Genomic DNA, 144,179 nt, shown 5'->3' with positions numbered 1-144,179 from the left:
GTTATGTGGCGTCGCATCATAGTATTATTTAAATTATATAACGTTATGTTATATGTCACAACGCCACACAATTCATTGATTTGATAATTAATTAACTTGAACGGTGGTTTGCAGGCAAAGTTCAACATGTTGCCTTACCCGTTTCATCGTCCTCATTTGTCGTTTCAAACCGCGAGCTCATTTTAGTGAAAAAGTTGCCAATTTTAGCAGATTTGGTTGCGTCTGTTTCCAGAGCTTTCCTCTTTTTTAATTCTTGCCTTCTCCGTGCCACCCTTGCTTTTTCTATTTTCCATCTTTCAAACTAGGGCTGAACGATTTGGGAAAATAATCTAATTGCGATTCCCCCCCCCCCCCAATATTGCGATTGCGATTTAATATGCGATTTTTTATTTTAACCCCTCCTCCCCCCCAAAAATCGTAATGATTGATTTAAATTTGACCAACACAATATTAGATACATTTTGCATACAATGTTCTTTCCCATAGGCTGGGCCAATTTGTTAGAATTAAATTACAAGATGTATGACTTGAAATAAATGACATTTTTATTTCACTGCTCATTACAGAATACAGAAACATAAGAACAACAAATCTGTGGTTTTGCCACTGTGCATTTAAGTAATTTAAACAAAGTCACTGTAAGAAAAAGGAAGTGTAAAAAGTAAAAACACAAGGCATGCACTTTTTAAACACTGTGTGCAAAATTTACAGTCTTAAGAAAAAAATAAATAAATTAAAATTATATGTATCTTACTGCTCCCAAGTCAGTAACACACACACACAACATGATAACTTACCATTGGCAAGATGTAATGTGTGCCCAAAACACTGGAGCCTCATCCATTCATTCAGCTGTGCAGCCAGCACCATATTTGATGCGTTGTCTGTTGTGATACAGACATGTTTTTCCTCGTGGAGATCCCAGCTGTTGCGCAATGGCCTCTGGCTCAACGGAGCAGTCAGAAACTGACATAAGTGAGACTTTAGTCTCGAAGAGGAACAGCACGTCGGTGGTGTGGAATTATTTTGGTTTCAAAAAAGATGTTGCGCAGTGGCAGGTGTTGTGCAGAACATGCCGTGCTAGCGTACATATCTTTGGTAGAAATATGTGTTTATCAATCATGTTGGTGAGAAATGCTAAAATAAATACAGGGTGACCCAGAAAAACGGGAATCTTTGAAGTATGTATTGGCAGACATGAGCAAGTGGCAACATAATTTTTAAAAAATGAATATTCCATCATTGTTTCTTAAATGGCATGTTTTAAGGTTTCAATTACTATGAATAAAATATTTTTCTTCCATCACTCTTGATTTTATTGGATTGTTAAAAAGTTCCCGTTTTTTTTGTGTCACCCTGTATGTGTGTGTATATGTATATGTATAGATATGTATGTATATATATATATATATAGAGAGAGAGAGAGAGAGAGAGAGAGAGAGAGAGAGAGAGAGAGAGAGAGAGATAGATATAGATAGATATCTGTATATCTATAGATATATAGATATCTATCTATATCTATATATATCTATAGATATATAGATATATCTATAGATATAGATAGATATAGATATATATCTATATAGATAGATAGATAGATATCTATATATATCTATATATCTATATATAGATATATCTATATCTATATCTATATATAGATATAGATATAGATATATAGATATATATAGATATATAGATATATAGATATATTTTTTGATATAAAATAGCTGAGGGACATATGAAATTATCTTTTTATTGTGAACCCTCCTGGTCTTCTGTTCCTCACCCTCGCCCTGACTTTCTTCATCTCTGTATCAGCTAATAAAAGCTCAAACACTCCTGTTGTTTGTATTAGATCACAGAGAGCGATAAGATAGCTGTAGTGTGCTCCAGGTATCTGTACTGTACTGTGTGTGTGTGTGTGTGTGTGTGTGTGTGTGTGTGTGTGCGTATTTGTGCGTGTGTGCTTAATATGTGTCTGTATCCATGTGTGCTATTGCTTGGCACTTAAAATGTGCTTAGGTGTATCTAAATGTATCTGTGTGGTTGTGTCATGGTGTATACTTTCTTCACTGCATAGTGTTACAACAAGGGCATTTTAATAGGAAATTTGGAAATCTTCCAATGAAAATAGCAAATTGATAAAAATAAATTCTATAAGAGAATGTATTAATAAACGATTAAAAAGATTATCCAGATTTTTACTTCACTTTGAGCAATCATGCCATTCAGTGCTATTCAGAAACCCTGTCTGTTTCTGCAGTCTCTTCTGAACCACTGCCTAAGGAATAAAAATACAGCGCTCAAGAAAATGTGTTAAAACATAAAATTCAAAAACCTGTCTGTAAGAATGTGTTTTCAGATATGATTGATAGATGATGTTGATTTTGACAAAATGAGTTCCACAGGCATGAAAATCCAAAGCCTAATGGCCCACATAACACATTGCAAAAAGCCATGGATTTGGATGTGAAGAACTCATTTACAAAATGCTGTATTTGAAAATCAGTCAATCAATCAATAAATAATAAGCTTAAGTTCATCATTCAGTATCTCTAAAATATGGAGGATCCAGCCAGTAAAAGACCGTCACTTTATGATGTGCTTAAGTGCAACATGGTTTCAAATGTTTTCAAGTGTCCTCATCATCAGCCTTTTCCACTGTTGGTTGGACAACTCGAAAATGTTTTGACTTTTTTATTTTCACTTTAGCACATCTGGTTATTACATTGAAGTTTTGCATTTGCATGTTTCTGATTTTTTTTTTTTTCTTGAGTGCATGTACTCATCAGTAGTTTTATAATAATAATTTTTGTAACTGCACACCCATGCATGTCCAGCCAGCACAATAAGTGCAGGTTTTAGAACCTTACAACATATAGAATTTCTTTCCCTTTTCCATATTATTTGTCTGATGTTAAAGCTCTTTTGGATCATGGTACTTTTGCTGTGCTCACAAGAACCTTACTCTTTCCTTCTGTTTTCTCTGAAATGTTTAAGGACAACTTCAGACATTCAGTATAAATATTTTTTTATCTCTCCATCTCCCTTCATGACATATTCAACAAAGTTCCAATAAGACAGTCCCTGTACTGTTTTCTTGAATGGAATCCAACAGATTTTAAGTCCTTGAAGTTTGTTGTGTGGTCTTTGAAGTTTGTTTAAACTAAACCAATCCATGTGTGGCACTTGCATAAGCCTGTCTGCAACCACACACACACACACACACTAGGATCCATGGCAGATGGCGTGTGATAATCTTGGGGAAAAGTGAGTTGTGTCTCATGTTTAAAGGTCCAATCTGTGACTAAGGGATGGCATCCCCTTGTGATGTAAACCTGGTATTGAAATCCAATCGGTATCTAATTTAATACCAACAATTCTGTTATTAACCATCCGCTACCTAGGATGAAACTGGATTTTTGACACAGGTCCAGCATTTTGAATGAAAACCTGATTGGTCCACCGCCAGGCCAACAGGACCACAGCCTTCACGTTCAATATCTCAGACACTGACAGCTCAAATTTGATAAACCTTTGGGGAATGATATGTTTTTACCTTGATATCCAGTATCCACAAAATTAAACTGATTGTATGGAATTCCTGCAATTTCCCCCCAAAATCTCACATAATTATGAACTTGTGTAAAAATCCTAAAAGTTTTGGCTTAACTGGTCTGCTTTTTTCCTGTCCCCCCACCATTTCTCCATGCCATACCATAGACAGAGATTTTGACCACAGGCCTCCACACGCTGTTATCAAAACTTTGATAACAGAACCAAGAGATAAAATTTTCTTGTAAAACTCCAACACCGTGAAAATGGTAGTTCATGGCCTGGCTATGTAGTTAAGTTAGTCTTCAGGTCTTTATCATCGACTAGATCTGTCTTTGTCAGGCAGCCTGCAGACCAAAGTGATGACAGAGCTCTACAGCAGGATTCTGACACCAATTATCCTGGCCAGCTAACCAGAATGGCAACACACACTCGACATTCATCTGCCCCTCCATCACACCACCTCTCCTCTCTCTCTCTCCCTTTCTCTCCCTCCTTCTCATGACACCATCTCTGTTAGGTTCTTTTTTCTTTTTCTGTCTATCAGTCTCTTGTTTCCCACCTCTCCCAGTCTTTACATTTTTTTTTAAAATATTTGCACTGTTTTTTTGCATGTTTTTTGTCACTACTGTAAATATTTACAGTGACACAAATTTGTGTAGCTGACTCAATTATTTATAATCAACTCATTACTCATAATTGAAGAAATAAATCCAAACTGTTGAAATTCACTGAATATCAGAGTCAACCAAACCCATCCAAAATGTGATCAATAAATACCTGGCATTTTCATGGCCACAGGCATGCAGTGTATCTGTGATACAGTTGGAAACACGGTGGGATTAGGATGAATACAGTAGGTGTGATAGGACTGGACCTCAATCAGTCATGATTGATCAAACTACTTTTTTCCCCCTCCATTTAAAGGCAATTCAACATTTCCACGAAACAAGACAAGTAGGGTCTAATCATTTGCACTATGCTTTTTTAAAACCACAACAATGGCACAGAACATGAATGTGCCTTGTGCTATGCACCTTTGACCTAGTCTGACAGCAAAATTTCACTGCACTGCTTAATATTTAATGACACGCCCCCTGCTATGCCTCTCTTCAAACTTTGGCCCAGTCAACATCTTGATGAGTCACCGAAATGTCAAAAGTGCATAGGTCAGAAGCAAAAGTGCACCTAATGAAAATAACGCTTGTGCCCAAAATGGTTTTATTAAGTATCGCTCCCCAGCTTTATCAACCTTCCTCTGACATTTGGACGAAGATAAGTCAAGTATTTTATACTTCCAACATGCAAGTTCACAAGGAGTTTGCTACAAAATACCCTTCTTTTTCACGATTTCTAATTCACTCATTCTAACTGCTCACTGCTCCTGAAGTTCTCAAGGCACCATGTCAAAATGTGTTGAACTTTTGTAACAAAAAAAGAGTAAAAGGCAAGTGCAAGGTAATCAGGACCTGCAGTCACTGCCTAGTCTCTGCTTTAGGGACTCAGCTACACTCTCGTCAGTGGGGTGTGTCTCTCAGTTTACCATTCAGGTGGATCATAGTGTTTCTGAAACAATGAGTTTGGTTCCAAAATAGATTTAGGCTTACTTCAGGTTGGTCTCCAATATAAGAGTTGTAGTGTATCTTGACGTACCTATAAGCTGCAGGGTAAGACTGCATTTCTAATTTGGGTGTCAGGATGAAAAATATGTTTAAGAGCCCTGTTGATTAGTTCTGCCTGGCTTGAGCACTGGAGCTCAGAGCTTCTGCTTGCTTCTTTATGGTTTTACCTCTACATTGGACTTGGGCCTCAGCTGTATGGGAATATCAGCAAAGTAACACCTCCATCCATCATCTGCAGAGGCTGTCAAACTGAGCTCATGCTGATCTGTGAAAGTGACTGGCTTCGGTATTTTCCACTTTTTCCAATTAAATCTGATTTCCAGAATAAGCCAGGACATCTGAAAGATCGGTTCCTTGCTGCAGTGTCAGGACTTAAATAAGGTTTGCAGCCAGATCCTAAATTCACTAGCATTTGGATGGTGGCTGATGGACTCAAGACAGGAGTGTGGACATCAGAATCAAAATCAGCTCAATTGCTGTGCTTACTGAATGCACGGGAACTTTTGTTGGAGTGGCATTTGGGCAGAGACTGAATACAGTGCCGTTTTAAGATGAGGTGTGTGTGTGTCTTTGTATTTCTGTGGCATTGTGCATTTGAGTAACTCCACATGCAGGAAAAATAATTACTGTTCAGAAAACTCTGAAAACAGTTTTCTGTAGGGAATATGCTTGGTGGACATAGTAGAGTTTACATGAACTAGGAATGACTCAGGCATAGAAACAAACAAACAAACAAATGAATAAATAAATAAATTACCACAGCTAACATTACCATTATATTTTATTCCACTGAAATTACATTTCATGTTTTAATGTGTCTGTGTAATGGTCCTGATTTTAAGCTGCATTCCCTTATAAATGATCCCCATACAGACGTGAAACCAGACAGTAGCAACACCTACAGTGCCTTGCAAAAGTATTCACCCCCCTTGGCATTTTTTGTGTTTTGTTGCCTCACAGCCTGGAATTAAAATGGATTGTTTGAGGGCTTGCATCATTTAATTTACAGAACATGCCTACAACTTTGAAGATGTGATTTTTTTTCTATTGTGAAGCGAACAACAAATAGGACAAAATAACAGAAAACGTCAATGTGCATAACTATTCACGCCCCTAAAATCAGTACTTTGTAGAGCCAACTTTTGCGGCAATCACAGCTGCAAGTCGCTTTTGATAAGTCTCTATGAGCTTGCCACATCTTGTCACTGGGATTTTTGCCCATTCCTCAAGAGAAAACTACTCTAGCTCCTTCAAGTTTGATGGTTTTCGCTTGTGAACAGCAATCTTTAAGTCTGACCACAGATTCTCAATTGGATTGAGGTCTGGGCTTTGACTAGGCCATCCCAACACATTTATATGTTTCCCCTTAAAGCACTCAAGTGTTGCTTTAGCAGTATGCTTGGGGTCATTGTCCTGCTGGAACGTGAACCTCCGTCCTAATCTGAAAATCACTTACAGACTGGTACAGGTTTTGCTCAAGAATATCCCTGTTTTTAGCACCATCCATCTTTCCCTCAACTCGGACCAGTTTCCCAGTGAAAAACATCCCCACAGCATGATGCTGCCCCCACCACGTTTCACTGTGGGGATGGTGTTCTTGGGGTGATGAGATGTGTTGGGTTTGCGCCAGACATAGCGTTTTCCTTGATGGCCGAAAAGTTCAATTTTAGTGTCATCTTACCAGAGCACCTTCCTCCATACATTTTGGGAGTCTCCCACGTGCCTTTTTGCAAACTCAAAAGGGCCTTTTTCTTTTTAGCTGAAAGTATTGGCTTTCTTCTGGCAACTCTTCCATAAAGCCCAGCTCTATGGAGTGTACGTCTTATTGTGGTCCTATGGACAGATACTCCAGTCTCTGCTGTGGAACTCTGCAGCTCCTCCAGGGTTACCTTAGGTGTCTGCGCTGCTTCTCTGATTAATGCCCTCCTTGCCCGGTCCATGAGTTTTGGTGGGCGGCCCTCTCTTGGCAGGTTTGTTGTGGTGCCGTGTTCTTTCCATTTTATTATGATGGATTTAATGGTGCTCCTGGGAATCATCGAAGATTTGGATATTTTTTTTATAACCAAACCCTGACTTGTACTTCTCAACAACTTGTCCCTGACTTGTTTGGAGAGTTCCTCGGTCTACATGGCGGTGTTTGGTTAGTGGTGCCTCTTGCTTAGGTGTTGCAGCCTCTGGGGCCTTTCAGAAAAGGTGTGTATATACTGACAGATCATGTGACACTTAGATTGCACACAGGTGGACTTCATTTCACTAATTATGTGACTTCTGAAGGTAATTGGTGAATACATATGCACATGCCAATTTTCAGTTTTTTATTAAAAAAAAAAAAAAATAAATAAATATATATATATATATATATATATATATATATATATATATATATATATATATATATACAGTACAGGCCAAAAGTTTGGACACACCTTCTCATTCAATGCGTTTTCTTTATTTTCATGACTATTTACATTGTAGATTCTAACTGAAGGCATCAAAACTATGAATGAACACATGTGGAGTTATGTACTTAACAAAAAATGGTGAAATAACTGAAAACATGTTTTATATTCTAGTTTCTTCAAAATAGCCACCCTTTGCTCTGATTACTGCTTTGCACACTCTTGGCATTCTCTTGATGAGCTTCAAGAGGAAGTCACCTGAAATGGTTTTCCAACAGTCTTGAAGGAGTTCCCAGAGGTGTTTAGCACTTGTTGGCCCCTTTGCCTTCACTCTGCGGTCCAGCTCACCCCAAACCATCTGGATTGGGTTCAGGTCCAGTGACTGTGGAGGCCAGGTCATCTGCTGAAAAGCCGAATATCCCTAACTTTTTGTGAGTAGTGTGTATATATATATATATATTTATTTATTTCTCATTTCACTTCAAAACTTAGACTATTTTGTGCAGATCCATCAAATAAAATTCAGATTAAAAAACATTTAAATTACAGGTTGTAATGTAACAAAATGCGTCAAAATGCCAAGGGGGGTGAATACTTTTGCAAGGCACTGTATCATATATCTGCAAATTAAGATGATTCTTCAGTATATATTGCCTATGGCTGTTTGTTTCCCTAAGCAAGACAACACAGAATTTATTCTCTGTGAAACGGTCTTGCTTGGGCAAAAAGTCAGAAATCTGGTGGTTTCTCTGACATCCCAGCTGCAGGAGCTAAGGAGACGGGCAGAATGACAAATACTCAACTCAGCCAAAGAGGGAGGCAGCAGTGAACAGTTGAAGGCTGCCATTCCAAAACACTTTACATTCACTTAGACAAATAAAGTGTTTCATAGCGCAGCCTTTAACAAGTGCTGAATTGAGTACACAGACTGCACTGAGTTTAGCTAAGGATAGTTATTTTGGTTGATGTGGCTCTTGTTTGTTTGTTTTATTGTTAGAGATGCTGGGTCTGATTAGGTTTGTGTTTGAGGTCTGAGATGGAAACAGATATGACACCATTATTAATAGATACCTACAGCATAGGCTATTAATAAGGATGGCATGACATCAGACGCATTTGAAGTATGTTTAATTAAATAATTGTTTCTCTCCCAAACTGACATCCTATTGGTTTCAGTCATTCAATCAATATTTATTTATATAGCGTCAAGAGAAGGAGAAGAAGAGAAAAGAAGAAAAAAGAAGAGGAAAGAGGAAGATTAGGAAAGAGGAAAAATGCTCAGAGCATGATATGAAGTCCCCCGACAGTCTAGGCCTATAGCAGCATAACTGCTATAGGCAGTAAGCTTCATCAAAAAGCTGTAAGCTTCGTCAAAAAGGAAGGTCTTAAGTCTACTCTTGAAGGTAGAGAGAGAATCTGCCCTCCGAACTGAGACAGGAAGTTTGTTCCACAAACGTGGAGCCTGGAATTGGAAGGATCTGCCTCCCGTTCCAGTCTTACAAGTTTTGGTTTGCACGTGAATGATCCTTCCTTTCACCGTGTCCTGCCCAAACTTCCAGTTTCAACAGGAAATACATCAAATCAAGAAAGTACGAGTCCATTTCAAGGGTCTTCAATAAGACCTAGAGCTAAACACCTATTCCGGACCTGAAACAGATATTTTACATATACCAGTGAGCCAGTGAGCACTTACATCTTTGAAACCTGAGCACATTCACTCAGTTTCTCTTAATTACCACATTAGCAAGACATGCCCCCAAAATTTTAAAATTAGTAAAAAAAAAAAAAAAACTAAAAAACTAAAAGCAGCAAAAAATTCGAAAAATCTGTTAGAAAATTTGCACAAAAAGTCCTAAGACATTACTAGAAAGTTTTTAAACAACAACAATAATAACAAAGAAAACTAGTTGATGTAATGGTACAGTGAAATACATGATACAGACAGGATGACCCAAGAAATAGACACTGTAAAAGAGAGGGACAGCAAAATGAAGGACTTTGTGGCTACAGGACCAGGGGTCCTATCAACATGCATGACTGTAACTAAATATTTGCAGATTCAGCTGAATGCAAAGATAGAATGCAGTGCCTGCATGTGCCTTGTGTTTGTTAAAACAGCGTGCTTTAACAAAAGTGCACTGACTGAAAACATTCAAGCTTCATACCTAAGAAAAAAAAGAGATAATTATAATGAAAAACGATCAACCCAGGTGACACATTCTGTAGCACATCACAAGGGAAAACAATGGCAGAATCAAAAAAATGGTAGGATGAAAGAAAATATTGCAGTATTTTTTAAAGTAAGTGGATGGAGAAAGAGCTAAACTAGCAAGCAGTGCAACACGAATAATCATGTTCATCTGCATATTGCATTCTAAGGCTCCTATCCAGGTGATTTTTTTCAAACATTGCATGTCAAACTTTTGTCCTCCTGATGAGTCAGCACTCAGTGACCAAGGGGACATAGTAGGTACAGTACAGGCCAAAAGTTTGGACACACCTTCTCATTCAATGCGTTTTCTTTATTTTCATGACTATTTACATTGTAGATTCTCACTGAAGGCATCAAAACTATGAATGAACACGTGGAGTTATGTACTTAACAAAAAAAGGTGAAATAACTGAAAACATGTTTTATATTCTAGTTTCTTCAAAATAGCCACCCTTTGCTCTGATTACTGCTTTGCACACTCTTGGCATTTTCTCGATGAGCTTCAAGAGGTAGTCACCTGAAATGGTTTTCCAACAGTCTTGAAGGAGTTCCCAGAGGTGTTTAGCACTTGTTGGCCCCTTTGCCTTCGCTCTGCGGTCCAGCTCACCCCAAACCATCTGGATTGGGTTCAGGTCCGGTGACTGTGGAGGCCAGGTCATCTGCCGCAGCACTCCATCACTCTCCTTCTTGGTCAAATAGCCCTTACACAGCCTGGAGGTGTGTTTGGGCTCATTGTCCTGTTGAAAAATAAATGATGGTCCAACTAAACGCAAACCGGATGGGATTGCATGCCGCTGCAGGATGCTGTGGTAGCCATGCTGGTTCAGTGTGCCTTCAATTTTGAATAAATCCCCAACAGTGTCACCAGCAAAACACCCCCACACCATCACACCTCCTCCTCCATGCTTCACAGTGGGAACCAGGCATGTGGAATCCATCCGTTCACCTTTTCTGCGTCTCACAAAGACACGGCGGTTGGAACCAAAGATCTCAAATTTGGACTCATCAGACCAAAGCACAGATTTCCACTGGTCTAATGTCCATTCCTTGTGTTTCTTGGCCCAAACAAATCTCTTCTGCTTGTTGCCTCTCCTTAGCAGTGGTTTCCTAGCAGCTATTTGACCATGAAGGCCTGATTGGCGCAGTCTCCTCTTAACAGTTGTTCTAGAGATGGGTCTGCTGCTAGAACTCTGTGTGGCATTTATCTGGTCTCTGATCTGAGCTGCTGTTAACTTGCCATTTCTGAGGCTGGTGACTCGGATGAACTTGTCCTCAGAAGCAGAGGTGACTCTTGGTCTTCCTTTCCTGGGTCGGTCCTCGTGTGCCAGTTTCGTTGTAGCGCTTGATGGTTTTTGCGACTCCACTTGGGGACACATTTAAAGTTTTTGCAATTTTCCGGACTGACTGACCTTCATTTCTTAAAGTAATGATGGCCACTCGTTTTTCTTGAGTTAGCTGATTGGTTCTTGCCATAATATGAATTTTAACAGTTGTCCAATAGGGCTGTCGGCTGTGTAGTAACCTGACTTTTGCACAACACAACTGATGGTCCCAACCCCATTGATAAAGCAAGAAATTCCACTAATTAACCCTGATAAGGCACACCTGTGAAGTGAAAACCATTTCAGGTGACTACCTCTTGAAGCTCATGGAGAGAATGCCAAGAGTGTGCAAAGTAGTAATCAGAGCAAAGGGTGGCTATTTTGAAGAAACTAGAATATAAAACATGTTTTCAGTTATTTCACCTTTTTTTGTTAAGTACATAACTCCACATGTGTTCATTCATAGTTTTGATGCCTTCAGTGAGAATCTACAATGTAAATAGTCATGAAAATAAAGAAAACGCATTGAATGAGAAGGTGTGTCCAAACTTTTGGCCTGTACTGTATGTCTCAACATAGCATTTTTCTACACGTTTTATTTTTGCTTTCCTTTGTGCATTTGTTTATTCATTCATTTTGTCCTGGAACATCTTGGTTCATAATCTTGAATGAAATGCAAGCTTTAGAAGCACAGTCTATGGCATTTAATGTAACAAAAGCATTTTTTTCCCCTACAGTGAATGTGTTTTCTACAGGTGGATACATATAATGGACGTTCCCCACTGCCTTTAAGAAACTGAACCTACCACCAATAATTGAACTCTGTGTGTAATTAAATTAAATGCGCTCGTTCTGGTTCAAAGTCATTACTGAAATCCATAAAGAATAACATAAAATGGCAGTTACAATAAATCTATCAGTTATTATAGTAATTCTGCTATCAGTTAAGTGTTATTAGATGTTCTTTTTGCCTTCAGTGAGCACCCATTATCTATTTCATCTCCCTCTTTGCCCGCCCATTGCTTTCAATTGACACACATTTGTACACGCATTCATACATACGCACACACACACACACACACACACACTTGCTCTATCCCCATGTGCACACACTCTGGTTAAGCTTGTTTTACAGACACACACAGATGCACCGGCATGTGTATGCTCTCCTGCCATGTATTTTGATTGAGTGTGGTTCACTCTTTCTCTCTGTCTCTCTCTCTGCTACGTGGGCACACACACACACACACACACACACACACACAAACAAACACACACACACACACACACACACACACACACACACACACACACACACACACACACACACACACACACACACACACACACACACACACACACACACACACACACAGATTGTGATCAAGCCTGGAAGTTGCAGTGTGGCCTGTAGCTGTATCCACCATCCAGTTGTTAGTATGAGATCAGGTATGTGGAGAATCCCTGCCTCAGCCTTAATTGCACTCCTCCGGGTTCTGCTCCCTTCCCCTGGAGAGTCAACAGTCTTCTTTTTGCCTTTGATCTTAACGAGCCTTATTAACTACCATGGCAACCAGAGGGCTTCTGGGACAGCAGTGCTGTTGGGCCACTTATTATTGGATGGAAATAAAGAGCTGGCCTGGCATATATTGAGGCCGTAGGGGGATTTTGGATTAAGGGGGACTGTGACTCACAATGGGAACAGTGTTATTTCAGAGTATTATCTCAGCTCTAATTGTAATGAGTCCAATCATTTTTCCTCCCACAAAAACAATGTTTTTTTTGTTTTTTTTTTACATGGTGGAAATAATTTGGGAGCAGCTTAATAGATATGACAACATTAAATTCTGTCTATTAAGAACACACCAGCAACAAAACAGTCATGTCAATCAACACAAGATGTTTTGTCTCACATTGCTCACACATTTAGTGAAGAGGATGTTTTGTTTTGGGTTTTGTAAGAGTCAGAATGTTAATGAAATCCATTCAGACGCTTAGCAACATTGCTAAACTAGCAATCCTTGCTGATAAGTCACATTGTGCCCCCCTGTCAGCCTTGTAGTCTTTCTTGAAAAATCAACTGCAAAGCTTGTTAATACTAATACTAACTATAGCAACAAACAGTTTACTATAGCATGGCCAAGGACACTGGATTTTCTGATTCTGCTGGAGGGCACTGTGAGTGATGCAGCGTTTGTGATTAGCACTACAGAAAAATGTCTGTATTCAGATCTCAGTATGTCTGCATGGCGCTCAACAGACATCTTATAGATAGATAGATAGATTTACTTTATTGATCCCAAGCTGGGAAATTCTCTGATTATCCTGCAGAATTTCAAGTGGAATGATTGTGAACACAAAAGAAACATCATCCTGGATAAATCCGTTTGCTTTTTGCATACTAAGTGTTTTTTTTTTTTTTCCTTAGGATTTTTAAAGCTTTTTCAAAAAATCCCAAATGGCCAGACCAACATGTCCTTGTGTTCTATGAGTGTACACTGTGTGCCACCGTTGTTTATGAGCACGTTTACATGCACACCTTATTCCTGTATTAACCGGAATATTCTCAATATTCCGGTTGCGCACGTGTCATGTAAACACGCACCGAACCCGATTAAGGTCATATTCCGGTTGGAGAGAATTCCAAATAAGACCCCTGGCATATGCCTGTTCCAACCGGAATATTGAGACATGTAAACACCTTAGTCGGAAAATTCCCTGAACCGGAATATTCAGTAACGACTGCGCATGCTTGACCTGCAAGGAATTCTGTGGCGTCTTTGTTGCTATGGTTACCTGCAAGCGGGGAAAACGGCATGGTGAACAGCATCAAGAGCCAGGAGACTGCAGTCCGCCTTCAGCTAATGAAAGACTTAAATATCACGGAGTATATCGATGGGAGAAAACACAGAAATAGCGACAGAAGAAAAAGAAGAAGACTTCTTCGTCTGTTTTTCCGGCAGACCAGACGCCTATACGTGTGCTGCTGCCCCCCGCAGCTGAGTGTCACATTACGTCAGAGAGTGGAATACGCCGAAACACGGGAACATGCCAAGTAACATGTAAACGGAATATTCCAGTTGCCGCAGCGCAGTTACCTTAGCCGGAAGATTGACCCGAACCGGAATATGGTGTGCATGTAAATGTACACTATGTCTGGGTAAGGGTTAGGGTTAGAGTTACTTGACTGATTCAGTAAATGTGGAAAAGGAGAAAAAGTAGTCACATTTTTCAGAAAATCATATAAATACTGAGACTATTAATGAAATAAATAAAAAAAAAAATGTTCATTTTGTTCCCTAACAGCTTGAACCAGCAGCCCTCAGACAACACATTGCCATGTGAGGTTCCACAAACAGCTGCTTATCTATGCTGCAGGCAAACAGTCTTTAACCAATGACCTCTGACCCCTGCTGCTCGATTTGTTTATTCATGTGGGCTTCTTCATCTGCATTTCTGTCTGTCTCTGCCTCTGCTTGGTGTTTGGTGCTTGTTTTGCAGTGAAAATAAGAGCTAAACAAAAAGTAACAGCCAGTCAGTCTGCAATTGTCCTCTCTCTGCCTGAAAGCTGCTCTCATCATTTCCATCACTGCCCATTAACAAAGCCATGTTTCACATTTAGCTCTGATGGGCTGCAATGCTCAGTGACACTGCTCTGCTGCTCTCTCTCACACACACACACACACACACACACACACACACACAGATTACACATTGCTAGGTCACACACCCAAACATTCTCCTTCCCACACACCTAAACACAGACGCAGATACATATTAAACTAATTGTTTAACACTAATTAGGTCTGGAACAAAGTGACACCACCTCAGATACATACAGAACTCAATACACGCTTACATGCACACACACACACACACACACACACACACAGAGCCATTCTCAGCTTGGTTAATGTAGAGCAGAGCTGCTGGCGGTGTTGAGGGTGTGATTATTACAGTAGATATGTATGTGCCTACAGTCCTCTTGTTGCTTTAATACAAACTCCAGCAGAGACCGATAGCTGGGAAAGATGCTGCTGATGGCCTACCCCATATCTCGATGATTTACACACACACACACACACACAGACACACTGCATGTATACATGCACATACAAAATCTCTAAAATAATAGTTTTTGCCCTGTATTTTCTCTTCCTTCCCTTCATGTGACAAATTAGTAGCAGACACACATCCTCTCTCTCCCTCTCTTTCTCTCTCCTCTCTCACTCTCTCTTTTCCAACAGAGTGGAATTAGGAATCATTAAGCAGGGGTCTCAGATTTGGGCAGATTAAAAAGGTGTTGTGCACCAGAGCACAGGAGCAGCAAATTGCTGTCATGTAGAGGAGGAGGAGGAGAGAGGTGAGAGCTGTGTGAATGTTTTGTTTGTGGTGTGACGGAACGAGCTGAGCCTGGCCAAAAGTCATATTTGAGACACTTTGTATTTGTGAAGGAGTTTCATTGCCTAAGCTTGAACTGTAAGCAGAGGTTTGAGGTTGGTGGAGAGAAGCGAACATAAAAGAACAGCTGAGAGTCTGAGAGGAAAGTGGAGTTTTTTCTCCACTAAAAGGGTTTGGACCTTAAAAATCACAGCAACCAAACTTAGCAGGTAGATTTGAATGCTTGTGTGTAACTGGGGGAAAAAAATGAGCAGAACGTCCAGATGGTGGTGCTATAACAGCTGTTTGTACAGTTTGGCCTTTAATAAAATGTCTTTCCGTGGATCCCTCATACACCATGTTGTGCTCAAATCCCTACAACCTCCACTTGAAGCTAAATTAGTCCTTTCAGTCAATAACTTCAACTCCTGACACAATAAAAGGTCACTTAGATTTTTAATTTACAGGCACAGAACCGACAAGACAGGTGACGAGCTAGAATAAAGAGCAATTTGACCTGGAGAAAAATTAAAGGTCCGCAAATGCAGCCTTTCATTGTGGATTTCTGGTTTCTGGTTTCTGACAATTTGGCACAAGTGATTGCATAGAATCATTTATCTATTTTGAATAGACACAAAATACGTTTTCACACTTCACACCTGCAAGCAGATCTGGAAAGCATAGACCAAAAGTGTGGCAGAGAAGGTGGACCCAAAAAACAGGAGGCAGCAGGTGATCAGGGCTCAAGTGTAGAAAGTGTAGTGTATTTATTTTAAACAAAAGGTGAGTACACAACACAGGAACTAGGCAGCAAGGGACAGGGAGTACAGACAGGCAAGACTAAACAACTGACAAAGACTGAAAAGACAACAGGACTTTCAAATACTGAGTGAACTACTCAGACAACAAGGAGTAGGTCAGGGAACAGGCAGGGAGCTGTTAGGCTGGGAGAGGCCAAAAGAACAGGTAACACAAGGGCAAGCTAATGAGCTAAATGCATGGCAGGTGTGCAGGGGCAGGGCTGAAGGAAAACAGGAGGGAGACAGAGCGAGAAAGCAGCCAAAATATGAAAGACCAGATGAGCACAGAAAACAAACGGAGCTCTGACAGGACTGTGGCAGCGGCAGATCAGACGGGCAGAAAACGCCTGGCGGCTCTCGTCCAGCTCCACAGCCGGTGGACCCAGCAGCACTGGATGGCATGGCCCCATGTCGGCCCCCACGCGCTCACGTTTCAAAACCACATCACAGACACATCTGCTGGATGCTGAGGCTTAACAGCTTAAGCTAGGAGAAAGAGCTAGGAGGAAGGTGTTGCTGTTGAGAGCGAGGGCTGAGATGAACTCTCCAAAGGCATTGGGATACTGTAACTGAATGGTGTGATTTTAGATTTACATTTCTCTAACACTAGAAATGCTATGGTCTCATTCTTCCATGATGTCAGTGAAACAGTGCCAGGGCTAAAACTGTGTGTTGGCCTGTAAAAAGAGGAGGGCAGTGAATGCAACCTTTAAATCGCAGAAATGGAGTGTCTGGATTGAAGACGGAGAACTCCATCCAAATATTGACCCAGCTGACAGATAGATGCCAGCGTTAGCCTGCAGCCCTGGGTCATATTTCTATTGGAGTTGCTTCAACAAATCAACCAAGCAAGCTTTCTGCTTAAGTCTAGCTTCCTTGCAGGGACAGACACAGATGTCCAAGCATCTGCCACAACTCAGTTTGTCAGGTTCACACACTACCATTCTTTCTTGATGAAGGTGTATCTATGTACTAAATGGACACTGTCTATGTATCTATTGTTTCCCACCAGGCTTCTCTATTCCATTATTTGCTTTTTCCTATTTCTTGTGTATCCATTCAGAAAGGACACCACCACCACTGCTGCAGATTTAAGGCTGTTTTATGGTCAGAAGACATGTCTGGACAGGCGTCTTATGAAAAGTGTTGCACAGTCCTGAAGCTTGCAAACTCAGGTGTGGAAGACATTTATGGCACAAGCTGTCTCCCTGGTAACCAACATAACACGTTCACCGTTTAGACAGTTTGGCTGCTGGCCGCTACGATATATTTGAATTGGCACAGGACGAGGAAGTTTTACCCTTACAGAACATGAGGAGAAAGAGTAGGAAAAAGTGTTGCCGCAATTTTTCTCCAGGAGTTAATCTTGTTTTTTTGTCTTCTTTGGCATCTCTGAAGTCCCTCCATGATGAGTCACACAGGTGAGGACTTCAAAGAATTTTGACAGGTACAAGACACTGTCGGACGACACACGAGACTTTCGACACACAGATCTTGACAATAAAACAGTCTTTAGTCAAACTCCACCCATATTTAATAGCAGGGAAAGTTTGGCTACAGATCATCTTATGACACACGGTCTCTCCACACTCTCTTTCTCCTGCACTACATTGAACATGTCGACCCTCACGTCGTCCAGTTTTGTATCGAGTGTTCATATGTTCTTATTTAACTTGCTGAGGGCATGAGACAGTTTCAGTTGTTCCCAGTGAACCTCTGTTTTATCTTCAATCTGACGACTTTACACTGAAACAAGAGCAGCAAATTGTCTGATGTTAAGACATGAATCAAAATGAAAATGTGAATGCCTTGTTCAGGCAAATATTTAAAGAGGTCTGGGAGAAGGGGAGGCAGTGCGGTGTAACAAGCAGCAAGATTCTCCTTCAGCCGGAATCTTCAAGCACTCATTCTGCTGACGCGTCCTTTAGCAAGGCACTGAACCCCCAGTGGTCATGGCAACAGACAGATATATCTGTCAGGATGGCAGAGGGCAGCACGCTGTCAGGTTTAGTGCATATCCAGCTACCGCCTAGCACACCCGACACTGTTAATTGGCTTTAAACGCAAACTGACAGCTCTGGCAGCATTACACTGACATGTGGCACAACAATGATGAAGTTCCACAAGTAGACACACACCTCACCACCACACAGCTGGCAGGGAGAGCAGGGCTGTGCACTGGTCTAATTAATTACTTGGTTAAGCTCCTGTATGCTGTGATATTATCTCTGTCTGTTTCCCTGGCTCTTTTCATTAGGTCTGTCTGTGTTTAGTTTGAAAACAACACTGTGGGAGGAATCCAAAACCAACACAAAACAACACACAGCTCTTACACCATTGTTGAACCACTGTTCATGTACATTTAAGTAAAGTAATCCTTATGCATCTCAATGTACAAATGGCCCCTGTCTACAGCTCATAGAGATCACTGTAAATTGTCACTCACAAATAAGGTGAAATTGTTTAAACCTTCTGAAAGCCATTAGTAAGGGAATTGTAAAAATGACATAACGTGCATACTTTGCAAGCACAATGACAAGTGTGACTGCAGCCAGGAGAAGGTGTCACCAACATCCCAGGCACTACTTCAAGCAAGAACATCATCGTTTTAAAGTCCCCCTCCACTCAAAAATGTGTTTTTCTTATATTTTTGTCCTCTAATGTGTCTGACCTTGCCAGAACTTTTATCTGTGCAAAATTGACTCTGTGCACAAGACGAGTGACGCACATCCGGTTTCGCCAGATAGCGGCACTTCAGTTTCCGGTCTGTGTAAAGGCTAAGCCTAACGCTTACATATTCTCCCGGTGCCTCACGGATTTGCCCAGACTAACAATAAACTATGTCCACCGAAACGTTGCTGCCACTTCCCCTGCCCCCAAAAGCAAACGAGAAAGGGTTTTAAGTTATACATCTCCAGCTATTTGCACAACATCGAAGGTATGTAATTTAGAGAACGTTAGCTAACGGTCGTTAGCTAGCGTTAGCTAACTAACGTAGATGGTTAGCACCAGGCGAATCACACCGTAACGTTTGTTGTGTAAAATGAATCTCGTTTTTGTATCCAGTGGCAAGTTAGCTGACTATACCTGAGGCCTGTATCATGAAGCGGGATTAAGGTGTTAGCGAGATAACTTCAGGCTCAACTCCAGATTTTCTATATCACAAAGCTGGTTCACCTCTCATCGGTACAGGATGCCTATCCTAAACCTGTTCTGAGAGCTAGCCTGCTAGGGTTAGGGATAGAGTTGACCCTGCTATCAACTTGATGTACTGACATGATTGGATTTTGGCGTCCGCTTTATTTTATTATAGCCTGTAAAGCAGACACGCAACACGTCTGTGCAGTGCAGTGAGTTCAGAGGTGTCAGCGTCAGATGTGGGCTACTTGAGCCACTGATGTGTAGTTTGCACATTTATGCCGTGGCTGCCTTCTCTTCGCGGCAGCCACGGTGTTCGATTTAGTGTGTAAATTTTGTTTTTCCTCCTCATACTATTCCAGTCAGCTGCCTCGGAACCCTCCCTTATACATGCGCGTTCACGGCTCTTGATGAGACAAACCTGGATTGACTGAGCGAGTTGATAACCAGCGTCATGATACCGGTTATTCCTGATCATCATGATCTCTGTTAGTGTAGCCAGATAGGTCTGAGAGATCCAGGGAAAACTGAGCTTGCTTCGTGATACAGGCCTCAGGTATAGTCAGTTAACTTGCCACTGGATACAAAAACGAGATTCATTTTACACAACAAACGTTACGGTGTGATTCGCCTGGTGCTAACCATCTACGTTAGTTAGCTAAAGCTAGCTAACGACCATTAGCTAACGTTCTCTAAATTACATACCTTCGATGATAAAACCTGAGATTCAAACATACCTTGGTAATATACCTTGGTATGTTTGAATCCCAGCTAGATTTGGTACATCACAAATCCCACAACCAATTAGCTGTCAGCTAATTGGTCAGCGGTGTGTTGCTTTGCATATCAGTAGCATCAGCTCTGCTAGTTGTGGTGCTGGACTGCTGGTTGTGCTTTGTTTTCCAAAAAAAAAAAAAAAAAATCAGTGTCAGAGATTTGCTGAAGAAAATCATTCAGTGTGCCAACAGAGAGGGAGGTGGGCTGAGACTATTTCCATATTCATAGATCAGCACATTTTTAATGAGGGCAAGGGCATTTAGAGTTATGTTTAAGGCACAAAGGGATGTTTTTTTCTACGGAATAAACTTATATATAATCGTGAGGAACAGGAAGAAAAGACTAGATAGTACTTTAACAAATAATTGCAATTACACAAGAACAAAAAAACAAACAAGCCAAAGAATTGCACCAGGGCTATAATGACATACTCCTCTTTGTTTGCCTTGCTTTATGTAGCATAATTTTTAATTTAGCAGTTGTTTTGCTAGATGAAGTTCTGTTTTTTTCTCTATGGAAGAATGAATTGCATTTACAATTTAAGCACAACAAATGACTCCATCAGTGGTCACTTTATGTTTCTTATTGTGGAAATGTGAACGGATAATGCTGCTGATGTTGGTCTCATTGCGTTTTGAGACATTATAAGATATGATTTAAAATTAGTTGGTTTAGGTGAGTTTTCCTCGGAAATGAGAGCTCCATCATTTCCACCATTGTTACGATCATCATATTCATCATTATTTTTTTACATTTTTATTAGCTGTGCAATTTCTAATGACCATTTTTTAAAATTATTGATCAGGTCAGTGTAATTCCACTGCATGTAATCAGTTACCCTGCCAGCCCAGATTGTTATTTAGAAAGATAGTGTTTCATATGAGTGACAGTGATGAATTGGACCTGGCCATACTGATAAGCAGGGCAGTGTCCGGCTGATGAGCTGCTCATTTGCATTAATGAGTTTTATTGGCATGGCTGGCTTGGTGTGATTAGCGGTGCTAATAGACAAACAACTGTCCGGCCTTATATACAACCACAGCAGCTGCAGTTAAAGGGATCAGAAAGGATGGGGTGGGTGGAGAGTCGGTACTCGATACAGACTAAGCCTCCGTGGCCACCAGGAAATTTCCTTCATCCAGTGGAAAGGCACTCTGTTGTGCCTGGCAGAGAGCAGTGACGGCTTAGTTCATTTTTAACGTTCCGATCACCGAGTGCAGGAAGTTAAACATTTCCATTTGAATGGGAAGGGGTCTTCAATAGCTGCTTAGCAACAGCAAGATCCATGACCAATGCCTCCCACATGCACCTGTTTGGCGTTGATGATATTATTTATTTTATTGTTTTAATACCCAGGAGAGGATTTGGTTAGCTCACATTCTCTTTTCCACTCCTTCTACTGTCTGAGCAGAGGATAGAAATTAAAGTCACCATTAGGATTGGTGTTTATAATTCATATCTGGGTTGGGGGCAGAGTTAGATTTTGGAACCACAAGCAATTCAGGACTGCTTGCAGAATCAGGTTTACTATCAAAATCAGGAGAACTGAAGTCAATACTGTTAGTTTCCCATGACTTCACACAAGGGGTCCACTGCTTCAGGTGGAGGTGTTAGTAAAATAAGACCATAAGTGTGAGGTCTGCTATCTAATAACTGATTGGGTCTCAAAGGATTAAATGCAATATACTGCATGTCCAGAGTTTAAACAGCAACAAGAGAGCCATGTCTCCCATGGGAATTTACTGTTAAGGTGGACTGGCAAGTTATTGGTGGATTAGCATTACATCGTTCAGTGTATAGCCACTGTTTTGCTCTCATGCACTGTATTGCATACAACAACAAGGAAACTAACACCAAGAACAACTGCTGAATGGTCTACAACCTTCATGAAGACACCACCCTCTGAATCCATTTACATAATAATTCAAATGTTCAGTGCTGTGAAATTAATTTGCCACTCGTGCTGTATTTTACTTTTTGATATGCATTTCCCTAAGCTTAGCTTGTCTGCTTCTCATTGAGTTAACAAAGACAGCAGCCACGTTAGCTCAATAACAGCAAGTGATCAAGAGAGTTTACAGTTGAGAAAATCAAAGAAAAAGAAGTTGTCCGTCTTACTCCAATCCCATCATGTCTCGCTGCAGCATTGCATTGTGGTCTATGTGCTGCTCCTCCTATAGCTCTCCTTGTCCTGTGTCCACTTGCTCCTTCTTTTTTTGTCTTTGCTTTCATCTGTTTTTGTATTTCTTGGTGTTTGGTGTGCTCTGTAATTAAACTTGGCTTGACATGAACTGCCATGTTTTATTGGCTGAGTCTCTGTAGGAAACAGCGGCTCTGAGGATCCAGCCATTGATACAGTCACACATTCCAGCCACATGTAACCTATTTCTGCAACTTCCTCTTACTGTGTCTGTGGGCCCTGTTACACACAGAGACACGGCAACAGCTTACACAGCATTTCCATCCTCTCTGATCCTTTCTGACAGCTAATTGGCTGAAAAAGTCCAGTCTCACAGCAACAGCCAATGACATGTGAAGGGGAGACTGCTGCTGACTTGGGTGATGTGTTGAACTGACAGATGGATGCCACACACACAGATGCAGCGCCACATTCGCACACAGATGCCTGTCTACACAAATACTTTAAAGTGCCCTACCTGCTTACACACACACACACACACACACACACACACACACACACACACACACACACACACAGATGTGCATACACATAACAAGATATATGCATGAGCTAGCAGATGCAAATTAACACACAGGCATACTGATACATGACCCACCAACTTAATCACTCACACACACACACACACACACTCTCCCACAAAGTGTGAAGAGCAGTGCAGTGACCTTGTGTAGTCAGTGAGCGATGTAGAAGAAAGACAATAGGAAGCAGCTGTTGTGTTTCCCATTCCATGGCTGGTGATGAGAGGAACAAGAGCCATACAGCTAAATGACTTCTTCAGCAATGCCAGTGACATCACAGCCTCCATCTGATGCCATTTTATTCTGGCCATTTTATGTCCTCCTGATTTAGAGCTCGGTTATGTTGGGTGATGTGGACAAAACCAAACATCACAATATGAGTGACTGAATACTTTATCTGTGTTTATTGAGGTTAACCCTCCTCTCTAAATATATGGTTCACATTGTTGTTGTTGTTTTTTTGTACACATTTTGTACACACCCTTGTGTTTTGCACACACCCTTGTGTGCAAAATACACACACCCTTCCACACACCAAAATACCTGTAATAACATAACCACACATGTAATAACATAGCCACACTGTACTAATATCTGTAGTAACATAACCCCATCATTAGTAATATAACCACACCTGTAGTAACATAACCACTCCTCTATTAACATATGTAGTAACATAGCCACACCTGTAGTAACATAAGCAGAACTGTACTAACATGTAACCAAACCTGTAGTAACATAACCCCATCATGAGTAATATAACCACACCTGTAGTAACATAACTACACCTGTAGTAACATCTATAGTAACATAAACACAGCTGTGTTAGTGTCAGAACCAGTCCAGTTCATATGATATTAGGGAGGGGAAAACACGATGCCCACAAGAACTTTGATGCATAATGGGGGATGAGTGGGGGAGTTTATCTTTTATTTCAATGGTTATTTAGGTAGTCAGCAAGACACATAAAGTACCTGATACATTAATTGGGGTAGCAGTTTTTATTATAATTATATAATATTTTAAAATACTGTGGTCAAGTTGACAACAGTTGATAAGAAAATAAATAAATAAATTAGAAGGAAACACAAAGGTTAAAAACAATTGACAAGCAGACTTATAAAGAATCACATCATCAAGACGTGTAGATTGATATTATTTTTTAGTGAACTGCAAGTCAGCTGCATGTCTCTACATCTCATGTCTGCTTTTTCTCAGTATTATGATGATAAGCTGAAGGCTTTTTTTTTTTTTTTGTTGATATTTAGAAATGTACTCATCAAACATGGAAAGGCAACAACAAATCTGCTTAATTTCTAAGACATCAAGCAGGTTTGGATAAAATGGCTTATCAGTCAAATATGAACTCCAGGAAGTTAAAAAAAAAATGAAGAAAACAAAACTTGAATCTGTGAAGGTTTTGGTCTCAGTGAGGCACCTTTAGCTGATTAATGGCTTTGTACAACATGTAGGCCACATTCAAACCACACTAGAGATTCTCTGATTTTTTTTTTTTTTTTTTTTTTGATTTTTTGATTTATTTATTTTTTTTACTGCAGCTTTTTTATTCACTGCATGAACATTTTCAGACAGTGCACATGCTTTCAGAGCTGTTGTGTAAAAGCATTCTACCGCTGAAGATGTTTTTGACTTGAGGGGGCAACATCTTACCTGAGAGGGCATTCTGCTCTGTGATCATTGGTACTTCAGCGCCACTGCCTCATTCCTATTTGCATCACTGTCATCCCCATCATCACAGCACCGAATGTCCTCCCAGGTATTACTGCTGCATTGAAACTAGGGATGGGAAAGCTTCCACTAAGATATTAATATGATATTCTGGCCTCAATCTAATGATATTGCACTTCTTAATGTTTTGATATGCATTATTCATTTTTCATTTTGATTTGATGGCGGTTAAAGGCTAAATAGTATCCTGAGGGCAATGAAATGTCAAAATCAATCATAGTTATGAGTAAAACACTATGAATCAATTACTAGATGCATTGCAAGAGAAAAGGACATGTTTGACTGGATTAATACCATTTTAAAGATGGAAAAATCTGCATTAAACTCCAAGCACACTGAAGCATAGAGAGAGAGAAAGATAAAGACAGAGTATATATAGGAACAAACAAAACAGAGACCGGATGAAGAGAGGAATGGAGATAGATGTGATATTAAGGGCAAAAAGATTCAAAACAGAGTCTGACATGAAAGAGATGAAGACAGAGTTACTGCTGTGAATGAGAGAAGTCAAGAATTATACAGCAAAATAGACTGCGAGGAAAGAGACATGACAGTGGAGAGGATGTTGAAAATAGAAAGATTCAGACGGAACAGACGGAAATGCTACTAGAGAGAGAAAAAAGAGAGATAATATGTGTAGGAATGAGAGTCAAAAGTGAGATATACAGCAGAGAGAAAGAGGGCATTATATGAAGAGTTAAGAGCAAGAGACCCACAGTGAGAGGAAAATAGGGGAAGACAAAAATAGAGAGGAGTGATGCTAAGAGTGAAAAGTGTTGAGAAAAGGGAAAGAGATAGAAATAGAGGCAGAGGGAAGGGTGCAGAGACAGCTGTGATGCATTGTGGGAGATAGCAGGAGCCTGTTTATAGCAGAGGAGTGTGTCATGCTTGAAATGTGACAGGAGAGGAAAGTCTGAATCTCACAATCCTGTCTTACTGTTGACTGGCCACGGCCTGACACACACACACACACACACACACACACACACGCATACACACTTACCTCAGCTCACATCTGTGATCTTTGTGTGTGTGTGTGTGTGTGTGTGTGTGTATGTATTTATTCTGTAGATGCATCTCTCTCTCTCAGCATATGCCACATCTGCTCTTCCTTAAAGTAAGTGGTTGAAGTTTATGGCTGTAAAAAAGTATGACAAAATTGTAAATCCAGTCATTAGAGATATTTTCACCATGCAATCCTATTAAGATAATGATTCCTGATCTTGGAATATTCACAAGTGAAAACACAGGTGACTGAGAGGGGAGGAACAACACCATTAAATACTGTTTTAGAGGAAGTAGAAGTCATGTGAGGTCATTTAAATAGTGCAGATAAATGCAGTGCTTTTGTTAGCTTAGCCTTCATTAGCTACTTGGTTAAGGTTAGGAAAAGGTCTTTTTTAAGGTTAGGAAGGGGTTTGTGATGATGGTTAGATTTAGGAAAAGATAATGGCTAAGGTAAGGAAACGTCATGAGTTGGGATTTGATCCCGGGTGTCGAGAGTGAAGGTCCTTGTGACTGATTCATCCACCACCCCAACCAGCTCCTTACATGTCTGACCTCATCAGTCTTTATTCTACATCACGCAGCGTCTGGTTCCAGGGTCCCATTTGTGGACGACAGATTCACAGTAGGAATAGATGATAAAATATCTGATAATATTTCAAACTCAAGCTTCAAGTCCTAGAAACACAACAGCCCTACTACTCAACCCCTCAACCCCCTACCCCCCAATTTTTGATTTGATGATTTCATTTTTGAATGGATGTCTTATTTATTTGTAAACAATCAAAGGACATAGTAAAATAAAAGTATCATAACCAAATTGGAAAAAATCACCATAGAACTGAAATTAATGAGAACAATGGGAATAAAAATGGGGATAAAATGGGGATAAAATTACAATAGCAGTTAATAACTGCTATTGTAATTACAATAAAACTGAAACTAATGTTGCGGGTATTTTATGTTTAATTGTTCGATGGTCACAGCAGAGAAAGACAGGGCAGAGAAAGGGGAGGACGTGCAGCAAAGGGTCTGGGCCACATTCAAAGCCAGGCCACTGCAGCTTAGCCTTAGCATTATGTTATGTGCTCTCTACATGATGAGCCACCAGGGCGCCTCAGCTCAGGATGATGGCTATGTAAACCAGCTAATTACATTTTAGGAAACTTTGCCCTTTGAGAAGCATTTTGAATTCACTCTTCACACTCCAAAACCAAAACAGGACCAAGCCACACTCCTCCACTGGATGCAGCTGTGCCAAATGAATATTAATAAAATTAATAAGCAGACCTATGTTTGCTCACAGGTAAGACAGTGCCTTAGATTGATAAAATGTCACTTTTTTAAGTGAAATTTTGCATTCCCAGCCAAGTGGTGAGCATGACAGCTAGTTTAGTCTAGTTTAGCCCTGGTGTCCTAACATGTAGCTGCTGTCACCAGTGGACCCACAATATAAAAGTGACTGGTGAAAATACTGCAAACAGGTGAACAGCCACATGTCATGTAGATTATTACAGAAGGTGGATGATGCTAGTGGTGTGGGGTTTCTCCTTCCTGCACTGGGACCGGTAGGCTGTACATTCTGTCCATACCCTTCCATGGCAAACTGAAGAACTCCGTGGTGGCTTCCTCATGAAGTTATGCCTGTTTATCCCATAAATTATGGATACCATTTTGCACTGTATCACTGAATTTCATCATCTCAGTGGTTGAGCACATAAACCTTGTCTGACCTAGCAATAGCTAAGGGAGGCCGGAATAAGGCTCGGCCAATTATTGCTGGTGCTAAGAGGTTGGTGGTGGACCCGGCCATAAGGTATCACAGTAAATGTGTACACCCACACACCCTGCGATGCTCTACAGTGTTACACCCACTGTCACCCACAGGCCCTCTCTGCTTCTCTTGTTTCTCTTTGTCTGTCTCGCTCCTTGCGTATCTCCTTATCTCTGGTTCTTTTGCCTTCCCTCTCCCTCTCCGTCAGTACAGTGCGTTCTTCTGTGACTCATTTGAGTGGAGGGCTAATCCTATTGTGAGCTCCTCAGCAGTGAGCCGACCTCCTCCTCTTCATCCTCTCAGCTTCAGCTTCCATGCAGCAGAGAGAGAGAGAGAGAGAGAGAGAGAGAGAGAGAGAGAGAGAAGGGTATTAAATTGAAGTGTGGAGAGATTTAATAACCTGTAGCTGCCACTAGCTGCTGTCCTTGACTGTTTCACATTCACACAATGCGTGGTTTCTCAAACTGTGGAGTCCAGAAATGAAAAAGGCTCATAAGCAAAATCAGAGAAGGATATTTTAATTTATGTATTTTTGATTTGTTTTTGATAACATGTATTTGGCTATCAAAGTACTGGTAGAAGTAGTATAGTTTGTAGTGTTAATTTATGGAATTGATTCAACTGCTGTTGAATTAAGTAGGGACTTTCAAAGGTGTATTTTGTCTGTTTTGTTTTGGCCACAGCACCACTTTTTAATTGCATTCTTTTAAAATGTACATATTTTAGATATTGTATTATTGGACATCTGTTTTGGTTTGAACATTTTGTTCATCTTTTCTTTTCTATGTCCTGGTCGTATATGTTTTTCAAGCTGGAGTCTTTTCAGTTAGGGTGTAGTTTTTCACTTTAAGGTCTCTATCTTTCACACTGCGCTACCCGCTGCCACGACCCGTTACCTGTGAATTGCGCATTTAGCAGCTTCCTCTATCCCTAAACGGTATCTTGTGCCCACACTACCCGCTATACATTATGCTGACTCCTTTATTTGTGCCTGGAGGTGTGTCCGTGGGCGTGTTTATGCGCTTTCCCTACAATTGCTATCTTGACCACACACGTTAGGCAAAGCGGATAGCTTTCCCTAACAGGCTTTTACAAGAGCGGCCCAGGCAGCTTCAGTGCGCGTCCACTTGGACACATGTGGACGTGCACATGCGGCTCCACCTCCCCAATTACCTCGCCTATAAAAAGCCACCTAGCTTTAACCTTGTTTTCGGTGAAGCATGGCGACCTTCCTCTCTCCATCACAGGTTTAGGTTTGTGGATTTGGGATAGCGCAGGCTGCTCTTAAAGGCAGTGGCACCTGGCACACTGATTAGTTTCACTGCCGTAACGCCCAAACCACACCTATGCATAATATAATGAGTAGTGCAGCTGTTTTACAGATAACGGCAGTGCGCAAGATAGCAACTTTTGCGGGGTAACGTCTCTTACGCAATGCTAAATCACTAAAAAAAACGGGTTTAGGGACTCTGACGCAAGATAGGGCCCTAAATTTGAAACCACAGGCACAGATACTGTCAAGTTGCATCATGTTCTCTTGATTGGCATTTTATTTCCTTTAATTAACCACATTGTCTGAGGACTCTGCATGCTGCAGGATCTGTGATGGGATTTGATCCCTGGCCTTCAGGGATCAAATAGCCTCTTAACCCCATAACCATGTCTGTTAGCACCAAGCAGCACACATACCAAAGGGAAACATTTTTTGAATTTGTAGTCAATTAAAATGCAAATTCTAATTTTTATTTTTATTTTCATTTTTTTTCAGAACAGAATTTTCTAATATGTTTCCCAAGCAAAAATCCATAAATCTTTAACATAAATGAAAACATGTTCATAGCCATTTTGCTGGTTAATTAGTAAAAGGTAGCTATTTGGGTAATGCTATTGCACATACACCTCAAACGCTGATGAAAGTGTTCATCTGAATTTGAGGTAGAAATCGGTTGTTTGCTATAATAAAGGCTTACTATATCTAATTAGTTATTAATATAATGACCTAAGGTAACACCAGCTGTTGCAAATAGAGGTCATTTTGGGTCTTTTGCAGTGATGTCAGCACAGCATGAGGCAGTCAGTACGGTAATGACATTAGCTTATTTGGTCCCCACCTGGTCACCACATCACCTGCATTTGGTTTGTTCCTTATCGATAGCCTACACTTAAACAACACAACTTTTATTTATTTATTTACTTTTTATTTCTTGTATTTTCAGAAATACAAATCAGAGTGCTACATTTTGTTTAAATATTTTTACATGAGTGGTTTGTGATTTAATTTGACCTGTTTGGCAGCCAAGTACTTGTAGGCTAATTGGTAAAGATATAAATTTTGACACATTCTCGCCTATCTCTGGGTCTAGTTCACTTGGATGCTCATATAACAAAGGAAGTGATATGTTTGACTCACAGGGTGATGAATAAAAGTACTTAATTTCATCTACTTAGTTTGAATTGTCTCACTATAATAGTTTTGAAACCCGTCACCCTGTCAAAATCACACAGCCAATAATTGTGTTCAAGGAAGTATTGTCTGGATTGCAATTAAACTGAAGTAAGCAATGTGTTTTAACGAGGCTGGCTGCCAAGGTATGTGGTGTTCTGACCCTCGTGTTTGGTTTGCATTCAGCTGTAAAAAAAAAAAAAAAAAAAAAAGTAAAATGTTTTAATGAGCTTGACCACTGAGATGAGACTGAAGTTAGCTTTGTGAGTTTTGTAGTAAAAGGTTAGGGACCCTTGTTCTAATGGGGCTGATAAGGACGATCTGATGTCATTAGGCTTTTAATTAATCCCACAGTACTTACTCCTTTGCATTTGCGTTTGCATTGAGCTATAGGCCTATCGACATTGCCTTAATCCTAACAAGTCTGTTAATTAGGCCTGTAATCATCACGCCATCCTGATAGGTTTGTGGTGACCCACAGGCCCATAGGCTGGACCATAATCCTAATTCAGAAGCTAATAAAGCGGACATTACTCTGGCTGTTTTTTGTTGCTTTTGTGTGTAGCCGACAGTATGCCTATAGGTCCTGCAATAATCCTAATTAGGCTGCTAATTAGGCTGTTGGTGTTTGTTTGGATGGAGAGTTGCACCTTTGACTTTTCTTCCACTTACTTCTCCCCTTAAAGGTCAAAAATAAGGTCAGAAAGCAGGAAAAACTCAGTACACACACCTCCATGTCTCCTAAATGATTCAGACCCTCTGTGTGTGCATGGTGAAGAGAAAGCGAGAGAGAGAGTTTGTGTGTGTTTCTGTTTGTGTATGAGCACAGTTATTTGTGTGTCTCCGTTTGTGTGGTTGTGTTTTTCTGTGTCTTCATGTGTCTGTTTGAGTGTGTTGATGTGCATATGTGACTGTGTGTGTGCGTGTGTGTATGTGTGTTACCCAGCTAAAAATAAGCCCATTGTATCTGGGAAGAACAGGAGAGAGTTAGAACAAGAGGACAACCTCTATCAACATGATCCAACTTCAGTGGCTGTATGGGAAGTTCCCTGACAAGCGGTGGACCACAGAGAGGCACGGGAGGCTTCAAAGCTCAAGGGGAGTTGCAGGTCCATAATAATAATACTCACATTTTCACTTGCAAAATGACTGACAGTACAAAATGACACCAAAGTATGGTATTTTTGAGGCATAGCAGATAGCTGAGATCCTTGGTTGGCAGAATTATACCACATATAATGAACTTCTGCACAGGCACACTGTCTCCATTTTCATTACCCCCATTCGGCACAGGCATCAGTTTTTACAACATGGTCTCCTCAGTTTTTCCTCTTGGCCCAGGTCAGTGATTCAGTATCCAGCAGTTGTATTAAGCCCTGTTCACACAGGACCAATATTAGGCAGTGATTTGTAATAAGTGCAGAGATTGTTGGCGATTTGTCCTGTGTGTAAATTACAGACATGGCATGTCTGTAATTTAAGTAAAATGTCCAAATGAATATTACTCTGCAAAAGACAGTTCTGAGCACTAATAGCACTAATCCTGTGCAAATCAAACTCTGTAATGTCAGCTGTAATTTGATGCTTTGTGCTTCTCATCCCAGATGGCAAATTTTTATCTTCCTCCTGTTACAATGAAAGGAGGCAGCAGTGGAATCCAAAGAGAAAAGTTTTTGAATGTATTTTCAGTCCAAACTTGCAGTTTTGCTGGGCTAAAATGAGGGATTGTAAAAAATTTGACCTCACTGAATTGTATCTTGGGCTCTGGTGTTTTCAGCAAATGTCATCATCCTCTGGTGAATGTGTTTCACACAGAGGCTCCGGGAGCATTCATTAATTACATGAGGTCCCTACATAATACCTGTCCCATACCAGTAGGGCTTTATATTTACATTTTACATTGTATTCAGTTCAATTCAATTCAGTTTCATTTGTATAGCGTCCAGTCATAACAAAAATTATCTCAAGGCGCTTTGCAGAAACCCAACAGATATTGGCCAAATCCATGGACCAAAATCTCCCCCAAGAGCAGCACAGGGCGACAGTGGCAAGGAAAAACCCTTTTAACAAAAACAGAACCCGCCTCGGGGGGGCAGAGTCATCTGCCTCAACGAGAGAGAGAGAGAGAGAGAGAAGAGGGAGAGAGGGAGAGAGGGGGAGGTGGAGGGAGAGAGAGATTCTAGCAGATTTTATAGTCCAAAGAGACTTCCAGTGAACGAGCAGGGAAGAGTTAAGTTCCTTGCTCATGGACACAGGACATGGTGCGTTTGGTGGACACATACTTTGCTTTATTTTCAATAAATTAAATGAAAGAGGACAGTTCATGTGTGAATGGATGAGTGTATGCATGTGTGTGTTTGCCCACATGCATGCAATCAAGCATTTTACCATTTGATAGGAAGTTTTAACTTTTCATTTATAGTTAGTGTGATGTAGACTCATATGCAATATTAATGTGATTATTATTATTAAAACATTCCAAAAATTGAAGCATTCAAAATAGATGATCCTGTCCATTTGACTGAGGACTGACAGACATTAATGCAAAACATAGTTAGTTGAACGTATATATATATCTTACAATTCTTTGGAAAGAAGATTTTACAACCTAACACAAACATATTGTGGATAGTGCAAATATTTATTGATAAAAAAAATGCAAGTCAGGTAAGTATGAATATTGAATTTAGACAGAACTTTGAGTTTCTTGAAGACAGAATTTGAAAGAAAAAACATTGCAAGGTAACAAAAGTTTTCTGGACAAGGTTTGTAAATTAAAATTTGAATTTCAGTAGCTGAAGATTCAGTATGATTGGAACAAGTAGCAATTCTTGCTTTTATTGTTCTTATTATTCTTATTTTTGTCTACTATACATTATATTCTGAGGACGGTGGTATCACAGGTGCCACTCCATGAGGTGTCACAACATGTCAGGTATGAATAGATCAGACTATAATAAAAGGTTTGATTAATGATGTATCGAATTTTACTACTGATAGCTAATCCAATTTTGGTAATTATCCCAACAGACTTGTTTACTTTTACACAAACATGATTAAAATGGTCCTTCCAGTTCATCTAATATTGTACCATAATATAATACCAAGGAATCTAGTTTAGGACACTTTGTTGTTGCTGTGATTCAGTCTGTGATCTTTTGGTGACATGACAGCCTCTCTGAAACACACACACACACACACACACACACACACACCTCAGTTTACACAGTGGTGTTATGACATGATGCTCCCCTCATTTTTCTTCTTGTCTCAGGCCTGGGAGGTTCCCCATTCCACAGCTGTCATGTGCATGTAAACTGAGCAGTCATCCAATCGAACTGCAGAGACTAAATCGGTTTGCTCTTTGGCATTCCAGGAAGTCCTAAAGAGCCACCTGTCTGCCATCCTGTCTATCTCCCTGCTTCCCCACTTATCTGGGAGGCATATTATTGAGGCAGTAACCAGATCGATGGCCCTGTACAACAGGACAGAGATGACTGGAAAATATTCACAGTCCCCATCGATCAGCTCCACTGAACAAACAATCACAATGGTACTGCTGGCCCAGGCCACATTGGGTGATTTTATTATTGGGCCTTAGACAAGATGAGAGAGAGAGAGAGAGAGAGAGAGGGAGAGGGAGAGAGAGAGGAGAGATGGCTAATGTAGCATGAAAAATAGTCTGTTATGAGGCAATATTAGCCTTCACGCCTTGACGTGCACTCACATGTGCAGATACCCAAACACACACACACACACACACGTCTCTCTCTGTTTTTCTCTCTTGTTCCAGCATGCAGAATGAGGTGAGCGTGAAGCATCAATACTGTGATGAATTACCTTAATATCAGGATTGACTTGCATTCAGGCTCTGCCTCTTCATCCTAATAACCTCGTGAGATTGTCCACCTTAAATATCCAGGATGGATGACAGCACACAGGGTGGAGAGAGAGGGAGGAAGGTGGGCCACAGAGAAGAAAAGGGACTTAGAATGAGATTTGGGAAGACATGCTGAAATGGAGAGAATAAAAAGAGAGGGATACGGGGTGAAGAGGGAGAGATCAAGAGGAGTGACAGATGGAAAGAGAGAGGCATGGTGGGAGAGTGATATGGAGTGATAGGCATTGGGGACATAAAAGGAAAAAAGAAAGAGTAAAGGCATATGTGGCTAAAGTGATGAGAACACTCAACCCCTCCCTTTTCCCCTGTCGCTAAATGGCTGGGAATCAGAGATGGAAAGCACTAAACTGTTTTTTGTGGTATATGGTAAACTGGTACAGGCCATTTTTTTTTTTTTTTTTTTTTTTTACAACACATGGATTACAGGAGGAAAGCTAGCATAACTGCAGGATAGTGCATTGGCTAGTAGCAGATCACAGTCGTGGAACCAAGGATGGGAATGTCATGGGGAATGTGTGTGTGTGTGTGTGTGTGTGTGTGTGTGTCTGTTTTAAATTTGTGTTCAAACTAAATTGAACAAACAGCATGTTAGAACAAACAGATTTAAAGTGGATTAATTGAAGAACATGACATCCCTACTACATTGGTAACACTTACATGGGATGTTGCTGTTGCAGTGCTGATTTGTTTTCTGAAGATCCTCATATTGCTAGACTTTTTTGTGAAATCCTGCTGGGGCAGCAGCAGCAGCATAGATGACACATCAGTCAAAGGCCAAAGATTGTCTCTGCATCGGTCCTCAATGTAGTTGGTGGGTAGTTGATTTGGAGATGGGCTCATAGCTGAATGTGAATTATTTCCATCTTTGGCTGTTACTGTCCACATGGAAATCGTGTGCATAACTTCATTCAGATTTTCTGGCTAATCCCTGTGCTCATAGGTACAAACCTGAACTGTCAGCACATGGCAGCAGCTGCATTCTTTATCACAGTATCACAGATGAGTAGTGACATAACTGTAATGTTTTAATCAGCACCTAGTCCTGCTCAAGGGGAAATTTAAGGGAAAATCAGAGTTAAAAGTGGTAAGTAGAAGTAAAAGCACTGAAAAAAGTATGGTGCTGCTCATGTAGGTGTGGTAAAACACATTTTTTATTCATTTTATAAAGTTACTTATAACTGTATTAGAGAGAGCAGAGAAAGCAGAGAGAGAACATGATGAAGCTACTCAGTTAGGCCAGGTAACCATAAGATGTGATCAGTTACTTCCACAGTTACTGAGCAGATTTTCCTTTTCACGTCACAGTTTGCTGGCGTTGTCGTTGTGGTGAAATGGAAAATGCCGCAGTGGGGGTGAGAAGCACAGTGGATGGTAAGGACAGGGAAAGCGCAGTAGACAGTATTTGTGCAGAGCAGCGACGGGCTCCTGCTGCATGTACAGTTGGATTTTCAGTCCCATAAACAACAAGGCGGATGTCTGGAGGTGGATGGGACGGCCTGGTAGGGAATCAGAGTGGCATCACTTCATAACATTCAGTACTCCTGCAGGACTCACACTGCACACTACTCACCTCCTGCAGCATGGGGGGCGGGGGGTACCCTGTCACTGCAGGATTTTGAAAGGTTGCTTTTTGAAATGCCAACAGACACACCACACACTGTCGGTGGACAAAGTTAGCATTGAGAGTCACCAGGTGTGCTGCTGATATAGAGAATGTCCTGCTAGGATGTCATAGGCAAATCTGCAGTTATTCGTCTGTTGTGATGCGCTTCAAGGTTGCTACATCTCATTCAGTAGTGACCGGCTGAAAGCTCCTATCACTGCTCTGTTACTGCTTTCTACTTCTGGGCTTTCAAATAAACATGGGCAAACATGTTGGACCTGCCTCAAACAATGTCTTTTCACACACACACACAAAGTTAATTAAAATTGCTTTCTAAATATATTTGAGGTTCAAACTTTTATGCTAGGCTGTCTAGCCTAGTTTAATAGTTTAATCACTGGAATTAGTTTCCCCCCATTGAAATTAACTTGTCATTTGAATAAAGTTTTGACTTTTCAACTTTATGCAAATGAGCTTTCAATTTCAAATGCTCACATTGGTTCTCAATCCAAGAATTCCAAGTGCATCTGCCATTGCCCATTTGCCACAGTGACATGAAAACGTACGGTCACACTAACGTGCTGTCGTCCTCCATGCTGCATTTCTTTGTCGTCAATACTGCACTGGTCATAGAAAGTTTTGGGTTTCAGCCATTCAGAGTAGTTCTTCAATATTTTCAACCTATTATTTTCCCTATAAATGTCTGTTTTGACATTTTTATAAGTGCTGTATGAGGAAATGTGTTTCAGATTTCATATTGAACAGCCAGCTGATGTGCTGCTGCCACGGCATGTTTGTGCATCTCTAAAGTCACAGTACACCACGACTGACACAGGTTGTGAAGTGGCTTCATACTGCTTCTGCAGAGTGTATGTGTGCAAGTGCGTGTGTGTGTGTGGACATGAATAGAGTGAGATGCAGCACATGTAGCAGATTATATTAAGACATGGTTCATACCACAATCATTACGGTTGATCTAGTGTCTTGTGTCTTAGGTGTATGTGTGTGTGTGTGTGTGAGTGAGTGTGAGTGTGAGTGTGAGTGTGAGTGTGTGTGCGCGCGCTCTCACAGTGGCATGTCTAACCTCAGAACATGCAGCCCATCCAGGAATGAGCTGTGTGCTCTATACTCTCATGCTGTTTGTGTCATATACACTTCAAAGCTGATGATGGTAAAAGTTGCTACCAAAGGTTCTTCACTGCAACAAATTGGACTTCACACGCACACACACAAAAAACAAAAAAATGTATTTGTCCTTACTGTCTTGAAATCCCAGGGTTGCTGAAAGAACTTAATTGAGTGGCTAATCAATAAATTCATATATGTGGTCAGTAAGATGTTGGCCTGTGCCTGTTAGTTGAATCCACTAATTTGAGGAACTGCATGCCAGTGTTATTTATTATTTCTCTGAGCCATGAGGCTTTCAGTGTTTTTGTTTCACCAAATGATTATACAAGAAGTAAGCGGCTGAACCTGTGCTAATGTGATTGTATTGTAATAGGTAGACACTACTCATGTCAAACAGAAAATGGACAATAGAAATTCATCTACTTTACATCATGGGTAGGCTATTATTGTTTCATCAGAAATAGACCTTTAACAAACATCCAGATATAGGCTATAGAACGTTTTTATCTGCTTGTTTTATCCACACAACACCAAGGAAGGGTTTCTGGAACGGCATCTCAAATACAGTGCATGCTGGGAAGCATGATCCTAACGGTCTGACATTAACAGTTGCCCGAATGCCCGGGGCAAGTAAAAATAGACGGGGGGCAAGTAGAACCTGTTCAAACTTGCCCGGGCGGGCAGGTGACTATATTTTTCTTCCTTATCGTGTTTTTCCTCTCTACTGGGCTCTGTTCTGAGGAGCCGCTGCTGAGTGCAGATGTCAGACGTAACGTTCATTCGGCACTGACTGTCATGGCGGAGCACACACAACATACAGCAAAGTTAGCCTACGAGAGTGAAAAACGGCACAGAACTTTCCTCCCTTCGTGGAAAGAAATTCATTCCTGGGTGGAGTATGATGCAACAAAATTGACTATGTACTGCACATACAAGACAGCCATGCTAAATCTATCTGATGCCCTGTTAAAAAGAGGGATGTTCAAATGTGAAATAGCATTAAAACATTGCACTGACTGCCCGTTAAATGTAATGTAATACAGGGGTGATAGCATTCCAGCACTGTGCCGGATCTCCGGCATACCGGCGTGACTGCGGAAAAAAAAATCTGGGTTCGCCCAGATTTATCTAACAGACATATCTCTGGATCCAATAGAAGCACAGCTTTCGTTCTCAACCACACTAACAATAGGCCTACTAGCCAATCAGAAGTAGGGCGGGGGCGGGACTTGGGTGTTGACAGTCAGGTGCTCCATGTGCCGTCGAAAGTGAGCCTCGTTAGCCTACAGCGACACACTGCAACCCACAGGATGGACTGCAGGTTGATGAAGCCCGGGGAAGACAGCAAACATGTCTCTTAAAGCGATGATGTCGGAGCCGACAGGATTCAGCATGCCTACTTTACATATCCATATCTCCTAGACGTTTATGATATACAGAAACTTTAAAAAACGTCGGAAACCGGAGAAACGGAGCTTTGCACCTATATACAGGCCATTACGGTAACTGCGTAGGACTGCTGACACTTCGACCGTCCAATCACAGAAGAGTCCCCAGTGTGTCACATGTTTGTAATATGAGCTTCTCAGTACCGTAAATCCTGAACCAATGGGGCGATCGAAAAAAAATCTGACAGTTTCTGAAAGCAGAGAACCGGAGCTTTTCCGATGGTGTGGAAAGGCTAGTTTAATTACAGGGTTAAGAGGGTAAAGAATAAATGGCGCTGGGCTTGGATAGAGGAGAATGGGAGCAATGTGGCAATAGATAGTTACAAGATAGTTATTACGGTTATTTGTATATAGTTATTATGTTATATATGTTATGATGAAATTTGCCGCATACTACCCCCCCGCCGCCCCCCACCACCACCACCCCCCCAAAAAAGCTCGTTTTCGGCAGGGCAAGTAGGAATTTAGGGGGAGCAAGTGGATTTGAGAAGCCATAACGTTTTCTTTTTACGGACAATTTTAGAAAAACAAATGTTTTACCTTCTTGACAGTTTCGGCGTGAAACTGCTTGCACGTTAGGACAATGAACCGGGACGAGGAGCATACATGCTGTCGCACACCTGGGCCGCAGTCCTAGGGAGGCGAACTGACAGCAGGAGGCGTGACCGACCTGTCAAATTTGACAGACAGGTCACGCCTCCGTAACACCAGCTGATAAGGCACGTCACCATCTAACATTCTGGTGACGCTTCTGATGAAGGCGGAAGATTCACGCCGAAACTGTCAAGAAGGTAAAACATTTGTTTTTCTAAAATTGTCCGTAAAAAGAAAACGTTATGGTAATCTACTTAGGACATAATGAACCTACACCACCTGGATTTGAGAAGCATTTGCCCGGCAGGGCAAGTAGGAAAAAACTTTAACGTCGGACCCTGCATGTTACAACTCTTTCAAGATGTCACTGTGGCTAACAGTTGTACTAGATGAGATTACACTGCAGCACACGACCAGCCGATGATATGTTTAATTGAGCAGATAGCATATTTGAGATTTGAGAAGCACTTGCCCGGCAGTGCAAGTAGGAAAAAGCCTTAACGTCAGACCCTGCCTAAGTGAATAATGTTTCTAAACAAACTAACGTTACTTGATCAGTTGAGTGAATGTTTGATCAGATGTTCTTTCAACCCCAGTAAGCTGAAACACATCTATATCAATTGAGTTAATTATTAAGGATGAGGTACTCTGATTAGTGAGTTTTATCAGTGTTATTCACCTGTGTTGTGTGCACCAGGCTGTAACATCAGCACTAACCCTCCCGCTCTCCATTTTGATGCTGTGTTTCCTCATTCAGCTCAGAGCTGAAGAAGACAGGCAATCTGTTTTTCATACTCTGACACCTCGCAGCTGGCCAGGATGACCACTGTGCCCTGCTTCTGGTGACTGAACACATTCACCAGAGCACTCGAGGGATCAAGGACACTTTGACTGTGCTTCTCTAAAGGACAAATACACCCTAAAATTAGTATTAGTATTTTTTGGTCCAATTAGCTATTCGTCGGTGCACATAAAGGGTTTTCTCAATGGCGCAGTTTGATAGCAGAGGAAACTGATCTAAAATATCAATGGTAAACATCAGGTTTTAATGTCAGCCCCTTAAAATAAAATAGCAAGGCCTTCTTTACAGTTTTTCTCGACTGGGGATTCTCTCATTCCACTACTCTTCTCTTATTCCATCACTCTTTCCATCATGATGTGTAATCTACCACTGAATGCAACAAATTTGCACCCATTTTCTAGGTGTTGTTGAAAGGCATTCTGGGACTTCAGAATGCCAGCAGAAATCATTAAGTGAAACAGAGGGAGAGCAGTCAGGCTAATGAAAAGTGAGTACACCAAAAATTTAATTACAGCACTTAATAACAAAATAACTCCTTGAATACATTGAATTATACATAAAAACAGCACATGTGATCAGAGCACTGGCTATACATTTTATGTTGTAATGGTATTACTGCATGTCACTAGCTCACACTAACAATCTCATTCACTCCAGAGACAGTGTGAAAATGTAAGTACCCAAGAGAGGATATTTCTTCTAGGGTGGGTAGAGTACTTATCATCTACTTTCTTTTGCCAGATTTGAACCGGTCAAAAGCTCCCCTCTCTTGCAAAAAGATTTAAAGCTGGAGGTAAGCCTTGTTTGAGCTAAGGTGGCTTGTTGGCCTGCAGCTTATCTCTTGTTTGTGTGGCTTAAAAAAGCTTAGGTAGCAGCAGTGCAGCCCCCAGGCAGGACACCTATTCATCACAGCAGTTCAACTCTGAATTACCTCCCATTAAGTCCCATTCTTAGAGCAGTTTAGGTCTGTCAGTAGAATAACTTTCAATTACCAGATCACTAACATAACAGTAGTGCCCAACCAATATGGGATTTCTGAGACTCAACGATTTTAGAGGGTAAAGTTCCCAGATTACCAATATGGTAGTCGATATAGTGGATTTTTGAGCTGGAATTAAAATTAGACCTTTTCTATGTGGATTGTGCACTGAATATAAACTGATGAGACAATGCAAAGGTACTCAGAAGGCTGCTTTATTAAACACATATCTTTATTAATCAAAGAATATTCAATAGAATGAATAAATAGCTAAATAAACATCAGTCAATTGCCACTACTGCAATAACAATTCACATTTGAGAGATGCTTTGTCCAAAGCAACATACATATGAGATTTTTATACACCACAAACAAAGATCTATTCAGGAGAGAACAATGACATCAGGTGCCATAAAGCTCTGGTTCTGGTCCAAAGGACATAGGGGCTACAAGGCAGTGCAAAGAGGGATTACATAGAGTGCTTAAAGTGCATAATTGCTGACTGTTTAAATAAAGATTAATTTTAAAAAATGGTCTCACTACAATGAAATGGCTACGATGGAGGCTAAAATCATCACACATGAATCAAATGTGGCTCACTGATTTCACAAGTTTCAGTTTTCCAGTCAAGCTCAATTTATGCAACTCCAAGACTGTTCAGGCCCCAGTATGCACCTATACACCGTTTTACAATGGGACAAAACAAGTAGCACATTTTTACTGCAATGCAACAGACACTGATCCCTGTGACAGGATCACTGTGCTGGGGGAAAGAGAAACAAGAGATGGAGAGAAACTGGGTGGATGTTCTTGCTCCAGCCACAGTGTGTTGGCATGAGTTGTAAATCCAAGATAAATTTAAGTTTTTGCAGTGTGCTTGTTTTCACTACATGGTTGTTCTGACATGATCGCTCTCTGGCCTAGGGTTTCCCCCCGTCTCCCTTCTGTGGTGTGGGTGTGTCCCTCCCTGTGTTCCAATACTCATACTATCATACTATTTAGTATGCAAAAAGATTTAGTATGTCCCAATACATAGTATGTCAGATGCAGTATGCCAAGAGTACCAGGATGTTCTACTACATCTGGTCAGATTTCGCAGTATGCATGTTAGCATGCTTCCCTGACCCACAATCCTTTGCACAGTGGAAGTTACGTCACACTGACTGAGCTGCGTGTACAAGCCACGCCCACATATGGAAGACAACACGACACATGTATGGCAGTCACCTCGTTCAGTGACAGCAGAAGAGACAGGAAGACAGAAGATCAGAAATATGACAGATGACAGCGCAGTATGAAACAGCACCGCCATTTTGACAACAACATTCAAATGCGGCGCTACGGACGGTGGTGGAAGTGAGCGAGAGGGGCGGACTTCAGGGACGATGTATGTAGTGTGTCCCAATAGTATGCATATGCATGCATATTTCATACTAAACTACATACTTTGTAAGGGCAGCTGCAGTACCTACTAAAAGTAAAAAGTATAAGTATGCGATTTGGAACGCAGGGCCTGTCTCTCTCTTCCTGCACAGCAGCCAGCCATCTTCATCAGCACACCCGCCAGTCATCATGCAAACCACCAGTCTCCTACTTAAAGCCTGCACCAGCCACCAGTCCCTGACAACTTCAGCTGTTCAACTGCCACACAGCCCTCAGCTACACCAGCCAGTCACACCACTTCACCTGAGCTTTCCATCCTGGTCCATTTCCATTTGTTTTCACCATACGTGCCTTCCTGGTCTGCATTTGGGTTCTGCTACCTTTAGCCCTCATGACATGTTGTTTTCTTTAACTTGGCTGTAACCTGTCAAATTTCTGTATGTATTTGGCCAGTAAATCAATAATTTCCTGATTTTAGAATTATAAAGTATAACCCCAGCCTGGTGTCAGGCATTGACCTAATTCCAGGCTAATGAAGTTAACACTTTCTGTCAAGTACTTGGTATAACTGAACAACACAAATGCCAAAAATATCACCAGGACAAACTGACAATGAACTGTCAACTGAAAAAATGTAACCATTTGTACAAAACCTGAAAGTTATTTATGATAATTATTATTATGACTAAAATCACAATTAAAAATCTTTTGAGTTTTAGTTTTAGCAGTACTATTATGACATTACCTTTTTTTGTGATCACAAAAGGTAACTTTGCATATTAGCAAGCAATTAGACCCTCCAGAAAAACACGATTATGCGATTGCATGAATTGCCGCATAAATCACCCAAATGTCGCTGATAATACGGGGGTCAATTATTTTCCAAAAGGGCGCATAATCCCCGCATATTTCACAAAATGTGCGAAATATGCGGGTCTCGCTTGATTTCACAATTTCCACATTTTTCCGCATAAAATGAGAAAAATATAACTAAAATAAATAAATGGAGTTGTGATGTTAATTTATATGCGACGCCCGGCCCGATGTCATCAGCTCGCACATTCACAACACAAGACAACACAACACAGCAACGCGCTAATGGAAGAACAGCGCCCACAGGATTTTGACCTATAGGTTTGGTTCATTGAGAGCTATTATTTTTAGAGTTTAGAGTTGATGTTCAACAGTTGAGTTTAAACTGTTTTTGAAAACATTGTAGCAGATGGTTTGTTCTACCGCAATTTATACCTCAGTGGAAGCATGTTTTATTTTTGACAAATTTGTGATTGAGGAATGTTTAAGCCATGCTTAAGTTGATAAAATAAAATAAATTAAACATTACCAGCACTTTCTGTGATGGAGCTTGCTTCTAGTATGCCTGTTTATCATAGGATATCTTTAAATTGGTCTTTCTCATTCACTAGTAGCCTAGTAACAGGGTGTGGGAGAAGAATCACCTTTTTCCAGTTCCCACATATTTCGCATCTTTTCGCATATTTCACAATTGTTCGCATACTTCGCAACTTCCTGCAGTTTCACCGCATAAAATGACATAAAACCCTGCATATTTAATCACATAATCAAGGATTTTAGCCCACGGAATCAAGGATTTTAGTCCGCATAATCAAGGATTTTTGGCCGAGTTTTTCTGGAGGGTCTAAGCAATTATGACTTTGATTCTTGAAAACCCAGACATCTGGAATGCTGAAGTCAATAAATTAAATTTAAAAAAAAAATTCTTTATGTTTTTTGGGTGGCAGACGCTATGGCCAGTGAGTCTAATATTCTCTTGACAGAGCTCATACACAACTGTTTTGGAGACCGATTTGATTTATAACTTCTTGCCGACTTTGGTCAAACAGGGTGAATTCATGATGTCTCAATCAGTAGAAATTGGGACACTATTCTCTGTTGCAGGCCTGGTTCCCCATTTAGAATAACAAGACTTATAGTTTAAAATCTCCTCTAGTGGAGCTTTAAAGAATAAAAGTCTCCTAGCCAGCATCTGTTTGAGTGGAACGAGGCATCAGGGTGTTGTGCAGTAGTTGTATGTAGTCAACAGAGGAGAAGTTTCACAGGTCTGCCTTGTAATTTCCTCTGCTCCTTCAAGACACCACGTTATGATTAAGGACGCCACTAGACTGCTCTTCTAAAGCACCCTGCTGCTGTTAAACACCACCAGACCTTCAAGATAGCTATTCAACTCACTCTACTCACTCCCAGTGTGTCCCCGTGTCCCTGTGCCCCGTGTGTGTGTGTGTGTTTGTGTGTGTGTGTGTTTGTGTGTGTGTGTGTGTGTGTGTCTGTGTGTGTGTGTCTGTGTGTGTGTGTGTGTGTGTGTGTGTGTGTAAGAGAGAAAGAGAGGAAGCATGTTTTCTGTTCAGCCAGTTAAAGACAAAGGGGAGAGGAGCAAGATGGCAGGAGGATAGAAGAAGAGAAAGACAGAGAAACAGGAACACATAGTAGGACACAGCAAAGAGGAAAAAGGTAAAACATGACAGAGTTCAAGAGAGTTATCCAGTAACCTCCCCCCAGTCAATCCCTTACGTTGCTCTCATATCCCACCAAATCCCTGTTACATGCTCTATAGCAAATCAGCATCCAGGTTAGTGTGTGTGTTAGAAAGACAGAGAGGGAAATAGAGATAAAAACAAAGACGACCAGAGTCGGTGTAGTTTGTGTGCATTGTTTCTCTGTCTTAAAGGAAGCGTTTACCAACTGTACACATTAGAATGTGTTCAAAGAAAAATTACCTGAGTGACATCATTCACGTAATTTGGCTAATTTGGCTATCTGCCACCGTGGAAGTGGAGTTGGAAGGCAAGTGGGGTAGAAATGACTGGGCTGCAAAGAAGCACACATGACATTAAGTACTGGTGTTGCCAAGTTGCAAAACAAGAGACTGTAGTGACAAGCATTTCTTGGTCATATGGATTTGTTTTGGTAGTATCCATGGTTTGTAGAAGTCGAAGCTTATTAGGGGATAGAGTATGTTATTCCTCTTGCTCTGCTGCATCACCGTTTTCTAATTCTTTCTTAGAGTACATATAAATCATTATATTGTGTCAGTTAAAACATACTTATATATAGATAAGTATCCTTTTAAACTTGGCAAAATAAATTTCTACTGTGACAATTAATACATAACACTGTATGAATAAAAATAAATATATATATAAGTGAATTGTGTTTACAAAAACCAAAGTGCATAAATTCAATTAAACTGTGTCAGATAAAACAGTTTGTACTCTTTCCAAGTTACATTCATCATAGGTTTACACAGGATAAAATAAACACAGTTAACACAGTTCAGCAGCTTATTTTTATGCCAATTTCATTTAAAACAGTGCAGTCCTACTTTTAAAGTGCTTAAAGTTACAACAGTGAACATGAGAACATCATAACACACCTGGAAGGCAGCAAAAGGGGCACAGTCAGCACACACACACACACACACACACACACACACACACACACACACACACACACACACACACACACACACAGTCAGTGGCAAGGTCTCTCTTCCCTGCAGCGAGCCAGAGGATATGCAAATTAGGAAGGAAAACTCCGCGAAAATTAATGATTTAAAACCGCTTTTTTTTTTTTTACCATTAAAGTCAATACTTTAGCTCTCATACATGTCACAAATCACTACTGTCACTCTTTCATGCAGTTTTTAGCGGATTTAGCAACTTTTAGATCGGCTAGATTAAAACAATGGGGGAGAGTGTTTCAGCATGTCTTACTGTGTCAGAAGCTGTCCCGTTCTGCCGGGAAAATGCACCATATGTGTGTGGTGGGCGTGCGTCACTAGTTCATGTCCACCCTGCTACAGGTAACTGGAACCATTTCAAGAAACTTACATATATAAACAATATAGGCTAAAGTGGTGCAGAAAGTATTGCATAGAAGTTTTGAGAATGTTCACAAAATAATTAATTACAAGAGTATTTCAATGTAAAATATTTACTCACATACACAGGGCATCAGTATATGTGAATATGAGGTATACACTGTCAATTGTAAGTGTACCTGAAGCTAATGTTGCTGGGGATTTTCTTTTACCAAGCTCTGTAGCTAACAGCTATACTGCTGTTACCTACAGGACGCTGTAAGATAGTTTTTTTTTTTGGTTCACACGTGCACATTGAAAATCGAGCCTATATTACGTTATGTTACATTAGATGTAAAGTAATCCATCCAAAAGCTCAATCCAAAATTGTTTAAATACCACATAAAGGAATTCTGTCATCACTCAGTGTCTTAAAACACATACCCAACATACATTAAAGTTAGAAAAATAAAAAATGTAAACTCTTACAACCTGAAGTTCAAAATCCAACTCAACCCAGCTCAAAATATACTTAAATTTCTGTTTCATCTGTACCTGATCATGACCTGACTGGCAGTCACTAACATGGATGTGGTGATGGGATACTCAAGCAATAAACTGTAGGACATGAATACAGGCAGACTCTGTAGCTAACAGGAATATACTGATAAGAAAGGTTACATTTCACATTGCATCAATTTAACAAGTAGGTACGTCAAAAGGAACAGCATGGGCTTGTTGCTAAGTGCTTAGGCCTAAGTGCTGAACAAGTTCATACTGCAAATAAGAAAAACAGTTACACGCCGTCAGTCAGATGATAGTTTCATTTGATTCAACAGGTTATTGGATATCATGTTACAACTCTTTTAAGATGTCACTGTGGCTAACAGTTGTACTGGATAAGATTACACTGCTGCACACGACCAGCTGATGATATGTTTAATAGAGCAGATAGCATATAGATCAATTGTATTTCATGTTACAACTGCTATAGAATGGCCCTCTGCCTGGCAGATATACTGCAGGACAAAGTTACATTTCACACTTGTCTAGTTAGAGTAACTGGCATGCACAGTCAGTCATCTATCAAGTGCTATGTTTGTGCATTAATATGGAGATTAGTAAACACGCTGACTATTGTAATTTAAAACTAGCAGCTATACTGCTAAGCATGATTACCCTCCGACGGTAATCATGGTTCTCCAACCATGTTAATAAGAGTCAGCACTGTCTTAATCTAATATGGTCAGTGTCTGCAGATAAGTTTTGTAATATAAATGGCAAACAGTTATGCTTTCAAGTTTATATTCCACATACACACAAGCAGGCATACATTATGAAGTATATGTAAGCTGTTTAAACATATCACTATGCTTACAGCATGTTTCTGTAGCTCACTGCTGATGTGACATCATGTTAGGGTGAATCAATAGCAAAAGCATTTTTTGCTAGTTGCATGTTGTTTAATGCCATTTAGTCCCCATAGACTTCAATTGTGAAGAGTCAGCATGTCATTTTCTCTTTTCACGCTGTAGTGTGCATGCGCACAGACAAGAGTCCAAGTGCCTTTAGGTTTGGTTAGCTTTAGCCATCAAAACAGTTTGATTCAGGTCAGGAAAATGTCATGGCTTAGGTAAAAATACTTCAAGGTTAAAGCTAGGAAAAGGTGTGAAAGTCCTGTTTTTTGTTGACCAACCTCCTTACATGGACTTTGTCACTGTTTATACTGTGTCACCCGGACATGCCATCTCCTCACATTGGACAACTATGGGGACTACATGGTGTTGAATGACATGTGAAAAGCAATAACACACAAAATGACTGTACTACTAAATATGTTAGCGTTCCACAAATTAGATCAAACATTAAATGACACAGAAAGAATAACAGCAGTGGACCAGCAGAGCAGCGTCATGGTTACAGTGAGAAACTGAGCTTACTTAATGGAAGTCACACTGGATAAAACCATAAATACCTACTGTGTAAATGCACAGGGTTAGGGTGTAGAAACGCACTAGTCAACAGGTGATCAATTTTTTTTTTTTTTCCTATTTTTGGTGATTTTGTCTTATCTACTAATCACCAGTGAAGTTAAAATGCTGATTAGGCTGCTGTTTCAAATAATGAATTACTTGAAGTTCAATATTTAGAGCCCAACTTACTGTTTACAGTCTCCAAGGGCTTTATAGGTCCAGAGGTTTACAATAAACAAAACAGTACGGCACCTCCTGATTTGAACCCTTATAGTGGGCAAGAGGAAATCCCAAACAAACTAAACATAATTGGGTAAAAGGGAAGACATATTGTGAAGGGCCACAGAGAGATGGGGGGCCCTTTCTGGCCAGTCAGGTGGACAATAAAAGCTGACCAAGAAGGCCATACCGTCATCTGCCGCTTATCCGGGGCCGGGTCACAGGGGCAGCAGTCTGAGCAGAGACACCCAGACTTCCCTCTCCCCAGACACTTCCGCCAGCTCCTCGGGAGGGACACCTAGGCGTTCCGAGGCCAGCCAAGAGACATAGTCCCTTGAGCGTGTCCTGGGTCTTCCCGGGGCCTCCTTCCAGTGGGGCATGCCTGGAACACCTCCCTCAGGAGGCGTCCAGGGGGCATCCGAAACAGATGCCCGAGCCACCTCAACTGGTTCCTCTCAATGCGGAGGAGCAGTGGCTCCTCCTGAGTGACCAAACACCTCACCCTCACCCTATCTCTAAGGGAGCGCCCGGCCACCCTGCGAAGGAAACTCATTTCGGCCGCTTGTATCCATGAACTTGTCCTTTCGGTCATTACCCAAAGCTCATGACCATAGGTGAGGGTAGGAATGTAGATTGACTGGTAAATCAAGAGCTTCGCCTTTTGGCTCAGCTCCTTCTTCACCACGACGGATCAGTACACCGACCGCATCACTGCGGAGGCTGCACCGATCTGCCTGTCGTTCTCACGCTCCATCCTTCCCTCACTCGTGAACAAGACCCCGAGATACTTAAACTCCTCCACTGGCAGGACTTCTCCACCAACCCGGAGAGGGCATGCCACCCTTTTCCGGTCGAGAACCATGGCCTCAGACTTGGAGGTGTTGATTCTCATCTCAACCGCTTGACACTCGGCTGCAAACCACCCCAGTGCCTGCTGAAGGTCCTATTTCGAAGGAGCCAACAGGACAAGATCATCCACAAAAAGCAGCGATGAAATCCAGTGACTCCCAAACAGGACTCCGTCCGGCCCCTGGCTGCGCCTAGAAATTCTGCCCATAAAGATTATGAACAGAACCGATAAAGGGCAGCCCTGCCGGAGTCCAACATGCACTGGGAACAGGTCTGATTTATTGCCGGCAATACGAACCAAGCTCCTGCTCCGGTCGTACAGGAACCAAACAGCTCTTAGCAAAGGGCCTTGGACCCCATACTCCCGGAACACTCCCCACAGGGTACCACGAGGGACACGGTTGAATGCCTTCTCCAGATCCACAAAACACATGTTGACTGGTTGGGCAAACTCCCATGAACCCTCGAGCACCCTCCGGAGGGTATAGAGCTGGTCCAGTGTTCCACAGCCGGAACAAAAACCGCATTGTTCCTCCTGAATCCGAGGTTCGACTATCGGCTGAATCCTCCTCTCCAGTACCCTGGCGTAGACCTTCCTGGGTAGGCTAAGAAGTGTGATCCCCCTGTAGTTGGAACACACCCTCCGGTCCCCCTTTTTAAAAGGAGGGACCACCACCCTGGTCTGCCACTCCAGAGGTACTGTCCTCAACTGCCACGCGATGTTGCAGAGGCGTGTCAGCCAAGACAGCCCCACAATATCCAGAGACTTGAGATACTCAGGGCGGATCTCATCCACCCCCGCTGCCCTGCCACTGAGGAGCTTATGAACCACCCAGTGACCTCGGCTTGGGTGATGGACGATTACACCTCTGGATCCTCAGCCTCTGCTTCCTCAACGGAAGACGTGACAGTGGGATTGAGGAGATCCTCAAAGTATTCCTTCCACCGCCCGACAATATCCCCAGTTTAGGTCAACAGCCCACCACCTGCACTGTAAACAGAGGCGCCGGACAGTTTGCCAGAATTTCTTCGAGGCCGACCGATAGTCCTCCTCCATGGCCTCCGTCACTGAACTCCTCCCAGCTCCGAGTTTTTGCCTCCGCCACTGCCTGAGCCGCGGCACGCCTGGCCTGCCGGTACCCATCAGCTGCCTCAGGAGTCCCACAGGCCAACATGGACCTATAGGACTCCTTCTTCAGCTTGACGGCATCCCTTACTTCCAGTTTCCACCACCGGGTTCTGGGATTGCCAACAAGCACCAGAGACCTTGCGGCCACAGCTCCGAACAGGTGTGTCAACCATGGAGGCTGAGAACATGGTCCATTCGGACTCAATGTCCCCAGCCTCCCACAGGAGCTGGGAGAAGCTCTCCCGGAGGTGGGAGTTGAAGACCTCCCCAAGGGAGCGTTCGGCCAGACGTTCCCAACAGACCCTCACAATACGTTTGGGCCTGCCAGGCTTGTCAAGCTTCCCCCTCCACCAGCGGATCCAACTCACCACTAGGTGGTGATCAGTTGACAGCTCAGCCCCTCTCTTCACCTGAGTGTCCAGGACATACGTCTGGAGATCGGATGAAACGACAACAAAGTCGATCATCGACCTCCGGCCAAGGGTGTCCTGGTGCCACGTGCACTTATGGACACCCCAATGCTCGAACATGGGGTTCGTTATGGACAGACTGTGACTAGCACAGAAGTCCAATAACAAGACACCACTCGGGTTCAGATCGGTTCCGTTCTTCCCAGTCACCCCTCTCCAGGTGTCATTGTCGCTGCCCACATGGGCATTGAAGTCCCCCAGTAGAACTATGGAGTCCCCAGTCGGAGCACTATCCAGTACCCCTCCCAGGGACTCCAAGAAGGCCGGGTACTCTACACTTCCATTTGGCCCGTAGGCATAAACAGCAGTGAGAGTCCTCTCCCCAACCCGAAAGCGCAGAGAGGGGACCCTCTCGTTCACCGGGGTGACCCCCAACACATGTCAGCTAAGCTGGGGGGCTATGAGTAAGTCCACACCTGCCCGCCGCCTCTCACCGACGGCAACTCCAACGTAGTGGAGGGTCCAGCCCCTCTCGAGGAGCTGAGTTCCAGAGCCCAAGCTGTGCGTGGAGGTGAGCCCAACTATTTCTAGCCAGTACCTCTCAACCTCCCGCACAAGCTCAGGTTCCTTCCCCCCCAGTGAGGTGACATTCCATGTCCCTATTGCCAGCTGCCGTGTCCGGGGATCGGGTCGTCGAGGCCCCCGCCTTCAACTGCCACCCGATCCACACGGCACCAACCCCTTACATAGCTCCTAGGATCATGTGGTCACACAAACCCCTCCACCACAAAAAGGTGGCAGTTCAAGGAGGGGTGACCAGGAAGGCAAATTATCAAATTAAATTAACCAGAGAGAACAAAACAGAATACAAATAAAATGGCAAATGTTATAAAATGTAGTGTCAAATATCAAATTAAATCAGTCAGTTCCAGCAGATTGGAGCAAGGATCAATATACACAAGATATAGTGTAAATTATATAAAGAAAACACAGCGAAGAAGCAGAGAAGTAAAAAGAGAAAAGAAAAAGCAGCAATAGGCCTTTAAAGAGGCAGAGGACACAGCTACAGCAGCACAAGGATGATAATCAGCCAAAAAGCTGTAGAAACAGACAAGACAAGGAGGGTGGAGATGGGTGTGCGGCGTGAGACTTATCTTCATTGGCTAAATCCATTACAATAACAAGAAACTGAAATTTGTGTTTGTGTGCCTGCTCTTCACTTACTGCACTACAAAGACAGACGTATGGAAACACAAGACCTCATACAAAGTAAGAAGCACATGCATGGCACAAGTGCATTTAGGGTGTGTCCAAGTCCACTTCTGCTTTTGTAGTGGCGGAATAAAAGTGAAAGCGCGCAAGCAGGTCATCTACAGCAACAGCAGGACTCCATCAAAGCATATAACAAGGCATCCCTGTATGCGTAGCAAGCAGAGTGTAGGCGTGCATAACTATCTTGATAACGCATCCTTAAAATAACAGTGAAAACTGCGCCACTGATTTCAGACTTGCTATTTGTTGGTCAAAACTGCTTCAAGATAGAAATGCACCAAAATGCACCTGACCACACCTCATTTTAAGACCAACACGCCCATCGGCACTGATGGGTTCAAGTGCATTTGTTATTTACAGTGTGGGTACCGAATGGGAAAATGACAGTTGCATCAGTTAGAAACTAGCAAGGACTCTTGAGTTGCACTGGGCACCACTTTGTGCCAGGTGTGAAATAGGACCAGGGTCAGTAATCACTATACAAGTTAAAGGTTTTTAGTTGTGACCGGCCTAAAGCTGAATACTGACAGCTAAGCCCTCTACAAGTTAGATAACATGAACTTAACTGAATGCAACAATTAAGCTCTTTCCGACTATAGCTTCACAGCCCAAGCTGAAAAGTACTTAATCCTCAGCAATTTATCACACTACAATTGCTGCTTTGATTGGCCCTCAGGGTGCAGCCTTTAGAGTCTGGGATTTCTTAAACACTGCATTGTTCTGGCATGTTGATGAAGTAGGTGGCTGTTTTATTTTGAAATGATTCCTGCTTTATCAGATAGTCAGCAGTGGAAAGTGATGGGAAAGAAGAGAGAGAGAGAAGTTGGATCAGATAAAGTGGATGCTACAAGGTGTTAAGGTTTGAGGGGCGATGCCTTAACTTAAATGTTTTTCACTTATTCACTTATTTTTTTAGGGTTATTATATTGGTGGCATTTCTAGCATGTCTTTATTGAACAATAAATAGTAAACATGAGGGAGGACATGTACTTATACATGTATATTCACTTCGTAAATCGAACGAGTGACGTTGACTACTAATCGACTACAACACCTCGACTGAAATGGTGTAGAGCCTCAGCACTCGATGTGTACAGCTAGTGGTTCCATGGTAGGTGCTGACATGTGCTTTCTTTAATGATTTACTTTATATCTCTGTGCAAGAAATGTGGATATTGTCACTGCAGCAAATATTGTGGGACATTTAAGCAGCACAACTGTGCTGTGTTAGGGCTGTAGTCTGTTAGTCGACTGGTCGATTTATTGGTCGATACATTCTAGGTTGACCAAAATCTTTCAGAACACCCTGGGCCCTATCTTCTGCCACCCGCTACCCGCTGCCACTACCCGCTACCCGCAAATTGCGGATTTAGGAACTTCCGCTATCCCTAAACGGTATCTTGCGCCACCCGCTATCCGTTATGCTGACTCCGTCATTTGCGCCTGGAGGTGTGTCCGTGGGCGTGTTTCATGCGCTATCCCTAAAGTTGCTATCTAGTAGTAGTAGTAGTAGTAGTTTGGGCTGTTAGGAGAGCGCGCCCAGGCAGCTTCAATGCGCGCCCCGACGGAGCCTCGCCACGCACACGGTCGGACTGATACCGGGACGCCGCCGGAATGGACTGAGTATATTACTCATATAGACTGTTTAGAGGAAAGACTGTTTTAATTGGACACTTACGCCATCACGTTTTATTGTTTTATCATAAGCCAGCAGCTGTGTTATATTTTTATTTTTAATATTTTATTTGCCCAATCTACCTTGTCAATAAATTAGTTTACACTTAGTTCCACTTCTGCCTCTTGTGTCTGTGTGGTGTGACCCGGGGATTTTACTCAATCAGTACAACCTTGTGACAAGTCCACTTGGACACATGTGGCTCCACCTCCCGAATTAACTCGCCTATAATATAATATATAATATGTAGCCACCTTGCTTTAGAATCAGTAGAAGCCCTGAGAAAATCTACCTCCCTCTCTCCATCACGGGTTTAGGATTTAGGATTTAGGATAGCGCAGCCTGCCCTTAAAGGCAATGGCACCTGGCACACTGATTGGTTTAACTGGCATAACGCCCAAAACACGCCTATGCATAATATAGTGGGTAGCGCAAGTGTTTTGCGGATAGCGGGAGGTGCACAAGATAGCAACTTTTACGGGGGAACGCCTCTTCCTAAATCCTAAATCCGCAAATAACGGGTTTAGGGAGTCTGGCGCAAGATAGGGCCCCCTGTCTCACAGGTAATAGTCTGTCTTCAGAACACCCCCTTGTTTTCACAATTTTGGATTAGCCCAACCCACTGGAGACAGATAAGTAGGCCCCTATGTTCTGAGTTGAAGAAAAAAATTAGACCTGGTTTTCAGAATATTTGCTTAATTAAGAACGTTTAATGAACATTTAGTCCTCTACCATGTCAAAGACGTCGTCAGTGTGGCAGCATTTTACCAAAATACATGGAAAAAAGTCGAATGCAAACTTTTGTAAACAGTTTGCGTATCACAGCTCAACGACCAACATGGCATATCACCTAAAAACGGTAAGCTAACATGTCTGTGTTAGGTTGCTCCGTCAGTTTTGAGTATAAACATATCAGAATTGGCATATTTCAAAGTTTTAGTCTAATAATCGTTTTATTACTGCAGGCGCACACACCCACGATGGCAGCTTGATGTAGTACTATTTTCAGAAATCATAGGCTATGATATTGCGTAGGTGCACGTGATGCAATGCTGTCAGAGCTGACCGACTCCAGTGTGTCATTCAGTGCAAAATAATTAGGTCAAAAACGATTTAATATACTGCAAATACTAGTTGTTTATGTTTATTTATAATTCATTTAGGAGGACAAGGCTACCAGGTAGGCTACTGCCCAGTTAATTAATCTAAAAATAGTGACTTTTTTTTTTTTTTTGTATTCCCCGCCGCTCCCCGATTAGTCGACTTTTGGTCGAAATTTCAGGACTTCAGTCGACCAAGATTTTCTTTGGTTGACTAGAGCCCTACTGTGTGTGTGATCTTTTGGTTGTGCAGAAGAACACAGAACATTAACCAACATTCAAAAGAGATAAAGAGATTTCTAAATCTGTTTCCAGACTTGGAATATATACTTAGGAGTTGCTCACATTACCAAGTTTGTACCGTGCCCAAGCACGTTTGCCCCTAAAATCCGGATTCTTTGACCAGTGTGATCGCTCCGTATCATGCTTGAATACAGTACATTTCCCCCGCTCTGGCACAGGTTGGAGGGGGTGTGCTTCAGCGCGGTACAGGCGCATACACGAGCACATGCACGGTCACGCACGCAGTGCGCGGACGTAAATCATGCAACTTTCCTCCTGCCTCTGCAAAACTGTTTAATGCGCGCAGCATGATTACTGGCGAATGGCCGCGTTGCGCAATCAATAATCAACCATGTTGTCTGTGTCATTGTCCGTTGTGCTGCTGCAACCACATATAAACAAAAGTCGGTTTATAATGAAAGTACAGCAGTCTGTGTGCGCGGAGATCCGGCAGACCTGGTGCTGCGCCGGGCCCCACGCCGACCCCCGCACTGGCACCGGCCGAGGCACCGCATGGTGCGCGGCCACCCGGTCAGGTCTGGTCTGCCGGATCTGACAGGTGCTGCTCCGGCTGTTAGTTGGACCTTTCTGAAGGAGGAGGAAGTTACCTCCGAAACTGTCAAGGTAAATAAACATCCCATATATAATAAGTCTTGGTTCAGTGCTCCCAAGGGCAAAGCACTTATTTTATCCAGCCAACTTAAAATGGCTTGAAGTACAGAAGTATTTGTAGCAAAACACATACATCAAATCTGGACCATAGGTGTAGGACTGAAGTAGTTTTGCAATGCAAAACCATGGTCTTGATCATGGTCTTTATCAGATATTATGTTTGATGAAGAGCACTGTTTGGTGCATCACACTACATTTGATGGCAATAAATCTACTTTGGGAGCAACAAACAGTGTGCAGACCTTTACTTATTTTCTTTCTTTCTTCAATTCTTTGTTCTTTTTCCTACAAAAGCCACTTTATGCATAGAATTATGTGACATTTTGATGAAACGGGCACTTGAACACTGTTGACTGTTTCTCAGCTGCTTTGTCAGCAAGAGGTTGTTTAACTTTTGCAGCCTGACAACCCATATTTGGTATATTTAGTATCTCCTTCTCAGTTTATTGTGAGATGTCATCTTGTGGGGAGCCATACTTTAAGAACCAGCGTGTTAGTCAGAAGATGTGCGTTTTCCCTCTGTGTGTGTTTTCCTCTGTGTTTTCCTCTGTGATTTAATGCACCCGTAGTGGCTGGGTTGTAATTTTAGCTCCACATCTGTCCCCGATTGATCTCACTTCATGTTCCACAGCAAGACTTGCTGTTAAAACATTTTTTTTGTGAATGCCTTTACCTAACATTAGGACTGTTACACATCTCATGTTTAGAGGCTTAACAGGCCTGTGTGCTGCAGTGTTTGTATACCATCATCCGTAGAAGTGGTGGTAATGTTGAATGCAGAGGGATTCTTGCTAGACACAGGAAGTAGCTACCATAGAAAATTATCACTATTCATCTGCTTTAAAAACCAGCATGACATCATACTGTGCAATACAGTACTACTAGTAAACACACACACACACAAACACACACACACACACACACTGTAGAAGTCTTGCTGTGGTGGATGGTGGAAAAAAGCAAGTGTGTGTGTGTGTGTGTGTGTGTGAGAGAGAGAGAGAGAGAGAGAGAGAGAGAGAGGGAGAGTGTGTGTGTGTGTAAGAGAGAGAGGGAGAGTGTGTGTGTGTGAGAGAGACAGGGAGAGAGACAGGGAGAGAGACAGGGAGAGAGAGAGGGAGAGAGAGAGGGAGAGAGGGGTCTGGAAAGCCGCCAGTCAATTTCAGCAGTGTGTCGGCTAACAATCGTTGAGCTAATTAGCTTCTTGAACACAGCCTGATAAGAAAGACATGCTGACGACAGGATAGCTGGGCTCCAGAGAGAGAAGAAAGAAAGAAAGAAAGGATGAGATATTAAGTGTGGTTGAAGGAAAAGGAAAATTATTATAATATGTAGGGGAGCGCGGGGTAGAAACTAACGCGGGGTCAGTTGTAACACAGACTTTTAAGGTAGTTGCACAAGGTCAGCCGGTAAGTGCTTCCTGTTAGTTTGTCACATGATCGTAAGAGAGCCCAGCACGAATTTTGGGGGGAATTGGCTGCATTTTTGAGGAGATACATGTAAAAGTGTGTTTTACCACCAAGTAAGTGAATTTCTTTACCTTTCTAATTTTTTGACTACTGAACTGCGTGCGTGCGTTACTGAATCCAATCTTACATCAACGTATTAAGCATCATGTCGCCTAAAACATAGCATTGATTCAAAACATTTAGCTAACTCATAGCGAGTGCTAGTCAGGTTTGAGACCAGTGACTACACAGTGGGGTTGGTTGTAACGCAGTGTTACAACTAAGCCGCAATAAAAACAACTGCATATTTGTCACTAACATAAGAGTAACGTTAGCTACGTAGTGTAGCTGTGCGTGTGTGTGTGCGCGTGTGTGTGGAGGTCACAAGGTGACAAGGTGGAGCATGTGTGTGTGGATATAACATGTGAGCCCCTATCATCATGGGATTTCTACTGTATTCTTTCTAGTAGCTAATGTATATTGAAACAGATACTCCAACTAGTGTATTCACAGTGGCTGATAGGCCTGTTTTTTATTTCCTATGGTAGGTGTACAGTATTCTCGTAATATCCTAAATGGGACTCACGGCGTATTTGTGGTACTGTAGGCCGGCGTTTATATTGGCCATAAGACTTTTATGGCAATATTACTATAGTGTCCCTATAATATTCCTATAATATTCCCACAGGGACTTGATATTTTGGTGTGTTAATTGTTTGTTTTTTATCCAGATTATTTCCTGTACTGTAACTATATTCCTGTGCACGAAAAAATGTCTTGGTTCAATAAAACAATCCGACATAGGCTATTAGTTATAATGTTGACATTGTTAAATTATGCTGCAAGCTTGAACTCCCCACCTGTGGGGTAAATTGTGACATTTCTTCCGCTTAGGGTGAAATTCGTGAAGTTCATTTGTAGCAGAGATGTGTATGTTGCTTGTATAAAAAAATGAGTTCTCTAACTCCTACATATCCTACATTGTTTTGCCTTTGGCCTGAAACGTTAGGTTGTACCCCTCGCTCCCCTAATTGAATTTAATTGTATTTAAAGCCCCACTATGTAAGAATTACATTTTTGCAAAACAGCATCCCTACAGGTTCTGAGTGCAATTCCCTCTTCCACCACTGTCATAAACTCCAGATCATGTGCATTTGTTTGCAAGCTGAGGACTAAGAACCAAAGAAGAAGACGCCAGAAGATAAATTACATGTTGACGGCAAGGTACAGTAATACAGGATTTTACACAAATACGATAATCCATATTTTTATTTACTATTACGTCAGAGTTGAACACTGACACAGCAAAACGGATAGCAAAAAAGAATGACAAAGTCTTAGTTTTGCTGAAATGCTGCTTGTATTTTCAGTGCATATTGTTTGCTAAGACTAAGAATGTGAAGTAACGTTGTGTGTCTAATGGAATAAGTTGTTGCTGGCGACTTGATATAGGCTACATTGTACATAAGTGGACAGGGAAATTTATTACGCTTTTTTAAAGTAGCTGAGATAGGAATACAAGTTTGCAGTGTTTCAAGGCTTACTTGGCATGAGAACGACAAAGAAATAACAAAAAAAAAAAAAAAAAATTCCTGGTCTGGATGTCCCAGATGGAGCAGCTGTGCACAGACGCTGAGAGGCTCTGCTGTCTTACAGAATAAATTGTTACTTCATATTTTCATGTGCACATGGTTCTTTGTTTATTTACATGTCTATGGATATTCTCATTTATCCAGGTCATCGTTCTCTTTGGGCAAAAATGAATCGTAGGCAACTGGACTTGTATTTGTCTTAGGAAGACGTTTCGCCTCTTATCCAAGGGGCTTCATCAGTTAGTTTATTTACAAATAAAAGCAAACATTTTTACATCTCTTGAATTATTTAGTGTATTCAAAAATCACAACCAATTTTAGGGGACAGCAAGATCTATATTTACTGACTGCTTTTGAGACAAAAGGGTCATTCTTGATCAAAATATGTCCTGTATAATAATGATCCATACACAGTATAACTTTAAATGGACATTCCTTCCCCAAAATATCTTTCTATAAAACAAAGCAAGGATATGTGAAACTAAACTGAGTGGAAAATGACATTAAGAGTCCACTGTATCAGTCCTTTGCTCTTGCATAGTGTATCTATAAACCTTCCCTGAATCCTCTCAAATGAAAAACAGTTTGATCACATGATTCAAAAATAACCACATAACTGATATTTAGCTGAAAAGAAATCTACAGTCATGTTTTTATTCCTACATGTACATTACTGACACTCAAATCCAACTAGACATAACTAACATTTACATGCATAATTAATCAAAATATGCAAAAGCGTTTCAAATGTAAAACATCAGAATATAGGCAGGTTGACTTGTGATTACATAATATATAACAGGAACAGTCTCATAAGGTTATATTCTTTGATTCCAGCCACATCAGCCTTGTATGAGGCCTTCTGCAGCTCTGGGATGGAGCTGGACTCCATCCCAGTTATTGTTGTGCCATCTACACCTTGGAGAGGAAATGCAAGAAAGGGCCAAGTCAGTATGTTTATAGCTACAGCTGTATAAAGCCTGACATTTAGTGTACAGCAGCAACCTGAGGATGAAACTAGAACGTGGAAAAAACCTGCAGTCCCAGCTTTCTGATGTAGCTTACGTGCTGATGACACACACAAAAAAAATTGACAGCACTACAACAAGTTCTTGTCTTGAAAACTTGTGTTTTGAAGTCGAAGTACATGCTCAGACATGATTTTTTCTGTGCGGCAGTCAAGCATCACACCTGGTGAGGGATGCTAACAGACAAAGGACCGCCTTGGTTTCTGAACACAAACCAGTGAGCCGACAGCTCTGCCAGCACAGCCGGACACTGAGCAGCTCAGAACAGCAGCATGCTACGCTTAGCATGGCATGCTTCTCAGTGTTTGGTTGTGTTGTCTTTACGATCATCAGCTTTATTAAAAGAGCCAAACACAGAGCAACTGCAACAAGACCAGAGCCAGCAGCAGCTAACATCAGCTAGCAGTCCAGCAGCAGCTAACATCAGCTAGCAGTCCAGCAGCAGCTAACATCAGCTAGCAGTCCAGCAGCAGCTAACATCAGCTAGCAGTCCAGCAGCAGCTAACATCAGCTAGCAGTCCAGCAGCAGCTCACATCAGCTAGCAGTCCAGCAGCAGCTCACATCAGCTAGCAGTCCAGCAGCAGCTCACATCAGCTAGCAGTCCAGCAGCAGCTCACATCAGCTAGCAGTCCAGCAGCAGCTCACATCAGCTAGCAGTCCAGCAGCAGGGCTGCAGCTCAGCGTCTGTCTTGCAGCCTCTGACTTCATGAAAAAAGCCAGTCCACTATTTACTCCAGTCTTGTCTCTTGTTTGGTCTCTCTCTCTCTTTATCTCCCTTGTTTCCTCCATCAGTGTTTTCTTCAGGTTTCTTGTGCCATGATTTCTGTCCTGAGAACAGCTAGTGAGCTCTCTCAACACAGTTGCTGTTGGTGACGTAGTGCCATGAAGCCAAACGTCCACAGAGCAGGAACAGGCTTTCAGGGTGCAGAGCAGCCATGACAGAGACACTATTCTACTCATAACATGTCATTGTAGCATTAATATGATGCTGTCACTTTAAGACAAAATGTTATATAGTGTTGCTTTAAGTGAATTGAATTTGATTTTTCTTTAGTTAGTTTCTTCTGGTTTAAAAATTCACAGCGTTGCACCAGTGCAAGGGGAAAAACACATAGGCCTAGGTGAAATTCAATTTAAGTCCTGTGTGGGCTACTCGAGGATTTGACAGTATATGTATTTTGACAGGAAACATAGCTTACGGAGAAACAAATATGAAACAGCTAGGAGATTGAGCTAACATCAGTGGTGTTATTCCCTGCTCACCAGATGTCTCCCTGAAGGTAGCCATCCTGTCAAAAGATGGAGGTGCACCTGTGTGTGGGAGGTGCTGATTTCCTGGAACTCGCTCTCTCATGTGAAGTCAGCTCGCTTGACCATTGGTATGACAGTGTTTGGGACCACAGTGTCTAATCTGTGCTGAAAAAAGTATTTTTTTGCCAGCAAATATTTTAGCATTAACTAGACACAGCTAGCAGAGCTGTGTTTTGCATAAGAGGATTTGCTATTTATTAAGTTTAGACAGTGCTAACAAAACAATGCTCTCTCTCTCTCCAGTATCAAACCATGCTCACTCGACCAGAATGCATGTGTGTGTGTGTGTGTGTGTGTGTGTGTGTGTGTGTGTGTGTGTGTGTGTGTGTGTGCGCACATGTTTTGAATCAGAATCAGAATCAGCTTTATTGGCCAAGTGTGTGTTCACATACAAGGAATTTGACTCCGGTAAACTTTGCTCTCTATTAATTTACATAAATTAAATAACAAAAGAGAAAACAGAAAAAGGGCGATAAAATAAACAAGTAGATAGGTAAACAGTGCAAACAGACAAGTAAACAGTGCAAATAGAAAAGGAAACAGTGCAAATAGACATAAATTAAATAACAAAAGAGAAAACAGAAAGGGCGAGAAAAGTAACAAGTACACAAACAAACCACTATAAGAACTATGTACAGAGTGATGTGCAGTGATGTGCAGTAATGCAGTGTGTATAGACCTGACACTCTGTGACTATGAAGAGTTCATCAGAGCAACAGCCTGGGGGAAAACTGTTTCTGTGGCAGGTGGTTGTGGCGAACAGTGCTCTGTAGCGCCGACCAGAGGGGAGAAGTTGAAACAGTTGATTGTTCTTTGTAGTCTGTATGGTTCCAGAGCCAAACCAGACAGTGATGGAAATGCACAGGACAGACTGGATGATGGAGTAGAACAGTGTGAGCAGCTCCAGAGGCAGGTTGAACTTCCTAAGCTTCCTAAAGTCCACTGTCATCTCCACGGGCAAAAGTCCGAGTTTTTAGAACCGAGAAGCAGCAGTTCTTGGTTTTTGTTTGCCAGAGAGCGGACGTTTGCCAAAATCTCTGCAAAACTTCCTGGTTCGATGAAAACCAGAGAAAAAAGTTTAGCAGAAGTCTGCCCAATGTTTAACAATTCTTCTCTGGTGAAGGAAGCCCGAAAAGGAGTGCAGAAAACAAAGAAAACAGATAAGACAAAAACACAAGAAACAGGGGAGAGCAAAGTACCGAGGCTGCCTCCGCAGTGCCATCTTGATGTGCTAGTCTTTTTTGCTATATATTGTGATGACCAATTTTTGAGAAAACATATCTTCATATGCCAGGGAATAGGTTTGATTTTGACATTGGTGGGGACGTAAAAGCGCTCCAAGGCGGCGCCCCTGAAAGTTGATGTTTTTTGCATTTATGACTGCAATTTCATGTCATGTAGAGCTGATCAAATAAACAAGCAAACGATCATAATCAGAAAAAAAACCTATTCAGAGACTGACATTAATGCCACAGGAAAAAGAAAAGGAAAGAAAAGATTAAAGCTGCAAGCAGCGTTGGACGGGCCCTCGCACCCGTGCCCCGCGGACCACAGACACACACACTCACACACACACACACACACACAGACACACACACACACACACACACACACACACTCACATACACACACACACTCACACACACACACACACACACACACACACACACACACACACACACACACACACATATGCACGTACAGGTACACACACACACACACACACACAGGTACACACACACACACACACACACACACACACGTACAGGTACACACACACACACACACACACACACACACACACACACAAAGTTCTGGCCCTGTTGCTAGCGGTGCTCCTCCAGCAGATGGCGCCCTTAGCATGTCCTAGTGTGTGCTTGACATGACCTGTCACTCCTTTTAAGGGGTATGGGCACTGGGGGATGTGCCAGCAGCTAGTGTGTGTCAGTACAGTAGGCAAAGTGCAGAGCAGAGCAGACCAGAGTCCCAGCTGTTAAACTAGTCTGCACAGTGGCCACACACTTTGTTCAATCCACACCATGATATATAGTTTTGTAGGAATTGTGGTCCTCTTTCCATCGGCATAGGTTTGAAAGCTGTCAGACTTTTACTTTAGTCAGCAGGGGCCTAATTAGCTCCTAGCATTCTGTGTTATTCCCACCAGGGTCCATGGGAAAAAGTGGAGGCACTGGTTGTGGACACTCTGACTTTGAGGGCTTCTGAAATCCAAACGGTTCAAATTTTTAATAATTCCTTCAGAACTTTTGTTAAGCACTGTGTCCTCTGTCATATATTAAAAATTTCAAGTCAATAAAATTAACGCCTTGGGAGTTTATAGATTTCATGCAAAGTGAAAATTTGGGCGAAAACGTGACTTTCAAACTCAAATTGCGGACTTCCTGTTGGTTTTAGGTGGGGGGCACGAGCACGAAAACTGTCGGGCTTGATGAGATCTACGTTTCGGCGCTGGTTTGGTCTTTCTATGACATTCCTGTGGGCCGCAGGGGCTGCCTTTGCGTCCCTAGGTGGCGCTACCCAGCCCGAGCCCATTTTTGGACCGGGGGGTTCCGATTTTTGATTTTATCGAATTTTTCACCAGACCTGGTGTGCGTGCCAAATTTGGTGAGTTTTTGAGCATGTTTAGGGGGTCAAATTAAGCCTCAAAGAGACGTAATAATAAGGGAGAAGGAGAAGAATAAAGAAACAAAGCAAAAACAATAGGGCTTTGCACTGGGACAGTGCTCGCGCCCTAAAAAGAAACATTTGTACCACCAGCTGAAGATGTTTGTAGCACCAGTATAAAATGTTAGTCTTGAACCCTGATCGCCATCACTTTGTCCTCCTTATTAGCATCTCTTGCCAGCCTGACTCTTGAGAAACCTCTCTGTCTCTTGCGCTCTCTCTCACTCTCTCCCTACCGTATATTCTTTCTTCCCTCCACCCCTTCTTCTATCATCTTTCCAAACCCTGCTTTGTCTTGTGAACTGCAGAGAGAGAGACATTCACTTTGATGTTCTTTAATGAAACATCTCACAACAACACTGAGAAAAAAAACGAGTACAAACACCTTGGAAGCTCACCTAAATCCCAAACATACACACGCATGCACACACACGCACGTGTGCACACACACACCAACTGGCAACAGTAACAGCAAAGTTTAGTGTACAAAAAAAGTAAAGCCCAGCAACTGACATGTAAATGCAGGGAGGAAGAGAGAGAGAATAATTCACTCAGCCTCATTTGGAGCTTTTCAGAAGATTAGATGACAGGTTATGTGGTGAGTGGGAGAGAGAGGGAGAAACAATGAGGTAGAGACAAAAAGAGAGGCTAATGGCTGTTGTTCCCTCTCCTTTCCTTCCTCCCCTCTCCTCTCATTTAGACATGGTGGAAAGAAGGAGAGGAACAGACAGAGAGAGACAGAAAGATAGGAGTGGAGAGAAGACTGAGCGAGGCTTCCTAGTGCTGTTGTAAGGCGCTGAGCAGATTGGTGTCAGCGGCGGACAGCAAATCAGTCGTCAAGTATCTTTGAAAAGGAGAAGACAGCAAAACAACACCGACTGAACTGAGAAGAGCTAAAAAGTGGGAAGGTTTTTGCCGTCTTCTCTAGATAAATCCGAGCTGCACATAGAGCCTGTCACATTTCTGCTCTTCATCTCCCAACTTCTAGAGATTCCCCTGGCATGCAGTTGGCAGCGACTTGGTTCCTCTGTAGCTCAGTGGGGAAAGGAAGCCGCTAATATGCTTTTCCACTGCATGAGTGCTGTGCTGGATCCATGCTGGGGATGGATCATTTGACATCTCAATTTTGAAAATATATCGGACCTTTACTCAAATTTTTCAAAAGCACTTTTCTTTTGTGCGTCATAGAATTACTGTAAGATTGTTGTGATTCGGGATCATGAAAAACATGCAAACAACACATTTTTAGTTAGTTGGAAATGCCAATCAATTAATAAAAAAAGAAGTTCAGGCAAATTGTTGAAATGTTTAAAGTAGAAATGTAGTGGTTTTGATACAATTTGTTCTCCTGTCAGCATGGACAAAAGCCTTTTATTGCCAAATATCTGTGCTTCTTCTCAGATCTCAGAAGTTATTATTTGGAATGTTAAGTCTCTGACAAGCTCTATGACTAAACATAAGAATCTTGAGACTCATTAGGAGATACTCCAAACTAATACATTACTGGGATTCATTCGAAATCGTATGACGAGGCTAAGATGAGACATAACTGTTCGTGACAGTGTTTGTATAGTGTCCTGTTTTCATCTCCCCAGAGTGATCCAAGCAAAATGACTCAAGCACACACACTGTACTTGTTCAACAACGGGGGGAGGTGCTGCAAAGTGGAGGATGGAGGGTTGCATAAATTAACACATTCATCAGTGAGCTGTCCAGTACAGCCAGTCCCTGCTCTCACTTTTAGGAGATGACACAAACAAACAAACAAACAAACAAAGAAAACGGATTCATACTGTGTTTAGTTTGCGTTTGAATGTCCTTCCACAGAGTCAGCTGATGCAGCAGACAATGCATGATTCCCTGTCTGTCCAGCAGGAAAACTTAAAAAGTCCTGGATGGACTGGCATGAAATTTAGTGTAACGGTTGGTCATGGGCCAGTGAAGAATGAACTCTTTCTAGTCCAGTCATTTTATGAAAAAACCTAGGACAAACTGCAAGAGAAGCAAACTCAACTGATTTTGTATCCTCAGTTTGTCCTGAGTGAGGGAAAAAAAGTCCCAAGAAATCCCATTGGTGGAAAGTTTTGAAAATCACCTATTTATGACCACATATTACCAAAAACACTGTTTTTAACACACAGGGGAAAGGGGTTCAAAAGTTTACTTTCAGGTATCACTATAAAAATTCACAAGTTGATTACACACAAAAAGACAAGAAAAAAAGTCAATTACAAGTTCTTTGAATTATTCTGTTTACACATGCATATCACACATTATCTGATTTGATATGCGCTAATAAGGAATATAAGGAATAAATGCCAGAGCCGATATTAAAACAGTGAATTAAAAGGTTACTATATATATCATAACCTTTTAATTCACTGTTATATAGAAACTTTTAATTCAAGGTTACTATATATATAGTAACCTTTTAATTCACTGTTTAAATGTCTCTTCTATCATTTATTCCTTATATTCCAATTAGCACATATCAAATCAGATAATGTGTGATATGCATGTGTAAACAGAATAATTCAAAGAACTTGTAATTGACTTTTTTCCTTGTCTTTGTGTGTGTAATCACCTTGTGAATTTTTATAGTGATATCTGAAAGTAAAATTTGGAACCCCTTTCCCCTGTGTGTTAAAAACAGTGTTTTTTGATAATATGTGGTCATAAATAGGTGATTTTCAAAACTTTCCACCAATGGGATTCCTTGGGACTTTTTTTCCCTCACTCAGGACAAACTGAGGATACAAAATCAGTTGAGTTTGCTTCTCCTGCAATTTGTCCTAGGTTGACCCCAATTTTGGCCTAAAATTACTGGACTAGTCAGGCACAGGGTGGATGAGATGCAGTTCACAAACACATCCACATCATATAAGTTGCCAGAGAGGTTGGTCATGGGCCAAGGCAGCACTGACCAACTTTCCATGCTGCTGGGCTGAAAAAGACACGTCCTATGGAGTTCATTGTTCAATAGTTCATTGTCACTTGAGGATGCAGCCACAGAAAACAATGGCCAACTGGCTCAGTATATTTGAATAGGCTGGCAGCCACTTTAGCAGGAAACCTTTGGCCCCCCCTCCTCAAGCTGCAGGGAGGTCAAAGGTCAGGCTGAGCTGCAGCACAGCAGCCCTGGAGCTGGAGGGGACTTGGTGGCTTGCTCAAGGACAGCAGATGCTTCCTGTCAGTGGGGCTTGAACCCTGGTCTGGTGTCTCCCTCCTCCCTGCCCCATCCTGCTGTCACCTCCATCGTCCACAGTCAACCTGTCCAGTGAAACAGCAAACCTGCCTGTTGGATCGCTCCATGAAAAATGGCTTTCCTGTCACAGTGAGGCTCGAACAAGGCGGGCAACGCCTGAAAAAATGGTGATGCAGTGAGATCTGTTGTCAGCAGTGAGGCGGTGGAGCTGCTGGTGTGTTTGGCCTTGAACACACTGACACACACTTATACATACTCTGCTTGGTTAAACTCATCCATTCCCCTTCTCTTGGTAGCTGGACACACACACATGCATACAGTGGGCTGATAAGACTGAGGACGCAGAAAGGAAAATGGCTGTGTGTGTGTGTGTGTGTGTGTGTGTGTGTGTGTTTGTATTATGTCACTTTATGCACATTTTTGAAGTTTATATGTATGATTCCATGGTGTGTGTGTGTGTGTGTGTGTGTGTGTGTGTGTGTGTGTGTGTGTGTGTGTGTGTGTGTGTGTGTGTGTGTGTGTGTGTGTGTGTGAGTGAGAGAGAGAGAGAGAGAGATTTAGAGTGAGTGTGTGTATGTGTGTTTAGAGTTTGTGTGTATGTGCACATTTATAGTGTCTGTGTGTGTTTGTCTGCCTCTGTGTGTGTAACCTGTTTGAGTGTGTGCTGAAGCCTGTATGTGTGTGTGTGTGTGTGTGTGTGTGTGTGTGTGTGTGTGTGTGTGTGTGTGTGTGTGTGTGTGCGCGCACAGCATGTGTGTGCACACCCTGGTAGCCCAGGGATTTAACCAGGAAGAGAAGATAGATGGTTGCCGGGTGATAGAGGCAGTTGCCGGGTGACAGTTGGGGGTGACTTAACAACCTGCAGCCAAATTACTTTCCAGGAAGAGGAGCAGAGCAGAGCTTAAGATAGCTCCACACTTATCTGTTATAACTCATATGAGAGGAGAGGGAGGGAGAGAGGGAGAGATGGAGGTGAGAGGAGGCAAACGAAGAGCAGATGGAAGACAGGAGGAGAGCAGGCGGAGTTGTAGTGGGTTTTCACATCGGCCTTGTTTAGTCCAGCTGAATCCCACCTTGGTGTGGCTCATTTGTTCAGCTATCAGACCAGCCATCAGACCTGAGCTGGATCTGAACAACCAGACCAAGACCCTGTTTGTTTAGAAGTGGAGAGGAAAAACAGCATCCCTTAAGTCAGCACTTCCTGTGTCCACCTTTCAATCTAGCAACATCTTTCTGACCAGTGATCTTACATGGCATCATACATCATCATCATCATCATCATCATCATACATGGCTTGTGTTAATACATTTTGGTTCATTTGAATTTTTTTGCCATGTGAAACACGGTGTCATCTCCTTTTTTTCCCACTGCCTCTTGGTTGCCTTTGTTGGCAAAAAGCTGATCTTTACACCTCCATCTTTGCTTGCTGTCCTGACGTGGCAGGAGCCAAATGAAGCAGCTTGGCAGTCTCCTTGGAAGCTGCTGGGTAGGCGGGGTTATTATTGTTGCCCCCAGGGAACAGTGTGATCCTGCTGAGGATCCATGTCTCATTATTCACACCTTTACATAGCCTGGGCCTGCCTCTCTCTCTTCCTCTCTCTCTGTCCCTCTCTGGCTCCTGTGTCTCTGATTTTTCATTTCTTTTTCCTTCCTCACCCCACCTCTCTCTCTTTCCTTCTCTCTCGCTCGCTCTCTCTTTCTATCTCCATTCCACCCTTCTTTCGTCTTTTCTCACCTTACAGTTTTACTTTATCCCTACATTCTGTGACTCTTCTTGCTCCGCTCCGCCTCTCTGTTTCCTCCCGTCACTCTGCAGTCTTCCCTTGCCTGTTTCTCTCTCACTTTGTATTTTTGTCTCCACTCTCTCTGTTTTTCCTCCTTTATTGTTGCCACCCACCTCCTTGCTCTCTCTCTCTCCCTCCCTCTCTCTGCCTCTCTCTCCACTGCTGTGACAGTGTGGTGAAGGCTGGTTATAATGTAGATGAGGCCGTGAAATGTAACAGTCTTAAAAAATGATGCTTAGAGAACCGTTACATCCAGTCCTGAAGTCAGTAGTTAGCTCTTTTTTATGTATGTATTTCATTATTTTTGTTTACACAGGTATATACAGGTATTTATATTTTACAAAAGTTCTTTACTAATTGTATAGTGGCATTTTCCAGTAATTCCAGCTGTGCCTTAAAGCTGCCATGTCAACCACTTCACTTGTCGGTGGCTCTTGTACCTTGATGTCAGTAACCTACACACAGCGCATACATGTTTACCAAAGGCCAAAATGAAACCAAAGGCCAAAAAGATTAAAGAGGAAAAAGATGTAACATGGCACTGATTCTTGGGAATTTGAACAGGTTTTAATATTGAAAAAAAAAAGTGCGTTAAATTACAAAATCTGAAGGTATATCATTATAGGCCAAGGTCTTGGCTGTTCAGCAATGTACCGGTGCAACCTCCTCTTTTTGCATTTTTTTCATAAAATAGGTTTTTCCAGTTATTAGGCTACTTTGTTTTTGTCAACACCGTCACCGTAATGTTTTTTTTTTTTTTATTTGAAAAACATATTTTTGTATTAAAGAGACTAATACTTTATTAACTCAACAGCACCAAAGACACATATTGTAAGCATATTCATTTCAAACCAATATAACTGCCTCTGACGGTGGTGACACTAATCTGACGGTGGTGACAGTGGCCTCATTACAACATACATTTCAAAATTTATACCACTCAAGTCAATGGCTTCTTGCTTAACAACTTTATTTAACTATTTGGTACAAAAAATAAGAATCCTGAGCTCTGTTATAAGCATTTTTCAGACTTCAGTCATCACCGTCACACAGAAAACCTGACGGTGGTGACGTCTGACGGTGGTGACAAAAACCTGCTCTTTCACATGATCAGCCTGAGTTGTTCACATTAGCCAGCTTGTTTTCGCCCTGTTGCTACCTGCATCAGACCTCTTCTTAAAAAGTATACATTTATTCCATAATCTAATTTAATATTTTTTATACAAAAGTGACGGTGTTGACATGTTATGGTTGTGACAGTAGCAGTGTCCAAAAATATGAAGAGATTTAAGAGAAAATAGAAAACGTCCAGGAGCCTGAGTGGTCTTGAAGCATGCAGTAGAGCTGAAGGTTTGAAAAGGGCTCCTCAGGAATGTAAGCGACCTTGTAGTTTTTTTATTATTATTTTTTAAATATATATCTGACGGTGGTGACGAATATCTGGGGCACATTTTGAGAAACCACAAAATAATAGTAAATATTGTTCAAAACCCATCGTTTGTAGTTTTTAATACATATTATGATGTACTCTTTCATGTGGTAAAGATATTATTCAATGAAATTATTACTTTTTGTTGTTTTAATCAAGTTGAAATGATTATCTCCTATCCGAGGACAGCTGGTTTTGTAGGCCATGGGCCAACATATAATCATTAAATTAATACAAATTAAAAATAAACCTATAAAAGAACCTTACAAATGTGCAAAGGACCCCCTGATTATGCCCTTGATTCTTTTTATTCATTAAAATGTTGTAAATTTCCAGCAGAAATAGCATTTTTCTTAGTGGGACATGATTTATCCAAATTCTCAAGAATCAGTGATGGATGAGCTGAGTTTTGTCAGGCTGCTCGCTGCTGTTGGATTTCACCCTGGAGTGCTGAGCTTCCTGTGGGACCAGGTGAAGGGATTTCCAACACATCTGCTAGGTGGCATGATATGTTCTTCTCAGTTACAGCCCTGCTTTGTCATTTCAGGCTGGTATTGGGTGTTTCTCTCGTCATAGAAAATTAATGATCCTCCAACCACTTGCTCTTTGTGTTGCTGGCAGTGTGTGTTTGTTTGCTATTTTTGCTACAAAGCCAAGAAACACCAGCTGCCTGAGCAATGAAACTGAGAAAAGACATCAAATTCAAATTTTATTTCTTGTCCCACAAAAACAACTGCAGGTTCAGAAGTGGGTAGCATGTGTTATTATTCATTCATTTATTTATCTTTATCTTCCACCTAAAACACACAACACTGCTGTTTGCCTTACTTACTTAACACACAGCATAACACAGTGTATCTCTCTCTTACACATCTACACACTCTCAAGCAAGTAAATGCACCTTGACACTGGCATTGACAAACGACGAGTGCACACACTCTCTCACACACACAGTCTCTGCTGCATACACACAACATGATGCTGATGTTGACAAGTGGCACACACACAGACACACACATAGATACACACACATAGCCATATACACAATGTGTCTCCCCTCCACACAGACACACACACGGACGCTGACAGTGACACTGACAGATGGCAGGTCGTCGGATTGAATGCGGCGACAGAGGCGCCACTTTGTGTGTCATTTCCGTGGTGCGGGGCGTTGCCCGGGGAAACCATCTCACAGCTGAACCTGAGATTGAGTTTCTCCTTCGCAAGTCTGACAGATAACAAGACCCTGGCAATCAAACCCTGACAGTATCAAACACAAGGCCATCAGTCAGAGCTGACAGCCACTGGCAGAGAGCGACAGGGGCCACATAATCTATACAAGGAGATAAGGACACAGGAGATGGAACAGGAGTTAGGAGACAAAGAGGTTGGAGCCGAGGGAAAAGGACACATGAAGGTGTCACATCACATGTTAAGTTGGAAGATGAAAAATAATCAGAGTATTGACAGAGGTGTGGGCATTGGCATTTAGCCAGTGAGTAACTTCCTAACCAGAGCTTGCTTTGAACTGTAAATAAACTTTATGAGATAACAACTATAGCAGAGGATGTGATGTCAGTGTCAACTGCTTCAATGCCAAGCTTGTTAGTGCTAGCAATTTTTTCATCTCCCTTATTGCAGCCTAAAACGAAAACCAAAGATACAAAGCAAAGCACATTCATTAGCTTCAGACTGTGTTTGATTTAGCATTTGGTTTTGTAAATGTGGTTTCTTGTGGAAAGGTGATGGAAGTGGCAGCTCTGAATGACAGCCTATGTCAGGGCAATGCCAGGCCTGTGGGAAAACTGTGTCAGGGCTATGCTGTGTTCCTGCTCACAGCTGGTAGCTGTGATGCACTAATAGAGTATTTTGGGCGAGCATACAGCGGGTGACAGCTACAATAATGGTTGTGCATGAGGGAACAGCAGCATGACACACTGTGTGCTGATAGCATGTTTTCTTTTGTGCATGTGTATTCTTGCACTTGAGTCTGTGTGAGCACTGAAAGGCCTCATTAGTGCAGCATCATTACACACCAGCTTCAGCATTGGCCTTCTACTCATGTTGTACATGGGCAGGCCTGAGACATGACTGTCAGTCAAGACACTGATTCTCTACACAGTCATCTCACATGAGTAGCAGTGATGTGTTTGTCTGTGTAGGTGGTCTGTAAATGCATTTTTGTGTGTGTGTGTGTGTGTGAGTGAACCAAGGAATCATCTGACAACAGTCATGTGTCTGTTGATTATGAGCTGTTTAGTATAAAGTAGGCTTACTGATGTCCAGCTGGCAGAGCTTCATGTAAAGCTGATGTTTGAGGAAAGAGTTTACTGAGGCTTTCCCAGGACTGGAAGCACCAGTGTCGAGCTTCTCCACTTTCAGATGTCCAGTACTAGTACTCAAATCTGGGACACAAGTGAAATGGCATCGTCCCACAGCTAGAATTTCAAGAGAAACCGTATATCAAGATTGACCACAGCATTTTGATGTGTGTATGAACATAGCCATCTCTTCTGGCATATGCACGCCTAATGGAGACAGAGGTTCAGCCTGACAGGAGCTAAGGTTTCTGCACTGATAAATCACAACTGTATATTGTTTAGGAAATGTGTCTGTCACTCATTTGAATCTTAAAGCAAAAAATCAGGCGATCAAAATGTTTAAAATTCTTAGTTGTATTACGCAGTAAAGAGGCCTGAATCAAGATAACAACTCTTGAAACCAACATGCTGCAAAAGAACATCCAAACAATCATTTCATCTCATCATTTGTTCTCCAAGCCTTTTTTTTTTTTCCAAAAATAAGTGAAAAACAATGTTACGAAGATCATTTCACCTCCTCTTTACAGTCCCCTGCACCTTGATTCAAAAAGCTTCTTGAATCAAGTGCCATTAAGTCACAATAAGTAGAGTGATGAGCCTCACTGTGACCTGTTGTCACTTGTTTGTGAAATTGTCTCAGCCCACAGGCAGATTTAGGGAGTCAAACCAAATTGAAATGACTTGTTGAGATCGTTTTCAGCAGCGCAGCTACCAAGTCTGTCAGTGCAGTGACTTTGAACACTTGAAGATAACTTTGTGTGAGGTGTAATTTTAAAAAAAAAACTCCGAGCAATGTTGAAGCAGTTGCTGGTGGATCATTTCATTTTACATGTCAAACCAGCAGCACAGGCTCCAGCTGTGTGTTTACAACCCAGAAGTGAGAAGCATGAAAGACCTCACCAGTATGGATGGAAATGATGGGATGTGAGCAGCAAACTGGACACTCTCGGCCTCCCCCCTCTCACATGTGTCTGGATAAAGGACTTCCTCACCAACCGGCTCCAGACTGTGAGACTCGGCCCCCACCACTCCTCCATGTGGACGCTGAGCACCGGCTCCCCACGGGGCTGCGTTCTGAGCCCCCTCCTGTACTGTCTCTGCACCCACGACTGCCGTCCGGCCCACAACAACAACCTCATCGTCAAGTTCGCTGACGACACCACAGTGGTCGGACTCATCTCAGGGGGAGACGAGACAGCCTACAGAGAGGAGGTCCTGAAGTTGGCAGCCTGGTGTTCAGAAAACAACCTGGTTCTGAACACCAAGAAAACCAAGGAGATCATTGTCAACTTGAGGAAGCTCAGCACCGACCCAGCCCCCCCTCTACATCAACGGCGAGTGTGTGGAGAGGGTCCACACCTTCTGGTTCCTCAGCGTCCTCATCTCCTCCGACATCTCCTGGACAGACAACACCACGGTGATCATCAAGAAGGCACAGCAGCGGCTTCACCTCCTGAGGGTCCTCAAGAAGCACAACCTGACCCCCACCCTGCTGCTGACCTTCTATCGCTCATCTATTGAGAGCCTACTGACCTACTGCATCACAGTGTGGTACGGCAGCTGCACCATGGCAGACAGGGAGAGGCTGCAGAGAGTGGGAAAGGCAGCCCAGAAGATCATCGGCTGTCCTCTCCCGTCCCTGATGGACATCCACACCTCCCGCTGCCTCAGTAGAGCAACAAATATCGTCAAGGACAACTCCCACCCTGGTTCTGACCTGTTTGACCTGCTGCCCTCAGGGAGGCGCTACAGGTGCATCAGAACCAAAACAAACAGACTCAGGAACAGTTTCTTCCCAAAAGCCATCACCACTCTGAACTCACACATGCACTGACATCACAGTCCAACCCCCCCAACCCCCCAGACTACCTCACAACCACCTACTGTGAAACACTATTTAAATGTGCAATATCACCACTGACCATGCTGTGCAATATTTTTTTTAAAAATTCATACTGTATATATAACTTCATAGTGTATATATAACTTATTTTACTTATTTTATCTAATGTTACTTACATTTATTTATATTGAAATCTATCTTTTTATTTTGTTTATTATTCCATGTTTGCACTGAAGGAGCTGCTCTTAATCTCATTGTACATGTGTATAGTGACAATAAAGGCATTCTATTCTATTCTATTCTGATGGGCTAGGTGATTTGCTGTTGCTTGGGGCCTCCCATACACAGTGAAATCTCTGTTAATACTACCATCCATAATCTGACTGAATGCACAGCTCATTATAATAATCCCTCTTTAACATGGGCACAGACAACTCCCAGCATTTCTGTCTGCCTGCATATGTGTGCTGTGTGTCTGTGTCTGTGTGTGTGTGCCGTTTAAACATGAGAAGAGGCAGCATTCAGTAATGGCAAGTGGCTGAGCAGTAGACATTTTCTGAGAGCAAAAGAGAGAGAAGACGAAAAAGAAGTAACGCTGATGAGAAGACAGGCAGAAGATGAGAAAGTGCAAGAGTAGGAGTGACGGAAAATAGACAAAATGAGGCTAAGAAAGGAAGACGAAGAGAAATGATGGGAAAGTTGTGAGCCGCAGAGGATAATACGCTGACTTCTGTCTGTCACCTCGGTGTCTGTTCCCGTGCTACCACTTGCGTTTCAAACTCTATAATTGGAGGAGTGATTTTCCCATCTCTAATGTCTCTCTGTCTCACTTTCTTCTTTTACCTCTATCTGTCTTTTAATGACATTTCAAGGTTCATGAAACTTGACGCTCGAATCACAGCGTAAAGTTTCATTGCAAGTACGAAAACGAAAAAAGAAAAAAAAAAAAAAAACTGCAGGTTTTTTTTTTTTTTCTGCCATGGCAGCAATATAGCGAAGCATCCCTCCGAGGCTTTTGATGTCCTTGAAGTTTACCAGACGCAGATTTAGCCTCCTTAAGAGCGAGACACCTTGAAACTCTTCTCTCCTTCCATGGCATAATTGTAGTGTTCACCCCCACACTCTTTTCCTGACATGAAAAACAGAAAGCGGCAGCACAGGTCTCAGCTCTGTGCGCTCCATGCTAACACAGTCACAGCAGGATGTCACAGCCTCGCTCCTCAAACCCTGCTCACAGCACCAATGGCTGCTTCTCTGTAATTAGAAGTGGCACTTGCCAGACGCTTGTGTAACAGGGTCAAAAAATTCTCACTCCTGAGATATAAATATGGTTTATTGTCTCAACAATACCCTGATAGTCATGTTGCACCACCGATCGTTTTTTTTTTTTTTTTGTATAGAAATTGAGTTGGGGAAACGTCTCAAATTTTCTTTTTTATCTTGGGAGCAAATATTGAAATGATCTTTTTGAATATTTTAGATTTGGAATTGGGAGAAATATAATGATAATTGTGGCTCTTTGAAAAGCCCTTCATAGTACAGCTCACAGTTGCAAAAAGTTAGTAAAAGCCAAACCAAGGTAACCTCCACACTGTTAGACAAAAAGAAAAACGAAACAAAACAAGTTTTAGCAAAAGAAAAATGAGAAATCTCAGTATATAAAGAGACAGTAAGCTCATCAGACATCAGAACGTTTTAAAATACCACATCACACATATTTGAAAATGAAGAGCAAGAGAAACAAGACAATCTACCTGCATATCTTCATATATCCTCAATTGAAGTTCCTCCTGCACTTAATGTCTAACAACATCCATGATTCATGATTCACAATCCATGACTGTTTATTGATTCATCTGGGAGATGAATCAATAAACAGTTACAGACCCTCTCATGTATACTGTTACATGTGATCCTCTGGGGGAATAATGTAGGCCTCATTGTTTTCAGTTCCAGTTCCACATCCATTGTTTTGTTTTGTTGTTGTTTGTTGTTGTTTTGTTGTTGTTTTTTGTTTTTTTGGTCCCTGTCATTTTCTTGTGGTAGTTGTCATGCTAATATATTTACTTTATATTTAATTATGGCAGATCTTTTGCTGATTTTATATTTTACCATGGCTGAATAAGTTTAAATATCAATGGTATTGTCTCAAAATAGATAACCATAAACCTCTGAAGCTTTTGTTGGTTCAGATTGATTCAAACAAATTGATTTGGTGTTGTCCATCAGTGATTTCCAGTGCTAGCCCTCGAGCTAACTTTGAGCCTTCTGATCTGTAATCTGCTTAGTAAACCTGAGGCTCTGCAGCCTTTCTCACACCTGTCCAAACTCCCAGCTAATCCAGCGCCTCACATCAGTGGGATGATCTGCTGCTAAAGCTGCTGTTGTGGTAGCAGTGGGTCATGCTAAGGCTGATGCTAATCCCTGGCTGTCTAGCATGGGGCCGGGCTAATGCTAGTGCTCATCTATTGTTGTTTAGTATGGGGTCAAGCTAATGCTAATCTTGTGCTGTGTAGCTCAGGGTCAAACTATTGCTAATTCTAATCTCTTAGCCAGTAGCACTGACTCGTGCTAAGGCTAATCCCCTTTTGTGTAATGTCTGACCATGCTAATGTTAATCCCCCCTGTTGTGCTAATGCTAATCCAGCTGTCAGTCAGAGAAGTGCTGACAGACAGACAAGCTGTTTCCCCCTAAACACCTGTCTGCTGGCTCCTCTGATTCCTCATTCACTTTGAATAGTTCAGTACCTGTTCCTATAGGTTCTACTGCACACAGGCCACCAGTCTCCCTCTCCCCCTCTGTCCCCCTCTGTCCCCTAGCAGCAGAGAGTGCAGGGACACAGTTGTTTAGTTGACTATGTCAGTCTAGTCCAGGGGTTCTTAACATTTTTGACCTTGGGGCCCAAGTTTTCCAGTACAGTGTGGCCCGGGGCCCATTCAGATATTAACACGTTTAATTGATCTTACTCTTGGATGAATTTGTATTCAATAACTAAATCAAATCCACTTGCAATTACTAAGATAAAACTTTGTCAAATAGATTACATGGGACAATGTGATCATCACAAAAACATTTAAGAACAAGTTTAAAGGCTCAAGTCACAGCAAAAAGGAGGGACTCTAAAAAAAAGAAAAATTAGAAATTTGATGAATAAAATTATGTGGTGATAAAGTAAATACATTCAAAATAACAAAAGTTTCCAATTAAACAAAAAAATAAGACCAAATAGAATTGAAATAAAGTGCAGATGAAACTATATCTTCTAATCTCCAAGTTTAAAATTAAATAAATAAATAAATGCTGTACACTTTTTCAGGGTTTTATTTTAACTGTTGATATCCCTGGCATGATGTATTTGTGGTTTTGAGGACCTGTGGTCTGCTAAATATAGTTTTACAGCTCCTCTCTCTTGCCTTTCTGTGCAATAAGTCCAGTGGTGAAATTCCTCACTACTAAATATTCCACAATCAGCTGTTAGTGGTACTATAACAAAGTGGAAGCGATTAGGAACGACAGCAACTCAGTCACATAGTGGTAGGCCACGTAAAATCACAAATGTTGGTGGTTTTGATGTCTTATAATAATTGACTGATGATCACCATAGCTAACTCAGTGTTCTTATTACTGTCTCATCATTGCTCCCTTTTCCTCAAAGAAAATCCAGAGAATTTCCATTCAGGGTTATTTCAGAATATTGTTTTTATTTTTATTTGTTTATTCATTTATTTTTTGACACATATCATCACTTCTAAAGGAGTTTCATATTTTCATGTTCTCCTCAAGTACCTGCTGTTTATTTGATTCATTTGGCCACACAGCTTCCTGTCAAAGCTACAATTCCCTGCATTCTGGTGTAATTTCAAGAACAGATTAGGACCTGTCTGATGAACAAAACCTCTTGAAGTTTCTCTGCCATGATTCAACACACTTACACTCTCTCTTCCTACTTCCTCCAGACATTCTGTCTTCACACACACACACACACACACACACACACACACACACACACACACACACACACACACACACACACACACACACACACACACTAGGGTGTGGATCCCCAGCCTGAGCCCGTCAGGACCTGTTGGGACCCAGTGGGTCAGGCCGGGCTTGGACAAAACTTTAGAAACGATGTAGTGAAGTTGCACAGTACAGACAGTAATTGGGAACTTCCCGTGGTGGAGTTTACCTGACCACACTGAAGGCAACACGTGGGCTTTTTAGGCGATAAATGTAGCTAGCGATGGAGGACAAGCAAAATCTGGGGCTCAGGTTGGGTTTGGACACAAAAAAAAATTATGCCTGTCGGGCTCGCTTGCTATGCTCTCAGGCTCAGGTCGGGTTTGCAGTCTAACACACACACACCCACACACACACACACACACACACACACACACACACACACACACACACACACACACACACACACACAGTCTCTCTCTCCCTCTCCCTCTCTCTCTCTCTCACACACACAGACACACACACCCTCCTACTCAACACCTCTGTTCCTCTCTTCCTATGTGACAACATGTTCTTCTCCAGAGCTATCAGAATTCAACTCCCATTTTATATTTGTTTTTTCTTTTCTTCCTACAATTTTCCATCATGCTTTGTTCTGGTCTCTTTTAAACACTGTTATTCAAATAAATGGTGCCTTTTAATTTTGCCCTTTATTATTGTTTCGTTCATTTTTTCTAGTGTTCTGAAATGAAAATTATTAGACACTTTTTCTTTCAGCTACAAAAATGACTGTTTCTTGTCTTTTTTTTTCTTGAAGTGACATATTTTATCATTTTATTATTACAGCACTTTATGTTTCTTTGGGTTCAATTTTGTTATGACTGTCCAAACCAAAGTCAACAAAAAGTTACCATACAACAAGAGTCAAAGTTAAAGCTAAATTCCCTCAAATTTCCAAGTTCATTAGAGAACAGAATCTTAAATGAAATCTATTAAACAATACACACTACCTCCCACACTACCTCCTGCTATTAAACTCAGGTGAGCACTCACCCACACTCCTCCTGTCACATTAAACTTTTAGGCCAGTTGCTCCCTCAGGCACTCTTCCACTGTTTTATATCATTAATCTTCAAAGTTTGATACATTCCAGGAGATATTTCGTGATGAAGTGTTGGAATTCACTTCTTTACTTCTACTTATGTCCACTTTCTCTCAACCTGCCTCATCTACTTGCACTTCAGTCACTGATATCCTGCCGTTCGCAGGATACCTTGAAACAGTAACCAGAAATAGGGCTTGAACAAATTTCATTCCACTGTTGGATTATAAGTGGGGGAAAATAGGGCACCTCAGTTTCTCTTCTACCATTAAAAGTGACTGAGGCTCATTTTTTGAGCAGCATATTTGAAGTATATCAGATCTCAGTGTTGTGGTATGTTTTAGTCACACTTTCATTCAGTTTTTTTTCGTTTGTTTGTTTGTTTTTAAATATATATATATATTTTTTTTTACCAGCATTTCATTCTGGTCTGTGTGCTTCTCCTCTCTGTCCTCTTCTGCAAAGGAAATCTCTCTGTACGGTTGTTGAACTACAGTGAAAAATGGTGGCCTTGCTCTGTGAGTGTGGGGGACTGACAACAGAACTTGACATTGTCCACTGGTGTCTTAGATCATTAAAATATTTTCTGCTATAAAAGTAACAAAAATGTCATCTATTTTTGACTAGTTACTAACCAGAACAAGAAAAATACACCAAACAACAAAATGATCCAAGAATTTCAAGGTGTGACACAAATAGTGGTTGATTATTAAAATGTTTTCAGGTGGATTTTTACTTTTGGTACACCTTGATTATTATTATGTGCTTCACAATCAATTTCCCCACCCAGATTTTCCCAGCAAATCAGCCAATCAGCCTCTCTCCCACTCCCAGCCTTGCCTAGTCCACAATATCTCAGTTGAGAATTTATTGTAAAGGTTGAGGATTGAGTATCAGTCATTATAATATGAATCCCAGTCTGAATTCATGTTAAAAACTAAATAACCTTTCAGTATATCCAGGGGCAGTCTGCACCTGTGTGTTCCAATACTAACACTGACGAGATGAGGATTTGCTTACCTTGACATTTATTTCCTGCTGAGGAGCTTTGAAGAAGGGAAAGTGAGACAAAGCAGAGAGCAAAGCGGCACCAGAGGGAGGGCAAGAGAAACAAGGGGAGGGAAAGGAGAGATTGGGGGGTGAAGTGACAGGAGGGACAGAAAACAGGCATTAGGAATGCTAATGAATTAATGATGCAACATGTTGACATTTCTCTCTCTCATCTTTCTGTCCCCACATTCATTTTCTGTTTCCCTCTTCTGCCTCCTCCACCCTTCTCTTTCTCTGTTTCTCTCCATTCCTCCAGGTAGGAGGGTGTCCTTGTTAACTTGTCATCCCGTTGTAACCCTGAGGCCAGTGATGTGACTGGAATGTGAATTCACAAAGGACTGGTATTACCTGAGGACTTCCCACTCTGCTAAGAAAGTCAGGTAGGTCATTTGTAATGGAATTTTTAATGCGCTAATTCTTGATGTGGTCCGTTTATATATGACATAATTACAAATGGTGACCAGCAGAGTGGGAAATTACCACCAGCCAAATGCAAAATGGGAACTATTTGACTGGGGGCTAGCGAGTTTGCTTCCTACCTGGTAGTTTTGTAAGTAACCAACCACCATATGGCACAGTCTCATAGAGAAAAGGCTTAATTGGCCGGTAGGATAGTGGGAAAAATGGTGATTGATTAGATAATTAAGGCTGGTGAAATAATCCAAATGACTGGCAAATGGTTGGTGGATTTCCACTGTTACATAGTGAAAATAGCTGGTGATTGATTGGTTAATTATGCCTGGTGAAATAGAGGAAATGGTTGATGAAATGGTGGGAAAATCAGCCTGTAACCTAAGGAAAACATAGTTAGTGAAGGGTTACAGTATTTCAGTTGATAAAGTAGACAGAAAGAGCACTTAGTGTTTGCTGCTGAAAGTGGATATTGGGACATTGGCAGGGCAAGGCAGCTTTATTTATATAGGCACATTTCATACACAGAGACAATTCAAAGTGCTTTACAGAATAATAGAAATGCAGTAATATCAACGGCTTTGAAGGAAAAATAGAAAGAGGCAGTTCAGCAGCAGTTTAATTACATGGCAGAATAAGCAGTGCAGAACATTAAAGTTTTACTGTAAGTTTAGATTTAAAAGTAATCAAAAGTGTTGGCTTGTTGAATGTCATCTGGGAGGTTATTCCAAGTCTGTGCTGCAAGTTAACAAAACATCGCTTCACTGTGTTTTATTCTAACACTTGGGACAGCCAGCAGACATGTCCCACATGACCTAAGAGGACTCCTTGAAGGTTTGCATGACACAACTATGTCAGGGAGGTATTGGGCCCAAACCCGCTGTGCAATTTGCAGATAGGAAGCAGTCTTGTCAAAACAATTTATTGACTGACTGTAACCATGGTGGGATTTTAGGACTGATGTAATGTGGTTGAGTTTCTTAGTTTTTGTTGGAGTGCCAGACAGAACTGGCGAAGAGCGTTTTGAAAGTCCTGAGAACAAACCATTGCAGTGGTCTAATGTACTGGAAACAAAGGCATGCTACCAATCCTCTGACTCTCGCAGCATTTTTAGATGGTAATAAGATGACAAGCTTACTGGTTTGATGTGGCTATTAAAATTTAATTTGGAAGAAATTGACAGTATTTGTATTTATAAACACATGATGCACTCGACACATAAGATGATGCTATATAAATCAATATATTGACCCACTGATTTTAATCCCCTGCTCGCCATAACGAGCCCGCCTGCATGTGGTGGAACCAGCAAGCTCACGGACAGAGACAGACTGGGAGCTTTATTGATAAGTTCAGTTTATGAGGTTATGAGTAGTTTCTGCCTTTAGTGTCTTCTGCCTGTCTTTCTGCCTTAATCACTACAGGCTGTGTAAAATGACAATGCACCTCTGCTAAACTCACAGCACCCCATTTGAAACCACTGAGATATTTTCTCCTGCCCCAGTTGTTAGTGACACAGGTGATGCGCCATGTACTTTGAAATCGACCCCTTTCTGACCCGTGTCCAACCCATGACACTGAGCCAGTCGTCAATCCACCCTTTCAAACACAAAATCAGCGCTTGTTCCTGGAAACCAATGAACCAAAAAAATAAATATATAAATAAACCCCGATTGAACCCTCAGTGTAAAAGAGGTATCAGAGAGGGAATTAGACAGTAAAAACTCAAAGTGCTGTCCAGTGTCCAAAAACATGGACATTCAGGTATCTTACAGGTATCTTTACCAATGCTGATGCCTGTACCATGAGGTCACAATAGCAAAAGTTCATGTTCCAAAGTTCAGCCCACTGCTATATTTTGCTCTGGCTATTTTCTTATCTTCTTCTACTGAAGGGCTTTAGTTCAAAACATATAGTCGTTTTTAGGGGAAAAAAAAGTATCTGTATAAAACCCTGTGTTTCAGGCATTTAGCTAACATATCCAGAGTGACTCACAATGGGTGCCACAGTCAAAGCTGTGCAGAATAAGCTCCAGTTCTTGGAGCCCCTACATTACTAGCCACCAATAGGAGGAGGATAGTAAAGGTGAGAGCTGCAGTGCCCTGACAAAAGATGGAATGAATACAAACTGAACCAAAAGAGGCAAAACAGAGGACTGAGAAACTCCTCATTCTCTCAGGAGCCAAACCCACAACACTCAGTCAGGGTTCAAGTCGTGTTTTGGCTTTCAGAGGGGCTCAGGTGGTGAAGCCACCAGTGAGATGACGTTCATGTGGGAACAGCAAACTAAAGATGGTCAAAGAGCACACAAAACGTCTGTGGGCAAAAATAACACAGCAGATGACATATGGTGCACAAGATGCTCCCCATACCACCTTAAGGTGCTTGTAGAGAGTGGGCGTTTGCTGCTCTTTCTAGTGGCCTAGAAAGATGCCTTGTTTTCTTCAGCAGTTGCACACTTATCTCAGAGAGTATACATATTACAGTGCTGTGTCAATTTCAAAATTTCAAATAGATTTTTTAAAAAAAATAAAAAGATTCTTTTAATTGTTTATATTTTTTACTTTTAAATTTACATTAATACTTATAATTTTAAAACAGTTTCTGTTTTTCTATTTTATTTTTTTGTAAATTTCTGTTTTCTTATAATTTTAAAACATTTTCTATTTTTCTATTTTATTTTTTGTAAATTTCTGTTTTCTTATTTTTGCACTATACAGATTTTTTTTTGCTTAATTTTAAAATATTTTATTTACTTTTTTAAAAAATATTTTTTAACATATTCTTTTGTAGTGACTGAACCTTCCAAAAGAAAGAAAGAAAGAAAGAAAGAAAGAAAAGAATAGAAAAGAAAAGAAAATGACATTGTCATGGGCCAAAGTGGCACTCGCTGAATATTTTTTAAGTTAAAGTTAGGTTTAATCGAGTCTAAGTGGACTATTGGCAAATTTTTTAAATTTTTTATTTAATTTTAATTTGTTTTATTCTGTTTTATAGTACTGTGTTTATGTATTTTTAGTATTTTATTTTATTTTATTTTTTTGTATTTTTAGTATTTATTTTATTTATTGTAATTATTGCTATCATCTGTGCTGCTTTTAATCTGTACAGCACTTTGGTCAACCCCGGTTGTTTTAAATGTGCTCTATAAATAAAGTTTGAGTTGAGTTGAGTTGAGTTGAGTTTCAGAATATTAATATGCTTCCAGCTGTGGCAGCTGCAGTACCAGGGGAAGAGAAGGTGTGTCAGCCATCTTTTTATGCATGGCAGTTTGCCGTTGCTGCCTGTGCTGCAGGAAGATGAACTTCCTGCTTTTGCGCCTCTCTTCAGTTAGAAAGTGTTTTCACCTCAAAGTCAAACTGCAGAATGACACTGATGTAGAAGGATCTACATCAGGGGGGTCAGACTTGTTTTAGGCAGCCGTTCAAAGGAAACCTCACAAGGGCCACAATATTTTTGCTAACATCAGTCGACACATGGATTTTTTAGGCAGCGTTCTGATTTATAATTTTAAATCAATCAATTTTTCACTGACAAGTCAATGAGAAACTGCATGTTGACTCATGAAAAAAACACATAATGTTGAATTACATAAAGCAGCAGAGAGAAATACAACAAATATACAGCAGGCAGGTTTGCCATTTACCTCCCAGAAGAAAATACTCATCTGTCTGTCTTTTCTGAAATATTCTACATTCCAAGGTGGCCTTTCACTTTCTGACAGCAGCTTTGCTAAACTAACAGCAGCAGCTAGCCTGCTGGGTTTAACTTGTGGCCAGTGGATAGTTTGTAGTGCTAGGTCTAATTCATTTATCATGTATTTATCAATTTATCATAGACACTTCTTTTTTCTTATTATACATAATTGATAACAATTGGATGCAAATATTCCAATTTTTAAAAATTCGATTTGGTTTAAAAATAATTTGATAGCAGGTCTGATTTGGCTTACGGGCTGTATTACTGACATCTCTGATCTAAATAAAAATTCAAGAAGGGCTTGCACTTTTGTGTATGGTTTGTGGGAAAGCCTGTTTCTCCCCTCTCTTTAGGTTTTGTTAGGATGTCACACATACACGGGGCATCACTTGTAATGGCAGCAGTGTTTTTCCTCCATCCCCCGAGTTAAAACAGAACATCAGCATGTCGGTGCAGCAGAGCCTGCGGTTTGCAGCCGCTCTGTTTACTCTGCACCATGACTGAATCCTTCTGCTGTGTGGGTGGTCCTGATGGGAATGACCATGGTGGTTTTACTGCCTCAGTCTGTCCCAAGGGGCCCACTCTGTTTCCTGGTTGGACGGCTGCATAATGTGTTTAATATTCAGGGAGAACCTGGGCTGAGGCTCGGGCTCTGTGAAATGACGACGTTGATGATCACACATCAGGACAATGCACAGCATGTTCCCCACAGACAGTCCCTCTGCTGCTCTGTCTCTCAATCATTTCATCTCTGTCCCACACACACACACACACACACACACACACACACATGCACAGAACCATGCTAGCTGTTAAACTTTAATTGTGTGCCATTCCTTCTGAGAATAGACCAGGGTGAGCACTGCACCCCTAAGGAGCTAGGATGGAGTTTGTGTGTGTGTGTGTGTGTGTGTGTGAGTGAGAGTGAGAGAGAGAGATTCTCTGTTCCCTCTGTAATTTCCATCTGATTAGTGCAGAACAGGGAAGATGAAGGGAAGAGGTCCACTCTCAGCCAATCACTGAAGGAGGGTGTGTGTGTGTGTGTGTGTGTGTGTGTGTGTGTGTGTGTCGAGGGCGATTGCGTCCTCTTAGAGCCACTCATTGAGTATTCCAGACTGTTTTCAATTTTCTACACTATTTGCTACATCCATTTATTCAAAGCACCTTAAAGTCCCACATGACTGTACAGTTTCAGTGGGAATGGAACCACTCTGCCTGGAATTTGACACACTTGTACACCTAAAGTAGGTAGGTAGATAGGTAGATAGATAGATAGATAGATAGATAGATATTCTCTCTATGCTGACTCACCTAACACTATTCTTCTTTTCACTGAAAAAAAATCCATTTTACCAAATCTTTTAAATATTATATTCAGTGAAAAATCTATGAGTGGGATTAGATAATCCCTCTTGTTTCCAATTCAGTTTCTCTTGTTTCAGGAATTTTCTCTTGGAACAAATAAAAACATGTTGAAACAAGACAGAATAAGTCAGATCAGCCCACTGGGATCAGGAAAATGGCACTTGATTCAAGCAAATTCTAGAAACAAGTTGATTATTGTCAGAAACAAGTGGGATTATCTCATCCCACTGGCAGATTTTTTTTTTTTTTTTTTTACCTTGTGTGAAGAAAAACAGGTTTTGAACAGTGAAAATGAGGCTGAATGACTTGTTAAGATGGAGATTTGTTTACTGTGTTGCTGTTGTGTTCGTATCATTAGATTTTACACTTGGCGTCATGTTCCCTTATGCCTAAAGTTGTGAGTATTTGTGGTTGTAAAATACAGCAGTGTACAGTGTGAGCAGCAATGTACTACCACATTTGCAGGTGGCCCATATGTGCTTGCTTTCCTTGAGGCTACAAAATGACCTTCACAAAGTGTTATAGCCCAGGAAAAGTGGTGCATCAGGAGAAGTGGAGCTGAGTTCGACTTGTTGCAGATCTCACATGAAAGAGGCTCTGTATCCTGTGTGAAGTGCAGTCAAATGCTCACTCATCTCAAACTCAGTTGCTTTTTTTGCCCGTTTCCCACTGAGCCTATTACCGCCTTCCATTTTGTCCCAGTTCTCCATGTTTGACTTGTCTTAGGAAGTGTAATTGCTGATAATACAGCTTTTACATAATTTGTAGTGTAGCCCACGGCTGTTTTGGCCCTTAAAAAATAAAAGGATGGGCAAGTTTTTGAATGGCACAGACGTTTTAGATTCTGGGGTCTGCAGTGCCTTGCCTTGGTTAGGATTTGAGCTGTTTTTTTTTGTTTTTTTTTGTCTTTATGGATGTTACAGAAATCTAAGGCTAAACTAGGCACACATCATGTATTTAAAAGCTCATTTAAAGGTTATTGTCAGAATTAGCAGTTTAGTAGTGATTTTGTGCTCATGCCTGTCAAGCAGGGTAGGAATTACACAGTTTTAGGGGCAAGGCCATTTGGCCTTTGGTGTTGCAACTTTTTTGAGGGCATTAAGACCACATGCCAGGGCACCAAGGCCATTGAGTAAAATGCTTTGACTTTTAACCTATACTATGAATGAAAATCATGACTTCATACAATTAAAAAAAAAAAAAAAAACTCATACAAAATACAATGCGATTACACAACTATTACCAACAAAATAAAATGTATAATCAAAATGTATCCATACTGTGGGCATTTCGCTCTCAAAATATCAAAGTTTTTTGCTGGTTTTCTCTCCGTTTCAGTGGAAACACATGAGATCTTTTAATAAACTCCCCCAATTTAACGTCAGCTCCGATTAATGTGGCTAAGCAGCAAAAGTAAGGACAGTAAGCAGTCACATTAAGGCTGAACAGAGTTATAGAATCACCTTTTCAGGCTGTTATCAATTTACCTCTGAAATAAAGACCACAGTTTTCACAGATGTGTTGATTTATTAAATGTTCATTTCAATGTACAGATGCAAACAAATTGACGAATTAATTAAATCAATGGCCTATGATTAATAGGCTAATTAATAACTGATAACTGAACATTAACACATTAATAACAAGTACTGTCCGTGGTGCTGAATCTGCCTCAGCAGATTTTCCTTGGAATCTTCGTGGATCTTGTTTAGCTCTTCTTTCCTTACAGGTGAGAAATCAGCTGTTTGCCCGGTGTTTGTCAGGTAGTCTTGTAGACATTTGACGGCCCAAGACGTTGACCAGCTTCATTTCCTGACCTCTCCAGCTGATCCAGTGGAGTGTGGAGTGAAGTGCGGAGCCTGTCACAACAATAGCTGCCTGACGCTGTTAGCCGTTGCGCTAGACTTTTTCCACTTTCTTTTTCTTTTGCGTCTTGTGGCCCGGCCCACTGGTGAAATCCCCGGTTTCCCCATACGCCAGTCCGCCCTTGTTGCGCTCGCATGCAAAACATTGCTTTGCTTTAAAGTCACCGACCTGAGCGGAAATTCAATTCATTTTCGGTCGGGATTCGCTTTTTTTCACCTCGGGATTTTCTTGCATTCATAACCTTGAGAGATTGACTCCTTTGGGCACACCGGCCAAATTGGCCGCGAGGGATACAAATATTTTCAGGGCACTACGGCCAAAGCAAGGGGCAACTACGGCCATGGCCGTCATGGCCGTGGTATAATTCCCACCCTGCTGTCAAGTGTCAATCATTTTGGCAAGTTGTAACGGTACGACTGGGATGCTTGGGGTGCCAGTTAGGTCAGCGCCTAGCAATACGTCATCAGGGTGTGAGTCAGTATTTTTTTTGCCAATTAGTCAACTGTACATAAGGTTCAAAAAAATGAGGAAAAGTAACAAAACCCCTTTCTTGAACCCATAAAAGCACCTAACCAAAGCCAACAGATCCAAACAACTCAATAACACAAGGAGTTTTCAGTTCAAATTAAATGTATTGAAGCAAATCATAGGCAAGGAATCAACCAAGAAGTCAGCAACAGGAAAGGCAGCAACAGGAAAAAACAACAGAGAAAGCGATTGCCAGTCCCTTCCAGAAAAAAACAAAATCCAGTCTGCAGTTTCAACCCCCCAAAATTCCCAACACAAAGTCACCTTCTGTTAAACAGTTCAACTCAGTCCCATCTTCAAAAAATAAAGTAAATTCAACTGAGCTCATGGAGACAGTTCAATTTCAGTTCGTTGCAAAACTAAAATAGAGAAAAGAAGGTAAAAGGAAACAGAAATAAACCCCCAGATTTACCGGAGTTACAGTACCTCCCAATGAGTCCAGTCCAGTCCAGTTAAGTCCAAGTGATAACCTATCTTACAAAGTAACCCGTTATTGTAGTCTTTGGTGAGTCCTACAGTGCAGTATTGTCTACAATTATTGTTTATGCATTTTGTACCATTGTTCTTGCTGAGCCCTGGCATAAATTTGTTTCTGTAGTTCAGTTCCGGTGTTACTGTCATTGCGATGTTTGAGGTGAGACTTGTTTTGTTTGAGGTGAGACATTTCACCAAGCCTCTGAGGGATTCTTTAGCTCATTTATCCCATAGTTCTTTTTTATTGCTCTCTTCCTTAAGTGGTTTTATCTTTGCATGGGGGTGCAAATACACTAAAGCTAAAGCTGTGAGGCTGTAGCTCTAACGGGAATGGAGGACTTCTCTCATCCACTTCCAGCTCTCTGGAGAGGCTGCACCAGTGGAGCAGAAAGCTACTCAAGCAAAGAGCAGATGTCATCGGGAGAGAGAGAGAGATGAAAATCACACAGTCATTACAAGACGTCAACATTCAGCATACCCTCTAAAGAGCCCTCTGTGCTGCTGGCCAAGCCAGGCTCTGACACTGACATGGGTAGGGGTTCAGTTCCTTCTTAAGCACTAACATCACCAGAAGATGTGCAGAGGCCAGTTTATTTTCCAAGATGTTTATCATGATTTTTTAAAGGATCTAGAGGCATGTACCCACGATGGATAGCACACTACATTTCAAAAATGTATGAAACTGTTCCTCTTTTCAGATTCCTTCTCTTAGATTTAACATCCAGAATGATGAAACCATCAGAGGCCTCACCATGCAGGCCCCCCACACTCCAAAAGTTCAAAGACCCTGGTCAAATGCTCAGTCAGGGATCTTCAGATTTGAACGTTGAACAGATTTTAACAGAATTTGAGGCTGTTTTCCTTGAACAATCCCTTAATCTATGGTTCAGCAACTCGAATATTACTTATATGAACTCTTATTCTAACTACTGCTTTTAGGGATATTTTGTTATTGCAAGAAACACTAAGATTACCCTAGGATTTTACAAGAATCCTCCAGAATCCTCCTTTTAGAATGCATATAGAGATGGAAACATTTAGGGTTGCAACTTCATATATTTGTATGTGGTATTTTTCTTTCTCAGTTGAACTTCCTGTGCATGAAAATGCACCAAATTTGGCACACAGCTGTGTTCCCGTATTCTTAAACTATGCCCGCTCAAGTTTGGGGCAAATAGTTCTGATGGTGGCAGGTCTGACCTTATTTACATTGGGATAAATCCCAGACCAAATAAACAATGCATAGTACCTGGTTCATTGTCCTTGTGATAAAATTTACTGTGGAGAGGGGGGAAAAACAGTAGGTGGCTTGTGTTTTGTTATTCAGAACTGACACATGGTGCCATGCAAGTTGCCAAGTAAACATACTGTGGATAGCAGTGATCTTAAGTTTAAGACATATGAAGATCATTAAAAAAAATCAATGATACATGCTCAAGCTCTGAAATTTGTGCTGGTACAAACAAGAGGAAGCTTTTGTATACTGACACTAAATGATCCACCACCAGTCCACCACCAGGTTTTTATGATGAAATTAGTCTAAGTAGTTTTACACACTTTGAACAAAAATCACTACAGAGTCAGAGAGTAGACCTTCATAAATTATTGTGGGGTTTTTCATTTAATCAAAAATATCTGACAGTAAATGGTACTGCACAGTGCCACCACAAATTCACGCTTGTTTGTACTTCAGTACTTGAGTACTCATACTCACTTGCTTAGTATACTTACTTAGAGATATTATTATGCATACCTCAACTTAGTTACATACTTGTGCTTAATTAGTGACTCACTGGCCAGCCCCATTCATAACAGCTTGCAGTCCTAGTTTTTCTTTGAGCTGGTAGCCCCACCCGAGGGAGCACGTTCCAAAAAAAGTTTAAAACTGTGTGTGGTGCACAGAAAGCAAAGTGATGAAAAAAATAGAGACAGAAAAGTGGTCTGAAAGTGTCCCCAGGGTCTCTCTCTCTCTCTCTCTCTCTCTCTCTCTGAGGAGCTTTGTCAAAAAGTGCAAAGCTGTCCCTTTCTTCAAATTTAACATTTGATATGATAAGACAAGCAGAGAGTGCTTGTCATACAGGCCTGCATGGAGAGATGTGAATATGATCGCACACCTAATACATGGAGCAGCGCCTCCACAGGGGAGTACAGGCTGATTCCTCTGGGCTATGGACTCACATCCCCTAGAAGCACGTGTCAGTCCACAAAGCTCTAAAACTGTCTGTTCACTGTGGTGTGTGTTCACAGACATTCATCATGGAGGGAATGGAGCTGCAGTCTACATCTGGAGCATTGATATAACAAGGAATGAGGGACCTCTCTGTCCATATCTGTCTGTCTGACCTTTAACCTCTGACTCATCATGCTATACATCTGATTCTCCTTTTTTCTCCTATCAAACATTTACTGGAGTTAAATGAATGTATATGTAGGGCCGAAGTTCACATGAATCAAATGCCTGCAACACTTGCCAAATTGCTGAAAATGCTTTGGGGGGGTGGGGGTGGTACACTATATATAATCTTGTGTTATAACACAACATTATATACAGTACAATTATATTCAATTATTGTAGTACAAATATTGTTATTTCGGACAAAGACTATTTGATCATACATGGTGCATCATAGCTTTTTGTGCACTGGTGGGAGCATCTGTTGTGCAGTAGCTACCCTTTTTCATTTTTTCGCCCCTGCCCTTCAAACAGCCTGAGTCTGCCACTGGTGCCTGCTAACTTTTAAATGCCTCACTTACTTACAGTTTTTAGCTGACATCAGTTCTCAGACTAAAACAACAGCTCTGTGTCAGACTGGCCCCTAATTTGCTGGCCCTTGCTCTGCTCTGCTCTGCTCTGCTCTGCTCTGCTCTGCTCTGCTCTGCTTGAAGCGGCAGACCTAAACTTCTGTTCTCTGCTGTCTGGAGGGGTAATTTATAGTGAAGTGTGCAACCCCAATTTTCCATTGTCAACAAATCAGTGAGGGGTATGAACAAATAATCAATTATTTGTTTGTGCTCACATTCACAAAGGCTTTAACTGATTGTGGGCAAAATATCAAATGCAAGCTTGAAGACAGAAACATGAGTTTAATACAATAAAGAGAAGTGTTTAATGGTATGTGCAGTCTGAAGTGCAATGCACATTGCAACATTTGGTGTAAACTGCCAGAACAAGCAAACAGATAATCACCAAAAAATATTTTAATCTATTTCCCTAATATTCTACAGTCAGTAAAATGATCTGATCAAGAGCAAAATATAAATAAATAAAAAGTGTAAAGTTAATCCAGGCAGAGCTTTTCTGCCTGGATTAACTTTCTGCTTTTCTGTACTTTTTCTGCTCTCTTCTGTTGATTGTATTTTTCACACAGACATCTGATTCTCTGCAGAAAGTAGACCTGAAATTAATGAAAAAATGTAAAATATGTAAAATATGTGATAAGACAGACATTGGGACTCATTAAAAAAACAAAGGATGAAGTGATCAGAATGAGGGCAGGCACCTCCCAGTCCAAGGCCGTGGTTCTCTGTAGGAAATAAAAATGCTCAGTGACAGGTAAGACTTTAATGCTCCACAGAATATTAAGCTTGGATGCTGTATGAACCTTTGCATAAGAAAAGTAAGAAAACGTGACAACGCTCACACTTTCTCGCCCTCTTTCCTCACCATCTCTTCTACACTCCCTTCTCTCTCCCTTTCCACAAATGTATCTCTCACTCTTCCTCTTTATCACCTTTTATTGCACTCTTTCTTGTTTTACCTTCTCTGTTTACCAGATTTTATCTGTCCTCTCACCTTCTGCCTTCCCTGCTCTCTCTTTATCTCTGTTGCACACACATGATCATTTTTTCCATTTTTTATGGTACTTTCCCTTTATAACTCTCCATCACACTTTTCTTTCTTTATCTGTCTTAGTTTTCTCCCTTGCTCCCTCTCTCTCTCTCTGAATCTCTCTTTTTTCATTCATCTTCTTCTTTTTTCTTCTTCTTCTTCTTCTACCCCTCTGTCTCTACCATCCTCACTCTCCTCAGTAGATGATAATAATAATATTAATATTGGTGAAGGGCTCTATGATCAAAGACTCTATGATGAATAATAATTATCAGGCAATTACCACATGGAAAGATAGGGAAGCTGCACACTGCACGCACGCACGCACGCACGCACGCACGCACACACACACACACACACACACACACACACACACACACAAGCATACATATCAGCCAGCCTGCCATATTCTTTAAAATATTGCACAGCATAAAGCTGGCACTTCCATTATTTAAAGGAAGGTATTGTTAGCACACAGTCATTAATGCACACATATATACATACACATATATACATACATATACACAGCAATGTACAGCGACTTTTGCTACATTCTCCAAACATGCTACCTACCAAACAGAGTTGTGAAGTGGGCAGAGCCACACCTGGCATTAACATGCATCTCCAAATGCATCTAGGGCCTGCCAGATTGTCCTCGGCTCTGTATGCAAATAAACATGTATCATTTCAGGGAGGGAGGGAGAGAGAGAGGGAGAGAGAGAGAGAGAGACTTTGCTAGTCCTTCTTCCATGCAAAAAATCAAATAAAAATGAGAGATGAGAGAGAGATGCTGCGTTTGTATCTGCTCCAACAATCTGCCCGTGATCTGCTTACTTTGATCTGGCTTCAAAAATAGTTTGATGTATTTAGTATCTCTCCAACAAAAATAAATTTCAATACGTTTGAAGCAGCTTTTTTCCAAAATGTCATTTCATCGATGGACATCTTGTTTTTGTTTTCCTCCCCTCTCTCTTTGCACATATTGCTAATCCCACCACTAAAAACAGCCAGATGTAAAGCTGCAAAACAGCATGCTATGGAATTCTGCCAAATCCAGTGGAAATAGAACTTGGAGTCATTTCTTTTCTCTCTGTCCTTCACTTTATCTCTCTCTAGTTAGCATTGATGACTGGTTTTTTGTGTAAATGCCAGACACAAAATGCCATGCCACCTGCTTTCCACAGCCACACACACCAACGGGTGAAGCTCTGAAAGTCATCCTGAACTTGACACACAGAATGCTCGCCGCTCTCTGCTTGATCATAACTTTGGTACGTTGGAGTGCATGCATGCATGCATGTGTGTGTGTTTGTCACGGCTGATGTATCAGCATCCTGGTGCTATGTCTACCAGTGTGTTCTAATCAACAGACACAAGCAGCAGAGTGCAAAGGAGACTTCAGCTCTTTCTTCCCATCACTGTTGTTAAAAACAGTTTCTCTGCACACACACACACACACACACACACACACACACACACACACACACACACACGCATTCACACACACCTCGGATAGATGACCAGTCACAGTTCATTCTTTCATGCATGCTTTCAAATGAAAATCAGTGAATGTTAATCACCTTGATTGTACTTGCTATGTTATATCAATTTTATTCAATACTATTACCTATTAACCGATAAGAATACTTCCCTCCACATTAAAATATCAATATCAAGTCCCTAACCAGTCCTTTCTGTCATGAAATCAACAAAAATGAGACTGCACCATGGCAAACAGTTAAACGTCTAAAGTCATTTTTATTGTAAAAAACAAATTAAGCAGAGTTAAATCAAGACAAAAGCCCACCTAAACCAAATTAAGGCATGAACTAACTAATTGCAGAGAGAGGTGATGTGTTCATGTCAGGGGAGTCAGTAGTAAGTGTAAGGCTTAAGTGATGGATGTGTGTGTGTGGGCGTTGGAAGGTGCATAAAACAAAGTAAACAACTTAGGCAACTAAAGCCTAAACTAAAGCAAATCTGAATGGCTGCTTGAAGGGAGAAGAGTAAATGATGAAATGGGTTTTGCTCATGTAACCTCCCCACACTGGACCCGGCTCTTTCCACTGCCAAAGACCTCGAGGGCAGGGACAAACACAGATTAGTAAGACACAAAACTCCCAGATGCACCACGTCACTTTGCACCACATTTTAATATTCATTTTTTTAATGAAATCAAACATTTTCTGATGCTAAAAACAAATGAGGAAAAAAGTTTGTAGCAGTTGTCTAGGATAGGAACTCCTTCTCCTTCCAGCGTCTCCATGCGTCCTTCATGCTGCCGAAAAGCACACAGTCACTGGCAGAGACATAACAAGTGAATGGAGAGGACACAGGCATCAGTGCTGCTCCACATAGTCCGGACTCATTTCAGTCCACTTCACCATCATATTTTGCACAAATTTTCTGCTGACTCAGTGTGAATAATCACTGCTGAAAGGTTTGTAATGTAACTGAACATCTGTTTAATGCTGAAGAATTGAACATGAATCCGTGTATCATTCGTTCTTTCTATTTTCAATTGCCAATCAAAAATTAAAAAATGAAAAAGTGACTGGTTATTTTGTTATTTGTTTTTTAATCTAACACCAAAATCCAAAATATGCCTGGTTTTTCATAGTTCAATTTTAGGCTCGGATCAAAAATACGAAATGGAAAAACGGGAATCAGGACTGAATTTGATTTTATTATTTAATTGGTCCGGTTTACGTGACCCAGAAGTTTGGTAATGAGCGGTAGCTCACAGCAGATCACAGCAGCCAGGTGCATTCAGTCCCACCACCCTGATCACCGCCACCATGGTTTTTTGGTTTTCCACCGCCCAAGCACGGGCCAAACTGGTTCCAAACCGGTTCCAAGCAAGCAACAACTTTGTATTTGCATCGCTACGGTGGGTTGTCCATTTGTCGTCCATGTTTGTTGTTGTGATTCTGAGCGAGCGTCTCGCACACCCACGTGATCATGTTTTATGATGACGTCATGGCGTGGCTCTGACTTGGCTCCACTTGGCTGTTGGCCGGTGGAAAAGCAAACCGGTTCTTTGTTGGCACCAGTTAAGCACCGGCTCTAGCACCAGCACTGAACTAGCACCAGGTGTTTTTTGGTGGAAAAGGGGCATATGATGCAGTTAAATCCAGGACCCTTCCTGAGGCAATATGGTCAGCTTATTGTTTGCTTGCTTTTCGTGTGGAACAGGTGTTAGGACTTAGGAGCAAGTTTGGTTATTTGGGGAATAATAATTAATTAATTCAGATTAATAAATGTCAATAACAGGGCACCACCCTGTAGTCAGGGACCAATTAAGCAAATAGGGAGCAGTCTCGAAAAGCGGTGTTCCTTTAAGAATATTGATATCTGAGAGATATCAAATTCCCAAAGTGAACACTGAAGGTTTTAAACTCGAGCACTGACCCTCTCATCCAGCCTGTAAAACAATATGTGTGCAAGAAAAATACCAAACAACTTCTCTTTACAATAGAACAGAATTTATTGACCTTCGCAATATCAATTAGCAATCAATAATACTTACAGCAATAAACATCTATTATCTTCTATCCTACAAGCACAATGTGTGTGAGTGTGGCTGTAGAGGGGGAGGTGTAAGAGAAGGGAAAAGAGGAAAGATGGTGGACGCCACCCACAGGGAGGGGTACGTCCCACAAAGGGGTGGTCAGAGGGAATGACCACCAGGTTTGAACAGGACAATGGTCAATGGTGCCCGCCGGCTTAACACGCTTCTGAGCGAGGGTTAACTTGAGGCTGGTCACCAGATTGCCTGTTACATGCAGGGTTAGTAAGAGGGAAGAGATAGAGGAGGACAGGAAAGCAGAAGATCCTAACAGCGGGGAGGAGACACTACTGGCGCTTTTCCACGAGCACCTGCTTGGCTCGACTCGGTTTGTGTCGTTTTCCATTACAACTGAGTACCACCTCATCGTGGGCGGAGTCATCATAGCAAGGCAGCCCCGCCACCAAGCACAGAAAAGTCTCCACCTCTTCATTTGACCACGGTACCGGTTTACTTTACCATTTTCCAACTTTGCCAACTTCAGTGATGATCAATGTGCATGGTCGCTGTTAACGTTTTTTTTTTTTTTTTTTTTTTTTAATGCCGGGTTTGGTTTTTCTGCAAGAACCTCATGTGTCTTCACTCCCTGTCCAATCAGTGGCCTGCACTCCGTTTACGTCACATTTTCGGCTTGACTCAGCTCGCTTGGACCCACAACCGAGTAGGTACTAAAATAGTAAATTGTACCAGGTACCACCACCTAATGGAAAACCTTACAAACCAAGTAGAGTCGAGCCAAGTAGGTGGAAAAGTGCCAAATGATTGCCTTTATCACTCAGAGGCGCGGCAGACAAGCTGTGCTCATTCCACAGTGTCTCTGGCCATTACTAGATAAACGTAGCTTACTGGTCTCACCCACTGTAGCAGAACTACACTGACAAAGGTACAAGCGTTCAAAGCATTCAAACACTGCAAACAGTAACAACAAGATCAACACACTCTGTTAACCTGACTCTGCAGATGGAAGCCTCTGACTTGGCTCGCTTTACGGAGCGAGTAGGCCGTGTGCTGTGGTCTGTCTTTGGGTCCTGCTCAGTTCCTCGGGGCACAGATGCTGATGGGGCATCTGCTCGCTCTCTCGGCGGGTTTTGCAGGAAAGTGGGAGCACCGGGTTGTGCAGTGGTGCTCTCTTGGATCCAATGTGAGCGCAGGGGAAAATCTCCGCTTGTCCAGCGAGGTGGAGATGGTGTGGCCAAATCAAGTTCTGGTACATATGGAGTTACTTCCTATAGATGCAGGAGCTGCAGCTGGAAGTAAGGCTTGCAGGTCAGTCCCAGGTTTATATAGCCCTGGTGAGATCATGGGACTCCCTGTGGTTTCAAGTGGGGTTTTGTCCAATGGAAGCTGGGAGTTTGGGGAATTTCATACCTGGACGTGAATGCAGAGTGGCCTGATGGGAGATGGAGATGTGGTGGACTCCCATTGTTTGGAGTTTGGCGCCTTTTGTTCCTTATCAGGCTTTCCAGTTTCCATGTAGGCCTCACTTCAGGCTTTGCCTCTGTGCACAGGCCTGCCTTTGTCTGAGTCACAGAGACATGCGGCCCAGCACAGATATGAGCATGAGGAACTGCTGGCTGTCAGATTCCAACATCTGTCTCATCTACATCCATTGTATACTTGCATTTTCAGGATTTCTTATTGCTAACCAAACAAACTAAAGTTAAAGTAGGAAATTGTCCAGAATTCAAACAAAGCGTCTGCCCTAAAATAACAGCAAGACATCAAGGTGCTCTCCCAATGGAGCTGCTCAGCTGTCAGCAGCTCCTAGTGCTCAATGTGTTCAACTGTATGAATGTGAATCAAAGTGCACATGTGCCCTATTAACCCTCCCCATATAAATAAAGGTTAAATTAAGAATGTAAAGTGCAGAGGTCAACATGCAGCCCCTAACGATTATTCATGAATCTCCTCCTTAAGGTCACAAAAGGTCAGAGTTAATAATGTTTGCATTATCTCCTGTTGTCATGTCGCTGTTTAGGAAGCACCATCACATCTTTAAGTGCTCTCTCTCTCTCTCTCTCTCTCTCTCTCTCTCTCTCTCTCTCTCTCTGTAAGTGTCTTGCTTAGATCAGTTACCTGCTCTTCATGCGTATAAGTGGATTTGTTCAATCCTAAGAAAAGCATGAGAGGGATAGAGAGAGAGAAGCAGAGGTAGAAAGACTGTAAAGAGGGGAGGGAAGGATATAGAGTGAGAGAGAGAGAGTGCAAGAGAGAAAAATGCCAAATAATGTATTTCAGAATAACAGTAGATTTTCTTTATTCACATAGGAGTGGGGTGCACGCATGTATCGCTTCTTATAGGTTTGTGTGCATCGTATAGTACAGTAAAATACAGCACTCTATAGCGTACTATAGATAACATTTTATAGCATTGTATATTTGCAGCGTTTCAGTGAAGCTCCTTCACACTTATATTGAGTGAAATATTCAAAGCTAAGATGCCATCGTTTTATGGCTGCAGCATCATATCAAATAGAAAAGATCTGCATGTCTTGCACATCATTTTACACACATTTCCCTAACAGCTTGGAAACCTCAGGGATCTCACTTAGAATTTCAAATAAAGTTCTGTGAGAGCTTGGCTGAGGTGCACCTTCATGATCAGCCAATGAAAATCTTTCTGCAGCGGTCTTCATGTCCTCTTTCATAGATTTTAAATGCAGTTGCATAAATCTGTTGTGTTTCATTATGATTAACGATGACTGCTTTGGTGGTTATTAACATGATCTATCAACATTAAAACTTGTGCCAGTGCTTTCACTAGGATGATGACTAGATGACTGAATAAATAAATAAACAAATAAATAAATAAAACAATGCATAGGTGTTTGTTTGTGTGTTTGTGTTAGGGTTGTTTTGCTAAACAACTTGTATCATACAGTGTGGCATTGCTGTCTCTCATATCTTATGATATAAGGCAGCATATTATAGTGTGTATAATATGATCTTTAATCTCACCATCTCACCATTATTGTGCATTACTGTATAGCTCCCCTGTAATCGTATTTGTGTGTGTGTGTGTGTGTGTGTGTGTGTGATTTGTGATTTTAACAGCTGTAAATAGGTCACACTGAGCAGCGTTCTCTCTAATGTGGGCCTCTCTGCCAGGAAAAGCAATTGATAGCAGGTTTGCTAGAGCAAGAGAGCACTCTGTTTTCACCCCATCCTCCTTACTCCATCTCTGTATGTCCGACCTGCAGAGACTTGCTCTTTACATCTCTTTCTCTGTCTGTCTTTGTTTTCTCTTTCCATCCCTCCATCATATTCTCATTGACTCTAACTCCATCTCTGTTCTCTTTCGATTCATTCCAGTTCAATTCAATTTGAGCTTTATTGGCCCGGTAAATTTTCCATAATTGACCAAAGTAATTACACAACAACAATGCTCTAAATGTAAGTTATCAGCTGGACATTTGGAATCACAGTAAGATTTCAGCTGGATCATTCAGCTGAGAAGAATAAATAATTGAGCCATCAATCAAGAAAAGAGCAAGGGTGTGGCATTTAATGAGCGCTAAACATGCTGGGATATGTTAATGTTTTTTGTAATACTGTTGGCTTGTTTCTCTCTTTCCCTCTCTCTCTCTCTCTCTCTCTCTCTCTCTCTCTCTGTATATGTGTGCCATTGGGTTAATTGCCTCATATTTTGTGCATTTACTAGATTTTTTTTAACATTTGTAGTTCTTGGAGAGCAGATGTGAGCTGTAAATGTGCTTTTTGAACTGAGCGGCTCCAGCCTTATTGGAATTCATAAATCTTTCTGCAAGTGTTACATGCGGTGTGGGAGAAAGCCTCTACATATAAAACCAAGTCAACACAATGGGAGCCAAGGGCAAACTTTCTGGCTGGAGGGAGATGTGAGAGAACTTAGAGAGTGTGTAACAGCTGAGTGCTGACATTTTTCTGAAGCACTGTCAGGCTATTCAGCTGTGACCCTGAGACTGTCAGCTGGATGCAAGCATGGTAAATGCAGAGGAGAGTGGAAACTGATAATGAGCAGGGGAATGTTTGTACTTCATTTCTGCTCTAATAGACAGTACATTTGCAGTTATACAGTAGGCCAATCAGTTGATACCCCAGATGTCGCTGCTGTGAATTTGTGGAAAGAAAATGCATTTTCACACCAGCTTCTGCATAAAAAATGGTGTGGGACACTCAGAATTCTCATGCAGGACTATGTTTTACCAAAATAATATTTGAAAGATTTTTTTTTTTTCATTCATCTTATTTTTATTATTATTTTTCTTTTGGAAGTGGTGACACTGTGGTCTGATTTTTTTTTTTTTTTTCTCATTTATCTTTTTTATTATTATTTTTCTCTTGGTAGTGGTGACACTGTGGTCTGCTGTTGTTGTCTGCTGCCAACTACCAACAGCTTGTTTACTCCTCTTTGCCAGGTCTAATGTAGCAGTCAGTGATGCTATTGTAAGCAGTGCAATATTAAAATCCCTTGGAAACTGATTTAACCCAGCTTATTTCTTCAAACATAATTTTTAGCTTTCTTGGTTAAAAGATCATCATCACCATAGATGATGATCGATGTCAGTTGGTCTCAGGAGGATGCTAGAAACAAAGAGAACATGCACACTTTTCTGCATTTTAGTTAGTTATTTATAAGAAGACACCATTTCCAAACATTGTCCAAGCATGTGGAAAAGTGTGCAGGTTCACTACTGGTTTCTATTTCTGATGCACCTACCCTTATGTCTCACTCTGATAGAAGTGCTGCAGTCAAAAGTCAAAGTTTCGAAATCATCGTTATTCACACATCTGCTAGATGCGTGAATAGGTGTATGTGGAAAAATTTCAAACTTGGTGCGAGAATGGCAAACACTATGCTTGTATCACCACAAATTATTTTAATGGACATGGTACCCATTTTTTTGTTTGTTTATTTGTATGTATCTGAAATTTTACTACTCTGTTCTTTGAAAGGCCATAGTCCTACTACAGGACACCAGCTGAGATGAAACTTGGTATGCAAATTGAGCTGTCCTGACACGTTACACTGTTGAGGCCAAATGGTGGTGCTGCTTTCAAGGGTCAAAACCCTTACTCAAATATCTTAGACAGACCTGGTCAATTTCGTCCATATTCTGAGGAATGATGCATCAATTGCCCCAATGGGGTCACTATGATCCTATGTTTAAATGTCAAACTTTTAACTTAGAAATTCCTCAATATTAGACCATTGTAGCTTGTGTTTGTGTCTTATATTCATTTATTGTTTGTTATTTGGTTATTATTAACCTAAAATACAATGACCATTGCACCAGAATTGCATTTATTTGTCAAAACATCAACATTTTCATGAACTTTTTACCAAATCTCTTAAGCTGCACATTCATACAGTTTGGGTTTTCGCTTCCAAATTTCCACAGTAAAGTACCCATTCTGAATTTCACCATAAATAAAATATACATAAAATTGACTACTTTACTCAGGAGGGAATGTGCTGGGTTTCTTTGTTTTTTTTTGTTTTTTTTTTAGCATCAAATCACAACAACGTTATCTCATGATGCTTTACAGGTAGAGCATTCACCCCACCCCCACCTCCCCACCCCCCCAAAAAAACAACAAAGAAACCCAACAAACAATAAATGAATGTAAGACACAAACACAAGCTACAATGGTCTAATATTGAGGAATTTCAATATTCGCGAGTGGTGAAATAGCCCCATGTTTGGGATATCACAAAAAAATGAAGAACTAGCTTGAAGAAAAAATGTTTTATATCCCAAGAAAGAGCAAGCTTTGAACTTTAAATTAAAAGAAAAATCTGATTTTTAAGACATTCCCACATGCAGTTATGGGCCAATGAAAATGTGACATGAAAACTTTTTTTGGGATTTGGGGAAGCTGCCATCCAGAAACCGATGCATATATCTGACTAACCATTACTGCTTTGAACAGTCCATGTATGTATCTCAAAGCTCTGAAAAAATCAAGAAGCTGGGGCAAATACAAAGTTGTTTTCTGAAGGCCCAAACATGGTTGACCACAAAACCTGTGTCATTTTTTTTCCATTTTTGAGGGGCTGGCATGCCTACCAGTTATGATGTATGACAGATGTTTTTATATATTCTGAAAGAGTAGGTGGAGGTGTATTATCGTACCAAATTTCAGTTCCCTATGTGGTGTAGTTCCTGAGATATTGACACCTGAAAAAGGAGGAAAAATAAGGACGTGCCAAAATCGCACCAAAATCGACACATACTCCCCTCACTAAGTTGGCCGTATCTCAAAAAGTAGCCATCTGAGCAAACTAAAATTTTACAGTGTGCCTACTGGATAAATAAGCAACAACTGGTGAATTTTTCAGAATTTTTTGAGACCCAAGTGCGTGGGCCATTTGGTGAAATGACATGGCTTTACAGGAAATACAACATCCTCTGTCCTTGGACCCTCACATCGGATGAGGAACAACTCCCTAAAAAACCCTTTAAAAGTAAAGATTTCAGACTTTGAAAAGCCACCACTGCCACATCATTGATCTAACTCTGATGAAATTTAGAGGGAGGATACATCTTGTTACTGATTCGCTCAAGGGCTTCCTGCACCATTTGTAAGGGATGGCATGTGCACTTCTCTAATTTGTGCTGCTGTCTTTTTCTGCTCTGCCCTTCTCTCTTCTCTTTCCTATTTTTGTCTTTCCACCTTCTTTATGCCACAGTGCTGTCACCATGGCACCATGCTCCTCAATTGATAAACTTACATCAGTCAGTCAGGCTGCCACTCTTCACTCCTCTAAGGTTTTACACTGTTAAACTAGAGCATCTGATTTTCTGTGAGCCATCTCTTTTTATCTGTTATATCTGTTTTAATGTATTTTTAACTAGACATTTTCACATCTTCGCTGTGATATTTCACAAATCTCCTACAATCCTCATCTCATATGCTGAGATCTTCTGATAGTTTGCATGGACTTCTGCAGTCCAGTGATGCAAAGTGATGTATGCAGTTTAATTGTTTTTGGCTTTTAAAACATAAGATTGGTGTTTCAGAATAATTCACATTGTTGTATAAGCAATTTCCTCTGTGTGCGCAAGCTGCTGTATTCTCCAGTGACAGCATTAAGGCTGCTGATCACCCAGGGAGCCAGAGGGCTCAGAGTTCATTCAGATAAAGTGATAACTCATTACATCTGTATGTCATCACCACAGATGATCATGGGACCGCATAGCATCTGTACATGTCTCCCGTGCCTCCCTCTTCTTCAGACTGTAAAACCAAGACATTGGAGGAGAGACATATGTTGCAGGGCTGAGGACGAAAGAGAGCGGAGGCCTTGTGCCAGCGCTGCCTCCCACTAGCCAGATCAAATCTAACTCACCAAACAGCTTTAATGAAGCCGTCAAACACACTGTACCTTGTTTAATTATTCACAACCTTGACACAGCCCGTGTATATATGGAATTTTATATAGCTGGCATGTCAATGCAGTAACCTGAGCCAAAGGCACTGAAGTCTTAAAAACGCCTGTGTGAGTGGCCAGGATGGGAAGTTAATGCCGGGCATCAGCCAAATAATAAATGTGTCCACTCTACCAGGCAATCTGGACAGTACCCAGCCGTGATTTGGAGGACCTCTTTTGGCTGGTAAAATAGCAAAAAGGAGCATGGGCATGTTGGAACAGCCATTGTCCAACAAATGCTCCTCAATAGACATGTTAAATAAATCTAGTTGTGCGTAGGAAGCAACAACATCAGCATGTGTGTTCAGCTCCATGACTGGTGGTCCTGTTCTGTTCTGGCGTGGGGAACGTGGAGAGTGACCCGATTTTCAGATGAACCAGCCACTGTGGGTGGGAGGGAAAACAAAACGTGTTTCCTGTCCTGGATGCAAAGCAGGGGAGAACACGGTGTCATTTACAACAAGTCAAGCTCTCTGAGGTGCTGGCACCAAGCTGGAAAACAATGTCCATAAATAACTCCAGGTTTGCTGCACAGTCAGTCTCTCACAGCCTGAATTGACTGCTTCTAATTATCTTTCCTTTGGATTTTCCATGATGTAGGTAAAATCAGTCTGTTGGTAATCGGGCACGCATCAAATCTGGCTTTTATAATTATCGCTCATTTAACCATCTTTTAACCCTTTACCCTCTATGTTGCTAGAAAATGAGTTTGCTGTATCTGTTGTGATCAGAATCATCATTTTCAAATTAATTAAATACACAGGGGTTTGTATTGGGGACATTAGTGCAGAGATATAACGATAATTGTTTTTCATTTTGCACTGCTGTGTTAAAATGTGGGTGTGAAGTCATTTGGTACTGTGATGGTGACATTACACCATGAAGTGATCTGTTTTTGTGCACGTGTTTCACTCTCAGCATTTCACACATGAAGAAGCAACGTTTTCCCCCTCGTTGCCCGTACTTTTTTGGTGTTGTTGTTTTTTTGTTATAGCAGTGTTCTTGGCAACATAATCTCGCAGATGTGTTTCCACTTCCCCACTCACTTTTCAAAACTCAATTAGTCAGCAGCATCGCTAAATAGCTTCAGAAATGGCCAGCAACCATCAGTGGCCCTAAATTGCTTTTGAGATGAGAAGCTAAAAGCAACACTTTGAAATTACTTTTAAAATTAACCACCAAAGTCGCCAGCTCCAAATTAGTTGCAGAATTAACAATTAAAAGCACTCTAGCTCTGAAAATTAACAGCGTGAAACAACGTGCCTAAATTATAAGGAGCAAATGAGGAGTTCCTTTCCAAAGTGCTGTACTGTATTTTTACTTTGGTAATAAAAACATCATTGCCAACATGGTCATCATGGTCCAGCATGGAGAAAATCCAGTTTATAAGTGTTCATCCTTTTGTCAAGCAATGCCTTTTGTCAGTCATAAAACACCATACTGTTTTCTTTCTGCTGTTCATTTTGTTGCTTTGTTTTTTCAGATCCTTAATGTCTTATTTGGAAAGACATTTTGCTATGTATTTAATCAAAACAGCAGATATTTGGGATTGCCTGTGAATCATTTGTCTTTGCAGGCGTTTGAAATTGGAAAAGTTGCGGTCAAGTGTTTGCATGAGGGAGCTTGTAAAGTCACAGAGGGTTGGAAAGTTTGATTGTAAACAAAGAAAAGACAGATTTAAGAGAAGGATGTTTTCTGGAATGTTTCCAGTGACTCATACATTCTGTATTAAGACCCAAAAAAAGGCACAGGATGGCTTTCCACAGGTTTTCAGGGCAAGAAACTAACATCAGACAGTTATCACTATCTTAACCTGCAACCCTAAGCTCACACTGGAAGCGACTTGGTTGATGTGTTGCTCTGTTCTGACTGATTGTTGGCATGGCCCCTCACCCAAAATCACATTGGTAGAAGTTACTGATATTACTGAATAGACTGTTGTTGTTTTTTACAACCCATCTCAACCCAAAGTTTTTTAACCCATCTCAAAGATGAGTTTTAGATTAAAATCCTAATGATTCTTGGTTAGTTTTTGGTACAGTCCACTATCTTGCCAGGGTAAAATAGTATTTTGCTGATGGGTGGTGGGAATTCCCCAGCCTTAGAGATTAGTGCAGTCCCAGGTTGTAAGATTAGATTAGTTCAGATTATTTAAAGTGGCAATGCTTAAAAGTGAAGTGAGGAAAACACAGTAACAAAATACATTTAAGATAAAAAAAAAATGTCAAGAGGTCGGCAGAAGTGATAACCATTTACATTTAACTGACAAAAAGCATGGCGTGAGCAAATAATTTGATGGTTGGCTCTACATCATTCTCCTTGTCAGGCTGATTCGGCCCATCGCACTGATTAGGATTATGAGCTCATTCTACATGTTTTTGTTTGTTTGGTTGTTTGTTTTCTTTTGTTTTCTTAGTTGGGTTTGAAAAGTTCTCCCTTCAGTTGACCGTGGAACTCACAGGACCCTAAACATGTCAGTGTCACTGCATTGCAGAGTCCTCAACACACAACAACACACCTGTAGTTTTAATCACACATCACAGGCTGTTCCTCAGCTCTGATGGTCCCAGTGGAGATGGGAATCTTGTTCCAAGAGTACATTGCTCCTTGTGTTTTACTGTGCTCAAGACAAAACGATGTGTAAAACCAAAAGACCTTTTAAGCACCGTCAGTGGGTTTGCACACACAAAATACACCAACAGCAGCAAACTGCATCCAAAAACGCAGCTGACACTGGGAACACATTGCCTCTGAAGTTCTCTCAGACACTGTGGCTGAGTCACTTTCATATGATGAAACATATTTCCCGTTTTGTGAGCCTCAAGCTTCCAAACAAGCTGAAAAACACTCTGTGGCAGTGGCATTTTGTGTTGCAGATTATTAGCGTTGCCTGCGATATCCCTAATATTTCTGATCTGATCTCAGTGTGAGCTGCTGTGCACACCTGGGACTTGATGTGGGCTGTCGTGACTCCCTGCGCCCAGCTCAAATTGAAAGGCAAGTTTAACCAGGGTCAAAGATTCTGCACAGTAAGAGGTGCTTAAGGTGTTAAATAACAGGCCCAGCTTCCACTGCTGCACCAGCCACCAATCAGCTTTAGTGCGCCATTTGTGTCAGTTTTCATTCCTTCCTCCCATACTTTTGTCCTACATCAGAATGCCTTAAAATACATGTGCATTAAGCTACACATGCAAGTTTTAGCAGTACCATTTTCTCTCATTGCACTAACACAAACAAGACAGAGGCTGTTTGTCCAGTTTCTGCATTAAAAACCCCCACAGATCACTGAGCATCCAGCTCATTGGAGCCCTGCTTAAGGACACTTTAGCAGGGAGGTTGTTTGCTCACACTGAGACGTCAGTCCAGCTCTTCTTGTGAAGATGCTTTCTCTAACCACTAGATGACCCTGCCACAGAGAAAGCCAGCTGTGTTGTTCAGTATAGGCCTGTCAGACACTATCCAGAAAGTGCTACATAGTGGTTATGAGGGACGAGGCTGCCATGGTGGGAAAGCAGCAACAAAATCAAAGACTGTAATTTTATTGCCTTTTTTCCCTCCTGACAAAATCTAGTGGCTCATTATTCTTGGTCTTTATAAAATGACTTTCTTTCCCAGCCGTTAGAGCAGACCACCACGGCAGAGAAAGCAGACATTTTCTTTGTTTTCGCAGGGAGGAAGATGTGATCTCTGCTCATTTTCTTTCAGCTGTCATTTTTTATAAAATGGCGTGCTGCCCTGCCAGCTGTTGCGATCACAACTCCAAATACTGTCTGGCAGGTCTCCATTCAGATTTTTTTTTTTTTTTTTTTATAAATGGTGCTGTTGTTTTCTGTTGTGGCTTGAAGAGAAAAGGCAGGTAGATTATTTCTTCCACTGGTCCAATGGGCTTGTATGTCAAAAAGTTTAAATTGGAAACTTACATACACCACACACACGGCTGTTGTGTTGAAGCCAACAGCTGTGCTCAGTCCCTGTGATGCTAACCAAGCACTCTTAATTAGGAAGCAGCCAGACAACTGGAATGTCTAGCTGGTGTGTGGCCGTGTGTGTGTATGTTGGTGTGTTCATAATGTGATCTGGCACATCATCAGGAGTTGACTTATTATCTTGAACGTGTTTAATGTCTGTGTTTGGAAAATGAAGCAGCACTAGCATGCTAAATATCCAGGAGAGTAGCCATCTGGTTGGTGTGTGTTCGCATGTGTGCATGTGTGTGTGTGTTTGTCACCGCCCATTGGATAAACCAAATGCACAATGTCAAAAGAGGGGCTTAATTAAGGTGTGAATCCGTGACACTGCACAGTGTGAAGAGCAGTGTGTGTTTGTGTGTGTCATGCAACAGGAATGTGCGATATGGAAGCACAAAGAAAGGAACAGACTTAAAGAACAATGGAAAAAGATTGAGGGAGAGAAAAAAGAGAGTTGGGGAAATATAACGAGACAGAACAAGGGAGACACAGAGGGAGAGAGGAGGAGAGTTTGATACAGGGGAGAGAGAGAGAAACAGAAAGACATAAACAATGGTGAGACAGCACCAGGCTTTACCCGTCACCAGGGGGGGACAAACCAGTTCACAGTGTGTAGGACAGTCCCAAAAACGGAGCCTCCTGCCCCACGTCCTGCAAGATGAAAACACTGTTCCACATTTCAGTGATCAAAGACAAGAATAATCACTGAATATAAAGGGTCAAATAAGTCAAATGCCTAACCGATAATGTCAGAGACAACAAAGCAAGGCAACAACAGGGTATCCGCGGGGTCTTGAAAAGTATTAAAAGGTGATAAATCAATTTTGGGAAAATTAAGACCCTTAAAAAGTATTAAAAAGTCTTATCACGACTTTATAAAGTCTTAAATTTTGAAAGTATTTTTAATGAATTAGCTGTCCAAGAGTTTGAGTCCCAAAAACATCGTAAAAGTGAGTGAATTTATTCATTTTTATTAAAAAACAAAGATGAACAGGTACATAAAAAAAATAAGGCTATTGTGGGTGCGTTCGTAAATTGTCTCTGAGAGCACCAGAGCGAGCGGGCGGGTGGAAATTCAGAAGCATAAAGCACGCTCTGGTGCTCCCAGTGCATATTACGAACGCAGTGAAATATTACATGAAGCCGCGCGAAAACGGAAGAGAAGGCTGGTGAACGCATGGATTTAACTGAACTTAACTAGGGCCGAATCGCGGACGGAATCGCGGAATTAGCCAAATAAAAAGGAATCTATTTTTAACGCGGAATTTGACATAATTTGAATGAAATGCTGTTTTTGTGTGGAATATGAACATATGTCTGGGGAAAATTACATGGAGGGAAGCAAATCTGGGTGGCACAACCCCTCCAGTGGTTTCACCTGCACCTGCACCACCAAGAAAAACATTACAACAACTGCACCGGCACCGTACCAGTCCAAAAGGCAAAGAAACTTTCCAGCTACAGCAGCACACTGACATAGATTGTGTAACAAAGCGAAGAGTTGCCACTCCGTTTTATTTTCACTGGCTGACGGCAGCACACTGGCTTAGCTTGTCTATTGAGAGAAGTGGTATCACTTCGGCTTATTTTTCAATCTATGTTATCACATGCATACTCCTGCTCATGGTAGTTGAATTGTTACGCCTGTTTGATAAGTAATTTACATTTTTAAAACAAATAATAATTTAACATCTACTCCTTCAAGATAATTTATTATGTTCTACAAGTCATAAACATACACTAACACTACATACTGAGTGTTTGAGCAACATGTTTCCGCTGGGCTACAAAAGATCCGTGGTACAAAAAAAAAAAAAAAAAAAGTACACCATTGTTGTTGGCTGAAGTTTTCAAGGCTATGTTTCCAGATTCAGATATAGTGAAGTCGTTCACTTGTGGCAAGGACAAAACTGGATACATCATACAATTCAAGTTAGCACCACACTTCAAGTGGGAGCATAGTAGTCTATAGTCTTTATCACAAACTGTTAAGTTAAAAAATATCACTGATTTAAATGGTTACAGCTTGAAGTGGCGGTGAGGTATTAAAAAATACTGAGAAGATCTTGAAAAAGTCTTAAAAAGGTATTAAAATTAACTTCAAGATTCCTCCATATACCCTGAACAAAGAATAGGAGAGGACAGACATCTTTTAAATCTAGTCCAGGTGTGGTGAGGGGTAGAGAAGGAGACATGGCACAGGAGAGCTTCACGGATATTGCCCATAATATTGTTGTAATACATTGTCATTTTGTTCATTTTTCTAAGAATAGTCCTTTAAGAATAGTCCTCTATTTAAAACAGACTCAACTGTTTTCAAATGCTTTGCTTATCTGTGGTTCTTGGGAATTTGGATAAAACAGGTTTTAATTTTGAAAAAAAAAAGTGCGTTAAATTACAAAATCTGAAGGTATATCATTATAGGCCAAGGTCTTGGCTGTTCAGCAATGTACCGGTGCAACCTCCTCATTTTGCATTTTTTTCATAAAATAGGTTTTTCCAGTTATTAGGCTACTTTGTTTTTGTCAACACTGTCACTGTAATGTTTTTTTTCTTTTTTTTTAAACATATATTTGTATTAAAAGAGACTAATACTTAAATAACTCAACAGCACCAAAGAAACATATTGTAAGCATATTCATTTAAAACCAATATAACTGCCTCTGACGGTGGTGACACTAATCTGACGGTGGTGACAGTCGCCTCATTAAAACATACATTTCCAAAATTTATACCACTCAAGTCAATGGCTTCTTGCTTAACAACTTTATTTAACTATTGGGTACAAAAAATAATAATCCTGAGCTCTGTTATAAGCATTTTTCAGCCTTCAGTCATCACCGTCACACAGAAAACCTGACGGTGGTGACGTCTGACGGTGGAGACAAAAACCTGCTCTTTCACATGATAAGCATGAGTTGTTCACATTAGCCAGCTTGTTTTCGTCCTGTTGCTACCTGCATCAGACCTCTTCTTAAAAAGTATACATTTATTCCATAATCTAATTTAATATTTTTTATACAGAAGTGACGGTGTTGACATGTTATGGTTGTGACAGTAGCAGTGTCCAAAAATATGAAGAGATTTAAGAGAAAACAGCAAACTTCCAGGAGCCTGAGCGGTCTTGAAGCATGCAGTAGAGCTGAAGGTTTGAAAAGGGCTCCTCAGGAATGTAATTGACCTTGTAGTTTTTTTATTATTATTTTTTAAATATATATCTGACGGTGGTGACGAATATCTGGGACACATTTTGAGCAACCACAAAATAATAGTAAATATTGTTCAAAACTCATCATTTGTAGTTTTTAACACATATTATGATGTACTCCTTCATGTGGTAAAGATATTATTCAATGAAATTATTACTTTTTGTTGTTTTAATCAAGTTGAAATGATTATCTCCTATCCGAGGACAACTGGTTTTGTAGGGCATGGGCCAACATATAATAATTAAATTAATACAAATTAAAAAATAAACCTATAAAAGAACCTTACAAATGTGCAAAGGACCCCCTGATTATGCCCTTGATTCTTTTTATTCATTAAAATGTTGTACATTTCCAGCAGAAATAGCATTTTTCTTAGTGGGACATGATTTATCCTAATTCCCAAGAATCAGTGTTATCTGTCTGAATACTGCAAGTAGGGTCTAGGTCTACATTTGTAGTGTATTGAACCATTTTGACACTGAATATGTTGGGTATTATTTAGATTTCTTTCTTTTTTTTTTTTTCTTTAATAAAATGAGATTTTGTTGTCATCAAATTTAAAATTGCTGACATGTAATAAATGAATCAGGCTATTTAAATAAATTGTTTTAGTTGTGAATTAAATTAAATAAACCATTTTAAGTCACATCATCTCTTGCACAAGGTTTCTGCATTGTCCTGTGAGGACAGTTGGGCTGCCCTCCAAATTACCCATTCTGATGAGGTCACTTCACCTGTCACCCACTGGGAGCCGCCTACTGCAGGCTCAGTCTTCACCTGTCACCCACTGCCATTGGAGCACGTGGGTTCGGCCTGCTTGTTGTTAGAGGATTATGATTATAATGTTATGCATCATTGCCTCCAGTGAAAACAAGCCTCTGGAAAGAGAAGAATCAGGGGGGTTTGAACTGGCGACAGAAACCAACACAAAGAGCTCTGTACCAAAATGACACAGCCACCATTTGAAAAAAAGTGAGACCGACTGAGTAAAATTGTGGTATGTTTTTTTTTAAAGGACAGTAAGAAGCTTAATGACTTGATTGATAAAATTATAACACTTCTCAGACTGGAACTAATGTATTTTAGAGAAACTGAAGGATAAACTAAAGAATAAACCCTTAAAACAAATAGAAGTCTTAATGTTTCACCTGCATGATGACTCTGAGCTGCCTGTCACTGCTGAGAGAAGGCTTGGCATTTCATTTTTTACCAAACACTGAACAATTAAAATCATGCTGTGCACAAGGCCTCATCTGAGAAAAGCACAATAGCAACATGTGAAAATTTCTTTTTTTTAAATGACAGCAAAAAAAATATATATATTTTGCTGCTAGACCAATAACTGTATTTCCAGCTGTCACAAGTGTGGCCAGTTCTCTGTGTGAGGACAGTGGGATGATAAATGGCCAAGCACACACAGCTGCTTCACATAGCAAATCGAAATCAGATTTCCTTGGGTGGTCCTGACATGAGGAGAAGCAGACACCCTCGCCCTCGCTGAGGCTGGGAGGCCTGAACTTTCAAACCCGGTCAGACTGTGAAAATCTGGGTGTGGAAAGTGACCAGGAGCGTTTTCACACCTGCCTTTTGTAGTCATATTGAAGTGAACTCATGTCTCTTTGTCCACTTGTCGTGGTTATTTGTTCAGGTGTAAAACCACAAGTCGCACTTGGGTTGGACCAAAGCAACTAGACCAAGACTCGGCTCGAGTCGAGGGTTGAATGTTGCCTATGTTGCTACAAGTTGAGATAAAGGAGCACAAGAAATGAAGAATTTTGCGATGTTCCTCACATTACCCAGATCCCGTTGGGCTGATTATCTCTAACTGAATATCCATAACTCCATAAATACCCAGTAGAGAACCCTGAAATTCCACAGATGGGTTTTTAAACGACCCCCACCCACCCCCCAAAGACACACATAAGTACATGCATGAATAATATATACATACACACATGCTCACACACATACAGACGCAAACATGCATGGAATTATTAAAAGATACACAAATACACACGCACACACACACACACACACACAGTGAGAATATTAGCATGCAGGGTGGTGAGGACAGAAATCTGTTCCCTCCACACCCAAGCCTGTCTCACCCCTCTGCATGCTATAATTTCATTCCTCTTATTAATATCTGCAGTGGGAGCTAGCAGCACCACGCTGTGAAATGGGCAGACACACACACACACACACCCTGACACTGTACAAATTCACCACACTCCATTCTCTCACTTACTCTCAGGAATGTGCACACAGACACAGACACATGCGCGTGCACACACACACACACACACACACACACACACACCCACACACATATGCAGATTCCAAATTGTACATGCACCTGCTTAACAATTATACATTCACATGAGCACTGATGCACACACCTACAAATATGGAATTACACACACTCACATACATATATGCACTCAGTGTGAAATGACTACATGTTCACAATCTTTCTCTTGCTCCCACATCCCACATTCCCACAGTGATCAGTGTGCTGTGAAATGGGTTTACACACACACACCCATGGACACACACACACACACACACACACACACTGGTGTATGTGTGTGTGTATGTGTGTATGGCTATGGAAAGCGGGTGGCATGGCATTTTGTGTCTGGCATTTACACACCAAATGAACCAAAAACCAGTCATCTGTGCTAACTAGAGAGAGATGAAGTGAAGGACAGAGAGAAAAGAAGTGACTGGAAATAGACCAAGAGAAAGACATGGTACAAAGATAGATGTGCGTGAGAGAGAGAGAGAGAGAGAGAGAACATGTTAGAGGCACAGGATGAAAGTCCAACAGAGATAACCTCACATGCACCGTCCTCTCTTCTTGCTTCACTTTGTTTTAAGCACCAAGAGTAAAAACCTGACCAAAGCTATTAGTCACAGTGGAATAGAAACAACCTGCAAGCTCCTTGAAAAGTTATATTATTGCCATACCGCCACCTGTGGGTGAATATCAGCAACTTTTGCAAGGCCCCTCACAATCACCCCCTGAACATGTGCATCATATGAAGCTATGATAACACAATGTGTTCATGAGTTATGGCAGTATGTTCCACTTCAAATTTGTTTGAATTTTGGCAACGAGTAGTGGAGAATCAAACAATATGGAAAATCAAAAATCCATGTAGAAGTCCTGCAAAAATATTTTTCTCAACAAGTCATTAACAAGTGTCAAATTCAATCTTGTTTTTTTCATACAAGATAGCACTGTCTGCCTGTCAATGTAGATAAATCGATTTATTTATAGACTGTCAAACACTAAAATCCAAGGGATAATATGTAAAAGTGAAAACACTTATTTCCAACATAGTCTCAAGATATTAAAAGACTAAGAAAACACAGTGTCATATGCAAATCTTGACTTCTTCCACTTCTTCACAATGTGCACAGGAAATTTTGAAAAAAGACTGAAATAAGTGTAAAGAGTTTTGACATTCACTTCCAGGATCTGTGCAGGCAGATGTGATGGTATTTGGGGGCGTATAGATAATATCCTCAACACCGTTGTTTTTGGGATAGAATTGCTGTGTCATTTAGTCACCCCCCTCCCACACACACACACACACACACACACACACACAGAGTGTTGAGGTTGTAATGTTTTTAATGCAATGTTTTCATAAATCGGATGAAAACATGGCCAGATGTGAAACCCAAACTAAAATGACCTCCCACGGTTACATTAAAACAGCTACATTAAATTAAATTAGCTGCCTGTCACTCTGGGTGCCTGTCTGCTAATGAAGCACATAGAGGGATTACTTTCCCTTATATGGAACAGCATGTCACAGCAAAAGAGACTTTTTCTACTATCTCTTATTTGTGCACACACACACACACACACACACACACACACAGAATGTCACTGTGTTACAGTGTGCATCCAAACAGCTCTTAGGGTATGTAAAGTGATAGTCATCATGAATAATTAGTCCAATCCGCCCCCACAGGAAATCAATGCAATTATGGAGAAGTGCTGAGTGTCACTCACCTCCATGCATTTTTAATAGACTCCACACATTTAGTAAGGCCAAGGTCTACAAGGGTGTTCATTCCAACAAACACACACACACACACACACACACACACTACACACACACTACACACACACTACACACACACACACACACACACACACACACACACACACACACACACACACACACACATAGATTAGGGGCAGCAGCCACTGTTTATATCCTTAGAAATGAATCTTCTAGATATTTATAGTCATACTTTTTTAAATACCCTCTCCATATAAACAGATGCAAATCTAGAAACCCTCCACACACACATACACTCAGGGAGGCACATAAATACATGCAGATAAAAATTTGTTCAGCATTTTGGTTAAAGTTTCAAATGTAACAGGCAGCTGGTAAGTGGGAACTGATAAAACAGAGAAACAAAGGAGGAATAATGAGGAAGAGCAACTTGTTGTGGCTTCCATTCTTAACCGAGGTGTTGACAGACTCAGAAAATGATGCCAATGCAAAACTGTTGGCAAGTTTATACCGAGGTCTTTATGATAATTGGGTGAGAAAGGCATTAAAATATGAGTGTAACATAGAGTGCAGGATCACTAACCACTACAGTAGCTACTCGACAGTTGTTTGTGAACTGGGAGGATAATAACTTAATCAGACTGGAAGAAGTCAATTGGGCAACAAATATAAGCTTGAATAACAGATTTTGGCTAAGGCAGCAACGTGATTGTGCATTGCATTGTGGGTAGTGGCTGCTATTAGTTAGGATACACTGTTTTGATAATATTAATTTAGCTCACAGTCTTGTGAGTGCGTCGGAACGTGTCGACAATAAACACGAGCAATGGTGGGGAAAAAAAATTAATGGACCGGGTGAACAGCAAATATAGGAATTTTAAGAAAGAAGCAAAGGATCCGTAATATTATTGAGAAAATAAAGGAAATTTACAGGATCAATCCACACTAGCACACATAGGGGACAATTCAGCTTGATGTGCTACCACAAGTAACATTTCTTGACGTCTTTTCATACTTTGTGACACTACACTGTAAACATTTTTCCCGTTAAATAATGGTAAACTGCTGGCAGCTACAGTTGCCAGCATATTACAGTTAATTATCTAAAAGAACAGTATATTACCGTTAAAAATATTATGGCACTGTACTGTAAAAAAAATACAGTATATTACTGTTACAATTTTTATGGTATATTACTGTAAAAATATTACGTTACCATACTGTGGAGAAAAATTACAGTACAATACCGCAATATTTTTTTTATGATAATATACTGTTGTAGATAATTAACGGTAATATGCTGGCAACTGTAGCTGTCAGTAATTTACTGTTATTTAATGGGCAAATGTGTTACAGTTAATTTACAGTTCCTACTGTATTCTCCATAAACAGTTTATTACTGTAAATGCATTGAAGTACTGTAGAATGTGATCTTTACTGTAACACTGCTAGAAGCAAATAATTTTAAAAAATTACATTTCAAAATGAAAACCCCTTACAATTGCTGTAAATAAATGGCTCAGACAAGAGATGACCTTACAACATTTGGCATTTATTGAAGCCAATCATTCAGTTACTGAACAATTAAAAGTATTTTGGTAAAAAAATAAATAAATAAAAATAAAAATGACAAGATGATTATACAAGTGCAGCTCAATAAATTAAAATATCATAGAAAAACATATATATAACAGGCTCTGAACAATCTTTACAAACAGGCTCTTTTTTTTAAAAAAAAAAGGATCTGAACAAATTTCACAAAAAGGCTCTTTTTTAAAAAGGCTCTGAACAAACTTTACAAACAGGCTCTTTTTTTGAGAAAAAAAAAAGGATCTGAACAAATTTCACAAATAGGCTCTTTTTTTTAAAAAGGCTCTGAACAAACTTCACAAACAGGCCCTTTTTTTAAACAGGGTCTGAGCAACCTTCATATAACATGCATAACATGCACCACACTGAAGTCACAGTCTTGTCCTGTGTGGAGATGTGGGCTACAGAAAGCCCCACTCAAAGTCAATTAAGTTTTTTATGAGTGTGGCCACAGGGGGACACATATTCCATTACTTAAATTAATTAACATATTCTAAATACTTTGGAATAGTTTTGAAATCCTTATCAAATGGGGGTCTGTGGTCTAATTTGTCAGTTAGGTGTCCTTAATTTAAAAAAGTTTGAGAACCACTGATCTAGATAACGAGAGAGAGAGAGAGAGAGAGAGAGGGAGAGAGAGAGAGAGAGAGGGAGAGGGAGAGGGAGAGGGAGAGGGAGAGGGAGAGGGAGAGATTTTCTCTCTTTATTTCTCTCAAACAAGAAAGCTCAGCCCACCTCCTTTTGGCAGCCATGTTAGTTGATTGGATTGTTCAGACTGGTCGTGCTGCAGCATTTAGCTTTGAACATGGCTGGTGCAATGATAGTTTGAATGCTTAGTTGGTTTTCTCTGCATGATGCATACAAATTTCATAGCAAGAAGAGAACTACGAATAATATAAGGCTACATTTTCTAATGTGTTTTGCTGACCTTTTAGAAACAGCTGTGTTGCTGTTTTGAACATATACAGCTGATAGGACATTGTGAAATTTTATTTATTTATTTTTTTTGTTGATTTTTTTTTACTTTTCAGGGTATCTATCACAGTGTTTATGTGAGCATCAGACAGTCCAAGTGAAGTTTGGAAAGTAGGTGTGATTGATTTATGTCATGTAAATCTTGATAATGTTCAATGATTATTTGAATAGTAGAGGAAGGAAGGAGCAATTTAGCTTGTAGTTTCAGATAAAACAAAGCTAAATGTCTGAGAAATTGTCCTTCGTCTGCTTTTTCTGGGTAGACCTCCATATCTTCATAACTGGACTCACTGGGATTCTCAAGGTGCAAATCACAACACTCATTGCAGTCACTGGTGCTGCTTGGATTTGCAATTGGGTCAACAACACTTCCTTCAGAGCAATCTTTATGCTTTCTTGACACATGCGATGTGAATGTAGACTTAACTGTGAATTTTTTGCCACATAGTCTAAAAGGGCATGCAACTGCCTTGCCTGCAGTTATATGACTTTTCAGATGTGAAAGAAGACCCCGGATATCCTCACACTTTGTGCTACATGAGTCAATATGACAAGTTAAATCTCCTGCACTATCCAGTTTAGTTTTATTCTTTCCATATTTATGCTGATAATTGTGAGAACGGAAGCCTGCAAATGTTGAAAAAGCTCTTGTGCATTTAGGGAAACCACACTGAAAAGATGCATTAGGCATGAAACAATGAATTTGCATGTGCCTGACATAAGCAAACGTATTGCTGCAGGTTTTAGCACATATGTTGCAAGTTATCATACTGCAACCTAGAAGCCCACACACTCACTTTCCAAAACGGTTATCCTCACAAGGGTCACAGGGGTCACTGGAGCCTATCCCAGCACTCATTGGGCAGAAGGTAGGGAAAACACCCTGGACAGGTCGAACCTAGACGCCTTGACAGCAAATTTCCCTGAATTTCCCTGGTTGGGATCAATAAAGTATATCTATCTATCTAAAAGAATATTGCTCATCCAACACAGATAATTTTTAAGCTACTCTTAAGCTACTACTTTAAGCTATACAATTTTTACATCAAAACAGGGGCAGCCAGTTAACTGTTAGCTATATGAGTGGAGTGCAAATTGCAAACAACTTTTTGGCTCTAATTTGCATTAACCTACATAACATGCAAGTTTCCCCTCTCTATGTGGAGAAGAAACACGATATCCCACACCAAATTGATTGCTTGGAACTTCAGCAAAGTAGCTATGAAAATCAATTAATTCGACACATTACTGGTAATGTGGTTCAACAAAAAGATACAATTCTGTCTACTTAGCAACTATGCTAGCTAACTTTAACTGAAAACATTAGCATGCATGCTTTCAACATGTGGTTCACACCAAATAACATAAATTTGACTTTTCAGCAAAAGCACAGTCAATAAAATGTACTGTATATTCAATACAAAATGACAAAATGCTGACTTTGCATTTACCTTGTTAAGTTAGCCACAGGAGCAAAATGGAGCTGAGCAGGGAAGCAGCAGGTGATGGACCAAGATTGCAGGATTGTGCTCAAATGAAATGTGGACTAAAGCTCAGTTGACTGAAAAAGAAAAAATACTGTATTATACCGTAAAATTCTACAGTGGCTTGCTGTTATTTTTGGTCCTCACACATTTACGGTATTCAACCGTATTTTTGAATAAACGGTACATAATCGTAGCATGTTGTTACAACGACTGTATTTTACCATGAAATCTTACGGTGGCCTACGGTTGATGTCTGTTTTTGGTTTTGGCGCCAAAAGAATCAACATTTACAGTATTTTACCGTTTTTTAGAATTTACAGTACCTTACTGTTGGAATTTGGCTGTATTTTTACAGTAATCTTTTACAGTGTAATCCATGACCTGCTACAGACTTTGTATGCTCTCTAAGTGGTTTCGAGAAACACGCAAATGCAAGAACTGAGACACCGATATAAAAGATCTTTGGGGGGCTTTATATTAGCTTTTGTTCTTCTGTGCTTTTTGTTCAACCAAGTGAGTTACATTTGCTTTTTTTATTATTTGCTTGAACTTGAACACCTGACCTGTGGCTCTGTAGCACACTTAAGCAGAAGACAGGCCCAGATTCAGAAGACTTCACTGCATCTCTTTTATTGTGGCAAAATGTGTTACTAATATATGAATAACATTGTAAATGTAGTCCAAATCTAGCAACGCCTTGTTAGCTCAGTGATCTGAGAACACTTTGCTTTCAGGCTGGAAAGCTGAAAAATTACACTATTACCAACCAGTTGCCCATGTTGATCATGACTATGGTTATGGTAGACGATATCTCTGCAAGGTATTGCCATTTCAATGCTCAATTACAAACAATACCACCAGAGTGTCTGTGTCATAAAATCCACAATGCATTGCGTAGCTTAAATCATGATCCTGTTCTCTATTAAGAAAAGGCATGGGTCGTGTTTCAGTGGATATCAGTTGTAATGTGTGACTGTTTATCAGTTTACTGTTATTATCAGTGTTAGTGTCAGTTTATCATTATCAGTGTTAATGAGACTGCTGAAGGTGAGCCAGATCAGCTAGCATGGTAAGATGAGGGAGGCTGGGTTCATGTCTCCTCAGATAATAGGTCTGCTGGACATTTACCACAGGACAATGGAATGCACCAGCTTAGATGGGACAATGACAGTGGCTAATCTGAGAAGCTTCTTGAGGGCAACAGATAGCATCTTGCAGATGAATAGTCATCAGCAAGAAATTACATAAATACCGCATGAAGAGTTCATACTGGCAACAGAATTGGCATGTCACAAAATCCAAGATCAAGGACACAAAGCAACATCCTCAAAACAGCCAGACTCCCGAAAAGCAACATCACAAAAGAGGAGGAAAAAGCAATAGACTCACTTAAAAAAGATAAAACAGTCACAATCATACCAGCTGATAAAGGACGGACAACAGTCGTCATGGACAGACAAATACAAAAGACAGATGGAGACAATGCTACGAGACAGCAGCACTTATGAAATCTTAAAAAAAAGACCCCACAGAGGAAAAGAAAAAAAATACTCAAAGCCCTTCTCAAACACTACTAGAAAACAAAACAATAACACAGGACGCATATGACCATCTGATACCCACTGGAAGTATCACTCCATGTATCTATGGAACACCAAAAATACACAAAAAGGACATTCCCCTGCACCCAATAGTAGACAGCATAGGTTCAGTCACATATAATTTATCAAAAGCTCTTGTTGAAATCATAAAACCCCTCTTTGGCCTAACAGAACACCACTGCAAAATCTCCAAACAACTCGCAAAAGAACTCAACAACATAAAAATAGAAACAGACGAGATCCTCATTTCACACGATGTCATATCATTATTCACAAAAACCCCAGTGGATGTCACTTTGCACATAGTACAAGAATGCCTCGGGAAAGACTAGACACTCAAAAAACGTACAAACCTAACAGGCGAGGACATTTCTGAACTTTTACTGTTTGTTGCAAAATCTACATATTTCCAATACAATACAAAGGGACCATTTACAAACAAAAGGAAGGGTTTGCCATGGGGGACCCATTATCAGCAATCATGAGCAGTTTCTTCATGGAGGACTTGGAAACCACGGCCATAAACACAGCACCCACACACTGCAGACCCACCCTCTGGAAGTGATACGTGGATGATGGAACCATAGCCTTTCTGGACATGAAAATCCACCACAAGGATGATGGCAGCGTAAAAATAACAGTACACAGGAACCAAACACACACGGATCAATATCTACTCTGGACATCTGAACACCCCACAGAACATAAATTATCAGTTGTTAGAACACTTTATGAGCGGGCCACCATCATAACAGAGGAGGAAGACAGACAGGAGGAGGAGAAACAAATCCGACACGCACTCGCACGCTGCCAATATCCCACCTGGGCCATAAACTAAGGAAAACAGCAAGTCAGCAACAAGGAAACTAGACCGCAAACAAAACCCAAACAAGAACCCAAAACCAAAAATAAGGAAACAGTCACTCTCCCATATGTCAGAGGAATAATACAACGGGTCATGAAAAAATACAAAATACACACATCAGTAAAACCCACACATAAAAATTAAGCAGCTATTGGTACATCCCAAGGACAAAATAGAACAGGACAAAAAATGTAACATAATATACCGTGCAAATCATGCAATAAAACATATGTGCGAGAAACAGGAAGGTCATTCAACACCAGAAAGAAAGAACACCACAGGGAATGCGAGAGGGAAACAGCAGGATGCCTCACAAGAATGCAAAGAAACAGAAAAAGCAGAACAAGAACTCTTAAAATCCGCCATATCAGACCAATGCGAAAGAAATAATCACAGTATGGATTGGGACAAGGCCAGAATCATTGGAGCAGAGGACTGTACTGTACTAGTCATTAGCTCTCTTTTTTCCATCAGGGAGGGACAAGTGGTATATTTTAATTTCAAAGGAACTGCAGCTGCCAGCCCAGGTCTCAATGACGATCAGATCAGCAGATTGTTGGAGATTTTAGCACTGCAGAACTGTGTGTGTCCAGTTCACGTTGCAGAGTTGTCACCACATTACTACAGAAGTTAAACAGTATGGGTGTTGATGACCTGAGAGACACTATGTTGTATATATAATTTGTAAGGTGATGCCATTAGCAGATTGCACTGTGCACTTCCACCATGATGAGACTATGCAGTAGCTAACCAATAGTCTTTGCCCCAATGCTGGTGGAAAATTGGTTGTTCATCTGTTAGGAGTCATGGATGCGGCCCTTTGTCCATGAATACACTTACTTTCTATGTGGGGCACAACCATTTGGTTATCTCTCAAGAAACATAGGCAAGCATGTACTTCCACAGCTGCACCTAAACATCGAGCATATTAGAAACCATAAATTTGTATTTCTAAACAGTAAAACACACTCCTGGTTATTTGCATTTTGAATGATGGTACTACATGCACACGAAAAACCATTTTCCACACTGCGTAAAAAAAACAAACAAACAGTAACACAGGATTCAGTGCTCAATTAAAGTCAGATAAATATTGGAGTTTGCATCAAGCAGGAGATATTCACTTGTTCTTCTGCTTTGGGCCCAGGCAGAGCATGTTCACACCGGGTCACAATCCAGTCAGGTGAGACCACATGGAATGGGCATCCGGACCCCTGGAGTGCACAGAGCTGTGATGGGACAATACTGTTATTTCGATCCTTTGATCATAGCTCCATTTATGAGTGCACACAGAGGATGTCCTGCAGAGAGGAGCTCTTTTAAGGTAATTTAAATGCAGATTAGTTTCTTTTAGTATTTGAACCTTTGAAACAAATGAGATTTTGTTCAGGCTGCCAGTTGTGTCCAAGGGTCACACACAGGTGGATGTTGTATTTTCTAGTGGCTCTCCAGGTGCCAAGAAGACCTCCAAGGGATTTATTTATCCTCCATCTTCAATATGTTTAGCTGTGTAATCATACTTTGGATATTACATTTTATGTCAAATGTGTAATGGACAATATGAAGTCACATAACAGTGAATACTGAAAAAGAAAACAGCCTTTCCTCCTTGGTTTTACTCATTGATACTATACTTTCTGCATGTACATTTTATTACCTATTCAATGTTATGTCAAAAAGTACATAAGTAAGTACATAAAATATACGTATGAATATGGTATGCAAACCTGTTTTGCTCAATATATAACCTCTATAACCTCTTCTTCTGTCAGGCTAAAGCAATTATGCTTTCTGTCTTACTCACGTTAGTTTGTGTTCTCAGTTACCGACTTTGTATGCTTTCTAATTTTCATGTTTTTAAAACACTGCATGAATCACACTTCATATTTTATCTATACAACACTTTCAAACATATTCATGAGAGAAGAGGACCTGATTACAAATCTACTCTGCTCTTGCTGCTGACAAAATGGTGTGTTTGAACTGAGTGTACGAGACACATGTTGGAAAAACACAACTGAGAGGACATCATCTCTGCTGCTCAGGGAGCAGAAGATTCGACTGGAGTATTTTTGTACTGGTGGCATTTACAAAGTTGCAAATTAAAACATAAAGGAGTCTTCAGTGGTGATGAGTGGCTGCACATTTTACTGTTATATGTCAGAAACTACGCATCCTTGAAGGTGTGATTAAAAATGAAAAGCCATATTAATATTGAACACATCTGTGGTGTATTCACAAAGAAAAGACTGTAGATTCCAGTGTGTTTCTGAGCTTAAGGTCCTGGTATCATATCTACTTATACTTCCATTTTTACAGTGCCGTCTTGCCTCTATGTTCAATTCTTTGGCAGTGTGTTTTCCAAAATGTTAAAGGCTCCACCTGAAATGGCAGCCTCATCATGGTGCAGGGAACTGTGTGGCCAAGTGGCCATGAGAGCAATATTTCTGGGAGCCTTGGTTCCTGGTAGGGACACCCTTGGCAATCTGGTCTCAGGCAAGAGCTCTATTGAGGATCACAGAGCAGTGGACCAGGTTTTTATTCTCTTCAAGATAATCGAGTTTGCTTATCCTTTTCTACAGGTGGATTTGGAAAAGGCTAACAGGATCTTTTGGGAGGTGTTGATGGAATATGGAGTGCCATGGTTGCTCCTGTGATACAGTTGCTTAGCTGGAGATGTGGTCACATTCTTGGTAGTGAATCAAGCTTCTTTGTGGTATTCATAGACAGCTCAGTGATATTTGGAATCTCTGTTTTGAATGAAATGCATCATCTTTATGTTGGTTGATTGATTGATTGATTGATTGATTGTACTCTGTTAATCCCGAAAGAGGGTGGTGGTGGTCGTCAGCTGCTTAAAAAACAGATACCAATAAAAGATATCAATAATGAAGTCACAATAACAACATTCTAAAAACATGAATAGATACTTAAAACAAATGAATAAATAAATAAAGTGCAATAGATTGTAATTGGACTCCTACCCTTCCTCAACATATGGTTATCAGCCCATATCAACCCACCTCCCACTTCCCCCTCTTCTCCTGACCAAGGAGTTGTGCAACCTGATGGCGTGGGGTACAGATGACTTCCTGAGTCTGTCTGTGGAACAGCTCTGTCAGTGCAACCTGCTGCTAAATGTACTCCTCTGTTTAACAATGGCATTATGCAAAGGGTATTTGGCATTGGCCAGTATTGCCTTAAGTCTGGACCGAGTTCTCAGTTCCACCACTACTACACTGCTTTCACAGTCCAGCATCCAGCTGCAGGCCCACCACAGAGCCTGATCGCCTGATAATTCTGTTCAGCCACTGGTTGTCTCTGTTCCTGGTGCTGCCTCCCCAGCAGACCACAGCAAGCACCATCTCCTTGGCTTCTGATGTGTTCACCTGCAACTGGTTCCGCCAGCACTACCCAACAAAATCTTCCATCAGTTTCCTCTACTCACCTTCCTCACTGCCCCAATACATGCCACGATGGCAGTATGATCAGCGAATTTTGTACTAGGACTCTGGTGTGTATAGGGTGAAGAGGAGGGGAGACAGCACAGTCCCCTGTGGTGCCCCTGTGCTGCTGGTTACAGTGTTGTAGACACGACCGCCAAGCCTGACAAATTGCAGTCTGCCAGTGAGGTAGTCAGTAATCCAAGTCACAAGATGTGGGTCAACTGTCAGACTGCTAAACTTTTCGTGTAATAGACGGGGTTGAATGATGTTGAATGCACTTGAAAAGTCAAAAAAGAGAATCCTCACAGTACAGCTTCCTTCTTCAGGGTAGGAGACAGCGTCTTCAACCCTTACCCACTCCCTATGCGCGTGCTGGAGGGGATCCTGGGCATGCTGTGTTTGTGGTTATAAGAGGTACAGTACTAACCGCTCCAGAGTCTTCATCACATAAGAGGTGAGGGCCACAGCCCAAAAGTCCTTCAGATCACTGGGGCGTCCTTCTTTGGGAACCGGAACAATGCACAATGTTTGTGCATCGCTTTTACCATCACATGTCCGGTGTTACGCCATATGTTGTTAACATGTGGTATGAGACCCCCAACTTTAGTTTTCGCTCATGCTTTGGTGTTTCTGTCGGCTCTAATAGTGATGAAACCCGGTAGATCCACATTAGCAGCAGGTTTGTAGCTGGTTAGCCATGTCTCTGTGAGGGTGATCAGGCTGCTTTCCCAGTAACTCCACTGGGTTTTGATCAGCACCAACAACTCATCCATATTTTTGGACAGAGTGTTTACATTACCCATCAGAACTGATGGCTTGTACTGTCACCATTCAAGTGAAAGCCTTTAATTTAACCTTAAAATTCATCGTGGCTTGGCACCCGCAGTACCTCCACCATAGCTCTTGGGGAATGAGATATTGTTTACCGGCTTTCTTTCTTAGCTCCAGCAGACATACACTGTAAAAAGTATCAAGGTGGTTCTACTTAAAAACTTAGGTTCAATTGCTGCCTTAAAAACATAAGTGAACTCAAACTCAGGAAAAGCTTTTATTCAACTCAAAAAGGAGAGCTATAAATGTTGCTTAATTAATGATAATTTATTGTTTGAACTTGATACTCCGAGTTGAAAAGACTAGCAATTTTACATTATCCATTCAAAAAAACTTGCTGTCTCTTGTCAAAGAAACTTACAATTATATGCTATTTCAACTCACATAATTCAGTTATACCAGTTACTTAATTTATGATTATTTATTTTATGAACTTGATTCTCTTAGTTAAAACAACTCACTAAATTAAATTATCCATTCGAGAAAACTTGAATTCTCTTGTAAAGGGAAAATAACATTACACGTACTTTCAACTCACATTTTTAAGTAAAAAAAACTTAATATATTCATACCATATGCCTTTTCAAGTTAATTTAACTCATGTTTTTAAGGCAGCAATTGAACTTAAAACAGCAAATTAAGTACACTAACGTTTTCAATTTTTATCCCTTGTCTCGACTAATAACACCAAGTTTACCAGTTTCCTTAAAGATTACACTGAAAACACTTACAACTCAAATGTTCAACAACATTTATTTAAACAATTACCTCAACTTACAGCTTACTTCTCAGTCAAATACAATTTTGGCAAATGACAGATGAGACAAGCCGAAAGCCAGTGAAATAACATTTATCTCCATGACCACAAATAAATGTGACGAAGTGAGACCATATGTATGCATGTTAAACAAGAACATTGTAAAAGCATTTGTAAGATAATGTTAGCGTGAATAGGAAAGACGCTACTGGAATGTACGATGGGCAGTTTAATTCACATTTAGCACCAATCAGCTGCTTTGCCTTTCAGTATTACCACTTAATTACAAGTAAAAGAAACCAGCCATCTTATGTAATTTCATTTCTCTAAAGTATGTACCAAAACCTTAATGTGATGATAACAGGCAGGCATGAACAAAATAGGTCTATACATTCACAATTCCTCCGGATAAGTATGTGTTTTCTTGGTGTTATTTCTGGCAAAAATAGGTCTACCGGCTTAAATGAAAAGGGAAAAAAGCAGTAATAATGGTGTGATTCAAGGATTTCAGCCTCTGAAACAACTGAAAATATTTTGGACATGGGTGGTTTCACCTGTTGAATCCATAAACATTTTGCACTGCAGCATCATCTTTGTAATTCCAGTTTTAAGTTAACCATACACTGAATAAAACAGTTGCAGTAAAAAGTTGACCCAATCAGATCATACAACAGTCTAACACAATGTATTGCTTTAAATCCTGAATCTGTTTGCATAAGTGCATTTCACATTCAAGAATGTGTTAAAAGAAAAACAAACATCTTTTATCAGACCAAAATGAAGTGTTACTGAAAGTGCTTAAAACCCTGAGGCTTCTGAAACTTTGCGTAAGTGCATTTAACATTCATAAAACACAGTATATGGTAAAACAAGTCTGCCAGAGCAGAGAACAGTTAAGACTATCACTTCTCAATCAGTCCAACAAGATGAAGATGGTCAGAATCAGTGCTTTAACTCTTGAGTATAAGCTCTAAAGTGAATAAAAAAACAATGAACACCTAAATTCGTCTGGAATTTTGCAAGATGCTGACTAATGAGGAAGGAAATGCACAAGATTCCAATTTTCACGTCCTATTCCTCTAAAAAAAGCTTTCTGAGGCTGGTTTATGTTGTCTGAGAACTTACAAGGTGTCTCAACTTAAAACAAAGTTCCCCACATTTTAACATCACAAGTTTAAGTGTATAGAAAAGAACAGTGACTCTTTCCACATGAGAATCTGAAGCTGAAAACATAGAGTACAGATGTTACAGTTTGTACCTTGGTCTGGTTTGATCTTCATTACCACTCTCTGAAGAAACTCAAAGGAGTGCTTCATAGCATCTGGATACTCAAGATTCACACAGTAGATGACACCCATAAGCATGGCAAAGCTGTGTGCCACATCTTTAATGTTGTGAAGCACAATGGTCTCCTCGACCACAACTGCCACATCGAAGACCTCGTGTGGAATGGCAGACTGTTCACCACCGTCATAGCCAATCAGGAGGCCAAGTTGCATCCCCTTAATGGCTTCTTCCAGAATCTCAACATGAGCCTTGAAAAGCAGAAATAATAATGTATGACCATTTTTGTCTGCAAGAACAGGACACTATATTACTCCAAGGTATCTTTACATTGAAAGTAGTTGTTTGCTGCTATATTCAGGTTTAAAGTCCTGCATATAGACACTTTCAAGTAGTAGTTCTGTTGTATGAGGTACCTCTATTCACTTAGAGAGTCAGGTAATACACAGCACACTCCCAGTTTGTAGAAGCAGAGCAAAGTGACAGCATAGAAGCAGGGCAATAAACTGTTGTGGATGAGGTCAACAACAAATGATATTTTAGCCATGTAAAAGAAGTCTCACTTGAAAGAAATGTCAGTGCAAGCAGGGAAGTTGCTAGAAATTCTGGGCCCCCTGAAAGAATATCGGTGTGGGCCCCTCTACCTCATTCATTGTCACTTTTTTTTTAACTGTGTGTCGGCCCTTAGAATTGTCATCACCTTTCCCCCATATACGACAGCACTGAGTGCAAGTGTGCATCATATTTAAAGTTTTTTCAGTGCTTTACATTGTTGTCAGGTGGCCCTTCCTTTTGACATGAGGTTTTTGTAATCTAAAGAACTTCTTTTCTTGCACATGAGCACAGCTGTGCCTGCTGTATACTGTATTAAATCCCAGATAAACAAAGTAGCACTGAAAATATTTTTGATTGATTTCTTTTATTTAAGTGTCATACACTATATTACCAAAAGTATTCGCTCACCCATTCAAATGATCAGAATCAGGTGTCCTAATCACTTGGCCTGGCCACAGGTGTATAAAATCAAGCACTCAGGCATGCAGACTGTGAAACAAGACATTTGTGAAAGAATGGGCCGCTCTCAGGAGCTCAGTGAATTCCAGCGTGGAACTGTCATAGGATGCCACCTGTGCAACAAATCCAGTCGTGAAATTTCCTCGCTCCTAAATATTCCACAGTCAACTGTAAGCTCTATTATAACAAAATGGAAGCGTTTGGGAACAACAGCAACTCAGCCACGAAGTGGTAGGCCACGTAAAGTGACGGAGAGGGGTCAGCGGATGCTGAAGCGCATAGTGCAAAGAGGTCGCCGACTTTCTGCACAGTCAATTGCTACAGAGCTACAAACTTCATGTGACCTTCAGATTAGCCCAAGTGCAGTACGCAGAGAGCTTCATGGAATGGGTTTCCATGGCCGAGCAGCTGCAGCCAAGCCACACATCACCAAGTGCAATGCAAAGCGTCAGATGCAATGGTGTAAAGCACGCCGCCACTGGCCTCTAGAGCAGTGGAGACGCGTTCTCTGGAGTGATGAATCACGCTTTTCCATCTGGCAATCTGATGGACGAGTCTGGGTTTGGAGGTTGCCAGGAGAACGGTACATTTCAGACTGCATTGTGCCGACTGTGAAATTTGGTGGAGGAGGAATTATGGTGTGGGGTTGTTTTTCAGGAGCTGGGCTTGGCCCCCCTTCCAGTGAAAGGAACTTTGAATGCTTCAGGATACCAAAACATTTTGGACAATTCCATGCTCCCAACCTTGTGGGAACAGTTTGGAGCAGGCCCCTTCCTCTTCCAACATGACTGTGCACCAGTGCACAAAGCAAGGTCCATAAAGACATGGATGACAGAGTCTGGTGTGGATGAACTTGACTGGCCTGCACAGAGTCCTGACCTGAACCCGATAGAACACCTTTGGGATGAATTAGAGCGGAGACTGAGAGCCAGGCCTTCTCGACCAACATCAGTGTGTGACCTCACCAATGCGCCTTTGGAAGAATGGTCAAAAATTCCTATAAACACTCTCCTCAACCTTGTGGACAGTCTTCCCAGAAGAGTTGAAGCTGTAATAGCTGCAAAAGGTGGACCGACATCATATTGAACTCTATGGGTTAGGAATGGGATGGCACTTCAGTTCATAGTATGAGTAAAGGCAGGTGAGCAAATACTTTTGGTAATATAGTGTACTTCACTCAGAAGCCCAGCCCATATGGGCTTACAAGACACTGTTACACACATTACAAAACCATACTCAAACATACAACAACAGCAACAACAAAATACGCATTAGGATAAATCAGGCATACAAAGTCAAATCCAAAATGTACCCATCAAAGTATCAGTTAAACAAAATATGCTGCCTTCTATTCCAAGCCTTGGCAATAAAATTTGCAGTCTTAAATACTTCAGCATTAAAGAGCCATTTCAATTTATGGCCATCATCTACCCAAAATAGCACAGGTTTTTGGTTTTGCATGGCCTCAAATAAAGGGACCCTCAAATCATCATACAGGGTGCAATAAAACATAAAATGAAATTCATTTTCAACATCTTTTAAATCACAAACATTACAGATCCTATTCTCTTCAGGGATAGCTGTGAACCGCCCTACTTCAATGGCCAGGGGCAGGGTACCACTCCTCAGCTGGGCACACAGTGACCTCTGGCTTCTGGTTAGAAAAGAGGTTATAAAATATTTTAAAAATGTATGACACTTTAACTGATACTTTTTTAAGTGGGACTTCTCTTACATGGTTAAAATGCTCTGTTGTGGGCCCCATCCACAGCGGTTTATCGCTCTGCTGCTGTGCCAGCACTATGCTCTGCTTTTACAAACCCACCCATCACACATACTCACACAAAGATTGCAAAAAGTGAAAACAGACAACAATACACACACACACACACACACACACACACACACATACACACACACACACACACACACACACACACACACACACACACACACACACACACTTGCATTACAAAATTGTTATGGTCTTACATCACACATCCTGATGACATCTGAGGGATCTTCGCCTGATATGAAGTGTGGCAGACCAAGCAGAGCAGCAGCCCTCCTCTTCTCATTTGTGTCCTACAAGGCAAAGAGACATGCAGTAAGTTGAAAATGTTATCGCCAACATAACAAATGGTGCCTAATTTTCTAACCATCCACTTCCACCTACATCTTTCACAAGGCAGTCCAAAATGTCTTTGAGTGGCTGCTTCTTTCCTGATTTGGTTGCTGCTTTGTATATGTCCAGCAGTCTTGGGACCAGGTCATCAAGTCCGTCGAGAAAAGATTCCAGAAGGTCTGTGGTGACGATTCTCTTGAATTCTGCCTGAATCTGAGAAGATAGACAGAAAATATTAATCAACATATTTCTCAATAGGACAGTCCACAGTGTCAAACATTACATGATTAAATCTCTTTATGGAATTAATGTTGTGTAATTACCTGTCTCCCATGGAACAGAGCTGGCCATCGGGAAATGACCTCTGTGATGAGTGGTTGATCTCCAATGATTTCTTTTCTACGCTGGGAAAACGTGGCAACCATCATATCCCCCAATAGCTGGTGATCAGGGTCTCTTTTCATCATTTCGGCCGCCATTATCTTGCGCTTCTCCTCCACGATTTCGGGGCTCTGTCCCTCAGGTGGATCGGGACAGTAGTTCACCTCACCCTTCTTTGACTTCTTCACACATTTTCCCTTTGAACCTCCTCCTTTTCGTTTGTTTATGACAACTTCAGGGCATCCTGCTGCACTTAACTTTTGCCGGAAGTTACCAAGTTTAAATTTCAGGCTGTGAAACCAAGAGTACCATCCCTTGTCAGACCCTGGCTCTAGCAGACAGGGATGCTTCTCCACCAGTGCTTTGGCTACATTTTCATAGTGCTGCCTCTCGGGATAAGCACTAATCTTCGACATACTGTCTGCAAGTGTGTCAAGGATATTAGTCTTTAAACCTTTAGGAATCACCATCAGAGTTCCATCATTACAGTATTTACAATTTGCTTCCTTCAGCTGCAGCTCCACATCGTGTGAGAACTGCGGAATTGGGAAGGGGGCAGGCCATTCCACAGAATCCCCACTACTAACGGAAGGGAGGCTGGCTGTGTCCAGTGTACAATCTGAGGTGTCATCAGCTGTGAACAATACTTTCAAAGTTGCCCGCTCTACAGGAAGGTCTTTAATGTCTGTTAGGTTGCACAACTGATTATTGAAATCAGGATCCTCGAACTGCAAAATGAATCCCCCTCTTAGACCAAGTTTGGTTCTTAACACCTGGTACATTTCCTCAATGCTTGAGGGGACGTCTTCTACTGCAAGACGTCTGATCTCACTTTCTGACACTATCACACGGAGCAGCATTGTAGATGTCTTTGACCTGAAAATGGACAAAAAATACGCACTTTAAGTAAAAACATTCAGTATAAACTACTTGGATTACTCCGCCTTACACACCTGTTCTTAAAAGTTTTTATGACAAGTGTCCTAGTCCTGACTACAGGCAAAACTGACCAAATCAGATTTAATATTTTCTTATGAACACATGTTTAATGTTTGTTTGTTTTCAAAACCATGAATAGCACAGGAAATATGTTTCTTTTATGATTTTGGCCACATTCATGTAGTCCTAAATCAAATACTTTTATCTTATACTTAACCTTATTTTTTATGCATTTTTTAGTGATTAAGTGAGTGGGTGGTAGTGTTGTAATGAGCTGCATTATATTCAGGTGTTTCTACTGGTGGTGTGACATGACACTCAATTCACAAGGTGAGACAAGATACGATATTAGGCTCATGAGAACAAGAGAGATGAGATTTTAACACTATTTTAAGGAAAAGGACCTAACAGAAATCATCTTAATTGCAGTCATAGACATTTTTCAAAATTGTTCAGCCCTAATATGACTATGTAATTACTTACAGCAGCTTTATTTCAATAAGAATGTCTTGGGAGTGATCAGGAGGCAGCCCCAGATGAAGTATGACACCAGTGGCACGTAGTCGTTGAGATCCTCTGGTTTCACCAACAGACACTCAGTAGGATTTTTCTTCACAAGATGGTAACTCCGCAGATGCTCCATGTAGTATGCTGTAAAAGGTTCAACAATAAGGCAAACTTGACTAGCCAAAACAATGCATATTTCCAAAAGTCTTCCGAAGTCCGGTAGGCCACTTGTACTCCCAGCAGAAAGAATCATTCCCTTTGAATACTTTGTTCCATTTAGAGAGATGTGAGGAGTCAGTCCTACTGTGTCAACATCATAAAATTTTGATAAATGCAACTAACCTTATTTCAGCCGCTCCTCGCCTGCTCCTCTTCCAAAAGACACCTGCCCTTGCGCGCCAGGTCGCTTCTTCCTTGTCTTCTTTTTTTTTTTTTTTTTTTTTTTTTTGGCGTTTTGCAGCTTCAAAGTGTATACCGCCACCTGCCGTGTGTGTGTGCGCACGCACACGCACACGCACGCACGCACGCACGCACACACACACACACACACACACACACACACAAAATCACCGACACTATGGCACCGGCACTATGCAAAACTTTCACCAAGCGCCATGAATGTAGGTAGGTAGGTAGGTAGGTAGATACTTTATTCATCCCGCAGGAAATTGTGCTTCTGAGGGAGTGAATTTTTTAAGACGCTTGCTAGCTGCCTACATTTCCTCATTATAAAGTCTAAAAAGTAGACCGAAGTACTGTTTAGTTAGCTTCACCTCCTCTAACTTGACTCGGCATTAGCAAGTTTTTGTTTTGATATCTTTAGAAATTTTACAGAGACAGAAATTTCTCTTTATAACCAGTTTACGAATTGGGATGGATTAAAATTCTGATAAATGCAACTACTAACCTTATTTCAGCCGCTCCTCGCCTGCTCCTCTTCAAACACCACCTGCCCTTGCGCGCCAGGTCACTTCTTCCTCGTCTTTTGTGTTTTTTGACTGATTGCAGCTTAAAGGTGCATACCGCCACCTGCTGTACCGTAGTATTTAAAAAGGGATCCAGTTTTTTTTTTTCTCATTTTTACCTCCACACACACACACACACACACACACATGCACAAATGAATAAATAAATAAACTTATTCATGACCCACTCTATATAATTTCTCTCTTCATGTCCTCAATCTGCTCAGGTGGTGCTCCTCTTCCTCTGTTAATAGAAAACTGCAACTGGGTGGAGCACCTGCTCAAGTGTGACAAAAACCTTGTATCATAATTATAAGTCCCTTAACAGATAAAGACCATATTTTCAGCACTATTTGTACCATGCATTAAAATTGCCACCACAGCAGAGGTCATGATCAGTTTCTGAGAGATCTGGTTACCATTTTAAAACTCACATTGTTAAGTTATGTTGACACACTGAATTTTAAATTTCACTGAACTGGCTTACAACCTTGAGTTGGAATACCAATAACTTATGAAGTTAAGTTGAAATTTCAGAACTCATTGTATTTAGTGGAAGTAAATGATAGAAACAACTTATGATAACTTATTGTGCTTATCACTTTTTACAGTGTACTCATGTAGACTAACTTACTGCTGCTTACTTGTGATGCTTGGATAATGTTCATATCTGACATGTTAACATTAGAACAACAATAACAAGCAGCTCCACATGCACACTGTGCAGTGGACGGACAGCCATCTAGCACAGGTGCCATGTCACCTGACTGCAGTCTCCGACATGCACAGGAGCAGACTGCAGCTGAATCTGTTGTGGCCAGGATGAGAATCTTATTCACAGTTGAGTATATGAAGGATCGTGAGATTGATTGTTGGTTTGGGGCTGTAGGAATGCAGGTGGACTGTGATGAGGACAGAGCTGCACAGCCAAGCTGTAGATTTACAGCTTGCCTTTCATTGTGACTTTAACCTACCATCATGAGCTCTGGCTGGCTGAAAGAATGATTTTACAAATACAAGTGTCAAAGATAAGATGCTCCACAAGATGTTGGTGGTGTGATAAAGACTTCAGTGATCAGACTAGACCTCAGCATCAAGCTGCTCCTACTCCACTTTGAGAAAAACCTGTGGTTCAGGTAGCTGGTAAGGATGCACCTTGGGTATCTCTTTTGGAGTGACTGACAGAAGCTGGTGGAAGTTACTGGATCAAAAAGACACCTGGGCTGCTCTCCTTGCACTGTTGCGATTGTGACTCTGAACTGGAAAAAATGCTGGGAAATGAATGGATGGATGTGTGCATGGGTGGAAGATAACTAAGAGTATTTTGACAGCGAGTCTGTCTTATTAAGAGTCATATCGGTACTTGTGATATTCTTTTTATCTATGCTGTGTATTCACCTCAACATCTGTCTTCATCATCATAGTCTCCCGTCTCACTCTTTCCCTCCTCACACATGTATTTTTAAAAGCCCCTTTTCCATTTCACAGTGAGTGCTCCAGGTATTATATTGCACTGAGCCACAGGGCCACTGTTGGAGGCTACAGTGATCCAAGTGTTAGACCAGACCGAAGCAGAGTATGCAATTTTAAATCTCTGCAGGCTACCATTTTTCAGTTATGGAGTGTGTTAATGTAACATGTGCAGTGTTGCACATGTTACATTAACACACACACACACACACACACACACACACACACACACACACACACACACCCACACACGCACAGAGTTAGTGGAGAGCATGGGGGCTAAATGTAATCTGGCAGCAGCGCTTCAGCCATGTTAATCCTAAATGATTACTGCAATATTAATACATGCTGAAAAAATCAGAGACAGGCAGGGAGAGACACTGGAAGACAGAGAAGGGGAGATGCATTAGAAAGAGATAATAGCAGCCCATGATAAACAGACAGACAGATATGTAGAGAGCACAGCTTTGTAATTGTCCCATTATAGATATGTCCACTGCCTGTTTGCTGAACTACCAGAGCTTTTATCTAAAAAAAAATATGTGAGAGCAATGAGTCACGGCCATGGAACAGAGGAAATAATGATGAGAAGCACCAACAATTGCATCCTGAGTCCTTGTTGTTGAGGAACATTCTTTTGGTGGCATATTTTCATTAATGTGCATTGTTTGTTAAGGCTGAATTATGCTTCAGCGTTGGAAGAGCGTACGGGGGTTGTGCGAAGCACGCATTTCCTACGCAGCGCGTGTGTCTCCAACATACCTCTGCGAAACACACTGAGCAATTCTCCTCCCACCAATGTAGACCCTGTGACGTATGGTCGCTGCTCTTGGCGAGAGGACGAGTCGTATAGGTGCGGGTACTTGCGCACCTCCTCGGCCAGGCGTTCTTCCGCGAGATCCAGCACTCTCCAAAGTTTTCAAACACAACCGACGAGTCGAGACACAACAGTTGTTTTAAAAACGGCGCTGTCGGCCGGCACAACAACAGGATGTGATACCGGTTGCAACGAAATGCCGGAAATGATGTACTTCGGCGGACCAATCACAGCTCTTGTGGGGCTGCGGAGGGTCCGCGTAGTTACAATTTTTGGGAGGCGCGCGGCAAGGCTCTGCGGCGGTCGCACAACCCCCGTAAGCTTCGCACAACCTCCGTACGGTCTTCCTACGCGGAAGCATAATTCAGCCTTTAGAATAACTATACTGACAGGTGGCGTGGCTCAGGAGGTAGAGCGGTTGTCTGGTAATTGGAGGGTTCCTGGTTTGATCCCCAGCTCCTCCAGAGTGTGTCAAAGTGTCCTTGAGCGAGATACTGAACCGCCCACCACTCCTGATGGACAGCTAGGCACCTTGCATGGTAGCCTCTGCCATCAGAGTGCGAATGGGTGAATGTCAGGCAAACATTGTAAAGCTCTTTGAGTGGTCAGTAGACTAGAAATGCAGTCCATTTATTTAGACTGATAACTCCAAAATTAATGTAAACAGGCTGTGAAACCAGAAATATATATATGGCAGTTAATAAATGAATTGTGATTAATTGAAGAATCATGAGAAATCTATCACTGGTGATTCCCACCCCTAGCATAAAGGTGTGCCTGCTCTTGGTGGTATGAAAGCAAACCGGACCAAGTAAAACACCAAACAGTTAGGTCCAAACCAATGTAGCTGACAGTTAGTTAGGTCCATAAGTATTTGGACAGTGACACAGTATTCATTATTTTGCCCTTGTACACCACCACAGCGAATTTGAAAAGGAGTAGTCAAGACGTGGCTGAAGTACAGACTTTCAGCTTTAATTTAAGGGGTTGAACAAAAATATGGCAGTAGCAGTTTAGGAATTACAGCCAGTTTTATACATTGTCACCCCATTTTTATTTATTATTTATTTATGTGTTGATGCTTTCAGTTTTCAGTTCAGTTAATTCAATCCAAGTCAATGGAACACTCACAAGATGCCACCAAAATCACTGTCCCTTTCAAATCTTTCAGAAAATGATGTAATTGTATCGAATGATATCAAATCAGATCGAATCGTATCGTTGGCTGAATATTGTGATATATATCGTACCGTGAGCTGAATATCGTGTTTCATATCGTATCATGAGATTAGTGTATCGCTACAGCCCTAGTGTGTGTGTGTGTGTGTGTGTGCACTCCAGCTGCTTTTTGCTTACTCAATTACAATCTCTCTCTCTCTCTCTCTCTCTCTGCTCAGTCTGTCTCCTAACCTCCCTTGTTACCTACTCTTCTTCATTCCCAAGGTCTTTTTTTTTTGTCCCCAGTGGCCCATTATGCTTGTTTACTTCATTTTTGATGTGAATGAAAGCCACTATTCTTCCTCTGCAATTTACGCTGTTTACATTTTTCGTTGTTACCTGCATCTGGGCTCGTCCCTTTGTACAGAAAGCTCCTTGCATCGCTGTTTTTACTGTTGCAATGAAATGTTTCATTTTCAGTGAGGCCAGCTCACTGCAGCAACAGGCTGATGAGACTAAGTCATGTTCAGAGACAACAGTGTAGTAAAGCCTGGAGGATTTACTAAACACCATGAAGGAGAAGCTAACATAAATCCTTCCTCTTCCAGCAGAGGAGATAGGTTATCTCCTCAGGCTCCAATAGTTTGAAGAAGTCGTAAAGTAATTGATTTAATTTTAAGTCCTTAAAAAGTATTCAAAACGTCTTAGCAGTTATTCGAGGTCTCATCTTTTCATGATATAACTATAGGATTCATTGAGTACGTTTACATGCACACCATATTCCGGTTTGGGTCAATATTCCAGTTAAGGTAACTGCGCCGCGGCAACTGGAATATTCCGTTTACATGTTACTTGGCATGTTCCTGTGTTTCGTTGTATTCCACTCTCTTATGTAATGCAACACTCAGCCGCGGGAGGCAGCAGTACGCGTATAGGCGTCTGGTCTGCCTCAAATACAGATGAAGAAGAAGAAGAAGCTCTCGCTATTTCAGTGTTTTCTCCCATCGATATACTCCATGATATTAAAATCTTTCATTAGCTGAAGGCGGACTGCAGTCTCCTCCTCACTCCTGACTTGCTGCTTTTCGCCATGCTGTTCGCCAGGTCGTTCTCCCCGCTTGCAGTAACCATAGCAACAAATATGCCCCAGGATTCCTTGCGAGTCGAGCATGCGCAGACGCAACTGTATTCTGGTTCGGGGCATTTTCCGACTAAGGTATTTACATGCCCCAATATTCCGGTTGGAACAGGCATATGCCAGGGGTCTTATTCGGAATTCTCTCCACCTGGAATATGACCTTAATCGGGTTCGGTGCGTGTTTACATGACAAATAAGTTAAAACAGGACAAATAAGTTAAAACAGGAATAAAGTGTGCATGTAAACGTACTCACTGTCCTCCATATCCTCTTGTAGATGAATCCACAACAGGGTTAGTAGCACTATCTGTATCCTATTAGTTGGACTTTATGTCCCCTCACAATTCAGTTTTGTTTTGTTTTGTTTTTACTGTTGATTAATGTGCACTGTCCCTGACATCAACCAATCTAATAAATCAAAAAAAAAAATTCAACTTTCATTTGCTATGTTTAGTCAGAAACATGCTGGATTTTGTGCCTTTGTTTTTAAATTGGTCTTGAATTCATTTTAAGGCAACAAATAAAAAATGGTTTTAAAAGGTGTGTGGCTGTTGCCATGCAGACACCGTGGCTTCATAGAAATTCATCAGAGGAAGCAAATATTAGGAGGCAAAAAAAGTTTCCAATTATTTTATTTTCATTTTATTTCATTTTATTTCACTGTGTTCTCTTTATTTATTCTTTATTTATTTAGTTTGTAATGTATTTATTCATTTAATTTCATGTATTGGCTGTGGGTGATTAGAGTGAGCCTGTGACTGAGGGACTCTTCCCACTGCAATAACCGTGGGGGGAAAAAAGTACTACAAGCGAGAAAAAAAAAATAGAAGTTGAAATAGACAACAGGAAACAATACAAACAATGATAATAAGAATAAGAATAATAAATAGTAGAACTGCAACAGACTTGTAGCAACAGACACTGGGGGACAGCATGCTTGAAATGCGGTCATGTGCAGCAAATGTGTTTAACATTGCTGCAGAGAGACTTGGACAGCCAGGCCTGCCATGACTGCCCTTCACCGTCAGGCCTGTTTGCGCTGGTGTCGGCAACACGTACACTGGAACCTGAGCATGTGGAGGAACGTTATGTTCAGCGAGGAGTCCAGTTCAGTGTATCCAATATGGGCTAATAAAGAAACAGATTTCTTTATGTGTTATCTGTTCATTGTCGCGGTGTGTTTTTGTCCCATGTTCTGTTGCAGCTGTGGAAGGGGAGGAGCGGAGGGCGGAGGAGGGAAGAGAGTGAGCGGTATACTTGACTATAAAATGATGGCTCTTCAGAGCTATAAGCACAAGTGTTTCCACCCCAGCTAAATGTCTCTCAGCCGCTGTTAAAGAACACTCATCATGTCATTACACACCCGGCACCAGTTTTACCTCCATCACAACATCCAGCTCTCATCACATCACAATCACTCTGCTGGAACATCTCTCTCTCTCTTTTCATATCTCAACCATTCTGTCTCTTTCTCTATTATTCACACACACACACACACACCTTTTAATTTTTTCATTTTCTTTTCTTTCGTCTGTGTGTGTGTGTGTGTGTGTGTGTGTGTGTGTGTGTGCGTGTGCGTGCGTGCATGTATGAGAGTGACCCTCTCTGGTTTCTCCGTAATCTCCTTCAAATTCATGCAGAGCAGAGACAACAAAGGGGAAAGTGTGTGTGTCTGTGTGTGTGTGTGTGTGTGTGTGTGTATTTGTGTGTGTGTGTGTGTGTGTATTTGTGTGTGAAGGGCAAATGCCAGAGTTAATCATTGGTTATTATAGCTTTGTTTGTGTCTGTGTGTGAGAGAGAGAGAGAGATTACACATGTTTCTCTATGGTTGACTGGCTGACTGATTGACTGACTGTGCAGCTTTTTACTGACTTAATAACTGACTGCATTAGTTATTGACCAACTGTCTGACTGAGTAATTGGCTGACCTGACTGACTTGATTGTAACCACCAACTATAGTTTTTCCAGGGTTTGTTCTGGCAAGACTGTCCTCGACCAAAAATCAACCCCACAGGTTATTTGTACAAGTGGGTTATCATGACCTATAGTTACGTTTTAAAGTCAAGAGATCTGTACCAGTCAAATGTGTTCCGCTTCCCGTGAAGCATGTGTATTATTGTCACCATGATGACAAAATTTCCTCTAACCATAACCTATGCAAGTATTTGTGGCACCTAAACCTAACCAGTTGGTGGTTTTGATGCATGTGCACTACGGCTTGTGGCATATCTCCTGGTAGTTGTACTTGTCACATAGGTTGGAGGACTTGTTGGCTCTGGCTGCTAAACCAGTGCTTCCCACTACTTGTTTTTATGGTTTTACGATATTTTTAGACTGTATATGGACTATAAAATCTTTGGGTCTTTTGTGATGGGTTTTAGACGCACAGAAAAATAATGCGTCCATGCTTTGTGGATGATGTAGTCCCACTGGCCTCATCAGGCTGTGACCTTCAGCATGCACTGGGGCAGTTTGCAGCTGAGTGCAAAGTGGTTGGGATGAGGATCAGTACCTATGATGGCGCTTTTCCACTAGCACCTACTCGGCTCGACTCTACTCGGTTTGTAAGCTTTTCCATTAGGTGGTAGATAGGGATGCTAACCGGTGGCCGTTTGACCGGTTGTTGACCGTTTGAACTTTAACCGAATAAAGTTAAAAACCCTTTAAGCCCGAACTAGAGTGCCTGTAGAGAGAGGGTCTCCTTACGCCGCCATTGCTGTGAAAAAAAACGGAACTGTTGGAGTGAACAGAGTGGTCGCCACTCTCTCTCTACAGGCACTCTAGTCCGAACGTGTCGTCGCTGACAGAAATGCGCATGTCAGATTGTAAATACCGTAACTACCGTAAGGTTTTATCGATCGAAAAATTCCAACTGTTCCTGAAGGCGGAGAAGTTGCTCTTGCGCTTACATACAGTTTAATACGGTAAACATGGCGACGGGACGCTCTGCCGGGTTTCGATGACGTCATTACGCACAGAGCTCAGCTCGGTAGAGACAGACCGGAGAAACCATAGATATCGATAATAATTATATTATAGTATATTATAATTATATTATAGATATTATAGATATCTACGGGAGAAACAAGCCAAGCTTCTGTTTGTCGCAGACGTAGTGGTATGCGTCCGGGGCAAGACAATGGCGCCGGTGCTAGCGCTGCTAGCTTCTATTTGTTGCGGTTATTCTTTTATGGTTTACAGACAGTAAAATAATATTCTCGGTTAACCGAAATAAACCGATTAATGAGGCCCGGTGGTCGACCAAGAAAATTTTCCATTTTCGCCATCCCTAGTGGTAGATGCAGGCCACTAATTGGACAGGGAGTGACAACAATGAGACAACATATGAGAGCGACTCTTTCATGAAAACCAAACCCGGCATTTAAAATTAACAACCAAAAAAAAAAAAAAAAAAAACGGCAACAGCAACCATGCGCATTGATCATCGCTGAAGTTGGGAAAGTTGGAAAATGGCAAGTAAACTGGTACCGTGGTCAAATCCATCATTCCCTCATGTTTCATCCTAAACAGGCAGCAGATACTCAGGAGTTGTGTGTATTGGACAGGTGGATGGAGCGACAGACAGAGGCCAGTCCATAGTTACTTCCCTGTTTATGGGGTTCGTTTCTGTGTTCTGTTTTATCCTGTGTTATTCATTTCATATTCATTTGGCTATGGGTCTCTTATTATGTTTTCTTTTATCTCACTTGTTTAACTTATTTCTTGTGTATAGCATTTCATAATGGTTGTTCAGAAAAACACTATATGCATGAAGATTATTATTATAAGTAGCAGCTAGTAGTCGCAGTAGTAGTATTAGAGTCTGGCCAGCTGACTCTTTGTCGCTAACAGGCAGGCTGGTACCACAGTCCCTGTAGGTGGAAAGAGATTGACTCATGGACAGGAAGTCAATATGGAGGCCAGGTGATTTCTCTCTCTCTTTTCACTCATGTCATCTTTCAGGATTTATGGGTACTGAAGTCCTTCAAACTTTGCAACAATTCAAACTATTATCTTCCCCTGCCAAAGTTGGTGCAAAGTTGTTCAGTGCAACTTTAATGGCTCTTGAAAAATCAAAACTGATGTCCATATGAACACAATGTCTCTCCAGTTAGGGCAGCACAGTTATTAACCAACCTGACTCTCTCTCTCATTCATGTCATTACATACTAGCAGACAGACAGACTGAATTAGCAGAATGGATTCTATCTAATGAACAGTGTCTCTCTGGGTGGGTCAGGTAACATTCTAATGCAGGTGGATCATGTTGGTTTGAATGAACTGGAGACATCATCAACAGTAACTCAATGAAAGGCTGGATTATGGCTGTGTCTGGCAACTGTGGCCTCTCTGCTGTGGTAGTGTGTGTGTGTGTGTGTGTGTGTGTGTGTGTGTGTGTGTGTGTGTGTGTGTGTGTGTGTGTGTGTGTGTGTGTGTGTGTGTGTGTGTGTGTGTGTGTGTGCGCGTACAGGTTAAGTGCAGAGGGGTGGGGGAGTGCTACATAACTTTTTGAAGAATGGGGAAGGAGAAGGAGAAACAGGGCAATAGCCAGGCAGATAGGTAAGAAAGAAACAACACACAAACAAATACTGGGACAAAGAAATGATAAAGAATGGACTTGGTGCTACATGTATCATTTCTAAACATCAGTATATAACTGTCTAACACACACACTGTGAACACAGATGAGAGGCTGATAGAGACTGACAGGCTGATCACTGAGGCTCTAGATTGCTTACAGCAATTGTGCTAATGTATAAATGTTGTTGTGCTAATGATTTATTGATGTTAAGCGCTTAGCAAGAGCGACTCAAAGTCAGGACAGGTGGAAAAGTAGACAGAGACATGACATAGATGATGACTGATGGTGACTGATGATTGATGATGACAGATTATAATTGACTCTTGAATGTTTTTGCTTGAGCTTCCATGTTCTCCATATCCACAACCACTCTCTCTGTTGTGATGAAAAGATAAATTCAGAAACGAGAGAAAAGAGAGAGGAAGGATGGAAGAGGAAGTGACTGAACCCCCCCTCCCGGTGAAAGAGAAAAAGACAAGCACACCGGGACTGAGGGAGAATCAGAAAGCATGTAAGGAGATAATTTGTCGTTGATGACAGAGTCAGAGGAGAGTGATTGGGTTGGGGACAGATAGAATGATTTAAAAGAGGTTTGGGAGAAAGGAGGATGAAAGAGAGGAACTGAGCTCCCTCCCTTGATGTATGATGACAAAAAAGAGTGAGAGAGAAAGTAACAGGCAAAACTAAGAGGCAGCCAGTTCAAAGATGCAACGATAGGTATAATGTAATGTGATCTCGTTTCGTGGTACCTGGTAAAACCCTGGCAGCTGCATTATGGATTAACTGTACCGAGGAGAGATACTTTCTCCTGCAGATGGAGAAAAGAGAGTTGCAGTCATATAACCACAATGAAATAAAAGCATGAATAACTGTCTCAAGGTTTGGGGCAGAAATGGCTTCATTTTAGAAATGGGAAAAAGCATAACTGTATGACAGAGTTGATTTGGTTGTTCAAAGTGAGGTTGTCGTCCATTAAAACACCAAGCTATCCAAACTGCAGAGTGATAACATGAAATTATGAATCTAGTATATCAGTAATTTGAGTGTTGGAGGACTCAGTGCCAAATAGAAGGTATCCCAGTCCTTTTTGAGTTGTGTTTAAGAAAAATTTGATCCATCCATTTATTAATATCCTCAAGACTATTCATAAGTGAATACATTTCTTTGAAGTTACTGGAGTCACAGCTAGGTGGACGTGGGTATCATCTGCCTTGAAATGGAAACTGTTTTTGTGTGATCTTATGAGATATCTCAATGGCAGCACATAAATGGTAAAATAAATACACAAGTAAGTAACTAAATAAATAAATAAAAAAAAAATAAATCAGGCTAAGCACTGAACCCTGTGGACATCAAGTTAGCATTCATAAAAGCTAAAGGTTGATTTGCAACAATCCTCTCCAGGGCTTTGGCTGAAAAGGGAGGTTTCAAGGTAGCTCTAAAATGATTGAGATCAGTAGGGTTAGGTCTGGGTCCCTTTAACAGAGGTTGCACTAGAGCATTTTTCAAATAGCATGGCACAGTAGAAGAGAGGGATCTGTTAAAAATGATCAAAGACAAATTGTGTTAAAAACTTATTTTTAAAAAAGTGGGACAATGGCCAGAAAACAATTTTTAAAACTACTTTGTAATTAGACATTTTAGATCCAATGCAATAGGAAAAGGCACATCTAGAATTTTTCCATGAAAAGGGATTTTGGATCCATCCCATTTCCAATCCAATGTAAAATGAATGTGGTCTAAAATATTAGAACTGTGGCGCTGGAGTAGTTTTTGCGTTCTTTAAAATAAATAGTAATTAGCTTAGCGTTAGCACTGTTCACCATCAACACCTTCCTAAAATAATCGCCTAAGTCAAGTTTTTCAGGAGACACAAAAAAATTCACTAAAAATTGACTGTATGATATTTATTTTATTGACTCAAATAGGTTATATATATATACAGTACAGGCCAAAAGTTTGGACA

At 41.1% G+C, this 144,179-nt stretch overlaps 1 protein-coding gene and 1 long non-coding RNA gene across 2 annotated transcripts; both read right to left on the bottom strand.

Annotated features, from left to right (window-relative positions):
- Positions 1-74,848: 74,848 nt before the first annotated feature.
- LOC115370427 (uncharacterized) lies at positions 74,849-132,475 on the bottom strand. The gene is made up of 7 exons (XM_030067443.1): positions 132,425-132,475; positions 132,059-132,226; positions 130,579-131,512; positions 130,307-130,468; positions 130,123-130,215; positions 127,091-127,367; positions 74,849-74,922 (listed from the first exon to the last, which is right to left on the bottom strand). The coding sequence occupies exons 3-7, from the start codon at positions 131,494-131,496 to the stop codon at positions 74,849-74,851; spliced, it is 1,524 nt and encodes a 507-aa protein (XP_029923303.1). The 5' UTR covers positions 131,497-131,512; positions 132,059-132,226; positions 132,425-132,475.
- Positions 132,476-132,530: 55 nt separating this feature from the next.
- LOC115370005 (uncharacterized) lies at positions 132,531-133,035 on the bottom strand. Its single transcript, XR_003929213.1, has 2 exons — positions 132,990-133,035; positions 132,531-132,563 (listed from the first exon to the last, which is right to left on the bottom strand). It is a non-coding gene; the product is annotated as an uncharacterized LOC115370005 (long non-coding RNA).
- Positions 133,036-144,179: the final 11,144 nt, after the last annotated feature.

This window comes from Myripristis murdjan, chromosome 13 (assembly GCF_902150065.1).
Source record: "Myripristis murdjan chromosome 13, fMyrMur1.1, whole genome shotgun sequence".
NCBI lineage: Eukaryota > Metazoa > Chordata > Actinopteri > Holocentriformes > Holocentridae > Myripristis > Myripristis murdjan.
Note: the sequence above shows the minus strand (reverse complement) of the source record. Positions and strands in the feature narration are given on the sequence as shown.

What these genes read in the sequence shown, in the direction of transcription:
- LOC115370427 (XM_030067443.1), bottom strand. Translation starts at nt 131,496, where the DNA reads ATGCTGCTCCGTGTGATAGTGTCAGAAAGTGAGATCAGACGTCTTGCA. An exon ending in CTCTGTTCCATGGGAGACAG is followed by an intron (nt 130,469 to 130,578) that starts GTAATTACACAA and finishes CTATCTTCTCAG; the next exon opens with ATTCAGGCAGAATTCAAGAG. An exon ending in TGGACTGCCTTGTGAAAGAT is followed by an intron (nt 130,216 to 130,306) that starts GTAGGTGGAAGT and finishes TTTGCCTTGTAG; the next exon opens with GACACAAATGAGAAGAGGAG.